General features: G+C 39.9%; 1 pseudogene; it reads left to right on the top strand.

The window, feature by feature from the left end:
• The first annotated feature begins 113,914 nt into the window (after window positions 1-113,914).
• On the top strand, window positions 113,915-114,813 carry LOC112920216 (large ribosomal subunit protein eL6 pseudogene; annotated as a pseudogene).
• The last annotated feature ends 29,366 nt before the right edge of the window (window positions 114,814-144,179 follow it).

Below are 144,179 nucleotides of genomic sequence, written 5' to 3'. Positions count from 1 at the left end.
GGGAAAACGTTGCTGAAGAAAGATGGTGAACTCCAGAGCCCTATTGAGTCTTTCTTACAGACCACAAGCCTCAGCAGGTGTTCATAACACCAATAATGTTAAATTTCTCCATCCACAGTCACACATCACTTGAAGTTACACATCGCTTGCAGGGCCATCTTGATAGAACAGACATAGAGCAGCCTAAAAAGTTCTAAAACATAAACCTTTGCTTTTGACTGTGAAGAAGTTTCACTTTGTGTCTCAGGGCAGGGGCAGTGGGTACCGAGGCAGCCTTTGTAGTGATCTGGTACGTTTTTGAAACAAAACATTGAACTTGCAGGGAAGGACTTACCGGTGGACTTCATCTGACCGATATTCTAGATCTTTCTTTGTTCCCTTTCCATAGGGCCGGTCTCCTGGAGCACCACAGTTTTGGAAAGATGGAAACAACTGAATGTGGACCACCAGCATCTATACTGAGAGGGAATACAAGAAAAACAGCTTACCTGAGGTAAAGGGAAAATCATTTCCCCATGGTCTCAATGCTTATATCTCACCTCACCTATGGGCCCTTAAAACACCACACCTCTCTCTCTCTCGTTGTTCATGAGTTCCCTTTTTGTGTGTCTGAGTACTCAGTGCTGCGCTAAGGCTGAGGGTACATGGAAAGTCAGCCCCTGGACTTCGTAACCTCTCATCCTAGGGAATGAGAAGGCACGAAAGCATGAATTACACTGTCATAAGGCAGGACGTCTTGTGGTTCTGTCTGCATAAACTAAAGGAAGCCCACATGCTTCCCCTCATGCCACTGTCAGAAGAGAAAGCCAGAGTCCAGAGAAACAAAAGGTACAACTAGGAGTGGCTCTTCACACGCTTGGCTGGATGAGGTGGCTCTCTCATACCCATGCTCCCTGGTGCTCAGCATCCCTCTCACTACATGCCCAGTGTCTGTCTGGACTTGGTCAGAGCCCACAGATGAGGCTGAGAACACAGGACTCCATCCCTATCCAAGCCAGGTAGCCTCTCAGCAGGGGCACCGCCTGTGCCTTGGCCACAGAACACGCAGCCATATCTCAGGTCAAAAGGCAAGCGGCCAGTGAGTGCACACTGCAAGCGCATCAGCACCACTGTCCAAAACGCAAGGTTGGCAGCACTGTCTTCACGAATTAAATATGACACATCACCATGATCCCATGGCTTGATAGACCTCACTGCCTGACATGCTGGGTCAGCCTAATTCCTACCCATTTCAGACACCCAAACAAATGAACACATGCTCCCTGATGATGCAAAACTGTGTGTGTGTGTGTGTGTGTGTGTGTGTGTGTGTTTCCAAGGCTCCATAGAACTGTATGATCATCAATTAAACATTCATCAGGCTTCCACTGACCTAGAAGAGGGAAGCACCATCAGTAGGGGCTGAGCATTGGCATCAGCTAGCTCTAAAGTCAGTTTCTTGCCTCGGTCAGTGGAACATATTTAAACCTCAATGAAGGGCCCTCACTATCTTTTGTACTGGATCCATCCACCAGGCTGAATGAAGCTTTTAGAACCAGCAAGGACCAGATGGCCCTCCAAGATCATTTCTGAATGTTTCCATCTGAGTCATTTGTATGCGGAAGTCTTCACAAAATAGCAATCTGGGTAGCAGGCTCCAGGCTGAGTCCAGCTTTCCAGACAGCCCATCTTTGCCTACAATTGAGAAGACAAGCACAATATTGTAGGGTTCCACAAAAATATTACAGCATTTATCTATATGTGTAGCATCAAATACATGAAGTGTCCCTGTCAGGCTGTCACTACAATGGTAGCGTGCCACAACTACCTCCCTCCCCCACTTACTTTTCTTTCTCCCACTGCACCTACCACTCCTCCCTCAGCGCAGGCTGAAAGCCAGGTTGCGAATCAGCCAGCAGAGGGTACCACCACACTGGTGTAATGATCCGATTCCTGGCAAATTCAGAGCCAAAAGAGATTTAGACTAATGGATATGGGCTCTAGTCTTGTCACATGCTGGGAACTCCTAGCCAGAATGTGGGGAGGGATGGAAGACACGGAGCCAGAAGTGCACAGGCCGCCGGGCCTGCTCATCTGAGGAAGAGGGAAGGCAGTAATTGTGACTGCAGTGTCAAGAGTTCCAGGGTCGGGGAAAGTGAGGTTCATAAGTGGGAGGCAATCAGTATGAAGGGGGTCAACCCAGCACTCTCCGGCATGGGTATCTACCCTAGAGAAGAGAAAACTGATGCACATGTAAACATTCATTCGTGGATATTACATCAGCTCTGTTCGTCATCACCCCAAAGTGGGAATGATCCAAATGTCTTACTATCAGCGAATGAATAAACCAACTGTGGTATATCTATACAACAGAAAACCACTCGGCATCAAAAAAGACAATAAATTATTGATACATACAACAATGTGGATGAACCTCAGAGGCATTATGTTGAGTGAAAGAAGCCATTCTCAAAAAGTTCCATTTGCATGACCCCATTTTTACAAGATTTTCAGCATCTCTGCATTGTCAGGGACAATGTCCAGACTTCCTCTACAAAGGAAGAGCATGAAAGAACTTTTTAGAGTTGATGAATCTATTCTGTATCTTGCTTTTGGTGATGATTACATGAATCTATAGATAGATGTGTTAAAATTCATAGAACTGTATACTCAAGCAAGTCAATTTCACCATACGTTAATTTAAAATAAACATTTTAAGGGATGCCTGGGTGGCTCAGTGGTTTAGCATCTGCCTTTGGCTCAGGGCGTGATCCTGGTCCCAGGATCGAATCCCACATCAGGCTCCCTGTCTATGTCTCTGCCTCTCTCTCTGTGTGTCTCATGAATACATAAATAAAATATTTAAAAAAAAATAAAAAATAAACATTTTAAAAGAAAAAATGCATTAAGAAATCAAAGGGATATAACATGAGGGGAAGGATGAGATAAGCAGATGAAGAGTGAGATCAATGAATGGTCATCATCAAGAATGTATAGTGGAGGCAAAGCAGAGGGCCAGAAGTAGAGTCCATTCAGGAGGACAGGCTAACGGGACCAGAGAGGCTACCTGGACCCTGGTGGTGCTGGCTGATCAGGGAGTCTGCCTCTCAATGTTCATGTGGCCCCAGAGATTCTGCTTGCCCTTGGGAACCAACATTCATGGTGGTATAGAGCACGCTTAAGTTATTTCTTCACCTCACTTGCTGGGAAGGAGGGGTTCATCAGCTTTGGGCAAGGGTTTAGTTGAGAAGGGGCAAATGACAAACAAAAACTAGACAAATCTAATATAATCCTCTTATTTACAGATGAGGAATCTGGGAGAGTCCCCAAATCTCACAGCCTGTTAGTGCCCTCAGAGGTCTTGAATCCCAGCCCTGGATCTTTCCACCATGGCTCACACCACTGCGTTATCAGTTCTCCAGCCTGGGGATGGTATTCCTCTTTATCTGTCTTGGGCAGGTGAGACTATGTTTTTCCATTTAAAAAAGAGCAAAACAGGGCAGCCCGGGTGGTTCAGTGGTTTAGCTCTGGCTTCAGCCCAGGGCCTGATCCTGGAGATCTGGGATCAAGTCCCACGTCAGGCTCCCCACATGGAGCCTCCTTCTCTCTCTGCCTGTGTCTCTGCCTCTCTCTCTCTCTCTCTCTATCTCTCTCTCTCTCTCTCCTCTCTGTGTTTCTCATGAATAAATAAATAAAATCTTTTTTAAAAATTTAAAAATTTAAAAAATTTTAAAAAATTAAAAAGAGCAAAACAAAGGTGACTCCATAGCATCCAATCACAACACATCAAAACATTCAGCACCTCCCTTAACCTTTTACTTGCTGTTCTTTTCTCAGATGAATCGCTCATTAAATCCCATGTCTGAATCCTGTGTCATTCTTCTCTTACTCAAGCCATTATATACGATGATTAGACTGGATTATTAAAAAGATAGTCAAAGCTTATCTATCAAATAACCTTCTATGGCCTTTCCACATGTCTCATTTGCAACTAACTCTGTAGAGCTCAGAGGACAGCCTCACACTTTGCATATATGACTCTCTTGGATTCAATGGTATGTGAGACAAGACCTAGTTTAAAAAAAAAAAAGAATGGAGATGGAGGTCCTGATTCACACTGCTGATAAGAGATGGGAGATTTTATGATATGTAGATGTGACATGGTTGTGAAATTCTAGACAAATTACTTCTTCTCCTGAGACTTAGCTTGCTCCCTTATAACATGAGCTGATGAGATTAGAAAATCATGATGATACTTTCTGGTACTACAATGTTAACTCAGGTATGCGTGGTTGTAAACTTTCTTGAACTCCAGCTTCTTATGTCACTAACTGCCCATGGACACCTCAAATTCTACAGATATCAAGTTGAATCCATGATCTTGTCCAAAGATGCTGCTCCTCTCCTTGAGCTCATTTCAGTTCATAGTTTCTCAGTTGCTTACACCAGATACTCAAGTCTCTATCATGTTTCCTCTCCAACATACTCACCTCCAATCCATCCTACCAATCCCAATTTATGTGCACCATTCAGATTGTCCTCTCTCATCTCCACTGTCTCAGCCTTCCATGAACATCTCTTGACTGGGTTAACGCAATGGCAGAAGGCAGGATGTATCAGTATCACTTAGCAAGCTTTTCAAAATATCCTTATTTACCTTCCCATCACCCTGTATCAGATCAGAGACTTGACTGAGGTGAGGGAAAAGACAGAAGATTAGGGAGGGAGAAAAAACAGCCTGTGTATTTTGCACAAGCTTCCCAGATTTTTCTGATACATTGTCTGTCACTGCTGAGCACCATAATTTTAAACTTCCTCATCTCCAATCCTTTCTTCCTCTATGGCTCAAATTACTTTTCGAAATTTGTAGTAATAACGGCCCCTCACTGTCTTTCAGGAACAAAAAAACAACAGATTCTTGACCCTGGCTTTCACATGGCTCCAGGCCACTTTCTTGACCTGATTTCCTCTAATTTCTTCCATGCCCAGTAGGTTCTAGACACACCAACTAGATCTTGGTGCCCTAGACACACCATACCCTTTCATATCCCCCCTTCCCTGATTCATGCCATTTCACCTTGGAATTCCCTTCTGTTCTCTTCTCATTAACCCTACCTGAAAAAAATCCCAAACTAATGCCGCCCCCTCCATAAAGTCTTCAGCAATTCCTCCCCTCTTCCAGGCAGAATTAACTGTTCCCTCCCCTATACTTTCATATCATTCTATTCATAGAGCTAATCTACTGACCAACAGTTTGAGTAGGCTACCTTCCTTGACTCCCTCCAAAAAGCTACAGCTCTTTTCTTTTGGTCTCCTACTTTAACTCTGTTATAGCTACACCCTATTGCACTGTGTGTGTGTGTATGTGTGTGTGTATGTGTGTGTGTGCTGAGTTTACTAATCTGTTTATCTACTAAATTAAACCATGATCTCCTCAAAGATGGATACTATCTTATCTTTCTTTGAACCCTTAACACAAAAGAAGAGTGCAGAATTTTAGTGACTACTAAATAAATAATTCTTCGGTCAAAATTCAAATTAGACATCATCCCCTAGTCAGCCTTCCCCAGACCTAAGAAGTGGCAGCACCTTGCTTCTGCCACCAGAGCACACTGTACATATCACCTTTTACTGAAACTATCTGTTGATGAGTCCATCTCCTTAACTAAGGCTGTAACTTCATTAGGGGTATGACCCATGTTTTAATCTCTTTCTTACCTGTGGTATATTGCACAGAATCTGACAAAAGCTCCACTCGCCAATGTTCTAGAACAACTAACCTGAATGTACTGTTGTTTCTTTTCAGGGATCCTCACTGTATCTCTTACTACTCTTCCATGTTGATACCTCCTCCAGCCCTGGGCCGAGAGTGAGTATTCAGCAAATATTCGTCATTGACAGTCTTAATTGGATGTTCCAGAATAAGCTGAGAGGATGCAGTGCCCTTCTCAGCTGTATTTCTAGGAAGGACAGATTGAGTATTTCAGGGCTACACCCCAACCCTAGCTGATGTCCTGGTATTTCAAGACAAGTCAGCAAAAACAAGGATCTGTCACTGTTCTGGTTTCTAGCTTATTTACCCAGCCAAATACAAGCCATTTTACTCCTCTCCAGTTGTCTCAATATGCTCACCAGTTTGGCATGCCCCATATTAACCTTGTCCAGGAGTGGAAAAAAAAAAATAGAAGGGACACCGAAATAAAATCTCAGGAGAATTAAAAGTAATGCCTACTTATGTGACAAGTTCTATTCAAAGCTGAGGGTTGGATCACTGTTCAGTGCATTCATAGTAGTACATAGGCCTACTGGAAAATGAAAACTTTTAACATTATTTTATCCACAACTGAAGAGTTTTGAAATTTTATTTTTAAAAATTATACCAAAATATCAGGATATTTATGGGCATAAACTCGATCACATCTTATTATTAAAAGTTATGAAAACAATGCATGGTATGGTGTCCTTTACACAGTAATAATAATTACCATGTTTTTTAAAAGCATAAACATGTTAAAATCTTTCTTTTCCCCCATATTTAAATAAAATAACACAAATCTCCTTTTAGAAGTTTATAAATTGCCCAACCGTTTTTGAAATCTTAGGTACAACCATCCTTAAAAACATTGTTAGCTACTGAGCAACCCCCAAGAAATCATATTTCTAAAAGTTGAGAAATTGCATGAACTGGAGTTAAATTAAAAGAATGAGTTCAACATTGGTTATAGCACACAGACTGGAGAAGGGACAGAAAGCATGGTTGCCATCATAATAGCAGACATGTCAAAAAAATTTTAGAGTCCGTCTCCAGATAGGTTTGTTCGTGAAATTACTCAGAAGCAGAAAATAATGACCCTGAACTTCTTATTTAAGGTAAAAGACATGGGATATTGGTGAACTTGAATTCACATTTTATGATTTTATCTAAAAGTCCTCAGAGTCATGATTACTCTCAGTTTCTACAATCTAGGATAGATGGTTGTCTTTCTACAATGAGGTCATTTGTGTGATGAGCTGCAATGCAGTATTTTAAGACTCCATGAAGAAGAATGAAATGAAGTCAAGAACGGAGGCGCTACTAGTTCAGACTCATCATGTAAAACCTGATACTAGAAAAAAGATTGGTCTGGACTTAACTGATTCTAACTGATTATCTGTAGCACCAAAATTCATTGGTATAAAATGAAGTGATGGGAGATATCCAAAATAACCAGTCTTAATCAGGGAAGGACAAGCCCCAGTTAAGATCACTATCCTGAATTGCCATTTTAGGTCATTTCCCAGATTAGCAAGTAGTGGAGAGCGAGAAAACCATTTTGAGAAGTTTTAGTGCTTCTAATATTATCCATCCTAATGTCCACATGTTCTACTTTTTAATGCTTTACATGAAAAGAAGGGAAAGTTCAAAACTATCTTAAATGTCTCAAATGCACAGAAAGATTGATTCCCTTTACCAGGAAATAGGTCCCTGAATCCAGCAAAGTGCATCTTACTGAAACAACTTTCCTCTTCAATTGTCAGTCTGTAAGTGCATGGTAGGTCTGGGATCCTACTAACCAGCCCAGAATTGCTCTGAGATCTCAAGAGTCACCGTGAAAAGTGATGAATGCTGGCACAAATTGCGGAACTAGAAAGCTTAGTTTCTTCACCTTAGTACATGTGTTTCTCAACCTTGGGTAAGCCAAAACTCTCTCTGGTCCTCAGTATCCCCTTAAGTATATCAGGGGAAAAAAGTCACTCTTTTGAATAGTATAAAGACAAATTAGATTGTGATAATCAAATGACTTCAGCATTTTGGGGGGAAAAGTTTTGCAAGAAGGACAATAACCTGGTTCCTTTAAAAGGTTAAAGAATGTGAGTAAGTTACATTTATTCTATAAGTTCTTGGATGCTTGGATGACCTAGTTTCACTGGGCAAAGGACACTGGTGGTTCCTGTTGGGCTTTAGTCCTACCTTGCCAGGTGCTGGAGTGCAGAGGAAAGGACAAGAGGGCCCAAAGCGATGGGGACTTATAAAAGGGATTAAAGAATGTTAGAGAGACATTACAAAATCACTAACTGAAAGATGGCTAATCTGAGATATTTCTTTTAATACCTTCCCACAAACTTTCTAGCCAACAGTCCTGGAGTAGACATTTTATGGATTACATATTCATGAATGTGCATATATAATGTTGTATATCCTTTTCTCATCCTTCTAGATCTACTTTCAGAGAGGTGGGTAGACGAGGCATTTTCTCCAAATCATCAGTGTTTCCTTTACATAAAACACCACACTGAACGAATGGGGGAGGAGCGAAGCCCTAGACTACCACATAACTTTTCCTAGAATATTCTTAGGATTCTTACACTGTGCTTAAAATGTCAACTGTCAAAATAATATAATTATTTTTCAAGGAAATCCTAAACATCTGCAATTAGCCTAGCAAGTCTATATAAATGAAATAGTACACACCTCCCCTCCCCATCCCAGAAAAATAAATCTGGGGAGAAAACAGAGCTCAGTCCAAGCATCCTTTGTAAATGGCATCCTCATTCTCCACATTTGCTTATTTTTAAACCCAACTCCTAAACGTAAAGCATCATATCCAAATGCCACCTGTTTGAAAACTTAACAAAGCATTAAGAGCTTTCTATTTGCTTCCTAAAATTTGACAAGAATAGCTTATTGTGCTGGTTGATTAGCACAGTAGAGAGTCTTCATCTTGCTCATAGGTTTTACACTTCTTATGAGCACTTAGAACCCTGTGTCACAAAGGAAGTTAGATGAGCAATTTTATCTCCGAAGGCCTCATATGGTTAGGTATAAGGAAGTGTGCTATTCATTCAGAAAGGGATAGCACAACTGTCCACCACATTTAGAAGAGAAAGAAGAAATCCAAAAAGGTTTAAAAGGTGTTGCCCGTAAGAGGTGTGTCTGCAATTTTAATGGTAAAGTCTCCACGGACCATATGCTTTTGAAAATAAAAATAAAAAGTTTTCAGTTGAATAAAAATGTTTAGAGTTAATGAGGAGATTGAACATGGTTTAGAATTTGGAGCCATCCCCTGCCATTTTAGTGGTTATATTAAATCAGCCTGAGGGCCTGCGGGCAAATAGAAGTAGAACAGCTATATCCTCTTTTATCTTTTACACACACACACATATGATCTTTTTGCTTGATTCTTGCTTGGTTCTTCTAAAATGCCAAAATATACTATTCTTCCCTTTGCTTTATTTTTTTTAATTTATTTATTAATTTATTTATGATAGTCACAGAGAGAGAGAGAGAGAGATTGGCAGAGACATAGGCAGAGGGAGAAGCAGGCCCCATGCACCGGGAGCCTGATGTGGGATTCGATCCCGGGTCTCCAGGATCATGCCCTGGGCCAAAGGCAGGCGCCAAACCGCTGCACCACCCAGGGATCCCATTCCCTTTGCTTTATTAAAGATGTTTGTATTTTTAAGGCCCCGAATATAAGAGGCCCCAATAATATTTTAACCACATGTGGTCAATGTGTAAAATGTTAAAAGTGGGGTTTCCTTTTTTTCAGAAACACCCAGGTTAAGTCTTCTGTATGATTTGCAAGTTTTCTACCTACTGGAACAACTATAGACAGTTGTGTAAAATATTTGGATTAATGGTTGAACTTGAACTTGTGCCTTTAAAACATCTGGGGACTGACCTTGGCCACAAGAGCAGTTGTTCCTTTTAAGTTGATCCAGCAGAAATTAAATATCTGCGCGGGGGGTGGGGGTGGAGGCTAAGAGATGGGGTTCCCTGCAAGTCTGTTCTCCCATGGGATTAAGTGTCCCTTCTGGCTCCTTGGAGAACCATCCTGTTTGGAGTGCAGAAGGAACTGGTTTACACCACTTCCATCACAGAGACCCTGAGATTTTCATGAACCTCTTTGTCTTCAGCATTTGAAAGTGGAAAACCTTGCTGGATTTGTAATATTTCAGCCATTTACCCCACACTTCACAGTTCGCCAAAGTAGGTTTGGTCAGAAGATGGGACTCTCCATTTCCCTTGGCTCAAAACACTCTGAAGAAGTTAGCAGTACCGACTTCCCCATACACAAAGGCTTTGGGAATACTTATTTAAATCTGACTTTTGAATCAATCCCAAGTGACTGTTCCTTGGCAAAAGATATGTAACTTTATCACAGATAAATTTTCCTTGCTCACAATTCCTGGCCCAGAGCGGCTGTAAGGATCATGTAGATGTGTGTTGGAAATTAAACAGTGTACTACCAGGGTGGCCGCAATTAAATTCAGACTTGCATTCAAACCATGCCCTGTTCTGCATTTCTTCGAGAAGTTTGCTTTCTATAGACATTTCAAAATGTTCCTTCACAAAAGAAGGAGGCAGGGTGGCTGGGCCCAAGTCCCCTAAATCAAGGCAGTGAGAACAGAAAGGGGGAGAATATATTTGCAGGGTGCCAAAGTAGCTGTTAATATATATGGATCCTCAGACTTTTAATTTAATTTAAGGTGTTCTCTTAGGGAGCCCAAAAGTTATTCTCCCCCACATTCACAGACAGACTACAATCATTATTTGGAAAAGAAAGAAATTATGAGCTCTCATTGAACACCAACCCACAGGCAAGTGTTATAAAATGGAATGGTTCCTTGAAAGAAAATTTTTCTTCCTCTGCTTAAAATACATTTTAGGATTGAAATGCTGAATGTTAGCAACTTCTGATAATAGTAAAGAGTCCCAGGCTCATGTGAGGAATTAGATGGCTGGAGGGGGAAAAAAAGTGATCAATTTGGAATAATTTTTTCTACATAATTATAGATAGTACAATATTTAGAAGGAAGAAAATTATGGAGAATCAATTATAGACATGATTTTTCTACACTACAACAAAGTTTATGAAATTTGCAAGTTTGTTTGTTTGTTGGCAAAATTGCTTGAATATGGAATTCAAATTTAATCTGCTCTCTGGTTCTATGTGGAATTGGTTTTAACCACTTTTATTCATTTGAAGAAATATAGAGTACATGCAGTTAAAGTCGCTGGAAAAAATTCCCAGCATTTTCATGCTTATGTCAAATGGCCATTTGAAATGCTCTCCTAAAAATCTATTTGAGAGTGTGCCTCTGTAACCTTTGAAAAGTTTGGGAGTTATCAGAGGAGTTGGCCTGCTCAAAGCAGATAATCACTCTTGCATAAATGTCGCCCAAAAGAACAGTTCTCTGGTTGAGGTGCAAAATAACATAATCTCAAGATTTATAGCCACACCAAGGATGGTCAAAGCATTTTTTCCCCCGGTAATGTACATTGGAAAGTTACCACACACATTTCACATGCAAGCTTAAATGATCTGAGAAAGACAATCACCGATTTCAGGCTGAACTGATTCCAACATTTGAGCAAATCACAAACAGCAGATCTGGCCTTGCTTAAAATTTCCATCTAGTTGTTGAACTGAACAAAAATAAACAAATGGAAAGCTTGACAGATGAATAAGACTTTTCTCATGATTTTTTAAAACCAAAAATGCAGCAGAAAACAAATACCACCACAGAAGCCCTTGCAAAGAAAGTGCCTTTGGCATCTAGTCTGGAGAAAACAATCTCCCCAGACCACCCCCCTTGCGCTTCCACCAGAGCCCTCCACTCTTGCTTTATCTCCTAATTTCGTGGACTGGATCGCTGGGCTGTTTATCAAACAGTGTGCAATAAAAACGGTTTCACTCTACTACTCTATGAACTCTTGCAATTTTCTCCCTCCTCCTGGACAGAGGCCACTAGTAAGGGAAAGCCTCAAGAAAAAAAAAAAAAAAAAGCAGAGCAGTGAAAGCAAAGAAACAATAGCCGACCGTGGCTTTGACAATGCCTTCCCTCAACCCTCTTTCTGCTCCTGCTGTGACACTTGCATTCAAGAGCAAGGGCGGCTGCCATCGGATGCATGGACAATGGATTGAGGAATACAAGGCAGGGGGGAAAAAAGGAAATCAGATGAATTCTGAGCTAAGATGGCAGGGCTCTCACCTTTTCCGTGTTTTTGCGAATAGTCTGGATGGAGGCGTCCCGCAGAGAAGAAATAAAAAGGGTGTCTGAATTGTTGGATGGTGCTGAAGGCTTCTGCATTTTGCAAACGCATTTTAGAACTATTTGCAGGGGCATACTTGCTGCCAGCCATCTCTCTCTCTCTCTCTCTTTCTCTGTCTCTCTCTCTTCTGTTTTATGTCCTGCTATCTCCATCACACCTCTATTAGTATGAAGACTTTCTGCCTGTGTAAGTGAGAATGTGCATTCCTTAGTGTTTGAATCAAGACCCACGTCTGCATGCATTTCTAATCTAAGAAGCCTATAGCGGTTACTACAACTATCAATTAGTCAGCAATAGCTGAGACCCTCAAAGCCTCTGAAGGAACAAAGGTGGAAAGACATGCAAATACTCCAGCACCTGGATCACACAACTTGCTGGCTACAAATATCGGCACATTTTCCTGGTTTTCTTTTTTCTTTTCTTTTTTTTTTTTTTTCTGTTTAACTCCCAAATCTATGTGATATTACAGGCTACTAATGTATCCAGCTGCATAATTAGGGATGGGAGTGCCTCTAGGTATATACGTTTCTTTGGCATCTCTGAAATGCATTAAGCTGAACTAAAAGGAAATACCTGGTGACAAATCAGAGTTTATGACATATTTGATCTATGCTCCATTTTAACAACTGCAAGTAGAACTTAAATTAAATATATGGTAGGGTTCTTTGTCCATTTCAGTGGCTTTTATGAAAGAAGCTAATAAAATAGTGATAAAAAGAGGAGGGGGAGGTATTCAGCTACAGAAAAGCATATACGAAGATTAATTCTCCTCCATAACAGATAAGATCATTTTGATTTAAATTCAAGTCTGGATGTTAACATTGGGTGGCTGGTTCTGGAGCATGTGTATTTTTTTTTTTAAATAGTGTATGTTGTGAGTACCAGCGTACATTGGATGTATCCGTGGTAACTTTCATTGGATGTATTCTGTGCTAACAATCTGAAGCAATATAAAGAATTCTTTTATCTCATTTTGCAGAAACCTCAAAAAAAACCCCACCCTTTTGAAAAACAATGCTTTGCCTTACAGTTTTCAAGGACACCAAAATATTGCTAACTTGAATACACATGCAGAAAGAGAGAGGTATAAGTAACAGCTGATCTGACTCACTGGTGAATATGGATAATTTCAAAGGGAAGGGTCTACTCCGTATCTGATGTTATCTGTGATTATCCCCCCCTCTTTTCTGGGCCATGAAAAGCTGCCTTTCTTTCCTCCGCACTTCTTGCTAGAATCGAAACTATTTTCAGACAAGGCATGGCACACATCCTGTAAGTTAAGAACCTTCTCCAACTCTGTAAACAAGACAGAAAGTCTCACCTGAAGACATGCATTTACAGCCGAGCTGTGGCAGGAGCTGCAAAATAGTATCACCTTATTTCCCTCTGCTATTTATTCCTCTTCTGGGGACTGCCACTCTAAAGAGCAATTTCTGTTTTCTTTCTTCCTAGACAACACGGCTCAAGCAATCATTTTACCCCCTTTTAATCTGTCAGGTAGCTACAGAAGCGGAGCAATTTGGAAATAACCCACACACACACACCAAAGAGCACCCCCCCCCCCCCCCAACCACAGAGCCTGGAAACTGAGTTGCAGGGGGCCGGGCAGTGAGTCTGGCAAGCTTTCACAACAAGGAGAGGTGTTAGAAAGGAGGACAGACCAGGTCCCTAACAAGATAAAGCAGGGGTAGAGAGGGAGGGTGGAGAGCATCCCCCCCAGTACCCCCACCCCCACCCCGCCCCTCCAACAAACCCTGTCACTTAAGAAAGAAAGAAAGAAAGAGAGAAAGAAAAAAAAAATCCTAACGAGGTTGAGAGGGAGAAGGGAAATAGTGCTAAATAGCTGGCGAGATGACCCACCGTCCTGTTCGCTCCTTGGCGCTTGCCGAGGGGAGTAACAGCCACAGCAGTGACAACGGCGTTGCAATGTGCCAAGTGCAACCTCTGCCCGGGGCTCTCTGCCTCCCAAAAAGGAGAGAAAAGCATGCCCCAGACAGAGCACAACGGGAAGGAGCAGGAGCCATCGGCAAGTCACCGACCCCGGCAGCACAGGCTGGTCTCTGAAAGCCCCGTATCAAGGGTCCCATTCAAAGGCAACGAAGAAGCAGAGACAATGGCAAATCAAAACCTGGCAGGGCTTCCAGAATAATTTAACTCCTCACTCCAGAATCTAGATGGGTAGAGCAAGCAACACAGGCGAGAGCTCCTTCACACCAAGGCGCGAGCATATGCCTGCCTCTCGGTGGATATATTTTTAGACATAATATCAGGGGCAAGGCAGCCTGTGCTCTCATCAATAGCATCCGCTTCTCTTTCTCACTGGCAGGCTGGCCGACGGTCAGAGGGGAGCAGCCCCCAGGCCTCGCCCAAGCCAGAGTGGGTGAGGAGCACCCCAACCCCTGACCCATTGTCTCCCAGCTCGAAGAGCATGAAATGCATTTTCAGGATGTGTTCCAAAAGGAGGTCACGCCTTGTGGCAGTTTGCTCACCTCCCATCTTTCCACAAATGACCTGACTGCTACCCTCGGAAAGCACAACCAGGGGGAGAAATCTGCACCTTGGCAAAGGCGATTCAAACCCCGGAGGCTGGGGATGCAAACATTCATGTCTGTTTAGCAGGACACGCAGGATTAGTGCCATGCCCTAGACTCCTAAACTCCTCCAAACAGCAATGCTTATTCAAAGCAAGCGGTGGAGGACATTTTATATCCTACAGATCTGCTTTATGTATGAGTATTCCTCTCCTTCACTTGAAGCTTCAAATAGTTCCAATAATAAACACAACAGAAAAATTGGAGAAGCAGAAAGTAAAGGAGACATCCTCAGCCTCCGTGAACAAATCAAATATAATGTAGTACGCTCTGGGCCAAGCCTAGAAATTCTCCCCCACGTGGAGGATTAAAATATTTAAAAACGTTCCTTTAAATCTTTCATAATAGAGTACGCTTATTAAATATGGATGTGCACATATCTACACATACACAAAATTCGCAAGTTAATTTAAATTTATGGGAGAAATCCAAAGGATACTAGGTCAAACAATCCAAAAAAGAAAACAGCCATAAAAAACCATCTCTAACCACACACCAGCTCTCTGAAGTTTCACACAACACTAGAATGAGACGGATGGACGCGATGGTGATGAATGAAAATGTTTCACAACCGTGATATTCCAAATGAAGTTATCTGAAAATGAAGAGCAAAATGCCCACTTCCATGTTTTTTGGGTCAGAATTTGTTTCTGTCAGAACTAGGGTGGTTTTTTTTTTCAATGTCAAATACATGTAATCTGTAAAGGCAAATTACAACATGATGTCCAACTCCACAAATAAGCATTCTGAGTTTTGATTTGCCTTTTAAGAGTAGAAACAGTTTATAATTTCACATTGTAAATCTCACTAGGACTGAATGCTCTTACAAGGATTGACAGAGAAAGAATAATTCATGTCGGACCAAAAGGCTTCTTTCACTCAGCTTCATGCAGCTTTTTTTCCCAACAGCTCTGGGCCAAAACGCATGTAGAATCTTGAGCTGAACTATCCATCACATTTCCCTAGTCTTTCAATTAATGACACTGCAATCAGATCGATAGAATGTAATAAGAGCTTTGCATTTCTATACCTATTAATTCGTTGAGTAACTCCAGCAGTAAAACGTGACTTGAAAGGAAAAACACTCAAGGAAAATGAATTCTCTTAGCATATTGAGCAATGACACCCCGACCCAAAAGTGAATACTGGAGTTTCTACTTTCCAGCCAGGGTTATTAGGATCCAAGAATGAGACTGTCAGGAGCAAGCTTACTCATTTTTTTTCACAAGATTCTCTGTCATATACTCACACCCCCACAGGTCTTGTCAAATTGGTCAGTTTTTGGAATTTGGGAACAAATACCTTTGAAAAGCGAGTCGGAGCATAGGTTGGGGCAGCCGTTCCTCCCCACTTCCCAGGGCAGCCAGATTGCCAAATTTGTGATCTTAGTTTTTCTAGGGCATTCTGCACAGAGGAATTGGTTTCAGAAAGAGTAAGACAGGGGAAGAATGATTAGAAGGCTCATTGAGTGTGGCCCCATCCCCAATCACTGCCTTGGTCTGAGACCATGTGAACAGTGAGAGAGACACAACAGTGCCTGCACTCTCTGTGTTTACCACCAGTGACAGAGGACTGGGCAAATGAAGTAGGAGTTCTCTGTGGAGAAGGATGGGGTGGGGGGGAAGGCTGTCCTCCAATGTCCTCTAGAATCATGTGCACGTCCAGACCTCAAGGCCACTAGAGGTGAACCAACAGTGACTTCATGAACTCAGAAGCAGAGAGAAGAGGGGTGGTTGCCAGGACAGGGAAATGGGGGATATGGGGAGATGTCAGCCAGATACAAGTTTCCAGTTATAAGAGGAATGAGTTCTGAGTATCTAGTGTACAACATGGTGACTATAGTTAATGATACTGTGTTGTATACTTGAAATTTCTAAGACCAAAGTGCCCTTAACACACACACACACACACACACACACACACACACACAGTATTGTTTGTGAGGTGGTAGTTATATTAACTAGCTTGACTGTAGAAATCTTTCACAATGTATACATATAGCAAAACATCAAGCTTTACACCTTAAATATATACAATTTTTATTTGCCAATTATACCGCATAAAGTTGGGTGGGGGGGACAGTAATTTCAGTCCTAAGAAGTAGACTCTACTAAATGATGGTTCCACTATGGTTCAATCAACTGCTGGTTTAATAGAAAGACCATAGGTTTTGTTACCAAAACTAGAGTTTATCAATTGTATCATAAGCCCATTAGCATCTGTGAACCTTAGATGTGTGTTAGTAAAATACAGGTATCACTGCTTAATTCAAGGGCTGCTAGAGCTTGAGTGGGAGATTGTGTGTATAAAGCACACGCACATACTAGCTAAGCCTTTCTCTTCCCAATCTTCAGATTTCCACACATAAAATAGCAATAAATGTACGAGCTTATTGTACAGATTAAGTGAGATAGTGTCTAGGATGGTCCATAAACTGCTCAGCAATATAAAACATAAGGGTATTATTATTATAAAATAACAATCATGCTTTTTAAAACTGAACACATCATTCAGTGTACACAAAAGATGAATAATGTAGTCCAGTGTGTCACTATGTGTGCAGTTAGGTATTCAAACCCATGGGGGAAATATCAGCAGTCATGTCTACTGATGGAGGTGTGCCAGGTGACTGGGGAACCACCAACCCACCTTCCAGTGGATTCCTCCTTCGTTGTGGAAGTCATTGTTTCAGGGTAGGAAAGAAGGACTGGAAGTTCCCAGATGAAATTGCAAGATGGACTTTAGCAATGTGTCAGAGACACCTGTACTAAGAGGTAAGAATGTCACTCCTCAGTGGGCGCTTGAGTGGCTCAGTTATTTAAGCCTCCAGACCTTTTATTTTTTTAATATTTTATTTATTTATTCATGAGAGATACAGAGAGAGAGGCAGAGACACAGGCAGAGGGAGAAGCAGACTCCCCGTGGAGAGCACAATGTGGGACTCGATCCCAGGACCCCGGGATCACGACCTGAGCCAAAGGCAGACCCTCAATCACTGAGCCACCCAAGCATCCCAAGCCTCCAACTCTTGATTTTGGCTCAGGTCATGATCTCAGGGTCCTGGGATCTAGTGGCACATCCACACTTAGTGTGGAGCCTGCTTAAGATTCTTGCTCTCCCTCTGCCCCTCCCCCCACCTGCACATGTTCTCTCTCTCTCAAATAAATCTTTAAAAAAAAAAGAACATCACTTCTCAGTGTTCCCTGTGTTTATAACAAAAGGAGAAAAGATCTAATTATTTGTTTGATAAATATTTCCATGTCAATAAAACATTCATGAAGAGCAATCTAGGTAGGAGGTGTAAGAAAAAAAAATGTGGCACTCAAAGAGCTTTAAGACCAGAAAAAAAAAATTAAGCAAAAATGTTAAGTGAGTAAAAAAGCTACAGGCTTTGGCATAAAGTTTGGTGGTAACTGGCATTTGGCACCTGCAGTAGCAGAAGTGCTTGTAAGGGACCCATTTTATTACTTTGTCATGACAGTTATTAACTAATGAAATGAGACAGTAAGTGAGGAAGCTTAAAATAGTTGCTACAAAATATGAAGCTTTATGAAGACATCAAGTTCATTATCTATGCATGGTTTGAATGGAAAACATTGGGAGGCTTCTAGAAACTAAAAATCCATTTCAATAGCTATGGTTAACCAAAGAGGATGTCTGCTTCTTTTTTAGGGAAATAATAATAAAAATAATAGCTACTACTTATATAACACTTAGGCAGTGCCAGGCAATGTGCTAAGCGTTTTAGGCCTATCAGCTCACTTAATCCTTACAACAGCCCCATGAGGTACATCCTATTGTTATCATCATTTTACAGATGAGGAAACTAAAGCACAGAGAAGTCAAGTGACCTGCCCAAAATCACACAGCTAGTACAGGGCAGTGCCAAATTTCACACTCAGTCAATATAAGGCCTGAGCCCACACTCTTGACCAATACACTCAATCATCTCTCATCTTTCTTTTCTTCCTTCTTTAGATTCTCATCAATTCAAATTTTCAGCACAAAGTGAGACTGAATGGCCATCAGGCCAAGTCAGCTATGGGTAAACTCTAAGAGAAAAAGAGAAATAATATATATAGTCAAGTAAAACATAGAACCAGAAGCAAAATGTAACAGTGTGAAGCTGCTAGAAAGCCTGCCTTCTTTTCTCCAGCTTCATTTCCAAGCACGTGCATTCGTGCATTTATTCAGCAAATGCCACTGAGCATGATTACCTACCAGACACAGCAGGTTCCCACCCCATCAGATCTTACAGGCTAGTGTAAGACACTGCCAGTAGGACAATTACAATACAGGTGTTTTCTTAGAAAAACTAGAATTGAGAAAGCAGAATATTTGGTTTCCATCTGGGATAGCTGTCATGAGTTCAGAAATGCGTGGATCGAGAAATTTCTCAGAGAAGAACACATCTCAGTAGAACTTTCTTCTGGTGTAATGCTAACCACAATCCTTTCTTTTAATTTGTCTCTATTTTCTCTGTCCTGGTCTGATGTGTGCTACTCACCTGGACTCGATCTTTTGTTTCTCAACCTACCCCAGCCCAAATACTACAAGTGAAAGAAGGAAGACACCCTCCTCTCTACCTCTCTCCCTTGATGTTTAACAGACACTCAAAAAAAAATTGGGGGGAGGGGACAGCCTGGGTGGCTCAGTGGTTTAGCGCCACCTTCGGCCCAGGTTGTGATCCTGGAGTCCCAGGATCGGCTCCCTGCATGGAGCCTGCTTCTCCCTCTGCCTGTGTCTCTGCCTCTCTCTCTCTCTCTCTGTGTCTTCTCTCATGAATAAATAAATAAAATCTTTAAAAACTTTTTTCAAGTAATTCAAGTATGCACATTTTAATAATGTTCATTACTTTTCCTAATTATAATAGCAGCACGTTTGTTACCAAAATTTTACAAGAAAATAACAAAAACCTAAAGATTACAATTAAAATTATCCATAGTAATAACAATTAAAGATAACCACATTTGCTATTTCAACAGATTGCCCTCTAATCTTTTACATCAATGGATGTTAATGTTTTCATGTATTTATGCATCTTTTACAGCATTTTCATCATAATGTAAATAGCTGCCTACCCTCCTAACTTGACATCATTTTAGGAGCATTTTGGATGCTTAATATTTTTCAAAATGGTTTAAGACATTATATGATATTTCTAAAGAAATGTTATTTGACTATTTCCCCAATATTGGACATTTAGGAAGTATTTCAAATTTGTGTTATACATAAGGCTGTAAGAGACATCTTTTTACATAACTATTTGACCACTTTCCTTAGACCAGATTAGGAGTGAGACTATTGGATCAAAATGTTTTCTTTTATGTCTTGAAAAATTGCTTCCCAAAAAGTTTTTGCCAATTAACATACTTAAATACCGGAGGAAATTCTCATTTCTCTGCAGTATCACAAGCCTTCAGTTTTTTTTTTTTATGTACCTTACTATCTACTACTTATTTAGCCAGGCTATTTAGTTTTTATTTCTTTGAATCTAGTAAGTTCAGACTGATATTGCAAGAACTCACTGACCATTTTTAAGATTTTATTAATTACCTGTTTATATCTTTTCTGTACACATATATATGCATATCTTGTACACACACATTGTCAACTATTGCCAAGTACATTTTCTAAGTTGCTTATGACTGCTTACTGTGCAGAACTTTCATATTATATATATACAAATTTATTTGTTTTCCTTTGTGGTATCATCAGATGCTTTTATATTTTGAAGTACTTTTCACTCAAAATTAAATACCTATGTTGTTTGTCTTCAAATTATTTTATATGTAATCAGCCTAAAATATATTTTGGTGTATTTTGTAAGATAAGGATATAACTTGAGTTTTATTTCCCTTCAACTGACAATTTTCCTAGTACCTGTCCCCATTTCCATTGATATTTTAAGTATGATAAAGTGTATATATTCAAACCTGTTTCAGGGCTACCCATTCCATTCAGATGTTTACATATTTAAATTCTTTCCAGTAAATGAACTGTCAAAGCATTTTTCTGGATGAAAATTGACTGAAAGACTTCTGCTCTCAGGGTGAGAGACAAAAATGTCCTATTATTAAGGACTGGGCTGAGTTGTATTGCTGATTTTAGGTGTGATAAGACAGCTGCTAAAACTAGCTGGGTCTCAGGATTGGCCTTGATGGCCAAAGGGCTGAAATTGAAGTCATAGGAGTTGAGATTAGGGCAGAAAATTCCACCTGAAGGCAACAGGAAACGGCAAGAGTCAAAGGGGTTAATCAAATAAAAGTCTGCAGGAGAAAGTCAAGACCCAGACACTGACAAGAGCACTTATAATTTAAAGTTTGAAGAGGCCAGGCCAACCTTAAGCTCCTCTTCACAGAACCAGATGAAGAGAAGAGTCAAAGTATCTCCAAGAGAGGAAACTAGAGGGCACCAGGGTGGCTCAGTCGGTTAAGCATCTGCCTTCAGCTCAGGTCATGATCCTGGGGTCCTGGGATCCAGTCCCATGCTGGGCTCACTGCTCAGGGGTAGCCTGCTTCTGCTGCTCCCCTTGCTGCCCCCCTTGCTTGTGCTCACTCGCTGTCTCTCTCTCAAATAAATAAAATCTCTTTTTTTTTTTTGCTTTTAATTTTTTAATTTATTTTTCTATCTGTTGGTTTGTTTGTGGGGTTTTTTGGTACAAAAAGGTGGTTTCACTTTTCTTTTTTACTTAAATTCAATTAGCCAACATATAGTACATCTCTAGTTTCAGAATATCATACCCAGTGCTCATCACATTATGTGCCCTCCTTAATTCCCATCACCCAGTTACCCCATCCCCACCCACCCACCCTTCAGCAACCCTCAGTTTGTTTCCCAGAGTTAAGAGTTTCTCATGGTTTGTCTCCCTCTCTGATTTTTCTCCACTCAGTTTCCCCTCCCTTCATCTATGGTCCTCTGCACTATTTCTTATATTCCGCATAGGAGTGAAACCATATGATAATTATTTTCTCCAATTGACTTATTTCACTCTGCATAATACCCTCTAGTTCCATCCATGTCAATATAAATGGTGTTCATCCTTTCCGAGGGCTGCATAATATTCCATTTTATATATGTGTATTATATATATCACATCCTCCTTATTCATTCATCTATCGATGGATGTCTCAGCTCCTTCCACAGTTTGACTATTGTGGACATTGCTGCTATGAACTTTGGGGTGCAGGTGCCCCTTTGTTTCACTACATCTGTATCTTTGGGATAAATACCTAGTAGTGCAACTGCTGGGTCATAGAGGTAGCTCAAATAAATAAATAAAATCTTTTTTTAAAAAAAGAGATAGAGGAAGATAGAATGCAAATGTGTGGAGGGATGCGGGGTAGGGGGCCCGTGTTCACCCCTTGAGCTGGCACAGGAGCAGTGCATGTTTGGACAGAGTGGATCAAAGCCAAGAGACACAAATTCATTTGGGTACCTTCACTAAAGTTTGTATTTCCCCTGAACAAATATATGATCAATGTATTACAGACAACTAATGTGGGTCATTTAAATTCACTTATTTTCCTTTCGTACATAGATCAAGTTTTGGCTGAAATAAAATGAGGGGCTACCTGCCTCAGTTCCCCTTCTCCCTATGCAGTGATAGAATCAATTCAATTAGAAAGCAGCAACTGTGAAGCAGCTCCTTCACCCTAAGTATGCTAGTATCACAAAACGTGAGGGTTTCCAGTGGGGGTGGGGGACAAACAGGTCAATTTGAAGATGCAAGGTTGCCAAAAGAAAGAATGCTTCCCCTTTCCAATGTACAGGTAGGAAAAGGCTGTGGCATAATGATGGAAAATCTTGCCAGCTTTCTACTGCAGTTCTGATGGATCATCTACATGGCAGACAATTACCTAGAGTCCCCCCCCCCCCCCATTGACACCACACTGAATGGACCACACAGGGCATCTCTAGGAGTGTGTGGGAGTAATGTGCTTTGGCGGGAAACATGGCCTCTAGAGTGAGCTGATGAAAGCTTGGGTCTTACTATACCAATAACTTACTGTATGATCTTTTTTTTTTCAAGATTTATTTATTTATTTTAGAGAGAGAGAGTGCAGGGGGAAGGGCTGGGGGCAAGAATCCTCAAGGGACTCCCTGCTGAGCACAGAGCCTGATGCAGGGCTCAATTCACAACCCATGAGATCAAGACCTGAACCAAAATCAAGAGTTGGACGCTTAACCAACTGAGCCACCCAGGTGCCGTTGCTGTGTGATTCCCTAACCTCTTTGAGCATCAGAGCCATCACCAGCAATGTGGGCGTAGTAATGATATTCACCTCACAGGGTTGTTGTAACACTAAAAAAGAAAACAGTTATGAACTATACAGATGATACATGAGTCTGGTAACTGAATAGCATTCAAGTAAATATCAACCTGTGTTAGGAGGCAATATAGGGAATGCAAGGTAGGGGACTAAACCTCTCTTAGTTGTTTGTATAGGCGGCTACAAAGGTTAAATGAAATGATACCTACATATAGGCACCTGGAACAGTGCCTGTCTCTAGAAAAGTTAGCTGTTGTTATTGCTATTGTTTTAATATCCAGAATGTGTAGATGGAATCCCCAGGTCAAAAGTCAATGAGAAACTGAAAACATAAAGGGAAATTTCTTTCCCAACTGGAAATATACTATAACCAAATCAGATTTTCTGAGTTGATTCTCCCAACCCTAATAGAAAATCCACATTGCAATAAAATGGATTCCTGTGGCAATGCTAGAGGCATCCAGCACGTAATCACAGACAAGGCAGCCCCTCTAAAACAGCTGGGATGACAGTTCCAAGGGTCTACCGAGTTCATTCAGAGGACACAGAAACGTCTTTTTGCTAGACTGTGACAGCAGGCATTCTCTCTCAACTGCATTTCTGGGAGATCCTTTGGGTGGTCTCCCAGTCAGTAGCCAGGAAACCCCCCTGCCTCTGATAATAATCCCAAGGGTCTCTTAATATCAGACGAGGGAGGCAGGGGAAGGGGGGTTCCTGGCTAATTCCCAAGACCATGCATCTCTACCCATGCTTTTATTTTTAAATTCATTCACCCAACTATCAAACATTTATCTCTGTGCCTAGGCTAGGGGCTGAGCATATAGTAGTGAACAAAGCAAATTAGGTTCCTGACCCATGGGGCTTGCATTCTACTGGGAGAGCCAAACACTAACCTGGTAGGCATGCAGGTAAATACACAACTGCAAATTAATAGCGAAGTTCAAGTGAGAAGAGGAAGAGATCTGAAGGGGAAGATCTCCCTAAGCAAGTGGCATCTAAAGCTGGTGTGAATGGGCAGCCCAGGTAGCTCAGCAGTTTAGCGCCACCTTCCACCCAGGGTGTGATCTTAGAGACCCGGGATCGAGTCCCACGTCGGGCTCCTTGCATGGAGCCTGCTTCTCTCTCTGCCTCTCTCTCTCTCTCTCTCTCTCTCTCTCTTTCCCTCTATGTTCTCATGAATAAATAAAGTCTTTAAAAAATAAATAAATAAAAATAAAGCTGGTGTGAAGCATGATATATAAGAAGCAACACCAGCTTTAAAAATAAAATTTTCAGGGGCACCTGGGTGGCTCAGTGGTTAAGTGACTGCCTTTGGCTCAGGTCGTGATCCTGGGGTCCTGGGACTGAGTCCCACATCGGGCTCCCTTCGGGGAGCCTGCTTCTCCATCTGCCTGTGTCTTTTCCTCTCTCTGTGTCTCTCATGAATAAATAAAATCTTTAAAAAAAGAAAAAGAAAAGAAAATGTTCATAAACATTGGCTTGAAAGAAACAATCCACAAGGTTGAAGAAGTTATTGATATTGCCCTCCAGAAGTTATGCTGTTATTAGTGAGCACATGTTCAACAATGCAAGAACCCTGACTATCTAAGCTTACCAGCTCTTAGTTGAAAAAAAGCACACAGCAATCTAGTACCACCTACCTGAGGAAGGAAAAGCAAGGTGGCCAGTCATAGAGACTTTTCCATGGAGCCAGTCCCCCCAAGAGCCACTGATTAGCATCCCATAGATAGGGTCCTATTTGTAGAACTAGCACAAATCTCTGTCAAGGTGAACAACAGAAGCCATGGTAGAGAAAAATGGAGACTGTGGGTCATAAGGAAGATGGGATTGGCCCTGTAGCTTGGATAGGAACAGCCTTGGAGGAAGAAAGGAATGGAATCTTAAATTCTTACATAGTCTCCACGAAAGTTAAGATGTTCCTTCCAAACTCCTTTCATTCTACCAAAAGCCAAGTCAAGACTGGCCTCGTTCCATGAGACTTCCCTACCTCCCAGAGCATGTGTCGTCTCCCCTACAGTATCATACTTCCATGGCACTGCACTGCATTGTTCTCCAGTCACTTAATGAATCATTTTCTTGCCCACTCAATGTGATATACTCCTCAAGGACAAGGACTATCCCCTTCCTTCTTTTGTATTCCCTACAGTGCTCAGTTTAGTATTGTGCCCACTCAAGGCACTTAACATATCAATGTCCGTTGGAGAAATGAATGGTTTAATTAATCCATATATCTGTAAGATTTCAGTAGGTTGAAAAAAAAAAGAAAGAAAAAAAAGAAAGAAGGTGCTCTGGGTATAACAAAACCGAGCCATCCCTGGCTAGGGCTGGATAGTCATTTTAGGAGAGTGTTTAATACTGCACATTGGTTATTTAAATGGAGGGTGTAAGGTCCCATATCTGGAGATTTTTATCTATCTAGGGTAATTAAAGGCCTTCTTCACCTAGCAACATGTGATGGACAAGAAAGACCTTTCAGAGTCTTTCCATTTCTAATTCACATTCTGTAGGTTCTGATTTGTTACCATCTCGATCCAAACAGTCCATGGTGTGAATGTTACCTGATCCTTAGAAAAGACCCTGTACCATCTTACAAAGGATACACTGAACACTTCAGATCCTTCTAGGCTCTAGAATAGAACTCCACCTTCACCATGTCCACTACCACCACCACCACCACCACTACCACCCCCAGCACGGGCACCAGTACCCCCACCGAACCGAAGCACGTATTTAGAAACCAGCAGAGTGCAGCCATTGGTTTAATTTCACTGGTGCTGGGCTTCTATGGGGGAGTGGGAAGAAAGAGAATTGTTGCCTTAAATGATTTGTTTGAAAACAAAACGAGGATGATTCGGGCTGCGATGCTGTTTTACTCTCTTCCTGTCCTAATAGAGGTACTGCAACAGGTATGTTTTTCCTTGAGAAAGTCAGGGCGGGGGGGGGGGGGCACTTTAAAGTGATTTTATTGTAGTTATATTATTATTCTCATTTAAAAGTTTTAGCCCTTTTATTCCCAGGTTGGATTAAAGCACTCTTTTCTACTTAGCTCTAGCAAGCTCTAATAAAAAAAACATCAGAACATAAAACTTGCCTCTCTGAAGGCGCCAATAGCCATCAAATCTGATGTCACTGCCTCAGAAGCCACTGAAACAAAGGGCCAGGCTCCTCCAAGCCAGTCATGTCACCGGGTCCAGCAGCAGCCAGGCTGTGGGACAGAAAGGTCTGAGCCTCCGTACAGAGAGCATCCATCACTCCCTGGACTCGTGCCCCAGCACAAAAGGCTTGGTTTTCTCTCATTAGGCAGCACAGTATGCCCTCTTACAGACCCCTTGTCACACTCCGTGACCTCCTCGGTCGGAGTATTCTTTGTTTCCTCCTCTTACTTCAAACTAACTCAGCCAGGACAGAATTGAAGCCCAGCCAAGTTTTCATTTTAAATGTTTGCCCCTCTCTTGAGAGTCTTCGGTGAGTTTTCTGGTATGCAGGTGCTATGCTTTCAAATTGGAGGAGGTCATTGTTTTTGTATATATTGTCTACCTGTAGCCAGGAAAAAAAAAATCCACACAGCCTCCCCACAAACAGATAGAAATACATTTTCCCAGGACAGCTTCTATGAGTCCACCGGGGTGGGGGGGGGGGCGTATTTTGCTTGCTTAGACTGTTCTAGTCTTGCTTAATACCTACTCCTGTGCTCACTCACCCCCCCCCCAGGCCCCACCCAACCAACCTAAACTCCAGTCGGAGTTCAATGAAATCAATTCACAGATGAAGGAAGAAAATATTTAGAGAGACAGATTTCCCCCACACAGCAAAAACTGGCAGCATAAATCACAGGAAATGATATGAAGGGGCAGTGAAAAGCCCAGTGAGCTTCTTAGTCCATTATGCATTCAGGCTGGAATAATGACCCCTAATTTATTTTAGCCACATTACTCTTTGGTGGGCATGCCCTTAATCTCACTCTGAAGATTTCAGAATACTTTTCTGTTGTTGTTCTTGCCTTTAAACCAGGGAATTTGGCTCATTCTCTAGCTGTTGAGTAGTTAATCTACTCAAACATTTCCCCCTACATAACCATCTGTTCTACCTTGTATTTTTTTACCTCTTCATACTATCTGGGCCTCAGCCTGCTCTTCCGGCTCATTCAGTGATCTTTAATTTCTCCTCTGCCTTTACGTCTGGTTGCTTATGTTTTGTGGCAGACAATAGAGGTGATATAGGCCATTATTCATGAGTAGCTTCAAGGGTAACGTGAGAAGTGCCTCATCTCCTGACCCCTCTTAGCATAAGAATTGCTGATAAAATTCTGAACTGAAAAGAGAAGTTCTGAGAAAAATATCAGAGCACTACTCACTCTGGAGCAGCTTTCTAGAGAAAGAACCTTGGGGAGAGGGGTGCTTAAAAATTTTTTTATACCTAATCTTAAAAAGCTTGCCTTATACAAAGTTGAATATCAGCCATAATCAAAACTGTCCATTTTCCACCATCCATAACAGCACGGGTATGGCAACGCAAATTCAAAAATAACACTACAACATCATGATAGCCAATGGTTTAATGGGTTCATCTCCAATCCTAATAAACTATGGATCTTTTACATGTGACCAACTGGATTCTTGTTTTCTCCCTCCTCACCTTTAGTTGATTCAGCCTCAGATGAATAGTGACACCTCAGTAAGTGAGCAGTGGGCAGGGGAAAGCCTAAATCACCTACTGGCTATCTAATCACTTCCTAATTACTCAGGAGTTGCCCTGTTGGGAGAAGTGTGGGTACCCTGTGAAATGCATGGAATTGTGATTCTTAGAAGAGCTTTATCCAACAATTATCATTCATGTGGTAATGCCTCTGGTCTTTGCAAACACAGGCAAAACAAAGCAACTCTTCACTATCCTTTCTCCCTGGCCCATCTTTTCCAGAGCTAAAGCTTGAAGTCCTGTCTACTTCGTGGATATTGCTCATTCACATTCCCTTTGCCATCCAGGCCTCTTTCTGGAACACCAGATAATTACTGCGAAATTCTCATAGACTTCTCTTGGTGCTAATAGTGGTCAACCATCCACTCTAAGACCTAATCCAGAAACCTGGGTGTCACCTCAACTTCCTCTTCTAAATTACTCTCACTTCCAACAACCAATATCTCCAAATACATTACCAATCTAGGTCACTTTTCCAGTACCCTGCTATATAGCTTTAATCCATATTTGCAGTTTCTCTTGCTTAGACCATAGTAGAATCTAAACTCTGCTTCTGATAATCATATTCTCCAATCTTTCTCCACATAAACAGCAGAGTGTTCTCATTTAAAAAATGAGGCTGCCATTTTGTTGTTGTTTAAAATCATGCACTCACTATTCCTTGGTTACTTTAAAGATGAATGTCCATCCCCTTAGCATGGCATACAATCCCTTTGCAACCTGACTTCTACCCACTTCCTCAGACTTAATTTCTGTCAACCCCTCAGACTCTAACTGAGGTCCAACCATACGGAAGTCCTTGCATTTTCTGAGCATTCCATGTTCTCTCACAACTCTTTCCTGTGTATACACCATTCCCTCTACTCACAATGTCTTCTCTTCCTTTGGCCTTTTGTCTAGCTAATACCAGCTCATCAGTCAGCACTCAGCTCATGTATAACTGCCAAACTCCCCTGGCACTTAGGTGTTTCCTTCCTTATTCATGCACTTTGTACTTTCTTTCATTATTCATCTAAAAAAGTTATGAAATGCCTGACACGTTTTTTTACATATCTGTCTCATTCACTAGACATGAAACTCTGAGTACAAAAGTTGTGCTCTTTTATATTTTAGTATCCTCAATGCCTCACACAGTGCCTAATCCAGAGTAGGCGACTCTCAGAGTATATTGAGTGAATAGAGTGGGCTTGCATAGACCCAGGAATAAAGTCAATGGGCCACTCTTTCCCCAGAAGAAATGGTCCTTCTCATTTTCTCACAGACCTTGGGTTAGAACACCCAGGTTCTAGTCCAGCTCCATGGTCAGGAAGGTCTGAGATCTGGAGCAAGCCAACATTCAACAGTCATCAAAAAATAGCCAACATTCATTCAACACTAATGATATGAGAGACTCCCTGCTAAGCATGTTATGTGCATGATTTTATTTTTTCCTCACAGTCAACTAAGGAGATAGATATAAATATCATGCACACTTTACAAATGAAGAATTTAAGGAACTCAAACCCATGTTTGATATTGGCTCCCTTCCTTTAGGTTATTGAGAGGCAAAGTGAGACTTGGTGTGTAAAGGAGCTTTACAAATTGTCGAGAGCTATATAGACAGAAGTCACCATGATCATGGAAATCAATGCAGGTTGTCTAAGTGTGATGGACATTTTTGCAATTATAGTGAAAAGTAAGAAATAAATATTTTACCAGGTGAAGATCCATTTTACACACCTGAATGAAGAAGACTCAGCTGAAAAAAAAAAAAAAAAGACTCGGCTGAAGCACACTCCCAGATCAGAGGTATGTTATAAAATTGTAGGCCAAGGAAGACAAGGTGCTCAATCCCTTTTGCATTTTATAATGGTAGAAAACCAATGTCCCATGCTGCAGAAAGCCACACAGCTAATGTGTACATAGGCTAGGACTTCTGAGTCAATACTGAACTATTTTTGGCTTACCTTGTATGGAGGGAAGTTTCTGAACATGAATATGAAGTTTAGAGAATGGAACTGATGGATCTGAGTGTTCCCTTTAGAGAGTATTTCAGAGCCAACATTAAAATCACAACATGAAAAATAATATAAAAAAATAAAAAAATAAAATCACAACATGCTCCTGACATCTCTCCTCACAGACATCTTTTAATTACCATGTCTTTCTTTATAAGGCATCCAACAAGGACCACATCCAACAGAGCCAACATGTAAAAGGAAGAAATTACATCCATCCAGGAAGCTGAACTTAATAAGAAGCATGAGGATGTACTAGAAAGAGTAAAGGCTTTTGTACCAAACAGACGTGAAGGGTAATCTTAACTCTACCACTTAACTGGCTCCTTGGTAATCAAGCAAACCACTTTTATGAGCTTTGGTTTTCTCACCTCTGAAATGAACAAATGATGCCAAACATGTTGGCTTTTCTTCTGCTCATGAGAGGTGTTCATGCCATGTATTAGCCTCGGCCAATTTGCCAACTCCACTTACCTCTCTACTTTTAAGAAGTGACAATGTTTCTCTGGTGCAACAACATGTAAATACAGATACATCAAAGACATACAACATATTTCCCTTTTCTTATCATAAATATCAAGTCTACATCCAGGCAACCTGATGATACTTAGAGCAGCCTTATTAAATAATGGATTTAATGTGTGCTGAGTGGCGCTGAGCTCTCCTTCACGACTCTTTGCAGAAGTCTAAAGAGAATGATCAAATGTGGTGAAGAAAATTAACATCTGTTGGATACACTTTGAGGCCAGATTCTATTACTTCAGTGAATAGAGTCTGGACTCTGAAATCAGACCAACGTGAGTTCAAATTTCACTCCAGCATATACTAGCTTCCTTGTCTTGGGCAAGTTACTTCTCTTTGGACATGGAACTTCCTTGTCTGTAGAATGGGCAGAATGATGGAACCTATTTTATAGACATGTGGTGAGAACAAAATAAATCACTGCATATAAAGTAGCTGGCGCCAGGCCTGACACATAGTTAATTGTTTAATAAATGCAAACAGTGGCCAGTACCCATGTCACATGCATTGTTAAGTGGGGAAGAAAAATATCAAAATGAGAGAAACACAGACTTGATTCTGTTGAAAGAGCTGTATTTTTGTCCTCCTTTAGTTGTATTATTTGGCAGCTGGTATCTAAGACTATACAAACTTTGTATGGGGAGGTTTTCAAGAAGCTAACTTGTTCCCATGTCCTTCCACTTTTCTCAAATTACATCATTTGTCTGGGAAATTCCCAACCCCAGTCTACCTTTCATCCATTATAAGCCCTTCAAATTCCTCCTAATGACTCCTCACTCCATGAAATGTTCCAGGAATGACCAAAGGAAAACAGCAGCTGGTCCCAGTTGTGTCTTATCTAAAAATGAAGTTCTAAAGATTGCTCCCTTAACTCTTGGCCCCATCAGGGCACTTTCCTTTGGTATCCAGCCTTATTTGAACTGCCCATTACTTCCTTACCTGAAGTAACTGTAGGTCCATGGAAAGAGCATTCCAATTGGCATCAAGAGATTTGGAGCTCAAACTTTGGCTCTCTGCTCACTTTGACTTCTGTATAGGTGCTTTATCTCACTACTCTTTGTTCTCCTCATATGAAAATGCATCTAATAACATCCAGGCAATGGAACATCACTCAATGCTAAAAAGATGTTATCAAGCCATGAAAAGATATGGAGGAAACTTAAACACATAGAACTAAGAGGAAGAAGCCTATCTGAAAAGGCAACACACTGGGCCCAACTATACAATATGCTAGAAAAAGGCAATACTATGGGGAGAAAGAAAAGATCAGTGGTTGCATAGGTTGAGGATGGAGGGAAGAATTGGCAGAGCACAGCAGATTTTAAGGGCAGCGACTCTGGATGATACTATAGTAGTGGACACGGGTCATTATACACTTGTCCAAACCCTTAGAATGTCCAACACCAAGAGTGAACCCTGATATAAACTATGGACTCTGGGTGATGATGATGAGTCATTGGGGGCTCACTGATTGTAACCAATGTGCCACTCTGATGGGGGACGTTGATAGTGCGGAAGCTAGACCAGTGGAGAGGCATATGAGGACTCTCTGTACTTTCTGCTCAATTTTGTTGTGAACCCAAAAGGCCTCTAAAAAATAAAGTCATTTAAAAAAAATGGCTATAATAGTATCACACGGGGTTGCTGTGAAAAAGATAAAAGGGGATAAAGCATGTATAACCTGCTTCACAAAGCATCTAGAACATTGTGTGTACTCACTAAATGTCAATTGCATCTAAATATTTCCTTATATACCCTACTAGATTATAAATTCCAAGAAGGAAGTCACCTCATGTGACCACAGGGTTCTAGAAAATACCCAGCAGAAATCTAAAAACAACTGGTCACTAAATGTTGATAGTATGAGGATAATAATTATTCTATGACTTTGTAGGCTATGGTATAACGATTTCTTAATCTGTGCTTTCTCAAGGAAGCATACAGTTTTTCTATAATTGAGACAAATTTTAAAAAATTTCACTCGTTAGTGGTGCACACACAGATACACACATTAAAATCAAATGAATTAGGACTGGGACTAAGGTCAAGATGTGTGAGGCACTCACCTCCAGCACAGATTTAAGGTAGATACAAAAATCTCAATAATCAAGATAAATAATATACTAATTCAGTATTATAAAAGGTAAGGTTAATGCAAAAAAAAAATCCTTAAGGAAAAAATAAAGACAAGATCAGTATTAGTGGTTTGTCTTTTTGACTTAGGTCCCGATACATCCTGGCACAGGACTGAAGTGATGTTTGGAAATCTCTTCAGGTATTCCACAAAGGTGAAACTTAATGGACTCTTATTCAGGCATCCTATCTGCACCAATGGTACCAGGTGTATCACTGGTCCTTCATTCTGAGGATCTGTTCACTTTCATAATAACGTCCAGAATTACTCTTTAACTTTTGCAGTGGTGTTCATTAGAGGGCATGTTTTAGATGGTGATTTTAGTACAACACTAAAAAGTAAGAGCTACAAAGGTATCTGTCTCCAATTTCTAACTCCAACTATCCTATTCTCCCTCTATAACATCAGAGACTAGTTCAATGGCCTTCATCACTTGTAACATAACCAAGAAAATATGTTCAGTCCCATAACACATCCCAGGTCTTTGGCTTGGGCAAAGGGCCCAGCGGTTTACCCATGCACAAGCACCAAAGTCAAATGAATGGCAGATGCTCATGGTCCTGCTTTCTACTCTCTAAAACACAGTGACAGCCAGAGAAAACTGGGAACAAGTAGGTGTGAACGTGAGTATATCAGGGAGGTTGAGGGAAGAGAAGCTTGAAAGGAAAGTGTCAGCAAACCCTCATGATCTCACATTTCTAGATGATACCTTGTCTCATTTGTCAACAAACAAACCCTTGCTGCCACAATTAGCTGGCTCACTCTCTTTCCTGTGGAGATGATTCATCACTCATTCAATAGATATTTCCTGAGGCACCTGTTATGAGCAAAACACTATGCTTTAAACCTTCAGGATACAAAGGCAAAGAGTTAGTGTATGAGACGCAGGTTTGGCTTTCATAAGCCTAGCAAACTGATGTAAAGGATAAAATATAACAAAAGCTTTCTTATTGCTTATGACTTAACACAAATATAATTTCACACTTGATCTTTATCCTACTATAACAAAAAGTAGGTTGGTATCTATTGACACTCCCATTTCAAAGACAAGTAAATCATTTTTACTTATAAAAGGTGAAGCTAGAGTTAGAACCCAAATGTTCTAGCTTCTGCAACATAATGCAGCATAAGACAAGGTCCAGGTAGGTAGTATAAACCACCTAAATGTTGTAGGAGGAGATTAGAAATGGTAGGATTACTTCTGAGTGGTGTAGTACAAAAAAAAAGAATCACAAACTAGTTGTAAGAAGGAAGAAAAAGTACAGACAAAAGAACTGGGGGGAGAGTTACAGTGCACAGAGGATGGAAATGAAAGACAGACCCAAGCAAAAGAGGTTAGTGTGGGTAAAGGCATATGAGTAAGCAATCAAGGAGCACATTGGCCATAGCAAGCCACATAGATGGTGCAGCAGGAAGTTTTTGCTTGGGAAGAAGTGTCAGCTGAAGTAGGAAAATAAGGTCATGGATAGTTGGAGAAGCCTTAATATATGGCTAAGTTAGAGTTTAAACTTTATTAGGTAGAAGAAAGCAAGATTAAAGTTTTATACAAGAAAGTAGTATCAATATTAATTTTAAGAAAATTAATCTGCTTATGGATTGGATGCAGGGTGGTTTGGTAGAGAGAAACTGTGGACGAAGGAGACCCCTGAGGAGGCCATTTCAGGGTCTAAGTAATAAGATCCTCTGCTGGTGATGGAAAGGGAGAAAAATCAAAGGGACTGGTTGTCAAAAAACCTGGTTTCAATTCTGTTACTGTATTCATTTCCAAATGGACTGGGGAAAACTAATACGGGCATGTCACTTGATGTATATTTTTATTAATCAAATTTCATAATGTACTACGTGCCAGACATTATTTTAAGCATCAGGATACTGGGGTGAAAAAGACAAGGCCTTGCCTCTGAAAGGCCAGGAGAAAGCCCAACAAAAAGCAACCAGCTGTCCCAGGGAAGTCAGGGAAGGCTTTATAGGATTGATGCGTGAAGTGTGTTTTGAAGCATGTGCAGGAAGTTTGTTAGGCAGAAAAAAAGGCCTATTTTACAAAGGAGTAGAGAAGGGCAACTGGGTGACTCAGTGGTTGAGCATCTGCTGTTGGATCAGGGTGTGATCCCAAAGTCCTGAGATCAAGTCCCGCATCAGGCTTCCCAGAGGGAGCCTGCTTATGTCTCTACCTCTCTCTGTGTGTCTCTCATGAATAAATAAATAAAACCTTTTTTAAAAAAGGAGAGAGAGGGTATATGAAAAAGATATTAAAACAGAAACAGCATATAGAATTTTAAGAATTCCAAGTAATTTGGTAGGGCTAGAGTATCGGCTAACGCTGTGTCGCAGGTGTGGCATGGGGGACTGGTGACAGGTATGCTGTGTATTGTCATTTCTGATGGCCAGCACACCCCCTTGGAATAATATTAACCTAAACTAAGATAGATAACACAATCTGACCCTTTTCAAAGGACCCTCAGATAAGAAAAGCATGGCATCTCATAAAAACTCATTCTACAGTCTGAGATTATTTTGATTATTTAAAAAATTAACCTTGGGGTCCCTGGGTGGATCAGTCAGTTGAGCAAATGACTCTTGGTTTCAGCTAAGGTCATGAACTCAGGGTTAGGAGATAGAGCCCCACGTCGGGCTCCACACTCAGTGGGGAGTCGGTGGAAATTCTCTCTCCCTTTCCTATTCTCTATCCTTCCCCACCCCTCTCTCTAAAATAAATAAATAAATCTTTAAAAAAAATAATCTCTGAAAATTATTTTCTTCCCTTAGCCCTCTTCTCCAAGATGAATAATTCTTATCCATTTAATCTTTCATTTAGGGTCTTATGCTTCCTTCTCACATCTACCTTGGATGTATTATATCTACAACCCAAATCCTTCCTTTCTTTCTTCATCTATCAGTATAACCTGGGACCAAGATCTATGCTCTGTCACTGTCTGTCCTACTCAACACTGACAATTAGCCTAACAAGGCCCTCTACCACCTTGCTGCCAGCAGCCTCTTGAGTCTTTGTGTTCACCACACATTATTGCGTCCTACTGTGATACTGGCTAATCCCTGTCTAGAAATGCTTCTCTTGCTTTCTCCCTCTGAAATCATATCCTTCCCCAAATTCCAAGCCATATTCAAAACAGCAGGAAGCCTTTCTGTGAGGATATCTTGCTCAAAAACAGGAGTGCACATGCACACATGTCACACACACACCCCACTTTCAGGTGTAGAATGCAATGTCACTACATTATTAAAGCCACATCTTTTCTGCAGTTATGCATACAGTAAAGGATAGGATAGCTTAACAGTTAAGAACTTGACTTCTGGAGCCAAATTGCATGGATTATAATCCCAGATCTGCCAGTGATTTACAATTGCCATAATGCAGTTTCCCTGGCTGTATAACAGGAATCGTAATGGTATAGTAGCTATCTCTTTGCCCCGCAGAATGAGTTAATATATGCAAAATGCTTGGAATACAGCTGTGCATGTGACAAGCTCTATATAAATCTTAGCTAGTATTATTACCGTTGTTATAATGCAGTGGTTAAGAGCAGAGTGCTGGAGCTTTCTGAATCTCAGTTTTTTTATTTAAAAAAATGGGTAGGAGGGGCACCTCGGGGGCTCAGTTGGTTAAGTGTCCAACTCTTGATTTTGACTCAGGTCATGATCTCAGGGTTTTGGGATCCAGCCCCAGGTTTGCCTCCATGCTCAGCAAGGAGTAGGCTTTAGGATTCTCTCTTCTTCTCCTTCTGCCCCTCCCTCCATTCTCTCTCAAATAGATTAATATTTTTAAAAAATGGGTGGGAGGGTAGCCTGGGTGGCTCAGTGGTTTAGTGCCACCTTCAGTCCAGGGCCTGATCCAGGAGACCCGGGATCAAGTCCCGCGTCGGGCTCCCTGCATGGAGCCCGCTTCTCTCTCTGCCTGTGTCTCTGCCTCTCTCTCTCTCTCTCTCTGTGTATGTGTCTCATGAATAAATGAATAAAATATTTTTTTAAAAATGAGTGGGAAAATACCTATTTTATAAGATTGCATGAGGATGAACTGAAACAATGCATAAAGATTTTAGCACATAATAAATTATATTAGCTATAACAACAATTTCATTGTTATTATAACTCAATACTCTCTAGGAACTAAATGAACTTTTATTTTTATTTTTTTGTAAAGAATCTGGAACCTCAGAGACTGTTTACTCCAATCTCTTCATTTCACAGAGGGTCTGTCAGAGAGAAAGCTGACATGACTCAGCAAGCCTGCACATTCATCCAGAGTCAAAACTAGAACCCAGTCCTGCAGACCCCCAGATCTTTCCACTATATCCCTTGGCATTTGCTGTTTGCCTTTTTTTTTTTCCTCCTCCATACTGTGTGATACCCTCTAAACAACACAGTCCAGTGAAAACAAGAACTATTTCTTCATACCTTTGAAGTTCTCAGGTCCCTGTCCATATCTCAAACTCTCTCACCGCCCACTAAAGACCTAGGACTGCCCTTGGGGCACAGCATGGGCTCAAGCAGGGCAATCACCTGTCTAATGTTTTAAATTTTTTCCTTTGAAGTCCTGCCCTACAGGTGTGAATATCTGTAATAAAAATTTCTGTTTTATCTGTGATGACAACAACTGACCCAGCTTTTAGTGCAACATTTGATTTTCTCTATGTTCTGGCTAATAGTTTTCCATCAGCCGTATCTACTTCATGTCTGAAGCCGTGAAGGAGCTAGTGAAGGGTGGTCTCATGTCATTTATTTATCCAAAAAAGTTTGCCTCAACTGCTATCAGTTGAGCAGAGGCAGCAAAGATCAGTTTCAATCACTGAATAGTGAGTCAAAACAAACCTTGCTGGTCACAGTCTTTCAGGCTAATGAAATCTTTCTTTAAAAAAAAAAAAATAAAAAGATTTATTTATTTTAGAAAAAGAGAGTATGCAGGGAAGAAGGGCAAAGGCAGAGGGAGAGAGAGTCCTCAACTGGATTCCCCACTGAGTGCAGACCCCCCAGCATGGGGCTCGATTCCAGGACCCTGAGATCATGACCTGAGTCGAAATCAGGAGTCAGGCACTTAACTGACTGAGCCACCCAGGGACCCAAGGGGCTAATGAAATTCTTCTTGAGCAGACTCTCCATTTCTCCTGGTGTCTCCTCCATACATTGGCATTACGTGGAGACCCCAGCCTGGATTCAGTCATCTAAGCATGGGTTTCATTTTATTCTTCTCTTCTGCTCCCTTCCCTTCCCGGTCTCTGATTCCATCCTTTGCTTTCTCCTTCCCTTCTTCTCTCTTCTCCCTCCTTCCTGCATGGCTTCACTATGTCATGTTTTTCACAAAAGACAAGGATTAATAGCGTCACCCTACATGTGTAAAGTTTTTCAAGTATGTTAGATATTTCAAAATGTTTCCTTGGCTTTCTTGCTTGATCTTTCCCCTCGGCCCCCACGAAATGAGGCTGAGCAGTCATTTTGACAACTATTAAAAAGGAAACCCAAAGAGGTCATGCAATGAGTTTGGTAACAAAGCTAAGGAAAAGGATCCATGGCATTGATTCACTGATTCATTCATTTATTCATATTCATATTGAGATCTGCAATGGAAAATTCGGTATGGATTCTTATAGGAAGTCAGACTCTGTCTAGGTCAGATTTCTACACCAGCAGTGCTCACTAGCAGCAGGTGCTTCTATACCTTCAGCACTGAGAAGTCAGCAAGGAGGGATGAAGGCTTTTCATAACAGTTTTTAAGAAACACTAAGAGAATGCCTGGAAAAGTACAAAGTGCTTCTGAGAGAACACCTGACTTTCCATTTCTATCTTAATTCCTTGGTGTGACCAGCCACAAGAAATGTTAAGTGCACCTTTCATCAATCCAGAGATCATTCATTTCTCTCCATCCTTCCTACATATACTTACAGTATGTACAACACTTCAGTCCATCTTCTTGTGTACATGTTTCTCCTAAACAGCTAAACTCTTAGCTCTTGAATATTAAGACTTAGCACCTCACATCCTCTGAGCACCTAGACAGTCCTATACCATACTTCCTCCAGGATAGAGCAGGAACTTGGAAGAATAAATGTTAGTGTACTGTCTGCAGTATCCTCTTTCCTTCTGGCCCTGAAGTCTCGACTGCATGACAAATGGACAGATTTTCATCATCCCACTTAGTAAGGAACTCCATGGGGCAATACCAGAGGACAGTTTGATGTTGGGCTCCTTGCTGATGTGGAGACAAAGAGGCAAAGGTAAATAGTTCTTATCAGAGTATTTAAGTATCTAGACTTTCCCAGGACATACATTATTCTTCCATATATCTCTGAATGCTTCAAAAATGTTCAGTCATAGATTTCTACTTAGAAGTTAGGAAGTGTGATGGGCCCCTGAGTGACTCAGTTGGTTAAGTGTCTGACTCTTGATTTCAGCTCAGGTCATGATCTCAGAGTGGTGAGATGGAGCTCTGCATTGGGCTCCACACTGGTCATCAAGCCTGCTTAATATTCTCTTTCTCCCTCTCTCTCTGCCCCTCTCCCACCCCATGCACGCTCTCTCTCCCTCTTAAAAAAAATAGAAGAAGAAGGAAGTTTTAGAATGTTCTAGTACATTATTTGGTCCAAAAGAACCAACACTGCTTCTAAATGAAATTAACTTCCTCTAGAAGAACATCTTTTACACTGGGGGAATCTATCCCCACACTTAGGCCAATGTTTACAAAAAAAAACCATAAAGCTAGAAATAACTTCTAGAGCAGAGAGAAGAGAGGATGGTTCTCAGGACTTGGGACTAAGGTTCTTCCAATGAACACTTCAGCCTCCTTCCATTTCTTCTGGATCTCAATTCAGTAACTTGAAATGTGGGGAAGGAGGCTGGTGGATATACAGAAAGACACCTTACATGTCTGCCAGTGCAGTTCTCTTCCACTCTGAATACAATCAAATATGTGACTTATAACAAACACAGGCTGCAGGGCTGTACAGGAGGGATGTTGTAACCCCCTAAGACAGTCCTGAGATGAACAGGAAGCAGGGAGATAAATGCTAGAGAATGCATATAAGACTGCCTGTGTGTTGAATCCCCGGGAGAACAGGAAGGGATATGAATTATAATTTTTTTTGGCTTAATGCACAAATCTCTCCAGATGAGGCAGCCCTGAGACATTTCCACAAGCTAGTGAAGGGGAAAATAAAAAAAGCAACTTTTGCGGAAACCCACAAGTGAATACTTGATCTTGCTCAATTTCAATCTGTTTCTTTAGGAACTTTTTTCCATAAACCCAGGCCTGGGAGCTGAGCAGTATGTGCACAGGGCACATCTTCCAGAGGCTCAGAGAAAGCCCTCTATGTTCTGAACCCAAGCCAAGGAACAGACTGAGAAAGTGATCACCTCCAAGGAGCTGCTTTCCATCATCCTGCACTTTATCTCAGGAGGAAACGTACATTCACAGAACTCCAGGGACCCAGACTGTGTATTGCAATCTTCTCTAGCAGAGTCCAGGAAAAGTTAAATTAGGTTTTATTGAGCCACAATTGGGCTTTGAACCCAGGTAGAGCTATACATGAAACTTTTAGGCACTCTCTATATTAAAAAAAAATTGTCTTGTTGTATACTTTTGTTGGCGCAGAGTTCTCATCAGCCCCAGCCCCCAAGATGACATCCCTACAACAGATTGTTCAAAGTGCAAACAACTTTGTCAGCCAAAATGCTGGAATCCTTGAAACCAAGGAGTAATGGATCACAGAAACAATTCCAGAGTTAGAAAGGACTTTAGAAAATGATGATGACACCTAAAGCACAAGCAACAAAATAAAAAACAAACCAGTGAGAATACATCAAACTAAAAAGCTTCTGTACAGCAAAAGAAACAACCACAAAATGAAAAGATAACCTACAAAGTGGGAAAAATTATTTGCAAACCATATATCTGGTAAGGGGTTAATATTCAAAACATACAAAGAACTCATATACCTCAACAGCAGATTAAAAACTAACTAAAAAATGGGCAAAGGACCTGAACAAACATTTCTCCAAAGGAGATATACAAAAGGCCAAAAATACATGAAAAAATATTCAAGATCGCTAGTCTTCAGGGAAATGCAAATTAAAACCATGAGATATCACCTCCCACAAGTTAGAATGGCCATGATCAAAAAGACAAGAGATAACTAATGCTGGTTTGAATCTGGAAAAAAGAAAACCCTTGTACACTATTGGTGGGAATGTAACATGGTGCAGCCACTGTGGAAAACAATATGGAAGTCCCTCAAAAAATTAAAAATAGAACTACCACATAGTCTAGCTATTCCACTTTTGGGAATATAACCAAAGGAAACAAAACATTAACTCGAAAAGATATCTGCACCCCCATGTTCATAGCAGCATTACTTACCCACAACATGGAAACAACCTAAATGTCCATCAATGGATGAACAGATTAAGAAGTTGTGGTATATACGTACAATGGAATATAACTCAGCCATAAAAAAACAAGGAAGTCCCACCACCTGCAACAACATGGGTGGACCTTGCCTTCAAGGTCCACAAACATAATGCTTAGTGAAATAAATCAGTCAAAGACAAATACTGTATGATCTCAGTTATATGTGAAACCAAAAAAAAAAAAAAAAAGAAAAAGAAAAAAAAGAAAAAAAAAACAAACTCAAAAAAGCCAAATTCATACAAAAAAGAAATCAGACTTGTGTCTACCAGAGGTGGGAATGGGGCAGAATTGGAGGAAAAGTGGTCAAAAGTACAAACTTCCAGTTAAAAAATAAATACGTACTGGGGATGTCATGTACAACATGACAACTATAGGTAACACTGCTATATGATAGAGAGGAAAGGTGATAGTGAGTAAATCTAGAGAGTTCTCATCATGAAGAGAAGTTTTTTCCTTGACTCTTTTTATCTTACTCTTGTTTCTATTTTATCTATATGAGAAGATAGAAGTTGGCTGAACCTACTAGGGTAATCATTTCAAAACATATGTAAATCAAGTCATCATGCTGTACACCTTAAACTCATACAGTGATGTATGTCAATTATTTCTCAATAAAGCTGGAGAAAAACAAAAACAAAAGAAATGAAATGATATGACACAGGTCAGAGAATTGCATTTTGTTAAGGTAGTATCTAAGCAATGCCCAAGTGCTGGGTGTTGGTCTAATTTTAATAGTCCTTTACAGTGATGGATGTTAAGACTTAGAAAGTCACCTTCTTTGCTGTCATCTTGGGCTCAATGTACATCTTTCCTTAGATAAGCAAAGCTTTGAAAGGTTCACACAATTAAGATTGTTCAAGCCATCTGAATAGGACTTGATACCAAGTTACATTTATAGCTATTAATTCTTTTTTCTTGGTTTCATACAGAATAGATCAAACATAATAAGACCCAACAGAAAAGCTTTTAAAATAAATAAATAAAATGATGTTTGCTGTAAATTAATCCTCCATCCTGCAAAAAAATATTAAGTGAATGTTCTTTAGAAGGTCATGCTATATACAAGTAATGAAAGAGAAGGGACAATTTTGTAAGAGACATGCAAAATTGATTGTCAAAGCATTATTTGAAACCTTCCTTGACTTTAGGGTAATATCAAACAGAACATCTCCTTCATGGTGATACTAATCTCTTTCAAAAAGAATCAAAGTAAAATCCCATTAATTTGGGTCACACTAATTCAAATTGAGGATAATTCAAACCAGACAGCTAAACTTACTTTCATATTGCCAATTCTCTTTAAAAGTCAATTAGAAGCTTCTGCACAGCAAAGGAAACCATCAACAAAAGAACAAATGCAACTGAAGGAATGGGAAAAAAATATTTGCAAACCACATACCCAAAAAGGGGTTAATACCCAAAATGCACAAGGAAATCATACAACTCAATAGTAAAAAACCAAATATCCCAATTTTAAAAACAAGCAAAGGAGCTGAATGTCTTACAAAGAAGAAAAACAAATAGCCAACAAGTACATGAAAAGGTACTCAATGGGATTAGTCTGGAGGGAAATGCAAACCAAAAGCACAATGGAAATATCATTTTACACCTGTTGGAATGACTATCATCAAAAAGATAAGAGATAACAAATGCTATGAGCATGTGGAGAAAAAAGAATCTTTGTGCACTGTTTGTGGAAATGTAAATTGGTACAGCCATATGGAAAAACAGTATTATTAAAAATAAAACTACCATATGATTCACCAGTCTCACTTCTGGATATACATCTGAAGGAAATGAAATCATTATCTTGAAGAGATATCTGTACTCCAATGTTCATTGCAACATTATTCACAACAGCCAAGATATAGAAACAACCCGACTGTCCAACGATGGATGAATGGATAAAGAAACTGTGATGTATACACAAAATGGAATATTATTCAGCCTTTAAAAAGAAGGAAATCCTGACATTTGCAATAACAGTAATGGATCTGGAAAGCATTATGCATAGTGAAATAAATCAGACAGAGAAAGACAATTACTATGTGGTATCACTTATATGAGGTATCTACAAACAAACAAAAACAAGAACAAAGCAAAAAACAAAAAATTCATAGAAAACAGCGGAGAATGGTGGTTGTCAAGGATGAGGATGAGGGGAGGAAAATAGAGAAAGGTTGGTAAAAGGGTAAAAACCTCAGCTATCAGAGAAATAAGGTCTGAACATGATAACTATAGTTGACAATACTATATTATATAATTGGCATTTGCTAAGAGATTACAACTTAAGTGTTCTCAACACCACACAAATAAAAAAAAAAAACACCACACAAATAAAGCAAATATGAGAGGTGATAGATATATTAATTAACTCAATGGTGGGAATCTTTTCACAAGGTATATGTTTATCAAATCATCAGGTTATTTACTTTAAATATATTATAATTTTTATTTGTCAATTACACTTCAATTTTTAAAAAGCCAATTAGTACCAACAAGAAAAAATAAAACTCTAATCGGCTTAAGCCACTTTTGCAGCACCAATTACATACAAATGAATGTCATGTCATACATTTTTTTATCCATTCATGAAAAGTGACATGAAATTTCTAAATGGTGATACTTTGTTCATTCGAAATACAGTACAGAACGGAGCAGACAGCTTTGTTCTGGGAAGACCAGGTTCTGGCATTTCTTGGACCGTGTACCAGAATGGTTGTTGGAGAAAACCATTTGATGTCCCTGAGTCTCCATTTCTCTGGAAAAAGATAAGTTAGTCTTATATTACTCAGGGACCAGAAGCCTTCTTGAGCCTTCCAGCTTTTAGATCTCTGGTACAAATTTCCTGTGAATGCCAAAAATGTATTTCTTTTAGATCCCTTCCTTGGTTCAAATTTCATAATACCTTAGATTGACCTTCCTACTGATTAATTTGAACTAACAAGATTTTATTGTAGTACATACACAAATCTCTCAGGCTGTAATGTGAGGCATAGATTGACCCAAAGGATAGATTTATCTTCAGTGCTGCTCTGAGCACAAACCGATGAACAAACCAAACACCGTTTGATGAGGATGACGTTCTTTCTTATCTTGTTCATTTCTGTGGCAATTTCCACCATTTGGAATGTTGCAGGTCCCAACAGTCACAGAATGATGTTCCTTGCTGGTGAGTACTTGTCTCTTTGCTATGTCATAATCAACTTACAGCTTACATTGGAGAAACTTCTTCATAACTCTGCCTATATGAATAATTCAAATGAAACTTTTATGCTCAAATATCTCATATACTCTCATATACCAAAGTAAGATTTACTATAGGGTAAAGTAGGTCTCCTGTGTATATAATAGTATATGGTGATATTCTCACTTGAACCAGGAAAATTGATGCCACAATATTACTTCTCACAGAGAAGAGCCTCTACATCCAGTGGATTACAGCATAAATAAGAAAAAAAAGGGGGGGACTTAAACTACAAAAATGTTTTTGAAATCTAGTTGCCAACTACTAACTGAATTTGTTAATTCTGTGGCATTGGGCTAATTACTTAAACATTCTGTGCCTCAGCTTCTTTACCTCTGAAGTGGGCATAATTATACCCAACATACAACAAAATTAAGGACTCAATGAGATCATACATAAGACAGTGCCTAGCATACTATGTGTCCCAGGGGAAGTATCTGTAAATAGTACTTTCCTTTCCTACAGAAACCCAGAACCACAAAGAAGGTACAAATATTCATTTTTACCTGTGATGGACAGGAAATGACCCTCAAGTATGCAGTTTTATGGAGAAAGACATTTTTGCCAAGTTTTTCTCCAATGTCATCAGAAGAATTACAAATGTCTACAAAGCATAAAGACTAGAAAAAACATTTCCTGACTGTTTTTAGCCCTAGGTGTTGGTAGTTATTTCATTCCCTCTATTTGATTGTTGGCTTTTAAAAGGCAGTCACGAAGTGTTATCTTTATCCCCTGCTGCGCTTTGCAGAATCCTTACATACAACATGTGCTATGTGAATATCTGTTGAGCTGAATTTATCTTAGAAATCTTCTGTCCATCAAGACTGTTTTTAACTAATTCGGTGTTTAGATACAAGATGGTCAACTTCCATGACCCCAGATGGGTCAGTAGACCAGACACCGCACAAGGAAAATACTTGACATCTGTGAATTCCAACTAAAATATTCATATAACTTGGCCCTGTCAAAATACCTTTGTCAAAATAGAAAAAAGGCTAGTGTTCTGAAGGCATGTGGAGATTTTCTATTTGGTCTTTCCCCAGCTCACAGTGGGCACTCCATTTGCTGGTGACAAAAGACTGAAACTAATTTATTACAGAATTCTGACCTGCCAACCATTTTAAAGAATCATGAAACCCATATCTTCCCTTAGCCTTTCAAGCACCCATTTCCACAGGGAAGAGTTTCCACCCTTAGCCAACCAAGTACCCTTTCTTTTTCAAGTATCATCAAAACTCACATTAATGAAATTTTGATGATTGAAGATCAGGCATTGATTCAGTATAAATTTGAATGATGACTGCATGCCAGGCAATGTTCTAGATGTTGGGGATTATTGTAGTATGAAAAAAACCACACACATGCACACATACACACACACACCATGCCCTCTTGTAATGTACTTTCCAGCAGGGCAAGGACAAACAGTAAATAAATAAGTTAAATATATAATAAATCTAATGGTAAGAAGTACTTAGAAGAAAATAAAGAAGGGAAGAGGGACCAGAAAAGCAGATGGGAAGTGAACCCTTGTAAATGGCAAAATTACAGCAAGAAATAACAAAACATTGGACCTCTATAATAATATAATGCATGTATATGGTATAGAGACATATACACATATATATGTACATATACATATATACACACACGTGTGTATTATAAATGTATAGAGGTCCAGCCCATACGTAATATACATGTATATACATATGAAGATATATAGACTACTCTGTGTATGCATGTATATAACTAAACTTAGATATAATGATAACCAGAGGTCAGGTTAATGATAACACCTAATATTTGCTGAGCATCAGGCATTCTACTAAGCAATTACATGTTACCATGTTAATCTTCACAAGCTTAAAAAGAGCTCATGTTCTCTTTTAACCAATAAAGATAAGAAAATAGCACCCTTGAAGCCACTGGCCCGAAGACACAGAATTAGTGGCATGGCTGGATGTGACTCTAGGCCCAAGGCTCTTGATACCAAATTGTCCTTTGCTCCAAACCTGCTATTATTTGACAGATTTAGATAATCATTGCCAAGAAATAAGAGAAATTCCCTATTTTCCACAAGATAGAGTGTATTTTTGACATTCCACTTATGGAGAGAATCCCATCACTTCACTCTAAATTACAGTAAATTATAAGTATATCTTTCTGGGGTGAAAGCACACAGCATGTCACAGCTTTGAATTCTTCCTTAAGCTTCTCTATTAAAAAAAAAAATCTGTTGTAATTTATGAAGACAAGACAAACCCAAAGAGTAGATGGTCAGTGAGCTCAAGATAAAAGAAACACAAGGCTGATTGGGTGAAGGCTACTGACAAAGATGTGGGGAAGACTATAAGACAAGACACTATCCTCTGCTCCCTGTACATCCTGAATTCTGGACTGGCAACTCACAAATGAGAGCTGTGGTTCTAGGGAATCTGAGGGAAAGTATGTGGACCAGTTCAAATTCACTCCTCAGAAGCAGAGAACAGCAAAGCACAGTGCTTAAATTCTATACTATGCTCAGATAACTTACTTACATTTTAATTATTTAAATCCTGCTTTGGTCCAGAAATGATAAGACAAACTAGATGTGGGAGATAAAAAGGAAAAAAATAAGGCAAATACCACAAAATGGAGACTGGAATGGGGCTAATACAAAAAGACATACCTTATAGACCTATAAATTTCAGGGGACATGGGGTTCAAATTTATTTCTAAGCTGGGTGGCCATCAATCAAAGAAAATACCTGATCAGATATACAACTCACAGTATCCAGAAGATAGAATATCTCCATAGTCTCTGTATAAAAGGACTTATTATTAAAAATGTCTCTTCTCCCCACAGAGCAATCTTTTCCAACTGTGACAGAAGGCAGAAGAGGGGTGAGCCCTGTTCTTCATGAAAAAGGAGGCAGGATGGAGTAAAAAAGAACATGGATTCCTTCCCTTCCAGATAATTCAGATTGTTGCAAGGACTAAACGACACCATGTCTGTGGAGTGCCTGGTGGTGTCTGACCCATGGAAGAGGCTCAACAACATGGTGGCTGAGACCAGAAAGGTGAGGCTAGAGAAGATGAGGAGGGTCAGAGGGACTACTCTGAGACTCAGTTCTAGCTCACTTGTTATCAAGTAATCTTGGCACCATCACCATATCCCTGAGCCTCATCTATAAAATCAGGATAATGTGATCTACTTCATGGGTTTAACATGAAAATTAAATGACATAACAAGTGTGCAAAATTTTTTAAAAGAAGATAACTTTTAACAAATAGGAAACCATTGGTGGGCAATGACACTATGGCAGCTAGCACAGAGCCACACACAACTGGACCTGAGCGAATGCTTTCTTTCTATGGTAATGAAGAGCAGCCGAGGTAAGGCCTCTCCCCCTGCCCACTCTCTGCTCTAGTCACATTTGTTCTCTGTTCTGAAGACCTTCATCCATGCTGTTCCCTCTACCATGAATAATCTTTCACCGCCACCCTTCACCTGAAACCACCTACTCACCACTCAGGGGTCAGTCTACACTCTTTTCCCAGAAGTCTTCCCTGCCCTTCACAATTGAGCTCCATGAATTCCAAAACTGCCCTACTTGTCTTTGGCAAGAACACTGTCTTATAATATTGAGTTTTGTCTAGACCATTCCATGAGACTGTAAACTTCTTGAAAGTAGAGAATGCATCTTTTCTCTATTAGTGTACCTGCAACATGGAGCCTTGTGTCAGCCCACAGAAGGTACTTGGAGAATACTGAGTTGTGAGATCATGAAAGTAGATTCAAAACCTAAAAGACTCGTCACGTGGTTCTCATTTTTCTTAGGGTGCTATGATGGTTAACTGATTGCCATTCTCTCTTGCACTAATGTTGTAGGATCCGTGGCCTCAACTGGAATTATCAAGTGCTACAAATTATAGTTAAACCTATGCTCATTCAAGATTCAAAGCTAAAACTTCTAAAATGCTTAGCAACATTAAAAAGAAAGTAGTTCAGATTTGAATGTTTTCATCCAAGAGCATTTAGAAGGGATCAATAAGCCAGTTCAACAAATATTTACCTTGAATCAAGTCCTTATTCTTCAAGCTTTTTACATCTTTTTACAATTCAAAAGAAATGTAATCCCTGATAGTCTCCCTTCATTTGTTCATAAAGCATTAATATGCTGGTTTGAATGAGCTTTTTAAGATGAAAAAAAATGCCCTTTCATTGGAGTTGTTGAAAGCAGCTTTTCCTCTTAAATATGGAGGTCAGTTTTTTACTGAACAGAAACATTAATTCATCAAGATATTGTTGCCTCCTAATACCAATATTGTTGCCTATGAATTCAAAGTATAAGATTTGACTAAATTCAAAAAAAAAAAAAAGATTTGACTAAATCCATTTTCCTATTATTTATCTATATTTTTTAAGATATATCTAGGATTGCAGTGGGCCATTGCAAACTACTCAGCAGGTCAGCTATCAAAGCTTTCAGACAATAGCAAAATTTTCAGCAGAGTGAAAAGGGAGTCAAGTTTTGGTCATCTACAGCAACAAAGAGCTGTTGAATGGAAAAATAAAATCTCTTGGGCTACTCAGTGCAGCTAACACCCAACATATGACCTTTCTTCACAGCCTTATAAATATCTTCTGCATCACATGGACTGCCAGAATTGATGAGAGACTTTAAAACAAGGCTCTTTATAGACAATGAGCTATTATCCTCTAGGACTTAGCAAACTGGCTGTCAGCCAACCTTATATTTGGATACTCCTGGAAGAATAAAATATGACAGTTAATTGGTTTATATGAGAAGAGTAAAATATCTTAAACAAAAATATAGCCCATGCCAGTCAAATGTTATAGAAAGAGTATTTTCTCAGGAAGTCATGTCAACAGTATCAGACAGATGGAAACAGAATAGCTTAAATAATAGCTAATGGTGTATTTCCTTTGGGTATTCTGTTTTTCTCTCTCTCCCTTTACTTACTAGCTCTGAACATGTATAATTCCTTCAACTGAACCAATCTTTCAGGTATCCCCAAACCACTGCAGTTAATAGATAAGAAATCTAATCTAATATATTCCTACAATAAATTCCCACACATATGTTATCCCAAATCCATGCTAAGTTGTTCTATCTCATATAGACACAATCTATAGAAGACTCCAGCATCTAATGATTCAACTCAGCAGTTTGCAGCTAAGATTTCAGACAGGCTGTGACTTGTCGTTTGTCACACAGCAATGGCAAAGCTTGGTACAGAATTCAGATCTCCCGTTCCTGGCTAAGGTCTTCACTACTGCACACTGAGTCTCCAGATTCCTATGAATCTGGAGCTAAATCACTATGCCACAGCTGTGTTTAAGCACACACACACACACACACACACACACACACACCATCTCACAAGAGTATCTACAGTTTACTTGATTAAGAAATAACTTATACACTTTCCTGACTCTACCCAAAAGGAGTAGAATAAAATATCACTTGAATGGGAAGTGTCATGGAAAAGGTTCTAGAAGCAAAGAGAGAGGTTATTAACCTGAAAGCTTGGTGATCAAACTGAACAGGAGAAACAAATGTAAGGTCAGAAGGGAAACTCAGTCATAAAAGGTGAAAAGCAATAGCACAGATATGGGCAGTAAGGTCAATGGAGAAGATTAGGCAAGAGTTAGGAGATGATAAATTGTTGGTCCTAAAATGGCAAGTTACAAAAAGACATTAAAGGCATTCAAATTGGCAAAGAAGTCAAACTCTCCCTCTTCACCAATGACATGATATTCTACATAGAAAACCCAAAACCCTCCACCCCAAGATTGCTAGAACTCATACAGCAATTTGGTAGCGTGGCAGGATACAAAATCAATGCCCAGAAATCAATGGCATTTCTATACACTAACAATGAGACTGAAGAAAGAGAAATTAAGTAGTCAATCCCATTTACAATTGCACCAAAAAGTATAAGATACCTAGGAATAAACCTAACCAAAGAGGTAAAGGATCTATACCCTAAAAACTATAGAACACTTCTGAAAGAAATTGAGGAAGACACAAAGAGATGGAAAAATATTCCATGCTCATGGATTGGCAGAATTAATATTGTGAAAATGTCAATGTTATCCAGGGCAATTTACACATTTAATGCAATCCCTATCAAAATGCCATAGACTTTCTTCAGAGAGTTAGAACAAATTATTTTAAGATTTGTGTGGAGTCAGAAAAGACCCCGAATAGCCAGGGGAATTTTAAAAAAGAAAACCATAGCTGGAGGCATCACAATGCCAGATTTCAGGTTGTACTACAAAGCTGTGGTCCTCAAGACAGTGTGGTACTGGCACAAAAACAGACACATAGATCAATGGAACAGAATAGAGAATCCAGAAGTGGACCCTGAACTTTATGGTCAACTAATATTCGATAAAGGAGGAAAGACTATCCACTGGAAGAAAGACAGTCTCTTCAATAAATGGTGCTGGGAAAATTGGACATCCACATGCAGAAGAATGAAACTGGACCACTCTCTTTCACCATACACAAAGATAAACTCAAAATGGATGAGAGATCTAAATGTGAGACAAGATTCCATCAAAATCCTAGAGGAGAACACAGGCAACACCCTTTTTGAACTTGGCCACAGTAACTTCTTGCAAGATACATCCACAAAGGCAAAAGAAACCAAAGCAAAAATGAACTATTGGGACTTCATCAAGATAAGAAGCTTTTGCACAGCAAAGGATACAGTCAACAAAACTAAAAGACAACCTACAGAATGGGAGAAGATATTTGCAAATGACATATCAGATAAAGGGCTAGTTTCCAAAATCTATAAAGAACTTATTAAACTCAACACCAAAGAAACAAACAATCCAATCATGAAATGGGCAAAAGACATGAACAGAAATCTCACAGAGGAAGACATAGACATGGCCAACATGCACATGAGAAAATGCTCTGCATCACTTGCCATCAGGGAAATACAAATCAAAACCACAATGAGATACCACCTCACACCAGTGAGAATGGGGAAAATTAACAAGGCAGGAAACAACAAATGTTGGAGAGGATGCGGAGAAAAGGGAACCCTCTTACACTGTTGGTGGGAATGTGAACTGGTGCAGCCACTCTGGAAAACTGTGTGGAAGTTCCTCAAAGAGTTAAAAATAGACCTGCCCTCCGACCCAGCAATTGCACTGTTGGGGATTTACCCCAAAGATTCAGATGCAATGAAATGCCGGGACATCTGCACCCCGATGTTTCTAGCAGCAATGGCCACAATAGCCAAACTGTGGAAGGAGCCTCGGTGTCCATCTAAAGATGAATGGATAAAGAATATGTGGTTTATGTATACAATGGAATATTACTCAGCCATTACAAACAACAAATACCCACCATTTGCTTCAACGTGGATGGAACTGGAGGGTATTATGCTGAGTGCAGTAAGTCAATCGGAGAAGGACAAACAGTGTATGTTCTCATTCATTTGGGGAATATGAATAATAGTGAAAGGGAATATAAAGGAAGGGAGAAGACATGTGTGGGAAATATCAGGAAGGGAGACAGAACATGAAGACTCCTAACTCTGGGAAACGAACTAGGGGTGGTGGAAGGGGAGGAGGGCGGGGGGTGGGGGGGAATGGGTGACGGGCACTGAGGGGGACACTTGATGGGATGAGCACTGGGTGTTATTCTGTATGTTGGTAAATTGAACACCAGTAAAAATTAATTTATTAAAAATAAAATAAAATAAAATAAAATAAAATAAAATAAAATAAAATAAAATAAAATGGCAAGTTGTGGTCATGTGGTGAGGGGTTCCCTGGAGGAAAGTTCCATGCATCTCACTGGTATTGGTGGAGGACAGTACTCCTAATGCAAGCAATCTGATCAGAATGTACTCCTTGGTCCAGACACAGGGAAGTCTCCCTGTGTGGTCACATGTCATTGTGATTCTGTGATGGATGGCATTGTCCCTGCTTCAAGTCCCGAATGGAGGAGCCCCTCCACTTGCAAGTTCAGACTTGCTGTTCATCTGTTGAACAGATCAATATTCAAACTCCATAGAGACCAAGGCCAAACATTAGGTTTGGAACCACAGGAAGAATGGAGTTTAAGGCTGCCAAGTCAAGCATTTAGAGATGGGCGGAGATCAGACCAGAACAAAAGCCAGCTGAAAACAGCTAATAATATGCTTGCAATGAGTGTTGAGGCTGGATTAAGAGGCAGAGGCAGGGGAAGTATCCAACGGGGGAGTGTTTAGCATGGTAGGTATGTCAAGGATGCCAAAAGGGAAATTTTTTTACTTATAATCATTCTACTGTACACTTTCAGACAAAGATTGAACATCCTGTAGAGCGACCTGTTGTGGAGAGATATCTTCTGATTTGAAATCTGCTATAGGATAATGTTCTCCCAATTTAAAGGATGTTCTTAATGGCTCAGAGAAACAAGATAAGAGGTTTAATTTTCTGTACTTCCAGTGGCCCCGGTTATTTCCAATAAGGAATGCTAAATTAACTCAGGAGCATCTCGAACATCCAGGCACTTTACTTCTCTGGTCTCTCCTGCAAAGCTAAGGGACTGGCTTCAAAGACCTCTCAGATCCCTCCCCTCTAGCCAGCCATACATCTGGGAATATACTCTATGTTTGGCCCGAGTATGTCTTTACGTAGGTATTTTATCTATCTTATTAAAACAATAAGCACACGCCCCAGATGGGAAAACTATGCTGGAAAAAAAAAAAAAAAAACCAAGGCTCTGTCAGCACAATATATGGGTGTGGTGAAAACAGGCAACTAGTTGTGTGCAAGTAAAAAAAAATGATTATTAAAAAAAAGCATATTCTGATAAATAGCTTAAGCTAACAGAACATGGTTAACAAAGAGCACATAAAATATTTCATAGATTCAGATCTGTTATCACATAAATCACACAGGGTAGAAAAAAAATAAGAGAAAGGAAAAGATGCTCTGAGAGTGACAACATAGTAAAGCACTGCTAATGTTATGGAGTCTATATTCTCATGCAGGTGGTTTTTCCATTTTCTCAACCCCATGATATGTGGTCAAAACACATCACTGCTTATTCCTCTCACTCAGATAAAATTCCGCATTATTTTGGAGTGTGTAGATTGCATTTGAGGAAATTCTGAGCCGTCAACTGATTAGATTAGATTTGGGTAAAATAAGAAGGGAAAAGAAAAATCCCTCCTAATTATTTCCACTCTCGATTTGTTTTTGTTTTTTTTTTAAGATAGTTGCAAAGAACAGGAAAATCCTCATAATCCCCACTGTTCTCTAAACATTTTTTCAAAGCTTTGTTTCAGAGTTTGGAAGTGAGCAGAAACTATTTGTCAACCCCAGTGCATGACGGAAGAATCACAGGTTCAAAGAAGTCAAGTAACTTGACCATCGTTGCATCGTTTCAGTTGCAGCTGAAAACAGGGGCTCAATCCTCTGGCTCTAGGTTTCTCCTAAGACTGGACTGCCTGGCTTGACTCTTGTTTGGAGCAAAATGCTAGGCAACAGAGCTCCCACGGGCAGCCTGTTGGCAGAAACCTGCTTCTGTTGGGGGTGAAAGTGTTGAACCCCATTTGCTAAGAATAGCTCAAAGCACCTTGGAAGGAGTGCTTGTTTCTAAAGAAATCCCCACTTGGAGAGTGTTCCTTCTTCTCCTCAGCCCATCTGTCGTTATGTATCTCGGGTAATGCATCAGAGATCGTGCAATATATGGAAACATATTGAAGGTATTATATGTGTCAGAGTCATCTTCTCTCCTATTTCCATTAAAAGCTCTCAGCTATGCCAAAACTTTCTCATTCCCAAATGAGGTACATTTCAGTAAATGAGATGATGGATAGAACTTAAAGAATCCTCTAAGGAAGAGACAGAGCTGCAAAAAGACAGGGAGAACTTGCCAAAACAAAATCACAGGCAATCTCAGAAAAACGGATTTATTTCTCTAATGATATACGGTCTTTTAAGGCCTAAAACCTGCAATGAACAACTTCCAATTCATGTCACTTTCCTAACTTCTTTCTCTACACTAGATCACAAGGATCAGAGGACCGAAAAAGTAGACAGAGTGAGTCTACGTGGGCACACGTGTGTAGACATAACGGGTGTGGATGCTCTCGTGATGGTGGGATCCCGTCTGTTGGAAAGAATGTAATGATTCAAAAAGTGTTCGTTTCCAAATCTGTTTCAGACCTAACTAAAGGCCTCGAGTTTTACGATACACATTTAAGCCTCAAAGAAATTTTTTGCTTCAGGGGAGACCATTCTCCAACAAATACAAAGGTTTTTATTTACTGAATTCCCATTCTGTTTTGGACACAGTGAGAGGGACTGGAAATGAAGATAGACCTAGTACTGCCCTCATGGGGATTCTATTCTATTGAGAAAGTCTCAAGATCGTGTCTTCAGGGCAGTGCATTACGTATCTGTCAATGAAACCTAAAGAAAATATGTAAGTCCTAAAGACAGGATGGAGTAGCTGGCCCACTCAATCTCTCAGTTTCTAGCTAACCTCAACGCTCACAATGTGGAACTATCGAGAGGTCTTCTATACGTGATGACGCAACTGCCAGAAAAAAAGCAACAAAAACTATTTGGGTCAGTCCTCTTTTTTTTCATCTGAAATGGCTCTTGCCACAATGCCCTAGTCATTACCAATCTCCAGTTACTATTCAGTTTTTATCCTGCTTGATCTTACTCTGTCATTGCCTCATGACATCTTCCTTCAAATACACCAGCACTGCGGTGTGCTTCCACATAATAGATGCTCATTAAACACAATATATGACACAAAAATAGATGACAGTAAGAAATAGCAATGGCAATTTTTACAACAGAGTGTGATGTAGTCATGATGCACTCAATTTTTAAAATTGTCCTCTCTTTTGGATGGTACAATTAACACTGAAACAAATGCATGTGACACGCTGTTAGATAAGCAATCCTTTGTTACTCTGAATTTCACTACTCCATTTACTTGATGATTCTTTACCCTCTACCTTCATCCTCCAACTCAATGGCTTTTTGTTGGAGATTCCACAAGTGCTCTTTGGAGCATATCAGCAAATGTTTGCTTTGTTTACTGGCCACCCAAGGATGCCTAGAACACAGAAGGGGGATGGCATCAGTATAAGCTTACATTGCCATTTAATGTGTCATGGGTGGAGCACCCAAAATGCTAACAAAAACCAAATTGGTTCCGCAGCTTAGTTTTAAGGCACTGCAGGAAATTTGCTTGTTGTATTTATCTTTTTCAAATTTTCCTCTGGTTCTAGGATCTGTCTTCCTCCAACACCCTCCTGAAGTTTTCTGACCACTCCCCTGTCCACCAGTGGTGTGAGGATCAAATAGTCCAATCTCCCCTTATCTCTCACTAGTATTTAAGTCATGACTTTTGTGCAAATAATCAATTGACTATGTAACCAGAAGTTCATTGCCCTCTGTACTTTACAGAAGAGCCAGTAGTCTATTCAATTCATAGCGCACATTCAATAAACCAACTTCTCACTATTATAAACCCGATTTTTAAACTGAAGCAGAAGTTCTAATTAACACAGCCATTGGATGAATGTAGCCTAACTCTATAAGGTTAATTTCATTTTATCCTTGCTACTATACTAACAGAGACTGAGATAAAGTTACATCATTTTTAAAATGACCCCAGTATTCCCTTCATTCTTTATTCTGGAATTAAATAAATGGTTTTAAACCATTCTTCATTCTGAATTCCAAAGACCTTGGATGACCGTCATCTGATCCACACAGCACTTTCATAACTATTCTTCTAAAGATTTCACACAGGTACCTTCCTCCAAAGGCAGCAATAATGATATTCCTTTCCTATCTGCAACATCTAGAAAGTCTCAAAGCAATCATATTTCATAAGGAAAAGTCATTATTACACTCATTTTATAGATTTTTAAAAAAATGATTTCAAGCAAGTTCAAAAAGACCTGCTCACATTAAAGCAGCTGGTAAGTGACGAGCTATAAAGCAACCCCAGATCCTTCCATGTGTCAGTCCAGAGACCTTCCCACCCCACAAGTCATCTCTCCACATCCACATTCCCTTGGTCCTCCTCTGGTGTTCAGTACATGCTTTCTCCCTAATGCACACATTCCTGGGGGGGGGGGATGTTTTTTCCTTTCTTCCCTCTAAACTGACCACCTTCAGGAATTCCTTTCAAATTCAGATAATTCATATCTAAAGCAAAGACCTAAGGGGGAATTTTTTTTTCTATATGTGCTATCTTAAGAATTCTACTTCCTGGGAGATATTAACCATTTATCAAATGCTATCCAGTACTTGGCATGTCTGTGGAGGTTCAACTCAATTTATATTCACTGAGGAATGAAACATCAGATAGTATGTCCCTAGAGAATAAGGTGTTAGGATGGAAGGCAGATCCCCTTCTAGGATCTCCTGTCTCTGATCACCAGGCACCTTTCCAACTAGGCAATAAATTCTCCAACATTCTCAGTAGTCCAATGTATTCCAACACTGTAAAGAAAAGCCCTGAGCAAGAATTTGCAGCACTGCACACTGACTACTTCCGTGGAGGCAGCCACACTCCCCCTTTGACCTCAAGACCTCGCCCTCTGACAGGTCATTCAGCGGAAATGCTCATGGTCAAAGAGCAGAAACTCTGCCTGATTTCTGAGCCCAAGGATTGTATCTCATTCATTTCTGAGCCTTCAGTGCCTTGCTCAGTGCCTAGAACACATATAATTGAAATTAAAACTTGTGGGAAGAGAGTTACAATTCAACTCTGTTGGCAAAAGTTTTCCTACCTAAGGTGAATTGGCAACCACCTAACACTTGGTCCACACAGGCCTTCCCTAGGTCTCATACCTTGAGTCCATCACATAATAAAACTCTTTCCAACACAGACCATCCTAGATTAAAAAACAAAAACAAAACAAAACAAACGAAAACAAACAAACAAACAAAAAATAACAGTCTTGACCAGATGCACTGTGTAGACCTTGTTTGTATCTTGATTCAAACAAATTAACTGGAAAATGAAAAAAAAAAAACACTCGGGGGCAAATGGGAAAATGTGAATATGGATGGCATATATCAAAGAAAGATTATTGTGGGTGGGATGGCATTGTGGTTTTATATGCTTTCTAAATTTTCAATCAGATATTTAGGGGTTGAGATGCCATGACTTCTGGGATTTCCTTTAAGATATTTTAACCCAATAAAATTGTTAAAATCTAAATGATGGATAAGTGGTAGACTACTCTTCATGTCCGTTTGGAATTTTTCTTGATATGCAATTTTTACATGAACACAAAGCAATCACTCATTGCAATATGACAATGTCCTGCTTTTACTGATAAGAGTGGTATTTTCATGTATGATCCAATATTAATGTACACATATTCTCTTTTTTTTAATTTTTATTTATTTATGATAGTCACACACAGAGGGAGAGAGAGGCAGAGACACAGGCAGAGGGAGAAGCAGGCTCCATGCACCGGGAGCCCGACGTGGGATTCAATCCCGGGTCTCCAGGATCGTGCCCTAGGCCAAAGGCAGGCGCCAAACCGCTGCGCCACCCAGGGATCCCTGTACACATATTCTCCTAGAAGCAACTTGTATTTCTAGATATTTCCTATGCAAGTTCTTTGAAGTGGAGAATTTAGATATTTAGAGCAATTAAATATGTTTTTAGTGTGTACTAAAATAAAATCTAAAGCTTATACAATTCTACTGCAAGTCTGTCTACTACAATCTGCTTTCAGCAGGGCATACCACTGACCAATTTCAGACCAACTAGACTACAAGCTAATTAACCCCTTCAAAAGAAGGTTTTAAAAAAAAATCAACAATTCTCTGATCACACGCCAGTCGCACAAGCTAGCTTTTCACCTTTGCTAGCCACCAGCACTTTATATACTGCATTCATTAGATGTAACAAACATTTAGGATACTTACCATGAACAAGACACTATTCTATGCCCTTTCCAAATCTTAACTTGTACTACTAATAATAACTCTTGAAGTTAGAATGTTATTATTATTTTCTACCTTACGGATGAGGAAGCTGAAGTACTGAGAAGCTTAATATCAGAGCTTTCGGTGGAAGAGTTGGTATTAGAATCTGGGGAGCCTGGCTTCCGGAGTCCGCTCTTAAGAGCCATGACATGGCACCTCTCTATTACAGTGACGACATTAATAGTCCTCGATGTGCTACTTTTTTTTTTTTTACATTTTTTTTTTAAATTTTTATTTATGATAGTCACAGAGAGAGAGAGAGAGAGAGAGGCAGAGACACAGGCAGAGGGAGAAGCAGGCTCCATGCACCGGGAGCCCGACGTGGGATTCGATCCCGGGTCTCCAGGATCGCGCCCTGGGTCAAAGGCAGGCGCCAAACCGCTGCGCCACCCAGGGATCCCGATGTGCTACTTTTTAAATAAAAGTGAAAAATTAAATTATCCATACTTAACTTATAATTTTGTAAACATCCATGAACTGTAGAGAACATAACACAGGCAGAATTTGAATCAAGTATCCTGAGAGAGAATCCAATGGCCTTAAGAGAACACAGCTTGCTTAAATATGATTTTCTCCAGGGCTTACCAGCTCTAGAACCATCTTTACCTTCACTCTTATCCCTGTCTCTCAGGGCTCCTTTCTTCTCCCTTTCTGCCAGTGAACTATTTTGAAAACCAGCCTGTCATCATTGCCAGTGAAGATCTGACCCCAACTTGGACCGGACGTCTTACTTAGTCTCACCTTCCTCTGTGTTTCTGTAGTTCTAGCTCCCCATTATATCTCACACGACATTGCAGGTGGCCGTTGCTTACCCCCATCTCACAGTAGTTTAGGTGCACCTGGGTTGGTTAAGCATGCCTTCAGCTGGGGTCATGATCTGAAGGTCCTGGGATCGAGCCCTGTATTGGGTTCCCTGCTCAGCGGGGAGCCTGCTTCTCCCTTTCCATTTGCCTCTACTCCCTCTGCTCGTTCTCTCTCTCTCTCTCTCTCTCTCTCTCTCTCTCTATCAAATAAATAAATAAAATTTAAAAAAAAAAGAAAAGAAAAAGAAACTATGGCTTCATCTTCATTGCTACTGGCACTACTTTCTTGCATCCCTCACAACACCTACCAAGTGCTTTGCTCATGGTCCATGTTCAAAGATAAATAATTGCCAACATTATCATTCCCCTGTAGATATGCAGAAGTGCCAATGACAAAAGTTCCAGTTGATAAACCAAATATTTGTGACATTGTTCTCAAAAGAGAGAGAGAGAGAAAGAGAGAGAGAGATCTTTAGCCCAGGAATGAGGTGCTAAGCCTCTGGGAGGTGATTTGCAGCCACGTTGATGCCTCTGCCTCCTTCACTCATGGCTGCTGCCCTTTAGAATTCCTTCAGTTGAACCAAGATAAAAGGCTACAAGTATAAGCAGAAACCTTTTTCTTCATGAGAACACAACCACATAAAAACAAGCATGAAAGATGATCTTGGGGGATAATGACTCCAAAAACTAAGAGTATGTCAGAACCACTTACTGTGCAGCTACTACGATTGGGCTCAAATCAGACATGATCAAATCCTAACTACTGTCTGAAATCAACAGTCTTGTCATTTTTTGGTTTAGATATATTGGAGCTCAAGGTACAGCAAAACATAAGGCAAAGTGGGGAGGACGAGATCATAATTCATTCATGCTATGGTTAATTTCAGTACTGAGCATAACCACCAGAGTGAACTATAGTTTTGAGAAAATATATATTAACCCTTCCCCCATTAGAACCCTTTCACTTTCTCCCATCCTTGAAAACAAAAAACACAAGAGATAACAAGAGATACTTTACTTGACAAGGAGAAAGCCTTAAAATTTTAAGGTAATTTACATTAGAATTTGACTCTGATAAATAATTCAGAATGTTTTTTCATTTAAAAATATGTGCTAAAATATTGTCTATCCGTAACTATAGACCTGTGGTGTCCAACACAGTGGCCACCAGCCATATGAAATGTAACTGTTGATACTTGAAAAGTGGCTAGTCCAAGCAGGTATAAGTGTAATATTTGATACACATCAAATTCATTGATTTGGTTTAAAAAAATGTAAAATATCTCAGTCACTTTTTTATTGATTATATATTGAAGTGATAATATTTATATATTGGGTTAAACAAAATGTATTATTAAAATTAATTTCACCTGTGTATTTTTCCTTTTTTAATGTGGTTACTATGAAATTTAAAGTCACATACATGGCTCACATCTGTGTTATGGGCCTATTGGTTAACACTTTATAAACTACAAGACAGCAGAAACCCAGTAAGACATAGCTTATGCTATAAATCATCTTCCCTTAGGCCCCTCCCATACCCACATGCAGCTAGAACAGTCTAGGAGCAGTTTAAGTATGTGTAGTGCAACTCACCATAGCAGAAACTGGGAAAATCATAGCAAAGGCTAAATGGAACTAAGATGATATAGGGAAGAAGAAATGTGGATAACACAAAATATGAGAAAATTCTAGAACCATACTCTTTGATCCTGGCAATCAGAGATATGAAAAACCACTGGAAACCCCTGGTCAGAGACCACCTCATCCCACTCAACTCTACTATAGTCAGCTCCCTGATGAAGATCCCCTCCCCCCTCAACAAGGCATCTTTCCAGTTACCTGCCCTCAAGAGACACTAAGCAGTACAGAGCTTGGTAATGGGAGACAAATATTCCTTCTGTTACAGTAGTTGGGTAGTTGCTGAAGGTCATTAATATCTGCAGTAAATTTGCAGGTACTCTACATGGAAGGAATGGTAGCCTTTGGTCCTTTCAAACGAGTGGGTATCATTTATTTCTTACACTTCCATTAAAAGCACAAGAGGGGAAGCCCCAAAGGGAGTGATACTTACAAAATAAAAAGCGATTATCTTTCTTTTTACTCCAACTTCCAAGACGAGGAGGAAAATTCATTGATGAGTATTTATTAACTAATGATGAAAGAGCACTTCAAAAATGAAAATGGCCCTGAAACGCACTACATTATTCTGATTGCAGAAAATGGGAGACTAAAGAGAAAGAGCGCTCTATAAAATGTCCTCTGCAATTGGCTCCGTCTCTCGTGGGCCTCTCAGATTCCTTTGTCCCTCCCACGATAATAACTTGTCTTCATGGCCATAGCCAAGAACACATTCTTTGTTTGGTTACATAAGCTCCTAAAAATAGCAATTTATCATGGAAATGCTAAATGACCCTTGAAGATGGTGTTCTGATGGGCTATTAAGTTATTGCTGTGTCTATCTTCTGATACGTATTATAATTAAAGATAAAAAACCCTTTCTGGTGCTTTTCAAACCTTAAAAGTGTATCAATTTCATGCTCTGGGCATTTTTATCTTAAAAAAACATGAAGAAAAGTTTCCCGCCGTCAAAGTAGTTTTACCACAGATACGGAGATGAATTTTTCTCCTTATTAATGAGGTTCAATGGAAAAAAAAAAGGAGGTTAATTCAAAGCGTAATTTATTTTTTTCTGTCTGTCTAGCTAAGTTTGATAAATGAATTCAAAGTAAAAGAATCAGAGAAATTAGCTGACAGAATGTTTAAAGGAAAACTAATAGTGCACTGCTCATTTCTTAAACCTAGCACTTTAAAACTGAAAGTCCCAAGTAATCTAGTTGTTGTCTCCTTAAGACCAGAGAGGTTGAGATGCTTGCCAAAGTTACACAGCAGCGCCAGCTTGCTCTCCTCTGCCCTGGATCACATATGGATAATCATTCTCCTTGATACCAAGTGAATGAAGGAAAGAAGTGCTTCAAACAGAACTTGAGTACTCTTGGGGCTACAGAAAACCAAGATTTTGAGACAGGGCTACCAACATCAGGGAGACTTTCTTCACAAAACTTACCAAAGAGTCAGGACGGTTTCCTATATAATAAACTTATTTAGGTATGGGTTGGTTTTTTTCCTGTAGCATTTTTTAACTGAAGTAAAATGCACATAAACTGACATAAAATTAACCATTTTCAAGTGAACAATTCTGTGATATTTAGTACATTCTCAATGCTGTGTTCATCTAATATTTTTGTCATCCCAAAAGAAAACCCTATACCCATTAATACCCATTACGCTGCCACTCCCCATGTCCCCCCTCCCGCCAGCCCCTGGCAACCACCCATCTGCTCTCTGTTTCTATGGATTTACCTATTCTCAATATTTTATGTAAATAGAATCACACAATACGTGACCTTTTGTGAGTGGCTTCTTTCACATAGTATAATGTCTTTGAGGCTCACCCACACTGTAGCCTGTAGCAGTGCTTCACCCCTTTTTATGACTGAATAATATTCCATTGTGTATCTACAGAATAATTTTGTCTGCTCCTTATCTGTACATAAAGTATTTGTGGTAACTTTTGATCTCCAGTACTGTTCGAACATCTTACTCTCGGGCAGCCTGGGTGTCTCAGCAGTTTAGTGCCGCCTTCAGCCCAGGGCGTGATCCTGGAGACCCGGGATCGAGTCCCACATTGGGCTCCCTGCATGGAGCCTGCTTCTCCCTCTGCCTCTCTCTCTTTCTCTGTGTCTCTCATGAATAAATAAATAAAATCTTTAAAAAGAACATCTTACTCTCAATTAACATACTCTGAAGAGTCCTCACTCAGAAGCTAGTCATTTCTTGTTCAACAAAATGGAAAGCAGGGTTAATCCTGCACTAAGTCAGGACACCTGGGTGGCTCAACAGATTAAGTGTCTGACTTGTGATTTCAGGTCGTGATCTAATGGGTTGTGGGATAGAGCCCTGCAGAGGATTCTTTGCTCACCAGAGAGTCTGCTTGAGATTCTCTACCTCTGGCCCTTCTCTCTCTCTCTCTCCCTCTCCCTCCCTCCCTCCTCCAAATAAATAAATCTTTAAAAAAAATACTGCACTTAGTGTCATCACTCTCTTTGTATAACCTGCTATATTCTATGAACCATTTCTAACAGCAACCCTGTGGATGGAGTACTATTATCATCATCTTTATTTTATAAGTGAGGAAGCGGGGACATAGGGAGCTTAAGTGTCTGTCCAGTGTCACAGCTGGTATATGGCAGAAGCAGGACTGGTCACCCTCCCTTTCTAGCCACCCAGTATCAGAGATCACTCAGTGATCCACACCAACAGTCACAACTCACTTCACAGGTTATAAAATACTTCTACAAATATAATTTGGAAGCAATGTCCACACATTCAAACCAAAAACAGCCTCAACTCATAACCAAGCTAAGATCCAAATGTATGTTTGGAAGTCAGTCCTTGTAATTCATAAGGCATTTTCCCAAAGTATTTAGCGGTTGTACAAATGATGTGTAGATTCTATTAGCCCATCAAAAACCTAACCCATCAGGTAGCAGAACTACATCGTTTCTGCATTATCAGACTTAAATTTTATGCGTTCTATTACTTTTATAACACAGCATGTTCCAAGCTGGGAATGGAGATGTCTGAACCTCAGGCCCCCATTCAACAGTGGCAGCTCCTACATACCACCCAGCTCCTCCTCACTGCACTTTGCTGCAATACTTGTGGAAGTTCCAGGAGTAGTGAGACGACATCCTCGTGATGAGGAAACTTACATTAAAGAGGTTCCCAGGCAAACCTCCAAAGAAGAATAGGGTTAAATACGGGAGCTGACCATACTCTCAGAGAAGAGGCAGGATATTTAGGACGTGTGGGGAGAGGTGGAACAGAGCGGGGACAAGGTTTGTGTATGGCATTTAGTGGTGAGCTACAGGTCGATCCCAAATCATAGCCCCAAATAAGCTTTAATGTTAAATAGAAACATGCTGGAACATTGTCATTTATGATAGCACAGATAAATGAGATAGCACCAACTGTCCATATATTGTAAGAACTCAAAATAATACAGGACAAATTCTTTCCCGTGCAATGCTTTTGAGTTTACAAAACACCTTACCACCCATTATCTCTTGAGGTTCATGCAACAACCCTGTGAGTTAGGATTGATATTAATATACCCATTTTACAGACACAGAAATTGATTGTGGCAGTTGAATTTCATAGCCACACAGCTCATAAGTTGTGAAACCAGTACTGGAATGAGGGCTTTTTAAAAAAAATCTATGAGGTATGAGTTCTCTCTGCAACAACATGCCACCTCAGGCCAACTTCAAGGAAGGCACCAATATCCTACAGAAAGGAAAGGAACAGAGAAATAAAAACTGCTCTAGGTGAGAGAAACAGCAAAAGACAGCCTCACACCCTGTTGATGTAGAAGCAAATATGACTTTTTCTGGAGCATTTATTTTGTAGCTCATTCATCCCTTCTAAAAATCCTAAATCCAGAGACAAGGTTACCTCAGAGGTGGCAGGAATGTAGTCGGCCACATAAAAAGGAAAAAAGTGTAGGTTTCCTTTCAAAGACCAGATCTTCTCAAACCAAAATAACATCAGTTATTCCAGTGATATTTACAGTTATGTTTTATTCCTACTCATTGAACTTTTTAAATTTATCTACAGGATTATCCCTTCTTTAATTGCAATTATTTACTCAGGACAGAAGCCTTTCAATTAAACTGTCATGCTATATATTTTTAAAAATGACTCAAGTCCAAGGGCTCTTGATCAAGGCTCTGAGGCTCTTTCAGGCTCTAAGGTGAGTGCTGGGATTATTTGCTTGGCCATCAAGCAAGTTGAAGTGGGCCGCTTTCCACCAGAGTTTGATAGTTACAGGTAGCCTAGGTGCCAATTGTGAAAGACCTGCCATCCCACCAGCCCCACCATCTTGTTCTCCTACTAACGTCACACAAGCCCCTTCTATGTCACACTGTGGAGAAGAAAGAGGTTCTCAGAATGCCTGGCATTTATAGACATGAACTTCATCAGCCAGCCTCACAACGAATGGCTATTCTAATGTCCACCCCTGGATACATTAGAATTGATGTTCACACATGTGGAGATGACTTATTTTATTTTATTTTCTTTAAGAGTGACAAAGAATCTGCATGTGCATTAGAGTGGATTTGGAGGCTGGTATATGAGGAGAGAGAAGACGATCACTAGTGAATGTTCTAGCCTTCTTGCTAAGACTTTATCATACCTCAGATGGACTGACCATAGGCATAAATCCTATGAATGGAAGCTTTGAAGCCAGTATGTTTGGTTCAGTTCTGATTCATCCTATTAGTGTCTAAGTGGTTTGGCAAATTTTGGCCCTCATGCTTCTTACTGCCCAGCTTCTACTATACAGTGGATGATCCTGGCCAAGTATTATGGTCCCTGGACTCCTGAAGTCCATGATACTCCTGTATCATGTAATACAGACTGAATCTGGAATCAGAAGCCCTTGGACTTGAATCCTATATTTGCTATTGATTAGCCACGTGACCTTAGCTAGGCAACAAGCTGGCTGATAGGCTGGCATTTCTTCACTTATGCACAGAAAATAATAATACCTTAGCACTGTTATGGAAATGAAATAAAATAACACATATGAAAAAGATCTTGAAAACTTTAAAGCCCTCTTCAAATATGACTTATCCACTCACTTAGCAAATGCGAGTCACTGTCCCAGGCAAAAATAATAAATAATCGACATTCTTCCTTGTGTAAGTTTATAACCAGATTTTCTAAGAAGATAGAAATTGTTTCCAAAAGAGGGGGAAAAAATGAAGTGGACTTTTGAATCGTTATCTGGTTAAATCAGGCCATGGAAAGGGTCATTTAGGTATGTTCTAGGCATGGAGGGCAAGGGAGGCTTATGTTAAAGTGGTTCAATTTAACATCTGACATGTATGTCACTGTAATCACAGTTCCAGGGACTGACACATGAATGCCCTGTTGTTGAAAATCCCATAATGAAGAAGAGAATATGACTTCCCTAGTCGCCTCCCTGACCCTAGTAGGAGTTTTCCATCATTTCATTAAAAAAGAAAAAAACCTACCACATACTGCTCAATATGGTGACTGGCTCCTGAACAGTCAAGACGTTATTTTCAAACACATTCTTTCATTGCTTTTCCATCCCCATGGGGCCCTGCTATAATTCCTGGCCTTCTGAAACCCTGTGGCTGAGCTTCCACCGTGCTGAGCAGATTTTCAAACAAAGTCCCCTTGCTGTGTGCATAGAAGGCCTCCAGAGCCGCAGGCATGCCTGTCGGGGGCTCCAGTGCTGAATTTACTTCCCACATCTTGGACACATCACTCTCTCCCCACCATCCCTCCCTCCAGTCCCCACTCCTCCCTCGCTCCCCTCCCCCTTCATTCCTAAATCCTACAGCCATGACAGAAATAAATTAGCTAGAGGTACAGGTCACACCTTGGAGAGCAGTAAACGTTCTGTGGGAAATCAATAGAGAAGATGGGATTCTCAAACAGCTGAAGCAGAAGGAATGATGCATTGATGGCTATACATAAACCAAACAAAGGAGCCTGAGAACAGCCTTCCAGGGAGGGGCCGTGCACTCCGGGTTCATTTATCCCAACACCTGAACCCGAGATAGCACCACAGAAAAGATGTTCCCCAGACACCTGTGCTTCTGCAGCTTTTTTCCTCAGGAAGGTTAAATGTTGCTCTGCGAATATTTGTAAAGATTAAAAATGATGTTCAGATTGAGGATGCTAATGCTGCCCCCCCAACCCCGAAGCCTCCTGGAGGGTCCTGGGCTGTGTGTGGGAGACGTATATCTCTTCCAGAAGAACTTCCCTCTATGGCTGCTGACAGCAAAGGAGGGGATTGATGGTCCACATGGTTAACTGAAGCAGTGCAATCCCTAAAGCCTGAAGTGCCATGAAACCCAATAAGCTTCAGGTTCTCACAGACCCGGGTTCTAGTCCTGGCTTGGTCACTCTGTAGCAGAAGGACCTTGGGAAGGCTGCCCTTATAAAATCAATTGAGCAGCAATTGAAAACGTGTGATATACATAAACATCTGGTACAGAAGAGACACCCAGTACCTGCTAGCTGCTGTTCTTTCCCTCCTCTATGTGATTATGTGGAGCCTTTTGATTTCTCTTGATGTCCATATTTTTTTCTTACCCTAGAGCTTTCGCAAAGGTGGCCCCCAGTAAAAATTTGATCCAATAGGAAATTCAAGGTCTAGCAAAAAGAGGGGAGAGCTTTCAGTCCCTCCACAGCTATATCAGCTACTAAATGCCACCCCAACTGAACAGTCTAAGTCAACATGGCAAGCTTTTTTTTAAAATAAATTAATTTTTATTGGTGTTCAATTTACCAACATACAGAAAAACACCCAGTGCTCATCCCGTCAAGTGTCCCCCTCAGTGCCCGTCACCCATTCCCCCCCCACCCCCCTCCCTCCCTCCTCCCCTTCCACCACCCCTAGTTCGTGATGTGAACACAGTGCTGAAACAAAACCTACCTAAGAACCTCACTTTCAGAAATTTTGGAAATTGCATTTCTCTGTAACAAGAGTCTTTTTTTCCTCCTGTACTCTTTTTTTCACTTCCACAAAGTGCATTTACTAAATGATTTTGTTCTTTTTTTCTCATTTCGAGCCTCCTCAGTTCCTCTCCCACAGCTGAATTTCAGTAATGAAACAAATACTTCTAGTGGGTAAGCCTTTACAAACTATCTCATATACTGAGTTTTTTACATTCTCGATTTTTTTTTCATTTTCAATGGTGGTGGAATACATATAATATAAAATTTACCATCCTCACCCATTTAAAAATATACAGATCAATGGCATTAAGTACATTCCGTTGTTATGCAACCATCGCCACCATCCAGCCCCAGAACTTTTTCATCCTCCCAGACTGAAACTCTGTATCCATTTCCCTAGCCCCTAGCCCCTGGCAACCACCATTCTACTGTCTGTCTCTGTGAATTTGACTACTCTCCATACCTCATATAAGTGGAATCATACAGTGTGTGCGTGTGTGTGTGTACGAGTGTGTGTGCATGTGTCTGCTTTGTTTCCCTTCACACAATGTCCTCCAGGGTCATCCATGTTGTAGCACCCATCAGAATGTCCTTTTTTAAGGCTGAATAATATTCCATTGTATGTATAGGTACCACGTTTTGTTTATCCACTCATCCATTGACAGACACTTGGGTTGCTTCCATCATTTGGCTCTTGTGAATAATGCTGCCATGAACATGGGTTCATGTATTCAAATACCTCTTTGTGAACCTGCTTTCAATTATTTTGGGTATACACTCAGAAATCGAATTGCTAGATGGGATGTAATTCTATGTGTATCTTTTTGAGGACCTGCCATATTGTTTCCCACAGCAAGAGCACCATTTTGCATTCTCATCCACAGTGTCTGGGTTTCCAACTTTTCCTCATCCTCACCAACACTTATTTCCTTTTAGGTAGCCACCTAATCGGGGTGGCAGTTCTCCCATCTTCTCAAGGAGTATGTGGAAATATACCTGTTTAACAACTTGTTTGGTACCCTGAGTGGTTGTTCATTTCTCCTTTGCAAACAGGAACTTCTTATGGTTAACCAAATTCTGCTTTGGCTACATTATCTGCCTAGTTTCCTTGTGTCTTCAAAGACTCCCATATTTCACTAATATGACAAATACAAAGTTAATTTGGGCAATAAAAGAATTTTTAATATTTTGGTATAAAGCAATTTGCACAGTTCAGCCAACCACGCCACCTTCCATCTAATGAAGTGAAGGAGGAGCCTTTTCAGAACAGAAAAGCAGAAAGCACAGGAATGGTCACATAGTAAACAGCAGAGAGGAGAAGAATAACCATGGGTAAAGCAAGCTACGTTTTTAAAAATCACTTTGCCCTTTGGTCAACCCACCTGAGGAAATTCTCTCTGCCCTTCCATTTCTCAGGTGTGAAAAGTAAGGCATGGTGGAATGGAATAATCTACTCAAGGTCACACAGCTAAGAAATGCCAAGGTCACAACCCAAATCCCAGGCATTTCACTCCAAATTCTGGTTTTGTGTTTGTTTGTTTGTTTGTTCGTTTGTTTGTTTCCAAATTCTGGTTTTAAGCTGCATGACACTACAGAATAATAACTGGGGTTTTCACTTCTGAAGCTGCAGAGCTATTAAGGGCCTCTTTTAGGGGAACACAAAGATGCATTTTGATCTGTTGTTCAAGTGGAGTGGCTCCCCAGAGGCAGGTGCTGTGCACAGAGCCAATTAAGCACCAACCCTTCGTGTGAACACTCACCCAACTCTGGTTGCGTTGGTGGATCCAGAATTAGGCAAGCCTGGCATCTCCCACCTAAGGACCTTGCAGAAATAGTCCTCAGGAGCTGAGAGGCTACTGGACCACAGCTGTCCACCTAAAACGCTTCCTGGAGGTTATCCTCCAGGTATGCTCAGTTAATGGATCAGAGCAAAGCCCTCTCTTTGCTTTGGTGGCCATAGATACTTCTCTCCTAGCAGATTTCCTCCTTTTTAAACTTCCTCAGGATACTGTGAACATGAAAGACACTAATGTGAGTAGAGCATAAAATCTAGTGGAGGATAGATAATAGATGCTCAAGAAACCAACACTCCTCTCCATTCCCCATCCCCTTACAGTAGACAAAGGACTGAAGGTCATGGTAAAGCGTCTGCACTCAAAAGAATTTAAGAATTTTAAGTAGACATTTGAATCTGTACTCAACATCCACTGTTCCTGAAACTGGCTTCACACTTTAGCCCTGCCACACCTATTTCGTCTGCACATAAGCGCTCCGTGACTTTATACGTACCATTTCTTCAGCTAGACTGAATGTGCTCTGAGGGGAGTGGCTCTGCCTTCCATTGGGTCTTGCAGCCCTGTTATGTATGGTGCACTTACAGTTCTCAACTCAGTTACAAAGCCCCAATTTGGTCAGAAGTGGGCCTTGGAGCTCTCTCTTTCTAAGGAGATCTTTCTAACATAATGCTATGTATACTCTCAGTGACTCCACCTACAACAGCCCAGTCAGTAGTGGTCAGAAGGGTCAAGAAATATAAAATCTTGACAATTCTACAGCCTGTGGGCACAAGGGCCTTCACTTGTTTTTCAATACTCATTGGAGCTATGAGTCTCGAATAACCTCTGACTAGCCATTCCTCCCTTCAGAGAGACTTCTCACATGCAAGAAGTCTGCTGAGCAGCAAGAGAAGGCCACCAAAGATGACCAGCTTCAACTCAGCCACACTACTTATCTCAGACACATCTGCCTGGATAACTTCCCTCCAACCTCTCCCTGGGTGGAGATGAAGAAGACCGCTTTTGCCTTTGTTAGCTCCCTGCCAGCAGGCAGCATGGGTTTTTGTATTTTCAATAAACATACCTTAAGTGCTATTCATAGGATGATGGTAACTCACCAACACAACTGCCCTGAGAATCTGGGAGTTGAGCTAAGAGCTGACTGGGATTCACAGTTAGCATAACTGGCACTCACCCTGGGTGAAATAGAACACAACAGCAACAAGACCAGGCACCATTGAAAATGTTGTAGGGTTTACGGTGTGTGAAGCACCATACTAAGTATTTTACATATATCATCTCGTAGAATCTTCATAGCCACTCCATGCTAGGTATCCCCTTTCTACCTACAAGGGGATCCCCTTTCTACCTCTGCAAAGATGCAGAGAAACCCAGTGAAGCCTGAGTGCTTTGTCACTATGCCATATAGCACATACCTTGGGGTCCTACAAATAGGATTCAGAGCCAGCTTCCCAACTCCTTAAGTGCGACTGTGGATGAGGTACATAACTCTTCTGAGTTTTTTCCTTCATTATGGGACCCACACTACTTAAAGCCCCTGCCATACCTTGCACCTTCATGAACCATGGGCCTCCTCTTTACATACCCCCCCAACTCAGTAACCCCAATCTCCGCACCTCCTAGAGTTTCAAACCCTGAGTTGAGCAACTTGAACTCCCATCCAGCCTTTACCTGACATGAGGCAACAAGTCATCCAGTCTTTCAGCTTCATGATTTGTCAGATGAAAATGTTAACACCAGTCCAATTGATTTTAATGTGCAGTGTTAAAGATAAAAGGAAAGACGAGACAGTTCCCTGAAAGGGCTCATGTGCTTCTCAAATTTAAGAAACCATGATAGTAACAAGAGTAGGTTGGAGAGACTATTGCACAGAATAACGGGCCACTGTCCTAAACCTCTCAGTGAATAGGGAAACTGAGTCCAAGATGGAGAACTCACTTCCGACCATTCCTAACAGCATGTAGGTGAAGTCTTAAACTGGAGCTTGAAAGCTTTGTGTGCTAATTCTAACTCAGCCACTGCTTGGGACAAACCACTGCACTTCACTACAAAATAAGGATGTGATAGTTGCCTTCCCCAAGCCCAATGGGTAGGGTATGGGCACGACACAAAAACACCCAGAAAACTTGGGACAAGAAAACCTCTGGGAAGTCAGTTACATGCATTTTTTAAAATGTGATGTCAGGATTATTTTTTTCTCCCACTCACTTTCCCTTGTCACAATCCAAATTTTATCCAGATGTGAACACGAAGAGCCTTTGGGTTTCCTTTGTCCCTCGAAAGGTTTCAGTGCTATTCTTTGAGACACAGGTCATGAAGGGGGAACAGAGTGAGAAGGGGTGCAGGGATAGGAAAGGGGAGTCGGAGGAGAGAATGCTCCAGAATGTGTGCTTCCTCTCTTTCTATACAGACAGAGCCAAGGCAGTGAAAGGGTCCCTGACACCAGACAAATGCCCTTGGCCATGCAAAGCCTTCCAAGCTGCACTGTCCCACAGCCCAGACCGCGTGCGCGTGTGCACACACACGTTCGTGGAGAACTGTGCTCTCCCATCCCAACAAGGATTTGTTGTTTCAATTAAACTTATCAAGATCTATGCCACATGTTAGGGAAGAAAGGAAAAACCCAAACAAGACTGAATTACTGTGGCTATCTCCTTGGGGATCAATCTATAACAAATAAACCACCATCTCTGCGCTGGAGAAGCTTTTACTTATGAAAAGCAGAGACAGGTGCAGAATTGCGGCAATTGGTACTAAATCAAAGCCCTGGGAGCAGAAGGAAGTGGATTTAGATGCATCCACTTAGCTTCTCTACTTAGGTCTAAATCACAGGACAGGCTGCGGATCAGAGGCCTGGCGGGGTCTGACCTCCTCTTCCTCCTCTCCCCTGAGGTCCCTTCCCACTTTGCTCACTGCTTCAGCTGCCCAGTAAGAACAGATGGGCAGAAGTTAAAAAGAGGGAGGTCAGCTCATCAGCGAAGTCCTATTTCACACCCTGCCCCACCTCTTATCATCGCTTTCTGGGACGTAAAGATGGGGAACGAGGGGCAGGGGTGCTGCTGCGTCTGATTCCATATGAACTATGCTATTTCCATTTATATCCCCTGAATAGCGAGCTGGTCAGTCTGATTTACACATTGGTAATATGTGATGCTTTGTATTCCGGCAAATATTTAATCCCTGACTGATCAATAATCCTCGCCTGGCTGTTCTGATTTTGAAAAGAAATAAATCCCCTTTTACCCTTAAAATTCTTGAATAAAATTAAACAGGGTGCACTGTTCCTTCATGAAGCCATGTGGCTTCGGAACCTTAGTCCTCAGATGCTTTAAAGGGGCCGCCTTTGCAAAGTTGCCTTTTCTGAGATCCTAGCATCTTTCTAACCTGAGTTTTCTGTGTTGTCACAATTGATATGGAAGACAGCACACTTTAGACTCTGATCTACTTTCTTTCAATTCAAAAGTAAAATTGTTAACCCAAACTAAACCAAGGAGTATATAGCATGCAATTTTTTTTGCATTCACTACTTATATTCATCAAGAAGGTCTTGATTTAATCTCTTCATTATGAACCTCATTTCTGCCTTTCTTTTTCCCTCCAAAACTACATTTTTTAAAAAACTCAACTCCTACACAGATTCTTAAAAAAAGAGAAAAAAAAGAAAAAAGAAACATGTCCTTTTCTCAGAGCTAGAATTGAACACTGCAAAAAATGCACATTACACATAGAAAGAGATGACTCTCCTTTCCAGAAGGGGCTCACAATGCAGCCCCAAAGCCCACCAAAAGTTCCAAAAACAACAGCAACAGAAAACAAACTCTCTTTCATCTTTGGCAGTAACAAAAGCAATAACTTTCACCAAACCAACCCACGCCAAGAATTAATATAACACAGAACACATCCACATTCAGACCATTATGGCTACATCAGCTCACCACAATATTTGTTTGAAAAACACATAATTTGTGGTACAGAGACACAGAGAGAGAGAGAGAACTTCTAATACAAAAAGAGGTTCTTTCAAATGCAAATTAACCAAAAGACATATTTTCCCTGTGTTTGGAAAAACACTCCAACATATGAAAAACATACTTTTTGTGTGAAAAAAAATTGGTGTACACCCACTCAGTTGAAAAGGCAATTAAATTTGCTATAGATTACCTTCACAGTTGAGAAAAGTTAACTCCTGGTTTCATAAGTCCTTAAGGACTTTATTAGCATTCACTGACCTAAGCAGTCTTCAGCTCCCAGGTAGCAAAGTTTCTTTTCTTCTCCACTGAAATGCTCAAGTGGACTCTGAAGGACATTGTATTACTGAATTGATCGGAAGAGAATATTGTTTCCAATCTTCTGGCGGAAAGAAAGAAAAGAAAGGAAACGAAAGAAAGAAAGAAAGAAAGAAAGAAAGAAAGAAAGAAAGAAAGAAAAACAGGGCAAAATGCAGTCTAATCGAGCATTCTTCCTGGTGGAAAAAAAAAAAAAAAAGTAAATCCAGTATTCTGGAATGAGTTCAAACATAGCTTGACAGGCTACAGGAGAATTTACACTGAGCATGCTTAGCCCTGCACTGCTTGCATGAGACACTCTTAATGAATATTACTTCCTTCCCACTGGCTATTCCTGCTGGAAGTCCACACCCACTCCTCTTTCAGAAGTCAGGAATTCAGCTTCAGCCAAAGTCCAGAAAACACGCTTATGCAGAGGCAAGGCCCCACCGATCCATAAACTTTCAGGTTGTGACCTGCAGGTCAGTTTGACAAATAGAACACGGGGGTGAATTTTTTTCTGCCCTTGCTTGTGTTCCCAGCTTTGTTGCCTGTCCTAAACTGCAGTTCCCCCGGAGAAAAGAAAAATAGACAGCTTTCGTGCTAAAGAACACCACGTCCTAAATGCCAGCTAAAGGCCTTTCCGATCAAGCTTCCAGACCCAGATTGGAGTTAAAAGTCGTTTGCATATTAAAACACAACAGTGAGGCTTTAGCTTCTGGATAAAATTGTTTGAAATTTTCTACAAAAATGTATTCTTTCTGACAACTTATACATGAACATCATCTCTCTCTAAAATGCTACATGCTGGGGCACAACCTGAAAATATGTTCAAATTTCAGATTTCATCTGTTATGCTGCCTACATCACAATAAAAAACACTTTTATATTTTTAAAACAATGCTTTCCTTTTGCCTTTTTCTAAATCTCTGTCTTCTTTAATGACAGGAGACCTGAAATTCTGGAAATTTAAAAATAGACTACTTCTCTGACAGTCATAAGACAGGATTCTTACTCTGCATGTGGAAAGGGTTAAGGGGAGGAGAAGAAGGGGGAAAGGTAGAGAGAGGGCCTAATATAGACAGCATAGGAATAAATGGAAGGGCCTTTTATATTTAAGATGATTAAAAATGAGAATAATAAATATCTTTTGTTGTCCTGGCATTTTCAGGATGCCATTTGTATGTTTCTATTCTTTATCAAATTGCAAATTAAAAGTATTATTAAATACTCATTTGGAATTAAAGTGCTTATTTGACAGGACACACACACACATATACACACACACACACACGCCAATTTGTGTTTGAAAAGAAGTGATGTCGCAGAGACAGTCAAAGGCAACAGCAATTCTCTAGGTATACAAAGAAATATAGTGTGCCCAGCATCTAACAAAGACTGCCTTGCTAGCATTGATTGCTTCAATTAATAAAAGGGACTTCGATGTACCTTAAGAATAAACCCATTGCCTCTCCCTACCTGTATCCCCCTCAGCAGCTACTGCTGAGCTGCTATGACATGTTCCTCTTATCTGAGATCCTTGACTGCTGTTGAATAAATAAAATTTCCTCAGACATATTTTCCTTCCTGTAATTATGAGGTTTTTGGAGAGTTTAGGCAAGAGGGTTGTTTGTTTTTATGCTTTGCCAAGGGGAAGAATAAAATTTAGCTCCTCCGTTCCAAGTGTGTTTATTTATACTGTTCCAGAGCAAACTAAGTTTTCAGCAGTTAGATGAAGCCCAAGGGAAACTGAGTTTTGAAAGGCTAAATAATCCTCATGGCCCTACATAAAGTAAGTGCAAAATAAGAAGGATATTTTTTTGTTTGACCTAAAATGATCGCCTAGAGATCAGAGAGGCCCCACAGCTTAATCAAGGGCTGGTGCTCTGACCTGTAGACAGCCTTGCCTCCCCACCATCAGAGTACACTGCTTTCTGGTCTTCTCTCAAGAGGATGAGCACTCATCCCTGAATCCAAGGGTGCTATGGATGGAAACAGTCATGCTTTTTCCAGCTTAAATTTTTTTAATGACATAAGTCCTTTTTTTGTAATAAAGATTTTAGTTATTTATTCACGAGAGACACTGAGTAAGAGGCAGAGACACAGGCAGAGGCAGAAGCAGGCTCCCTGCAGGGAACCTGATGTGGAATTCTATCCCAGGACCCCAGAACACATGCTGAGCCAAAGGCAGATGCTCAACCACTGAGCCACCAAGGCGCCCCTCCAGCTTAAATTTTAAGATGTTGCTATAATGGTCTTTACAATGACATCATGCTCATCTATTCAATTAACAAATATTTCCTGAGCTCTTCTTCAGACAGTGCTCTGACCTGACACTGGTAATTTCTTAATGACTAAGATGGACATAGCTTCCATCCTCAGGGAGTTTACACTCTGGAGAAAAGGTAAATACATAAATAGATATGTAAACAAACAATAACAAATGTATTTACAAACTATAGTAAGCAAAACAGGAAATAAATGGGAAATGCTGAGAGAGTAAGTCGTGGAAACCAACGCATATGCGTCAGGGATGAGGAGCCACAGAATCAGGAACATGGGAGGCATGTTTAGGGAAATAATCATTAGCCAACCCAACATATGAAAAAGAAAAATATATGACATGGTTTGGTTAAGGCCCTGAATGCAAGATTAAGGCATTTGGATTTAATATGGTGTGTAATAGGAAGCCACTGAAGGATTTTTAAAGAAAAAAAATACAAGAACAACTGTTCTTTTAAAAAAACTGAAATGTTAGGGGTGCCTTGGTGGCTCAGTCAGTTAAGTGTCCAACTTTTGATTTCGGTTCAGGTCCTTATCTCTCCATCATGAGGTCAAGCCCTGTGTTGGGCCCCACGCTGGTTGTGGAGCTGGCTTGGGATTCTCTCTCTCCTTCTGTCCCTCTCCCCCACTAATTCTCTCTCTTAAAAAAAAAAGCTGGAATGTTAATAGAATATAGCCATTTAGAGGATACATTGGGGATTAATATGAAAAGACCAGTTTTTGTAATAGTCTAGATGAGAGACAGAGACAGAGGGAGAGAACCTAGCCCAGGACAGCACAACAGTGACAGAAAATAAAGTGAGAGAAGATATGGTCACAGAATTGATAGGCTTTGACAATTGAACAACGCACTGGACATGCAGATGAAAATAAGGAGGCATTTTAGGGGATCTGCAGGAGTTCTGACCTCAGGAGCTCTGAAAATGAGCGAAGATCAGGAAATCAGAGAAGTGAGAAGATCATGTCGGGTATATGGCAGCTCGAACATTTACTGGACTGCTGGTACGTTGAGTTTAAGAGTTACAAGGCTATCCAGCCTACACTACTAATTTATTCGGGCATTATATTTAGCTATTAATAGGAACCGGATTACAGTCTCTTCAACACCCTACGGGTTTATTTTTCTGTCATTTGAAAGAAATTCTGAGGCTGGTGGTCCAAAACTTGGCTTTCTGTCTTTTTGGTCTATTACCCTCAAGGCACAGTGTCCATCCTCAGGTTTGTTTTATAGTCCAATATGAATGCAAGAGCGTCAATCATCACATCTGCATCCCAGCAATTAGAAGGAAGCAAGGAGGAGGAAAAGTAAAGATGTCTGCTGTATTAGTTTTCTATCACTGCTATTACAAATTACCTCAACTTAGTGGCTTAAAAAAACACACACAGATTTACTACCTTACAGCTTTAGACTAGAAATCTGACAGAGGGTCTCAATGGGGTATAATTAAGGTGTCAACGGGACTGCCTTTCCTTCTGGAAGCTGTAGGAGAGGATCTATTTCCCCACCTTTTCCATCCTCTATAATAGGACACTGCATTCCTAAACTTTGGGTCTCCTCCCCCATTTTCAAAGCCAGCAGCAGTGGGTAGAGTCCTCACACTGGGGCACGCTGGACTCTTCTTCCTCCTCTTTCACTTTCAGAGATCTTTGTAATTACATAGGCCCCACCCAGATAATCCAGGATCCAGCTAGTTAACAGCATTGATTACATCTGCTGCCTAAAATAGCATATTCATAGGTTCTGGGGATTAGGGTGTGGACATCTTTGGGGAGCATTATTCCACCCTCCACACTTGCCTTCTGCAGATTTAGGCATCTTAACACAGTCTTCTCAAAAGCCTTACAGAGTGTCTTTCTCTTACATTCAGTGATGCCTCCTATCTGTGAGGAAGGCTAAACACAACGCTCCCTTTGACACCATAGAGATCTATTCCTAAGGAATAAGGGAGAATAGAAATTGGGTAGGCAGTTGGCAGTCTCTGACCCCTGGACTAGTGTGGTAGCATCTTAATTGGTTGGCCTTATTCTAGACTATCTGTGTTGTCCACATTGCTACAACTTAGATCTTTCTGAATTCCCTATGATTAAGACAAATTGGTGTTGTAAAATCTCCATTATCTATTTTCTATGGGGCCAAATTCTCTAGCTGGATGCTGAGGGCCTTTTGCATGCTGGCCCTAAACTGCCTTTTCAGACTAATTTCCACCTTTGCCACCACATACATGAGCTCCAGATAATTCCATTTCCCACTACTCCTTGAACATACTAAGCTCTTTCACAGCTAAGTACTCAACAGTGAGTGGTAATGGGTAGCCCTGTTACATAGTCATGGTGCAATTGTTATATTACTATATAAATTATATGCAATATATTATATATTATTCCACCAGTGATGAACTGGCCAGGATACTAGGGTAATGAAATGTACTGGCAAGGATAATATGTCAGGACTTGAAAGACAGAAACCATGAAGTTGAATAACTGCTCCTGGGGGCTAGTGATGCATTGAGGAACGACAAGGAAAGGCTGTGGGTAATTAATCATCAATTAAAGGTTAAGTGTGAGAGCCAGTAAGCCTCCTTGGTAGCATTTAAAGAGACTCTCTTCTATAGCTGGCAAAAGCTGGGGACCAGGCCACAACTTAACTACAGAATTATAGTGGAGTTAAGATTCTCAGCAACCACCCCGCCCACCCCCACCCCCCGCCAGGAGGCAGCAACTTCAATGGTAGGATCCTGATTAGGAAGGAATGAAACCCAGAGACTTGGGATGAGGACATCTGTGTTGATGTACTTGAAAATCTAGAATTCCCAAATTACTCTGGACCTCCTGGACCTGCAACAATAGCCCATCCTCCCCATTAAAAGCTGACCTGCATGACTCAGTCAGTTGAGCATATGACTCTTGATTTCAGCTCAGGCTGTGATCTCAGGGTCATGAGATCAAGCCCTGGGGGGGGGGGGGGGCTTTTTTCATGAGAAGAGCTCCACATAGAGCTCTGCACTCAGCAGGGAGTCTGCTTGACATTCTTTCCCTCTGCCCCTCCATCATTTGTGTATGCTTACTCTCTCTCTCTCTCATAAATAAATAAATAAATAATTTTAAAAGCTGACATTTATGCCTTTTTTGAAGACAATTGAAAGGTCTTGGCTTCGCAAAAGAATTTATGCTTCTTATAGGACCTACAGATAGCCATGGAGGTGATTAATAAAAAATGCCTTTTATTAATCCCAAGGTAAAGGTAAAAGGGCAGCCAACAAGGAAGTTGCTTAATTCATAGGACAAACAAAGATGGATGATCAGGAAAGTGAAGGTAACTACTCCAATAAAAAGTCAAAATCTTTTGAGCAGTTTCTGGAATAGATCCAGAACCCACTGATTGAAGGAAAGGCTAAGCTTCCATGAGGAAAATTAATGGAACACAGCAAATATATATGAAAATAACTTCCCCAATTCTTCCCCAAAGACAAAGTGATAGAAAGAACGTCATTTATTAAGAAAAGGGGAGTGAGTAGGTATTTTGAGAACACACAGAAAGCTAAGCCTTCATGGCTACCCTATTGGAATTGAAGTTTGGGGACCAGATAATACACAGAGACTTGTTCTACGTCCGAATTACAGTAACTCCATTTATTCACAGGTGCACTCAGTGATTGTTTCTCTGACAGTCAAATGTTCAAGAAGAGCAAGAGCCACACTTTGGCTCTTTGGACTGTGGAATAAGAGTTACCTAGTGATAAGTCCAAGAGGAATCCTCTAAATCATATCCTGTGGCTAAGATAGTAAATCCAAACAATACTTTATCCCAGGAGACAATGGCAGAGATAACACACTCTCAAGACCCAAAGAATACAGGGGTGATGCTCCATCATATCCCATTTAATTCACCATTCTGAACCCTACAAAAGCCAGATGGTTTGTGATTGATGACATGATATACAGAAAATCTGACCAAGTAGTAATCCTAACCACAGCTACTTTGCCAGATGTGGGATCTTTGCTAGACACACATGGCATTCAGAAAGCCACTCATCTGGCAAATGTGTTCTTTCCTATCCCTATCAAAATGTAGGATCAGAAGCAGTATCTGTGTGCAATGGACAAAGTACACATAAATACATTTGCCCCAAAGTTACCCTTCCTCTTTAATATTGTTTAAAATTACCTGAACAGCTTGGACATTTCATAGAACATCACTGTATTCCACTGTATTGATGACATTTTTGTTAGTCCCACTGGATAAACAAGAAATGGCAAGTATTGGAAGTCTTCATAAGACACATGTGTTTCTGACAGTTGGAAATAAATATTACAAAGAATCAGGGGACCACCATATCAGTGCGGGCCTTAGGGGATCAGGGTTTTAGATCATACTGGGACTCCCCCTCTAAATGAAAGTACACATTATTGTACTGTGTGCCTTCCACCACTAAAAAGGAAAAAATGCCTAGTAAATCTCTCCACCTTCCATATGCAGCATATTCCACTTTTAGGATGCTGCCCTGACCCATTTATTGGGTAACAAAAAAGTTCTCCAGCTTCAAGAAAGCCCTGAAACAGGAACCAAGGCCACACGGCAGGAAAAACCAACCACTTGGACATATGCCACAGAAGTGCCTATAATATTAGATGTTTTAACTGCTATAAGTAAAGGCATCATATGGACTTTATAGCAAGCTTGGATAGAAGAATCACAACACAAACTCTTAGGGATCGGGAGGGAGCAAGGCCATGCTTTCTATAACAGAAACCTAAAATTACTTTGACACAATACTCTTTGCATTGCTACTGGACTCTTTTAGAGATAGAGAATTTGACCACTGGACATTAAGTGACCCTGTGGGCCCAGACTACCCATTATGGACTGGATTATATCAACCATCTGTAAGACCTGGGGGTAATCTATGTTTTGCAAGGCCAGGAGGGCCCAGCAGCAATTAACCATATGCTGAAAGTGGTGCACCAGGATTAGCCATAAACAGTACTGAAGGCACATGCAAGCTGCATGAGTAGATGGCCCAGACTCCTGTGTCATCCACCATTGTTGCACCAATGCCTGTCTCTGACCTATGCCTCATAACCTATGTCTGCATGAGGTGGAGGATCACTCTGGCGGAGGATGAAGAAGTCTACGTTTGGTTCATGGTTGTGCTGGTTCAGTGTGTGGTTGCAAGAGAAACATGGGCAGCTATTATGCAGCCCCCTCAAAGGTGGCACCAAAAGACAGTAGTGAGTGGACATTCTTCTAACAGGCTAACTTGAGGTGAAGAACCTGTTCATCTACCTTGTGTGGAAAGAGAAGTGGCTTGAGGTGAAAATATACATGAACCTTCAGAGGCAGTGATGACTGACTTGGCTTATTGGTCAGAACATAGAAAGCCTGCAAGATTTTGGATAGGAGGTCAGGGGAAAAGGCCATGTGAATCAAAGTATGGGAGAAATCACAAAGTATGAACATCTTTATTGCTGGCTATGCCCACAAGAGGGCAGCCACATGGAATAAACACTAAACAACCAAGTGGACAGAATAATTCATGCAGCCACTGTTAAGCCACCCCAGGTTATTAACGGAGCAGCAATGGTACTAATGGATAGAGGCTATTCAGGGCCCAGGAGTATGGAGTACAACTCAACAGTGCCGATCTAACTATTGATGCTCCAAACATTGAACCTGCCAGCCACGGAGACAAATAGCTGCCCCTGATGTGACTCTATCACTACAGAAGACCAAGAATTTATTCAGTTTATTACACTGAATCTCTTTCATGCTGGAAGGAGCAACAATTCATCTTCATAGGAACCCACCAAACTCAGTATGAGTTTGCCTTTTCTACCCAAAAGGCCTTGGCCAGCACCATCATTGAAGAGCACAGAATGTTTGATACACCAGCACAAAATGCCACACAGCATTGACTTGTACCAAGAAACTATATATAAAGGGAGGTATGGCAAAAGGCATAATGGCCATAGGATCCACTGGTCCTATCATATCATATCTATCCGACTAATAGAGCAGTAGAATGACCTTTCAAAAGTGCAGTGAGGGCACCAGCTTGGAGATGATACTCTGAAAGGATGGAGTGCTATCCTCCAGGACACAGTACACATAATTCAATGACTACTTTATGATCCCAAGCCCCAGAATGCATGGATCTGGACATTAAGTGGCCCTGCATACCTGCACTCTCAGGGACCCATTTGGGAACATGTGCTTCCTTTTTAAAAAAGATTTATTTATTTATTCATGAGACAGAGAGAGAGAGAGACAGAGACAGAGATATAGGCAGAGGGAGAAGCAGGCTCTCTGCTGAGAGCCTGATGTGGGACTTGGTCCCAGATCCTGGGATCACACCCTGAGCCAAAGGCAGATGCTCAATCGCTGAGCCAACCAGGCATCCCAACATGTGCTTCCCATACCCACATTTCTGCCCTACATAAAGGCCCTCATTCCCAAAATGCAAATCAATTAAGGGACACATTATGGTCCCATTCAACCTTAAGCTATTCCTGTCACCTGGTCACTTTGAGCTCTTTGTACCAAAATAGTCAACGAAAAGCAGTCAACAAAAGATGACACCCTACTGGTAGAAGAATTTGACCCTGGTCATCAGAAGAAGATAAGATGGCTCTTCCATAAGAGAAAAGTAAAAACTGTGCTTGACAACTAAGTGATCCAATATTGCATCTCTTGGTACTTGGTACTTGGCAACAGCCAAATCCTGAGAACGGCTTGGTCATCCAAGGCTTGGACATCTCATATATAAAAATCTGGGTCATACCACCCAATAAACCATCTAGGTAAGCAGAGGTGCTAGCCAGGGGAGAAGAGCATCTAGAATGGGTATAGATCAGGAAGATGATGAATTCTCAGTGGCAACCTCTAGACCAGCTACAGAGGTGAGATTAATCCCACTAACCTTCTTTTTATAAGTTTACCCAGGTAAAAACACCGATAAGAATCCTGGAGGAGCTCTTCCTAGAAGTAGCAAACATAGTAATATAAGCAAGCAGTGCAAAGGGTGAACTGTAGTGGATTCTGTGGCATGCTGTCTGTTACTTACCCTTAAGACTGAGGCACTCATTACCTCAGATCCTACGTGTATTGACTACTGCCATCTCACAGCAAAGTCCCTGTTGGAGAATTCCCTTCACTCAAAGGAAGCCTCCTTGTCCAAGGCTGTGCCTCTTCCCCAGAGGAATCCTGTATCTAAATATCTCCAAAGAGGCACAGAGTCCCAGTCCCCTTGCCTCAATATGGGACCAATCTGAAGGTCTCCATCCCCCCACGGGATTGTCTGAGACCCCAGTTACCACAGCATCACGGCTCAGCCTCTGCTCTGCCGAGTCCTCCTCCCTTCCCTCCCTCACAGATGTTTCTTCTGAAAGAGTTTATGGCTCAGCAAACTTCCTGCACACAGATCTCCATCCCAGAGTCTGTTTTCTTGGAACCCAATGGAATCTGGCAAAATCTTGAAATCCTGGCTGAATCCAATTCTTCACTTACTCCATGCCGGAACCCATACAACCAAGGATAGCTGGAGAAAAAGTTTGTAAGCATGCCATTTGGTCTCATATGACAATTCTGCTCACTAACCTGCATATGGGTCCTTCTTTCTCCCCAGAAATCATTGTTTTCTTTCCTAATTCATTCTTTTTTCACTCTCTAGGATAACTACTTCAGAGTTATCCAGTTGTCCTCTAATTTCCAGCCCCCCCCCTTTCTATCTTCACTTTTGGCTCCTCAATTTCACCTTCTACTATAATGGGGGGGGGGGGGGATGAAGCAATTAGAAGAGAATTTATAAATGTTCCAACCCCAATCTATCTACCTACCAGAATCAGAATGAATATACTCTACTTTCTCTGTTTCTCTGTGGACAAGCTATCCAGACTCCCAGTAAGGCAAATACCTCCACCTACACACTAAATTTCCATTTTCTCTTACCTACCCAAAAGCATTATTCACCTGGGTCTCCTCTCTCTCCTGTATCATCAAACTTCCTCTTCCCCTTAGACCAATTGCAGTATCATAAAATATGCTGCTATTTCTCTGATCTTAAAAGATATTTCTAACTGGGGTACCTGGGTGGCTCAGTTGGTTAGGCCTGCCTCAAAGGCCTGCCTTTGGCTCAGGCCATGATCTCAGGGTCCTAGGATCAAGCAGATGTGGGGCTCCCTGCTTAGAGAGGAGTCTGCTTCTCTCTCTCCCTCTGTCCCACCCTCCATCCCCACTTGTGTTGGGTGCTCTCTCTCTCTCTCTTTCTCTCTCTCTCTCTCTCAAGTAAATAAATAAATAAAATCTTAAAAAGAAAAAAAATTTCTTCCTTAGTTTCCCCATCCCACCATTGTCTTATTTTTCTCCTTTCCTCAAACCAAGACTTTTTGAGAGAATTCTCTATTAGTTCTTCCTAATATTTCCTATTCTTTCTTTTTTAAATCTCTTTTGAGATGTAATTTACATACCATAAAATTCACTCATTTAAAGTATCCAATTCAATGGTTTTAGCATTCACAGAATTGTGGAACCATTAGCACAAACAAATTTTAGAACATTTTTATCACCCCAAAAAGAAACCTCCTACCAATTAGCTCTTATTCCCTATTCATCCCATTCTCCTATCCTCCAGACCCAAGCAATCATCAATCTACTTTTTGTCTCTTATAGATTTGGCTATTCGGGACTTTTCATATAAAGAGAAATCACCATTTGGTCTTTTGTGACTAGATTCCTTCACTCACCATAATGTTTTCAAGGTCCATTCATGCTGTATCATGTATCAGTGATACATTCCTTTTAACTGCCCAAGTAATATCCCCTGGTAATGATGAATCACATTTTATTTATCTATTCATCAGTTGATGGGCATTTAGGTTGTTTCTACTTCTACTTTCTATTATGAATAATGCTGCTATGAACATTCTGTACAAGGCTTTGTGCAGATGCATGTTGTCATTTCTCTTGAGTAGATAGGAGGAATAAAATTATTAGGTCATGTGGCAACTCCCTAAGATTCACTTTTTGAGGAACTGCCAGGTTGTTTTCCAAAGTAACACTATTTTGCATTCTCATCAGCAGTGTATGAGGATTCCAATTCTCCAAATCCCTTCCTTGCCAATTCAAGTTCTTGTCTTTCATTTTTGCTATATCCATCCAAGTGGGTATAAAGTGGTAGCTCAGGGATGCCTGGGTGGCTCAGTGGTTGTGTGTCCACCTTTGGTTCAGGGCATGATCATGGGGTCTGGGATTGAGTCCTACATCGGGCTCCCTGTGAGAAGCCTGCTTCTCCCTCTGCCTATGTCTCTGCCTCTCTCTGTGTCTCTCATGAATAAATAAATGAAATCTTTTTTAAAAAGTAGTAGCTTATTGGGGTTGCATGAGCAACCACTCACAATGAGCATTGTGGTGCATTTCCCTGATGCCTAACAATGGTGAACAACTATCTTTTTGTGTGCTCCCCTTCTTTCTCAAGCACATTCCAATCAAGTTTGTGTTCCCATCACTCCCCTTAAATGGCTCTTCACAAGGCCACCAGTGACCTCCACACTGCTGTCTTCAAAGGTCATTTCTCAGGCCTCATCTTTGTTTACTTATCAGTAGCTTTTGACATAAGTGAAAACTCTCCTTGAAACACTTTATATTACTGGCTTCCAGGACAACACATTATCTTTGTTCTCCTCCTCTATTTCTGTCTGCAACTATTTATTTTCTTTTCCTGGCTTGTCTTTATCTCTCTTGACTTCTACATGTCGGATTCCCCCAAAGGCTTGTCTACATGTCTTCTTTCTCATCATCTGCACTTAATTATTTACATAATATCATCTATGATCTACATGACCTCCTCTAGATTCATGACTTTAAGTGCCATCTATATGGTTATGATGACTCTCCATACAGTAATGATGACTCTCAGTATTATGTTATCTTCAGCCTGGATCTCTCCCCAGTATCCAAAACTGCCCCTTTAACATCCTTACTTGGATGTTTAAGAGGCATCGAAACTTAACATGCCCAAAACTGAGTTCCTCTTGTTTTGCCCAAAACCAGCTCCTTTCCTTTCTCTTACTCAGGCTTAAAAATGGGGAGCTCTTCTTGATTCTTCCTGCTTTCCCCTCTCAAAGCACCATGAACCTCTTTGACTCACCTTCATAATCAATCAAGAATTTGACCGCTTGTCCCCCAATGCCACTACTCTGCTTCAAGTCACTATCATCTCTCACCTGGATTGTCAAAATAGCCTCCTAAATGGTGCCCTTGTTCTGCCCTTGACTCCCTCAACACAATAGCCAGAGTGCTTCTGTTAAAACCTAAGTCAGAATGTATTTCTCCTCTGCTCAAACTCCTCTAATGGCTTTCCATCCTGCTCAGAGTGAAAGCCAAAATCCTTACTGTAACCCACAAAGCTTCAAATTATCTGCCTCTTCCTTACATCTCTGATCTCATAGTTTCAGCTCGATCATTCCATTCTGGGTGTTCTGACCTCCTTTCTGTCCCTCAAAGACTCCATGTCAGCCCCCAGCTAAGGCCTTTGCTCTGTTTCCTCTGCTTAAAGCGCTCTTATCCCTGATATTCATATAATTAGTTCCCTAACTTCCTTCAGAACTTTTAAGTTTACTGACAACAAAAGTTTCTTCATCCTCCATCCAAAAAATCAATCCCCATCCCAACATTTCATACCTCTCATGTTTGCTTCATTCTTTGTCTTTACCACTTATCATATGTAAGTTACTACATATTTTAATTATTCATATTATTTATTTTCTGCCTCCCCAACTAAAATTGACCTCCATGAGGAATTCATTTATTCATTCACTGATATGCCTCAAGCAACTAGAAAAGTTCTTGGCACATAGTAGGTACCCAGTAAATACTTGCTGAATGAATCCCTTTGCCACATCTTCCCTCCCTAGAATGCTCTTTCTCCTTTTCTCCACCTGGAAAACATATTTACCCATTCAGACAGAATTCAAATATTACCTTCTCTCTGTAGCTTCCCTATTTTGCTGACTTCATTTCCCTGTCAGAGTTAGTTGCTCCTTCCTCTGTGCTCCAAGAGCATATTATATTTAACCTCTGCCATTGTATTTAAAATATTGCTTTGTGACTTTCAGTTTCTAATTTTCCCACAAGATAATGAGTTCCTGTAATGCAGAATCATCACCTTATTATTTTTTTTATCAGCCCTGGTGCCTGGCCTATAGTAAAATTCAATAAAAGTGTTGAATGAACCACCAAACATGCTCTCTCTTCTTTCCATTTCTTCCCTCCCCTTTTCATGACTCCTTAACACTGCCCAAAATGCCGGCTAACTACTCTGCTCCCAAATTACTGATGAATCCCAGTCTGACCAGACTTCATAGATGGTGGTTGCCCCCTGTTCCCAGATCATCCCCTGGTACCCTCCTACTCCTGATCAGTTATTTCCTCAGGGTTTTACTAAGTACCATAATATGATAAACTAATAAATGCCAAGATTTCCAGCAAGATTTAATAGACTGAATATTGAAAAACCAAGGCAACTAAAGCAACATGGTGCTGTAGGAAGAAATTTGAGGGTTGGGGACCCAAGTAGGTCATTTGAGGGTGCTGTCAGGTGGCTTCCTGACTCCTGTGATTTGGAAGGTTTTAAAGGAAGAAGTGCTTTGAGCATTAGTAATCATTCACCTCTGGGCAAATTAACATCAGATTATTTCCTGAGGACAGAAAAGTTTGGAGGTTTTTGGATTTTTTTTTTAGAGAGGGTGAGAAAGTGGGGAGAGGGGCAGAAGGAGAGGGAGAGAACACAGAGCCCAGTGCAGAGCTTGATTTCACAACCCTGAGATCATGACCTGAGCTGAAATCAAGAGTCAGATGCTTGACTGACTGAGCTACCAGGCACCCCAGAAAGATTATTTTTTGAGAGGAAAATAAAGAAGAGCAGGAACATAATGGATATCCAAGGAGAAGAGATAGTAGCTCCAGCAAATTGCTGAAATGGAGAACTGGGTGACACCATCCCAAAGATAGACCCCAGGGCATTTTGGGTTCTTTTCCAGCCACTCCACTTTGCCCTCCAGTAGGATCAATTCTAGGGAAAACTACTATCCAAAAACTCCAGTACAGATATGGCCCACTGAAGAGAAGAAGCCACACACTATGAATTATGTAAAAATGCCTTGGACACCAGAAAACATATTAATTCATCAACACATACACATTCACTCAGCCCTGAAAGGTCAAAGCATCTCCAAACATATATTGAGTATGGAGTGCTAGCTACGTGAAAGAATTAAGCACCAGGGCTATGAAGAGCAATAAAGCAAATCCTTGGTCTGAAAGGAACTAAAAGTCTAATAAGGGGGAAATCTAACAAGTACTGGATAATAGATGTGGTGGCATTCAGCTCTGGTTAGGTAGCTCTGGCTATATGAAACCATCATGTAGAAGGAAACAGTTGAGGTAGGTCCTCAAGTATGGGTAGGAGTTTCCTGGGCAAACAGGGAAAGTGGTATAAGAAATGGCATATAAATGGCACAGAGTCATGAAAGCACCTGGTTTGGGGGAAAACAATAATATGATACAGCTGAATTACAGGCTTTGAAAAGGTATGTGGTGGTAAACAAAATTCAGAGAAAGTAAAGGATCAGGTTATGGAGGATCTTGAATGCCACACTAAAATATCTGAACTTTATCTTTTTAGACAATGATATGCCATTTGAAAGTCCTATGCAAGGGATTAACATGTTCTGAATTTCACTTCTGGAAGATAAGTCTGGCTGTAGTGGGGAGAATAGATTGAAAAGTAAGGAAGACTGGACTCAAGAAGACTGGTTGAGAACTGCCTATCCAAGTGCATATGAATGAGGTGAATGAGAGTCTGAGTTAGGTAATAATAGTAGAGATGGTCAAGAATGGATGGTCTAAATGCTTCACAATAATTGGCTATGATAGAGAGGAATCATAACTGGCGTGGTCAATTGTTTTCACTTATCTCATGAATTTGCTGATATGAGTAATACTAATGCAGATAAGGTTTTTTCTTGGATAGTTATATTTCTGAGTTGGGGCTTATTGTGAGTCTGATGTTCCTGGGAGACATCAAGGAGGAAGTTTGGAAGACAAGCATAATATGGGCAGTCAGTGAGAAGATAAGTCTGATTTGGAGATGTTAACTTTAAAATCACACCAACATATGGTGTAGGTAGAAACTGTGGTTATAGGTAAATTGTCCTAAGGGAATATGTTTAGAGACAACCAAATACACCATGACAAATGTTAAGACTGGTTGAAAAGAGGGAGCCACGCAAGGAACAAAAGTTATCTGGAGACCCAAGGAAAATAGAGTGCTCATGAAGAAAAGGGAAGAGAGCTTCAATGAAGGAGTGTCAAACACACAGAGAAGCCAAGAAAAAGATCTTAAAAACCTGAAAATGTTCATTGTGTATAAGAGTATACAGGTCATTGGTGACCTTGGTAGGAATACACTTGGTAAAGGAATGGGGAGTAGGTGAGGGAAGAGAGGCATCCAGGAAACAAAATTTAAGGTGAAACTGATTCTTAAGGGCAGAATCAGAATCTACAAGTGAGTATAGCCTTAAATCTGATACCCCAGGTGTCTCATTTGTCTTACTCTAGTCCTGTTCACGCTGAAGAATAAATGAGAAAGAAGGAAGTAGAATCAGCAAGCATAGTCTCACTGTACTAACTCAGGATCTCCGCCTCCATCTCCTAGAAATCACCCAGAAAGGTAGGCTTTAGTCACCCATGTTTTGTCTCAACACAGGCCTCATTCAACTGGCTCAGGCATGGACATTTAATCCAAAGGTAGCTAATCCTAAACTCTCAGCATGCCAGGCTAACCATATTTCCTCTCCTGAGACTCTGAACAAGGAAATATCATGAGAATTTATTACTTGGCAGTAGAAGAAAAAGCGAAGAAAGCTTTTCTTTTAGAGGCCAGAATAATCATAGCAGACCACATGTGGGCCAAAGTTATGGGAAGACTGAGTTCTAAGTGGACTAAGGAATCCACTGGTAGAGAGAGAAATGGAATCCAGTAGTGGAGAAAGAAAGTGGGTCCACCACAAAAAGCAGAAGGAATCATCAGTCTCTGCAATTTATTCTACATTTACTCTCAGTCCCACAGAGCTTTTCTTCCCTGGGCAAAACACTTTTACATCAAGCTTCTTTACATCAAGTTATTTTGAGTTGAATACTTCTCTTCCTTGAAATCAAAAGAGCCTATAACTAAACTTATTTCTAAGGGGGCATCATTGTGAAACAAGCAAACAAACAAAAAAAGGTAAGACAATAACAAAACAGGATTATGTAAAACAAGGGCCATTTGAGCTCTATATTGAAGAATGGGCTGAAAATAAGCTCCTTTGACTACCTTGACCAGTTTGCTCATCTTATGGATTTGTTCCTAAAGCTCTCTGGATTGGAAGGCAAAGGATCTAACGCTGGCCCAACTCATTCAGTTATTCAATGTGACTTCACTTGAGTCTTCTTGTCCTTACCTATAAAATGGAGATGTAAATATCTACCTACTTATCTCATGGAATAGACAATTATATTGAAAGATTAGGTATCTTATTGAAAAGTGAACATGTGAAATGTAAATAATGTGATTCCTATCAATTATAGAAGCAAATATTTACATTTCCGGGATGCTTGGGTGGCTTAGTGGTTGAGTGTCTGCCTTTGGCTCAGGGCTTGATCCCAGATCCTGGGATCGAGTCCCACATCGGGCTCCCTGCATGGAGCCTGCTTCTCTCTCTGCCTGTGTCTCTGTATCTCTCTCTCTGTGTCTCTCACGAATAAATAAATAAAATCTTTAAAATCTTTAAAAAATCTTTAAAAAATAAAATAAAATAAATCTTTACATTTCTTTTTTAGTAAGACCAGCCTAGGATTTACTGAATGGTGCTATGCCCACCCTATCTCACCTACCTGACCCCTTTTTCTATGTCTCTTATATGGTGCTAGAAGCTCTTTGTTTACTCAGCCATTGCTATCTTTTACTTCGTTCTGAGTTTTAAGAATTCCCAGTAACTTAATAATCAACAAATCTTACCTGGAAAAGCTTCAACATTATTTGTTCACCTGGAAAGCATTTTAGAAATGATCCATGTGAGGTGGGAGTGGCACAGTAGGGATGGGAGTAAGTATAGCTAATAATATCAGTAGTTTTTTGTTATGTCATGTCTATACTCTAGGAAATTATATTTGGCAATCTGAAATTAAATTTAACTCTTACTTCTTTACACCTCACAAAGAAACCTATATTGACCCTAAAAGAGAGCAGATTTTGCTACCCCCATATATTTTTCTTTGGAATGAGGATATTTTGAGCCAAAGGAAATCAAAACCCACAGATTTAGGAAAAAGTTGTTTACCTCCCTATCAACTGCCTAAAATTACTTTGGAAAGGGAGTCTCTACCAGGAAGACAAGTATTATCAGAAATAATTTTTTACCTAAAAACTGATCTGAATAACAGGGCAATCATTGTTTTCCAAACATTTCTTCTGGCCTTCTTGTGGATGGTCTTGCCCCCCACCTCTCCTTTGTCTCCTCAGATCCCTACCCCTTTTCTTACTCAAGATGTCATATAAGCTGCAATTATTTAGCTGTCTTTTGTGTCTCATATTTTTTTTTTTGAGAGAGAGATAGAGAGAGAGAGAGAACAAGCAGGGGAATAGCAGGAGGAGAGGAGGAAAGAAAATCTTAAGCAGGCTTCAGACTCAGCACAAAGCCCAATGTGGGGCTCGATCTCAGGACCATGAGATTACAACCTGAGCCAAAATCAAGAGTTAGACTCTTAACCAACTGAGCCACCAGGTGCCCCCTGGGTCTCATAATTTTATAGGGCTCCTATATATGTGAAATTAAATTTGTTTTTCTCATATTAATCTGCCTTATGTCAATTTCATTATTAGACCAGCCAAAGAACCTAAAAGAATAAAAGGAAAACTTTTCTACCCCTTCAGTTGACAACCATGAAAGGACCTGCAAGGGCCAGACAATCTTTGCCTCAGGGCTTCTGCAGCTGAGATCCTGGGGGGCTTCCAATAAAAACTGGCAAAGGGTAAGAATTCTTATCATATCAGTTTCTCTAATGTCTACCTGCAGGGTCTGGTGGAAATGAGAGTGATGGGAGTTCTTTTTCCTTTTTCTAGATTTAGATTATCAGGAGATAATTTGCATAAATTTGTATAGAGACTCTGGTAAAGATTTGTTATGAGTACTTTTGTTTTTCTATTGATGATCAGTGTTTTCCTTTGCCTCAGTCTTTTGTGTCATTTGTCATAAGGAGGAAAACCACAGGGTATAATACAGTATATTATAAGCTTGTCATTCAAGCCAGTCTCACAGACTGATGAGTTCACCATTCTCACCAGACCACTGTCTATATAGACAAATTTTGCTGTGCGTTAATGTGCCCATGAGGTAAAGGCTGTTGCTAAGGGGAACATCAGAAGCAACAACCACAAAATTGGTAGGCACAGGTCAAGCACTTAAAATCATTTAGAATGCTCACCACCTAATTCAAAGACTCAAAATATAAGTCAGTCACAGAACAGGTTAAATTAACACAGGTCACCTGCCAACCTCAAGAAAATTTCGGTGCATTTAGGTAAACTGTAAAACACCACACAATCCCCAACCCAGTGTCACACCCCTGTTAGGTATTAATTTGACCCTGAGATACTCAAAACTTAGCTAATAAGTTTGTGATAATGTGCACATAGAAAAAAATCAAACAAAGTCTTCCTCTCCTTTTATTCTACATCTTGAGAGCTCATCTTTGTGTCTTGCAGGAATATGGTCTCTGGTCTCTGCCACCTGCAAGGCGCATGTACACTTGATGGCCAGTGCAATAGACTGGGATTCCTAGCAGCTAGAGCCGGTGGGTCAGAAACACAGGTAATAACCTGGACTTGTGACTGTTGTCTCCTTGTCTGGCTGTGCCAGCTGTCAGGAGAGTTTCTCACAGGGGTCTTAGTCCTTTGAGATATCTCTCGTGTCCATGGTCAAGACATAAAAAGGCTTCCTGGTTTGAGTCACTATTGAGACTAATAGAAGACTACCCATCAACAGCCAGATAATGGATCCTTTGAATTGGCTATTTTTAAAAGGAAAAGAAAATTAGGGCACTCTCATTCTTTGATTTTAAGATTTGTTTATTTATTTTAGAGACTGAGGAGAGAGAGCATGTACTCATGCAGGGGGAGGGGCAGTGGCAAAGGGAGACAAGCAGATTCCTCACTGAGAAAGAAGCCCAATGTGGGGCTCGATCTCAGCACTCTGAGATCATGACCTGAGCTGAAATCAAGAGTCAGATTCTCAACTGATTCAGCCACCCAGGTGCCCCTGGAGGGCTCCCATTCTTAACAATTGTCTTATTGGTACCTTGGAAAGACCAAGTTGAAAAATGGATACAAAGGGGTACAATGGCTGGCCTTAGGAACTCCCTTAATAAGATGGAAGAACAGATACTAGACTTAGAACAAAAATTAGAGTACATACATAAAATAAATTCCCCTTCTCCACCCTTTCCTATACCTCTTTATCACCAACTCTCTGTCTCTAACCCCAAAAAATCATTTGGATCTTGGGGCCCCCTGTTGAACTCCCTCTCAGAATCCAGCCCCATGGCTTCAGCAAATTCTCCTAGATCCCAAAATTCCTCTGACTTCTCCAGAAAATCCCTTAAAGATCCAGCTGACTGTTTTTGGCTTTCTTTATGAGATTTACTGAAAGCACTCCAGTCTGATCTCTAGGCCCAGAGTTCACAAGTTACTCATGTAAATTCTAACAGCCAGGAAGTGAATTTAGCAGAACTTGAGATACTCTGTGGGGTTCCCGGGGCTGTCCCTTATAACTCCTCCTACTTTCCAGGGCTCTGTAATTAGGGTCTGCCAGTTTAGGCCTTCCTATATAATGTCATTTGCAGATATATTCTGGCCCCCCACCACAAAGAAGTCATGTCCCCCTGGACAGCAATAGATCTTCTAAATTATAAAGCCCTCTTACTTCTACTTTCAGAAGATCCTACCAAATTTAGAGAGGAGTTAGAAATTAGTGGCCATTCACAACCCCACTCACAGGACCTAGACTGGCTGTTAAGGAATGTTCTTCACCCATGATTATACTGAAGTTATTAGACAAGCCAGGTGGCCAATGGGAAAACTTCTCTCACAAAGGAAATAGATGGTCAGAATTTCTTCCAGACCTTCCTTCAAATGACCAGGAGATGGCTCAGCTGGATGCTGACACTCAAGGGCCAAAAGAAGTGATAGCTGAGGCGATCCCCCCCACCAACTGAAGTTGAACTAGTTTAACATTGAACCATGCACTCAAAAGAAAGAAAATATCCAGAGACATTTGTTGGGTTTCTTATATAGGTTTTCTAGAGGCATAGGGCACTAAACCCTGAAGCTTCTGAACAAAGAAATCTTTTCATTTCTACCTTAGTAAGAAATTTCCTCCCTGATATAAAGAGACAAATCCAAAATATTGTAGTTGAGTGGGCTGGTCAACCTCTAAGCATTAAAATGGAAGCAACTACCCAATTTGTTGAAAACAGCTTAAATCAAAGCCATAATTCTGCTGTCAACCCAAAGTCCACTTAGACCTTTTCCTATTTGCCTTAGACATTCGTAGATATTATTAAAAAATTTTAATTGAGATATTGGAAGTACAATTAATTGTCTTACAATTAAGAAAAAGAAGGAAAAATTAAATAGTAATTACCTCTGATATTAGGCAAATTGCCTCCAAATCTTAATCTTAGAGAAAATTTAGATACTTTCTCTGTGCCTCTGTGATACAAATTTTCTATCCCCATCTTCTACAGGACCTTAAAGCCATCCTTTAAAATGCAGACTTTAGGGAAATATTTCTCATCAGGAAAAAAGGAAGTATTTGGAAATTGGGCAAATAAAAAAATCTTGTATCTTCACCACAAATATTAGTAAAAAGTTTTAGCCATCTGAGCAGAATTTAACTTATTCCAATCGCCAAAAGAAAATTTGTATACAACTGTTCCTTTATTAACTGAGTTTTGTATTATTTACTGATTTATGGTTAAAATTTTAGAATAAAGGCATTTGTCTGGATGTTTGTTGGCTATTATGTATGTTATAGATGTATAATATTTTTATGTCCACATGCTATTGCTGAAATTAATTTGTAAAAGAGCTCTATTCATTTAAAAGACAAGCTCTTGTAAGGATTGAGTATTCCAAAACTCTAAGAAATAACTCAAATGTTTTTCAAGTTCATATGATTTGAGATAATCTGGTAAATAAAAACTAGAAGTTTGTTGGTTTAATTAAAATAGGCATGTCTTTGGAGTTATCAAAATTAAATATAATGTATACATGAAACTTTTATTCTACCTGGGTTTACTGGTCATAAATTCATGTTATTTCTCAAATATTTTGTTAGCAAGAAAAGTAGCTTGGGATGATGGCTGACTTTGACTAATGTCTCATGAAGTACTAATGGGTAGTCTAAACATAACTTTTAGGAGCAAGTGATTTAGATTGATGTAAGTGGGGTAAAATTTTTTAGGTGAACTTTTTGACAATAATAATGTTTTATGCCATGTGTACTTAAAACTGGGGGTTTCCCAGGGGTGCCTGGGGTCTCCGTTGGTTGGGTGGCTGCCTTCAGCTCAGGTCATGATCTCAGGGTCCCGGGATCAAACTCCACATCAGGGTCCCTGCTCAGCAGGGAGTCTGCTACTTCCTTTCCCTTGGTTTCTCCCACCTCTCATGCTCTTTCACTCTCTCAAATAAACTTTAAAATATATTTTTTCCCAAATATTTTTGGCAACCAAAAATCTTAAAGTTCTTGCTAAGATAAGTTAAACGATGGAAATTCACTGAATATCTAGATCATTTTGACATGTAATAAGATATTGAAATGTTAATTACTGAATATAGTTTTATCTACTTTTGGCTTCCTATTACACAGAAACTAAAAGATAAATTTGAGTCTGTTGGTTAATGTGTCTGTGCCTCATTGAAAGATTGTACTATGAAGAAGCAAATATTTCTAAAATTATAAAATGTGTTCATAAATTTGCCAATCTACATGCTGGTATAATAGAGACTACAATTGCTTATTTCTTAGCTTTCACTGGAAATTAAGGTATCTAAGAATTAACAATTCTAATTAATATATGTAATTAAAACTACAAGAAATTATAAGAAGCAACTCTGCATGCAAAGAAAGCAGACTGTGTTTTTGGCTAGGAAAAAGTATGAAGTCTGGAGGTATGGAGATGAATTTTTGTTGACAGAATTGAAAGGTATTTTGTCCTAAAGTAAAACTGGTTATTTCAGAATAGGAAAAAGAAAAATAAAGGGCAAAATGTTATACAAAGTTGGGAGGAGAGAAATAAAAATAGAATTTTACCTGACTAAAATTGAATTGTTATTATAAGGAAATTATTATCAAATTTTAATTATTTAAGAAAACAGAGTCTTAGGTAATTCTGAATCCTAATATTAAAGGAGCTAAGTTTTGCTCAGAACTATGTAACCTTCTGTACTTGCCTTTGAAATCTTTTATTGTCATTTAGTCAAACAGATAATTATGTATTGTTTCATAGTGACCTATTATCCTATGTAGTCAAGGGTTCAAATCTTTTGATATTTTTGACAAACTTCCCAAAATCAAATTCTAAACGAAGTTTTTTTTTGACCTCGAGATAACTTTGAGATTTTGTAGAGGGTCCCCAGAACTTCCTAAAAGATTTGTTCTCTCTCTGTAAAAATAAAGCTATTAAACTAATTAGGCTGTTAAATTACATAGGATGCATTGTCAAATAGAAGTAATACTGAGCCTTCTTTATGTTGTATTTATATAGGTTTATTAGTGTTCCAAAAACAATATAACACTTAAATTCTGCTATGTCCTGGTATAATGCTAATCAGTCATAATTCTAGTTATTATCTTAAAATGTGTGATATTATTATAAAAAAATGACCAAGGGGCACCTGGGTGGCTCAGTGATTGAGTGTCTGCTTTTGGCTCAGGTCATTATCCCAGGATCCTGGGACCAACTCATACATTGGGCTCCCCACAGGGAGCCTGCTTCTTCCTCTGCCTATGTCTCTGCCTCTCTCTGTGTGTCTCTCATGAATAAATAAATAAAATCTTTTAAAAAAATCAAATTTCCTTATCAAATGCATTACAATGAACTCTCATCAGATATTTAAATATGGCCATTTTTAAGTCTTGTCATTTACAAGTCAGTTATTGTTCTATTCTGATCTTTTGTCAGTTATTGTTCTACTCTGATGCTTTTGCAAAAGTATTCCTGAAAAAGTGATTCCTCTTTAAGGAGATTCATATCAAGAACTCTGGCAAGCATAGGTTTCTGAAAACTTTAAGATCATGAAATTGAACTGGCTAAAAATTTTCCAGAAAGGTAAAAATGGATCCAAGCAGAACAAAAATTAATTATGTGAAACTGAATGAAACAAGGATTTGTAATTTTTATGACTTTTTGTTTAAAATGTTTTTAGTTCTTTATGTTTTGTTTTTACACACCTAAACTTTTTTTAAAAACTACCTTTTTCTGGGGCACTTGGGTGGCTCAGTCAATTAAGCATCTACCTTCAGCTCAGATCATAATCTCAGAGTCCTGAGATCAAGCCCCACATTGGGTTCCCTGCTCAGTGGGAAGCCTGCTTCTCCCTCTCCCTCTGCCCTTCTCCCTGCTCATGCTCTCGCACACACACGTTCTCTCTGTCTCCTTTTCTCTCAAATAAATAAATAATATCTTTCTAAAAAATAAAATAAATGAACTACCTTTTTCTTAGAGCAACTTGGTAAGATGTACCTTTGTGAACAGGAATGAAACAATTACTTTTTCTCCCTCCTTAATCTCTCCAGAATTTAGATGCTTAGTGAATATTCTACATGACAATATATTTATTTGTATAAGTTCAATAAGAATCTGTTCTCCTTGTAACAGAACATAATTGAAAACATTGATTATATTATCATGACTTTTACTTGAATGCCAGGTTTGAGCATGTGCATAGAATCAGATATGCCAGATAGCTTTAAGGAACTCAGATTGACTTTATGAAGACAATAAAGTCCTTTGGGAAAATAGCCTGGTACCTTGCTTACAGGGTTTCCAGTAGCCTTCCACAAGATGAAGGAAGGTTATTTCCTAGAAGATGCAGAAACTTCAGGAAGTTTTGGGGACCTCAAGAAGAGATGAATTCACCCAAGTCTATATGTATCATAGGCAAAGTCCAATGGTGAATCATTAGCTTGGCTTCTTAGCCTTGAGAGGTTTTTAAAAGTTCAATTTGAGATTCCTTATGAAAAGATCCAGCAAAACAGATTTAAAGGAGCCTATATAGTCAATCACTGTTCTTGCTGCACTTATATAAATAATCAGGCCAAATTTGCTGCGACTAGACTTATTTTGCAAATAAATTAGTCTTGATTTGGTTATCTCTGGTAGAAATGAGGATGAAATGAGAAAAATTATGTTTCAGTAGCATACCTTTATGGATATTAGATTCTCGTGTTGTTCATTGTCTTTTAGATTTTTTAGATTTTGTTTTGAACCTGTAAACTGTACTGGATCCTGAATTCTCCTAGTTTTCTTATATCTGGCTATGACTCTCCAAACTAACATTTCTAGTTTTTCCTCCCAATTTGACTTGGAATCATGAAGAACAGAGGCTGCCCTTTTCTCCAAAGCACTGCAAACTGAATGTGAACAACTTGATATAAACTTAAGAGAAATTGCCACAACTGGTTGTGGTTAAACAATATTTATGCTTATCGCTATGTAGGCCACTCAAAAAGATCACCAGAAACATTCAAACTGCAAACCAAGACAATTCATCAGATTACCACTGCTTATCCTCACTCTATCTGAAAATGTGTTGAGTCTGGTATCTAGAAATCTTCTTGGGCTTCTTTATGCTTTTTTTAAAGATTTTATTTATTCATTTAAGAGAGCACAAGAAAGACAACAGAGGGAGAGAACAAAGGGAAAGGCAGAAACAGGCTCCTCACCGAGAAGGGAGCCTGATGTGGGGCTCAATCCTAGGACCCCAGGATCATGACCTGAGCTGAAGGCAGATGCTTAACCAACTGAGCCACCCAGGAGCCCCACTAGAAATCTTTGACAAGCTACCCTCAGAACTAAGAAACTAAGATTATAGTCTGCTCCAATCATTAACCACTGATTTTGTTTCCATAAATATGTTCTTATTAAATACCTGGTTACTTGCTTATGCAGTATAGGTCTAACTTTGACAGCACACCTGCATCACCAAATGAGATACAACTGTTTAACTGAACTAACCTATTCTCATGACTGAGGCGGATCTAATGAAGCAGTTGATGAAGCAAACTACTAGCTCAGCTTCTGAATTATAAAACTTCTTATTTGAAGTTTCAAAGATGGGACTGAAGGGAAACAGATTCCACTACCAAAAAAAATATGTCTATCGGGCATAAGGATTATTTTGAGCTTACAAAAATCAAAACACAGCAGATTTAGAAAGAGCTCTTTACCTCCCTTCAACTGCCTAAATTTACATTGGAAAGGGGGCCTCTACCAGGAAGACAGCTACTACCAGATACCTTTTTAATATAAGAAACTTATGTGTATAATAGGGTAACCCTTGTTTTCCAAATATCCTCTTTGCCTTCCTGTAAAAGGCCTTCCACCCCTGTGTATTCCCTCATCCCAACCCCTTTCCTTAGGTCAGGATGATAAATAACTTTCGATAACCTGGCTGCCTTTTGAGTCTCATAATTTAATGGAAAATTATGTATGAAATTAATTTGTTTTTCTTGTATTAATCTGTCTTCTATCATTTTGATTATTAGACTAGCCAAAGAACCTAATAGATAAGAAGGAAAATTTTTCCACCTCTTCAGCCCTTTTACCTTAATTTTTTTAAACCAAAGTTTTTTTCATACCACATCAATTTTCTTTTTTTTTAACCTTTCTTTTTTCTTATTTTTATTTATTTATGATAGTCACAGAGAGAGAGAGAGAGAGAGAGGCAGAGACATAGGCAGAGGGAGAAGCAGGCTCTATGCACCGGGAGCCCGACATGGGATTCGATCCCGAGGCTCCAGGATCGCACCCTGGGCCAAAGGCAGGCGCTAAACCGCTGCGCCACCCAGGGATCCCCCACATCAATTTTCGATATAATTTATAAGCATCATAAATCTATTTCATTAATTTACAGATTAGAATAACCTTATTATTACTCAATAACTCAGTCTCCTATACTGCAATGGCCCCCTATTCCCTGATTCAAAAAGAGACTCAGATTACTGTGAACACCTCTGTGGCAGTAGCAGGGTTTTCAGATTCTATTAGAACAGTGGATACATTTTGCCACTTAATATGGAAATGCACTGCATTATTCAAAGATTGAGAGCATTTTTTGAACCTTCCTCTTGGTCAACACTGAGAGGCAATCTCCTGCTTTAGATTACATGATGATGCAGTCTACGAAGCTGGTCTAATGCAAACCAAGGAAGAGTCATATTAGTAATAGATGAATGGCTAAGAGGCCAGCCACCTTTGGCCTCTGATTGGCTGGCCACGTGGATGCCCCATGCACTCCTAGGTCTTCTGACCTGCCGACAGTGGCAAGAGGAAAGCACTAGCATTCAGCACCTAATATAATGCTCTAAAAGAGCCAAGGCAGTGCCCAACACATTTTCTCCTGTGTCACTCTTAGATCCTTTATCCTGGCTTGTTGAGGAACCTTCCCTGGCTAAGGCTGAAGGGAAGGGGAAGAGAGTATAAGGAACTGTTTCTGATCTATATTTATCTGTTAAGCAAGATGAACATCTATAAAGAAAGCAACTGGGGTGATAGGTACATGGGGGCTTATTATACTATTCTCCCTACTTCTGTCAATGTTTGAAATCTTCTATAATAAAAAGTTAAACTAGAAATAAAAGGAAGCTTCTTAAATATGTAACTTTAGGGTTTGAGGAAAAGTGGTCTTTCTCCCCCAAATATTTTCCATCACTTTCTGGTCAATGCTTTTCATTTCACAGTTGGAAATAAGACTAGGAAAATACAAATACAAATAGAAGTGAGTAGTGACTAGAATTCACATTCAGATGAAAACTACTGCTTTCAGCAGATCCTTTCCCAAAAGGGAGCAGCAGGGTACCTGGCATCTGAAGGGAGAATGAGCCATGGAGAGAAAGCCATGAGAGACAAGAAACTGGGAGCCTCAGAGACATATTTTATTGACTTCACAGTTTGGCCATCTCACTGCCTCAAAGGGCTCTATGGTGGAGGCAATTTGGTGCTTAGTGAGATCCCTTCTTCTCCCAGGAGCTTGCAATCCTGCCCCATCCCTGACACAGTTCTCCTCGGCTTCAGAGACAAAGTCCCTCAGTGGCTTTTGACCCCTGCCCTCTTAATAATATTAGACCATAAAGTTGCTTAGCACAGAGGGGTTGCCATGACGACGACATCCATATCTCTGTAGTAGTGCCAGCACTGAGACCCGGGGGCTCGGGCACATGGCAAAAGGACAGCTTGCAAGGAACAATGGAGGGAGCTGACTGCAGATTCTTTTCATGCCTAATTACCCATAAGCACATGGCACAATGGCTTATTTAACTCTGCCTTGGCTCAGAATGGAGACAGGTTCTCATTCCAGTTGGAAAGGATTCCAGCCCTGGCCCTTGCCTCCATTTCGGGGAAGGGCATGGGGAGAAGGAAAGTGAGTTATTGAAATGCATAGACCTTGTCTTCTTAATTATTTTACATTTGGCCTTCTTTCCTTGCCCAGAAGCTAATTATTCTGAGTCAGGAAAATTGTTCCACCGAAGGTTTAGTTGCAAGCTAAATAAATACTGACAACCAACGTAGGGAGCAACGGTTTCCCATGCCTTGCTAGGTAGAGTAGCATTCTTTCTCAGAGCTGACCCACACAGTCAGGGGATAGAATGACTTACTAAAGCCTCAGGGTGTATAAGGTAACCCTCTCGGCTTCTTTCTCACTGTTCCAGGAAGCCTAGAATAGAATTCAGGCCTCAGCCCATGGAATTTTGCAGACTGTGGGGAAGCAATCTTGCCAGGGCCAGGCTGTAAGGTGAGCCCGGGCAGAAGAGACAGATTGGAGGTAGAGGCAAAGGAGATTCTCCACTCTGCAGCTAGCAGGCTCAGGACTTCCACTTCCCCACACAGTGAGCTCACAATTCACCCAAAAGTGCTATCAAAGTCATCAGAGATGACTGTCATCAGTCATCAAAGATGGTGGGAAAACAAATGAGGCTACTGCCTTATAGAAATTAGGAGGGTGAGTGGTTTTCAGAATCTGTGCCACTGGTTCTCTGCCAGGTTCTCTGCCACGGGGGCCAAATACATGAGTTAACTGATTACTAAGACTGCCCCCAAGTCAACCCAGATAACACTGCTTTGCTTTAACTATCTGTTTGGACCTCCCCCTCCAGCTCTGACCCTTATCACTTTCCCTCAATGCGATTTACTATTCAGTATCTGATTCAAATAAAATCACAGGAAAACAGTCAAAGGCTTTCCAACTCTCCTGGTTCAGCAATACCCAGTGGGCCCAGCTGTACTTCCTCTGCATATTTCCACCATAACAGTGCATGCACTAGAACACAGAATTTTGGAACCCATCATTCTGAGAGTACCCAGAGCACACTCAGCATTCAACTGATACTGATAGTTATTTGAGTTGTTTCCAATTTTTTTTATCATCGTGAACATTCTTGTAAATGTCTACTGATAAATATAAACACACATTATTCTTGGGTATATATTCACTAGTGAATCGTAGAATAGTATGTTTAGCTTTATTAGATACTGCCGAACAGTTTTTTCAAAGCCATCGTATCAGTTTACTTACTAGCATGGCATTAGAGCTGCATTTACTTCATTCTCACCAACACTGAGTATGCTTAGTTTTGTTAATTCTAGCCATTTTATGGAGGTTTAGTGCTATCTCCTTATGATTTTAATTTGTGTTTCTCCATAAATAGTATTGCAGAGTATTTTTTTTCATTTGCTTATCAGCCATTTGGATATCCTTTTGGGTAAGTGCCTTTTGGCAATGCTTTTGCTTTAAAGGGAAAAGTTCATCCAAGCTGAAGAAAAAGAAATGTGTCAAATCACTGAGGTAAGAAATGTGGTTTTCTCTATAGGTATTTTACTTGGGGTTCATTGACCTTCTTAGCACTTTAGCTTATATTTTTTTAATCACATTTGGATCATTTTTGACCATTATTACTTCAAATATTTTTTTCTGCACCAAAGTCTCTCTATTTTCAGGTACAATTATGGTTGTATATTATAGGTATAGATATGAGAAAAGTTCAGGAAATGGTAAATTGGGAACTGTGGCTAAAGGACAGGTTGTATGTAGTCTGTGATCAGAGATAAGTCTAGAGACATGTAAGTTTGGGCCATATCACAAAAGATTCAATTGCCTAGATCTCTCACTGCTGCTTCCCTGTTCTATTCAACTGATTTTTTTAATATTGTTTATTAACTATTCTCTAAATGTAAGGCAGTATACCAGGTATATTTAGGGAATATATAGAATAAAGGCAAGGACTTGGCTCTCCAGAAAGTTATAACCCAAACTGGGTGGTTTAGGATATGCCATGGAGCGAATAAATGAACCTGTAGGTAAAGCTCTACTACACCAGCCTCTTTTGTAAAAGGAACCCAAATCCTCATCAGTCCTATAAGGATAGATCAGGAACAAAGGCTGGTAAGCACACCCAAGGATGAGGGGATCAGAAGTGATGTTAGGATTTTTAAAAATCAGAGTCTGTACATCACATGCTCTACTCATTCCTTTGCTTTCTCAGAAAAAAAAAAAAAAAAAAAACAGTAGAAATAAATGGAGTTTTTTAATCTGCCACAACATCCTGACCTAGCAAAGGATGGGATGCCTTTACCTCAATCTCCAATCAAATGGAGAAAATTGTTTACCTAAATCATAGAAACACATCTTCTGCTGGAACACAGTGAAAATGAAGTAGTAACAAAAAAATCTAAACTCCAGGCCCCATTCTCTGAAAAGTTTATACAGATCTTCCCCTCATGACGTGATTGTGTTGAAGTCTGCGTAATTAGAGAGTCCCAAGGCATAAGCCATTCAAATGTGACATCTGTATTTTAAGGAAGAGGTAAGGAGAATGACTTTCAGCAAAATTTACTAATTGCTGTACTGCTTCAGAAAAGTAAACTTGGCAAATCCAGCCCTTCTTGGCATTAAACAGATGTCAACTTCACAATGGTAAATGGTCTCCATGACTCAGCCTGGAGTTGCAAGGCAGACACCGACTCACTAAAGCTGTCAGAGGGCTCACAAGGTCATTTGTGTCAACTCCCTACCCCAGGCAGCACTTTTCCTACTCACTGCAAAGAGATGGCTGGCTGGTTTTTCCTTATATGTTTCTCAGATAAAGTCCTACTGGAGACTTCTCCAATTCTTCATTGTTTCAGGATTCTACTTCTTAAACAGGAGGATAATCCTACTTGTTCTGTTCTCTGCACATGGCAAATACTTACTCAACATCTTCATAGTAACAGAGGCCATGGTATCTCACAAAGCATATTTCTGGAAAGGCTGGGTCCCATAATAGGAAAGTACTCACTCAGTAGCCTCTGAGCTACAGTGGATCCTCTCATATCCATTCTGCTCTCATCCATCAGCCAAGATAATCTGCTCCAACAGATGAACAGAGCTCTTGTTTGTATTCTTTCCCTTCTCTTTTCATCTTTGTTCTCCTAAACTGGGCTTATTTTATACCCAACATCTACATGGATGCTAGAGCCTCCTGGCTAGTCTTCCTGTTTCCAACCTTTCCTCCTCATAAGCCATCCTGAATGCATCTGCCACCTTGATCTTCCTAAAATCCTATTTTCCCCTAAATATGCTTTTAGAAGAGAAGAAACATAGGAAGACATAAAATGATATCTTAATGACCTTGAGACAGCAAAGGTTTTCAAAACAGGAACCAAAAAGGGAAAAAATGACAAGTTGAACAATAAACATCAAGAATTTAGGTTTATCAAAAGAAGCATTAAGAGAGTCCCTGAAAAGGCAAGCCACTCTGTGGCAAGTCGCTCCATGGCATATCCTAAACCACCCAATTTGGGTTATAACTTTCATAACTTTGTGCATTATATACAACACACACACCTGACAAAGGAATCAGAATCAGAATATAAAAAGAATTCCTCAAAAAAAAAAAAAGAATTCCTCAACATTACGCTAAGTAAAATAGTCCAGACACAGGAAGGAAAAGACTGTATGATCTCACTTCTGTGTGGTACCTAAAAAAGTCAAATTCATAGAGGCAGACAATAGAATAGTGGTTGCCGGGGACAAGGAGATGGGAAAATGGAGAGATGCTGATCAAAGGCTACAAATTTACAGTTAAGCAGAAGGAATAAATCTAGAGATTTCGTACACAGTATGATTATAGTTAGTAAGACTGTACTAAATAATGGAAATTTGCTAAAAGAGTTGATTTCAGGTACCCTCAACACACATACAAGTAAAATGGTAATTATGGAAGAAGATATATTAGATTTATTTAGTAATCATTTCACTTTGTATATGTACATCAAATCATGATGTATATCTTAAATATATACAATTTTAGTAAACAAATAAATATCCTCTGGTGATAATGGGTAGCCAAAGTTGAGAATCATTGCATTAATGAATCATAAGGTGAAATTTGAAAAACACTAATTGCTAAAACTCTAGGAAAGTCTTTAGGGTGTAATATAGTATTACACCCATGTTAGTTTTTTGGTTTTAATTACATCATAGTTATATGATAACAAAACTAGAGGAAGCTAAATGAATGTCATACGGGAACTCTGTACCATTTTTTGCAAGTTTTCTCTAAGTTGAAAATTTTTTCAAAATAAAAATGTTTAACAAAAAAAAAAAAAAAGGATTCCTACTCAAATCAAATAAAGAATTAACTTAGAGGAACACCTGAGTGGCTCATTGGTTGAATTCAGGTCATGATCCCAGGGTTCTGGGATCGAGTCCTGCATCTGGCTCCCCACGGGGATCCTGCTTCTCCCTCTGCCTATGTCTCTGCCTCTCTCTGTGTGCCTCTCATGAATAAATAAATAAAATCTGTTAAAAAAAAAAGAATTAAGATGTCCAATAGAAAATGAACAAAAATTAAAAATTTCTTGGAAGCAGATATCCAAATGACCAATCTATGAAAATATGCTTAACTTCATTAGCATTTGGGAAAATAAACCTTAAAACTACAAGAATTGTTAATGCACATCTTACCAGAAAGGCTAAGTAAAAAAAGACAAACAATTTTGAGTGATGGTATAGAAAACAGATTAACTGAAACTCTTAAACCTACTCTTTAGATTGAAATTAGTACAAACACTTGAGGAAAACTGTTTGCCATATCAGCTAACATTGCACATACACATACCCCATGACTTAAAAATTCTATCCTGAGGTACATGCATAAGAGAAATGTATATATATTCAATAAGAGACATACTCAAGAACGCTCATTCATTTGACATTAGAGTTGACCCTTGAACAACACGTAGGTTTGAGCTACATGAGTTCACTTATTCACAGATATTCTTTTATAAATACAATACAGTATTATAAGTAAATTTTCTCTTCCTTATGATTTTCTTAGTAACATTTTCTTTTCTCTAGATTCTAGCAAGAATACAGTACATAATATACACAATATACAAAATACGTACTTACTAGTCAACTGTTTATGTTATTGGTAAGGCTTTCAGTCCGCAGTAGGCTATTATTAATTTTGGGGGAAGCTAAAAGTTACATGCCAATTTTCGAGTGCATGGTAGGCAATGTCCCCTAGCCCCCCTGGGTTGTTCAAGAGTCAACTGTATGTGAATAAAAAAAGCCTGAAAACAACCAAATATTTGGCAATGAGCTAATGAACAAATACACTGTTGTATAATCACACCATGAAATACTGATGAGCAACAAGTATGAATGAAATACAACTACACGCAATAACATGGGTACATCTTAGAAAAATGATGTTGAGTGAAAGTAGCCAGGCTCAAAAAGAATGCATTCTACAAAATTCAATTTATATAAAGTACAAATACAGACAGAACTAATCTATAATTTTGGATTCAGGATCAAGCCTTCCCTTACAGGGGATGTGGCCTGGTCATTGTCCCAAGAGTAATGTTCGGTTTCTCGTTCTGGGTCCTGGTCACATGGTTTTTTTATTCACTTGGTTAAAATTCATCAGGCTGTACACTTATGATTTTTGCCTTTTTCTCTACTGGTTATGCTTTAGTAAAACGTTGAAACAAGGGGATCCCTGGGTGGCTCAGGGAGTTAGCGCCTGCCTTTGGCCCAGGATGTGATCCTGGAGTCCCGGGATCGAGTCCCACATCAGATTCCCTGCATGGAGCCTGCTTCTCCCTCTGCCTGTGTCTCTGCCTCTCTCTCTCTCTCTCTCTCTCTCTCTCTCACACTCTGTGTGTGTGTGTGTGTGTGTATGTGTCTCTCATGAATAAATAAATAAAATCTTTTTTTTAAAGTTGAAACAAAACAACGTACATGTATTTCTCCTACAATTCAATAATTTGCAATGACTTTCCATCATCTATAAAACCAACACTAATTTGAACACACACACATGCACACACATGCACACACATGCATGTGTGCACACATACACCCTTTGCATCTTTATTTATGCAATTTCTCTTTATTGCAATATCCTTCAATCTCCACGTGCCTGGCCTGGTAAATCAATTATGTCCCTATTTATACAGGACAGTCCTAGTTTAAAGTTTTTGCCCTGGAGTAATTATTAAATACCTGGAATTGTTCTAGTTATTTAGGACATCTCCCTTACTTTTTATAGTCGTCTTTACCATACTTAATTTAAGAGCAAATTTCTAGTGACTCTTTTTTCCCATTCTTTCCAAAGCATCCAACTTCATTTTCATAGAAATAATATTTCAGAGTGCCTGGGTGGCTCAATTGGTTAAGTGTCTGCCTTCGGTTCAGGTCATGATCTCAGTGTCCTGGGATCGAGCTCTGCATTGGGCTCCCTGCTCAGCAGTGAGCTTGCTTTTCCCTCTCCCTCTGCCTCCCCTCATCTTTCTCCACGCCCCTTTCAAATAAATAAAATATTTTTTAAAAAAAGAAATAACATTTTATATAACATGAAAATAAATTATATCTATATAATAACAAGTAAAAATGGCAGAAACAGTAAAAATGGGACCGGACCTTACTGGCTCTTGGGTACTCAAAGGATGGAGAAGTGAGCTGGCTGCACTTTGTTAGATTTGCATCGATATCAAGCAGTATGTGCTACAGAAGGAATGAGGGGTCTTAAGCTAATCTATCTAGTCAGGTAATTGGAAATTGGATAAGAGAATTTCTACTGCATATCTGTCTGCTAAGAAAACTGATTTGGCCTATAGTGGACTCTTTGGCCTCCTTCAAACTGAGTATGGATTTAGTCAAAGGTTTGAAAAAGGCTTTGGGGTAAGCTCACTGCTCTCCTGTAAACCTAGAAGTCAGCATTTATCTTCAGAGGCATATCTGGGGGCACCTGGCTGGCTCAGTCAGAAGAGCATGGGACTCTTAATCTTGGGATTGTGAGTTCAAACCCCACATTGGGTGCAGAGATGACTTCAGAGTTATTTCTCTTCCTTATATAGCTAGATTTGTGGCCCAAAACCAAGGAAAGCACTAGGACACGGCTTATCCTCGTGGTACCCAGAGTTTTCCTCTCATCTGTCACCCTCAGCGAGTTACATGTTGGCACAACCACAGAAATCGGCTGCCTAATCACTAGCCAGTCCCTTGACAGAAGTATAAGGGAAGAGGAAGGAAACATAATGGGATTAGAAAAGCAACAAAGTAGACTGATGCCAAAGATGACATCAGGCTTCTGGGGAGACTCAGAGGTAAAGAAACATATTGGAAGAAAGGACATTAGTAATTCATATTGTTTTGAGAAGATCTGTCCAGCTTGATACTTAATTCTTTGGCAGGTGAAATTTAGAGAATCCCTTTCCATTAACTTGCCTCTTCACATTATGCATTTATAGGGGGGAAAAAAACCCAGAGATGGAACTTTTACCATCTAACTGTCCAATTACCCAGTAGAGGAGAAAGATTTACTGATTTTTTTTTAATCTGGCAATATCCATTGTGTCCTAGTCAAGCCCATCAGGAACAAAGTGACCAGAATGTCTGGAAGAGAGGAATTAGATCAAAGTGCTTTTCCATCCTGGATACCCTTAAATAATGTATGGGATTAAGTCTTACAAAGAATGGAATTCAATTAACTGGTTCCTTTTACTGTTCTCCTAAAGCAACACTGACTGAAGGCATACATAAGCCCTAGGACAGAGCCACATCACTTAACCTTGGTTAGAATGAATTATTTTTATATGATTTATATGATTTTTATATGATTTTACTGTGGTAAAAATATCTCATAACCACCTTTTAGCTGTTCCAGAAAGTCTCAGAACCTGGTCAACATACTTGCCCATCATGAATGGAGGGAGCATGGAAGCAACAGAGGCAGATGTATGGTCAGAAGAGAATGGAAGGGGCAAAAGTTATGTAAGGGGCCATGAATTCCAAATTTATTTCATGTTCCAATAGTTTTCAAACCTAAAAAAAACAGCAAAACTCTTTGTTTTCCCAAATAAATGTATAAATACATAAAGGAGGTCTTCTCTGATTGAAGCAAGAGAGAGGTACAAAGTTCCCACCAGCCCACACCTTCTTATGCTTCCCTCCAGCCAGCCTCTGGGGTCACTGTACAGGGAAACCAGCTTCTTAGAAGACATTATAAAAACAACTGACAACAAACTGCCTGGCAGATGTGCTAACAGGAGAGCCCTGTAGGGCCCCCTTCCTAGTTCCCAGAGCACAAGCACTGCCTTAAATGGCCATCTGGAGACAATTAGGGTCAACAGCTTAGAAACTATTTGAAAATGTACAAAATCCTATTATCTCTTCCCTTTGGGAACAATGCTCATGTTCGAGGCACTGCTCTGGGTACCAGAAGAGGGGAGAACCAAATGCTGGAACCCTCTGAATTACACATAAATATGACATAGGGAAAGGTTATTTTGTCCTTGGATGCAAAACAAATACACCTCTAATAATCTGGAGGGGAACTTCCTGTTGGACATCAGGTTTTTTGAAAAGCAGAGATCACAGCTCTCCAAGTGCAGAGTAAAAGCTCTCCAGCTTTTTCAAAGACAGGTGAAAAATAATACACCTTCTGGGGGTGAAGGCAGGTGAACCCCCAGCAAACTCAACAGGCTGGAGCTCAATTCCTGCTCCCATCCTTTCTCCCTTAACTCCTCTTGCTAAGGAATTAAAGTGTGAAGAGGATTGGAGGGTCAAAGGAGGAGCAAGAAGAATAGCTAACGATGTTCACATGGAAATGAAGGGAGAATATCCACCCAGGCACACTCGAATGTGCTGGAAAAGGATGTGTGAAAATTGCGAATGAGACTGTATAAAATCAAACTGTGCCTATTTCCTCTACTTCCTGCCTCCAGGCTCATCAGAATATAGCCTTTTTAGAAACATGAAGGTAGAAATAATCAAATGTGGTCTTTCTATAACTCTTCTAATTTTCAGTGAGAACAGTTACCTGGCTTCATAGCATGCCTGTTTGTTAGTTTTCCAAGTGGGTGTGTTGGCAGAGTGTACATCTCTGTGTGTGGAGGACAAGGTAGGCTGCGGGGGAAGGCAGACGTCCCTTCACCCTTAGAAATAGAGCTGAAGAAACTGACATCCAACCTGCGGGGTCAGTTTTGGCTGAGAATGGTGCCTTGCCTTGGGCCATGCGTTCCCTGCTACCTGAGAGGGCCGCACACAGAGCTAGAAGAGCAGATACCCACAAACCTGCCATCCCCCAGAGATTTTAGCGTGTCCTAACTGTAGCTGGAGAGTGCATTAGGTTGGAGCAAAAAGAAAACATTAACTCAGTTTTCAAAAGGCAAACTTTGAAGAGCCACCTGGGTGGCACAGTCAGTTAAGCAACAAACTCTTGATTCGGGCTCAGGTCATGATCGTAGGGTTGTGAGATCTCAAGCCCTGAGTTGGGCTCCATGCTGCACATCGAGTCTGAATGGGATATTCTCTTACCCCCTGCACCTCCCCCTCCTTAATGTACATTAAAAAAAAAAAGGAAAGGAAACCTTCTAAAAATGAATTCTCTAGAGAGTTTGAAGTCTTACAAGTTATATTGATTTAAAGAGAGAGTCTTCCAAGAGGTAAGGAAGTTCATTTTGTCTACCAGAAGTTATACAAATCAAGGTGAATTTACTCCATATAGTCATTTCTTGTCTTACTCACTCACTTTCTTCTTCTGACCCCTTCCTACCCCTGCCTTCTTCATAGGTCCCACCTAAAGCAAGAAACTGATCTCCTTCAACTGTGTTCTGGGGTTACATAAATATGGGAACTGACCTGTGAAAACCAGGATGACAATTATTTCTTTATGGGCTTGTTTTGTGTGGTCACCTATTTTTTTCTTATGTACTTGACCCATAATTGGAGTAGGCAACTACAGGTCTCAGCCATGTGTCAGCTTTGGGTTTTTTGCTCAAATTTCATGGCTTCTGATTGCAATTAAAGACAAGTAGGTTATTTTCCTCCTTGTTTATCATTTTAAAAATGGGTATTTTGTTGAAAAAGTGGAACAAAAAAAACCTAACTAGTATCATCAATTATTTTTTTAAAAAACTAGATTAACAACTGCTTATGGTAGATAGAAAAAAATATACACACACTGAAATAGACATACATACATACATATACACACTCAACACAAAATCTCTTCACACATGTAGGCATCTTATGCACTAATTCTTAACTACTGCAAACATTGATTAGTCTATTCCAAATTCTCCCCATGTTTACATAGTAAAAACAAATATATTACTTAATCTTGAGATTGGACCTCTTCAATGGTCAGTGTTTCTAAAGTTTTCAACCACTTCAAAAGGTATGAAAACTCTGGTAATATCTTTCCTATTAGAGATTTTTTTCCTAAAAGAAAGTAATTTAATAGCCAGAACCTGACTCTCTTTCTTTTCTCTCTTTATTTCTCTGCCTATAGTGTCTATACATACTTCCTAGTCTTCTTCCTTTCTTCTTTGAAAGAAGAAATTGCTTTTCATTGCCATTCTGTTGCAGAAAGAGGACTAGAGACCCATAGCATATCCATATCAACAGTATGATATCAGTCCATCTTTTGCAATCACAAAAACTTAATTCTCCTTTATAACAGAGATACCTTTCCTCCCACCCAATGGTTAAGAGCTGAGGAATCTGCATACAATGGCATCCTGGGGTGACTGGGTGGCTCAGTCAGTTAAGTGTCTGCTTTCAGCTCAGGTCATGATCCCAGAAGTTCTCTTCTAGTAAAACAAGAATCCAAGGTTTGAATCCTAACTCTGCCATTGGCCCCCTGAGCGAAACTTGAATTTCTCATTTGTTACATTCTCATTCCAGGGTGGCTGTGAACCCTGGGGAAAATACACCTAACATGATGGATGCTGTGCTAATTCTTTGTTACTCCCATTGAGAGCTAGAGACTAATTCTCTTCCTTTGGAACACAGTCTGGCCTTAGTAACTTGCCTTTAAGAATAGATCTCTGAGGCCAGGTCATTAGAAGTTTTTTTTTAGCTTCTACCCAGGCCTTATGGAGCAGTAGCTCTGGAAGCCATGAGCTGCCATATAAGAAGTTCAACTATCTTGAGACCACTCTGCTAAGCAAGGCCATGTAGAAAGACTTTGAGATTACACAAAAAGGAGATGCCTGTTCATCCTGAGCTGTTTCAGCCCCAAGGTATTCATGTCATCCTGGTAGAGGCCCTCAAACATTGTGGGGAGCTAAGAAAAGGCCCAGGTGATCCTAACAAACTGCTCAAATTGCAGAGTCATAGCAAAATAAATGATCATCATTGTTTTAAGTCACCAAGTTATACAAGAGTATCCATCCAAGATCCTTGAAGCAGAGACAGTGCATAACTCATCTTCTCCCCCATGATTGTTGAACACAGAGTTTCATAGGTACCTATTCACTCTTCATTGCCAAACAAATATTGTGCTTGTCAGGAGATAGTTATGGAAAACAGAAGTCAGCACTAACTCACCACTGCACTAAGTTGAAAGAAGCCATCTTGATTTGCATGCCATTTGGAAGAGTACCCTTCTGGTCTTTAGCAAGAATTGTAAAGGTCCCCTTTAGAGCTGTGGAGATCCAAACAAAACCCACCAGAGAGAACCTCGAGAAGAATCTAGTGATGTTAAGACATCAGGAGAATGCAGAAGGAGAACATTCATCTTAATGGGATTCACCTGCATAGGGATGAAGCATTTGGGCAGAAAAGCAGACTTCTACTTTAATTTCTATGATATACGGTCAATGACTTTTACACTATACATAATATTCCCTGCCAAATCACTAGTAGCCTGACGCACACAAATTCCATTTAGTTGCCTTAATTAAACACAGATAGGCTAACAGCACCATTGATTGACCTTGGGGCTGTGGGCAGAGAAGAGGTCTGCGTAGGAGTGTTTACACCTCCCTGAAACTTCCGATGGGACATTAGGTACTTTACATGGATATACTCTTTATGATTTTCTTTCACTTTTTTTTTTTCAAGGAGCTCAGTAAAAAGTCACTCTGAGAAATGAAGAAAGAACTTTCAGAGGAAATGATGGTGTCTTTCTTTAAAATATTTACCAAAGGAAATCATATGTGAAGCTATTTTCTTTGTGTGAACAGGATGTCTTCCATACATTTACATTTCCTAGTCTAAGCTTGAGATTCACAAACGTGAATTCATACATAATCCCAGGCTCCCAAATATGCACAATAGCACGTCAACAAACCAATCTTAAAAAACTGGAAGGAGAAAATGAAACCCTAACTCTTCTGCCCTTCCATTCATGATCCTCTTAAGTGATGTTCTTGTTCAGACTATAATTGATTAAAAAACAATAATTAGGTTAAATAGTTTTGAATGAGATCTTACAGAATGTCTGAGTTGGAAGGTAGCTTCAAGATCATTTTTTATTCTTAGGAGCTAGAACCTCTCTTTAAAGAAACTCTGAAGAAGTCCCTTATGTAAAATAGGTGACGTGGAGAGATGCTCTTGTTGGATGGGAGTTGGGTTGGGAGTGGGCTAAGGCATTGTGGTCACTCTTGAAATCCCTCAGCAGAACCTATAGCAGAATATGAAGTGGTCTCTTTTCCATCTTGCAAGATGGCAGGCAAAAAAGCCAAGAAGCCGGATACTAAGGAGAAGAAACCTTAAGTCAAGAAGGCTGATGCTGGTGGCAAGGCAAAGAAGGGTAACCTCAAGGTTAAAATGCCAAAGAAGGGGAAGCTCCCCTGCAGCCGAAACCCTGTCCTAGTAAGAGGAATTGTAGATATCCCCAATCAGCTCTGTATTCCAGAAAAGCCATGTACAAGAGGAAGTATTTGGCAGCTAAATCCAGGGTTGAAAAGAAAAAGAAGGAGAAGGTCTTGCTACTGTTACAAAACCAGTTGGTGGTGACAAGAATGGTGTCACCTGAGTGGTTAAACTTTGCAAAATGCCTAGGTATTACCTACCGAAGATGTGCCTCAAAAACTGTTGAGCCATGGCAAAAAAAACTTTCAGTCAGCATGTGAGAATGTTGCAGGCTAGCATCACTCCTGGGACCATTTTGATCATCCTCAGGTGCCACAGAGGCAAGAGGATAATTTTCCTGAAGCAACTGAGCAGTGGCTTGCTACTTGTGACTGAACCTCTGGCTCCTAACTAAGTTCCCCTATGTAGAACACACCAGAAATTTATCATTGCCACTTCCACCAAAATTGATATCAGCAGTGTGAAAATCCCCAAACATCTCACTGACGCTTATTTCAAGAAGAAGCTGCGTAAACCCAGGCAGCAGGAAGGGGAGATCTTTGACACAGAGAAGGAGAAATACGAGATTACAGAGCAGCACAAGGTTGATCAGAAAGCTGTGGACTCATAAATTCTGCCAAAAATCAAAGCTGTTCTCAGCTTCAGGGCTACCTCTGCTCTGTGTTTTCTCTCATAAATGGAGTTTGCCCTCACAAATTGGTGTTCTAAATTTCTTACAAAGAACCTAATTAAACAACTAATCCATTTAAAAAAAATGAATATGAAGTGGTTTTCAAAGATGTAAGCCCACCCTTTCTTTTTACAAATTAACAAACTAAGACCTAGAGAAGTTTCATGGGAGCACAATGTCAGACACCTAAGTCAATGGCATTACCAAAACTAGAACCTGAGACTTCTATTCCTAGATTAGGCTCCGTTGGCTCACTCTTGTCAAGTCTGAACTAATCACTTAACCTGCTGACACTGAGCAGGTGACATAATGTGATGGCAATACATATACACAGCAGAGGCAGCTGGACACCTTTATCCTGAGGCAGTTACCCAACATATGCAGAAGAACACCTTCACCTAGCCTCCACTTACCTAAGGGACAAGCCCAAGCATCACCAACCAATCAGCATCACACAAAGACATTGCTCTCCTAATATGAGACAGAGATCATGACATCTTTGACCTTTAAAAGACCCACTTCACTCTACTCTCCAAAATCTCATCCCCCCAGAGTCTAAACTCTGTATTGGATTGAGTATTCTGCTTGATAATAACACTATTCCTACTAAGCACTCAATCTTTGGTCTTCTAGTATTTTCTCTTCAATGTTACCCTGCATAATACCACCCACATTCATATGGATATGAATTTACAGGCTGGCTAAATCAAAGTAAACACCAATAAGATACTCAACAGATTCCATCAGAAAAGATGACTATGCTCAGAATATATACTTTTCCATATCCTCAGCAGCATCTCAATTTTCCTAAAGAAAAAAAATTATTTAGAAAATTACCTCTAATTTTACTGTAAATTTCCCACTCAGATACACAGCTAATATAATCTTAGTCATAATAGGTGTTCAGAAATGAAAATGCACAGTTCTTGAGATAGTCTAAGGAGATTAAAACAAAAATAACACAGATGGATCCACACCATCTGAACCTCATCTTCCTCATTCTCCATGGGTTTAACTAATGTCTTTCTGCTGCCAGTTGGCCAGAACATTAAGCCTCACCAATCCAAACATTTGAGTAATTCTGGACTTTTCAGCTAAATTTCTCAAAGCAAGCCAAACATCCACCCACCATACCCCAGACATGACTTCAGAAAATATTTCTCCATTTCCAATCTTTGAAACAGCATGAATCCTGGTTACAGTAACTTTTACCCACCATTTAAATGATTGGATAGTAATAAAGATTTATTAAATCAGCAACTTATTTAGCAATTTAAGCCTTAAATTGTTACAGAGATGCAAAGACTAATGTATTTGTGTGCAGATAATGCTTATGAATAGGAAATTAAAAAAAGAAGCTGGTAGCCACAGAGAAGGCTGAACTCCGGTTCCACCGAACAGAATGAATCATGGTCTTTGCTCTTATGATGTTATTATGTAACGTCATGTCTAACAACATGAATAAACAGGTGGGCTCTGAAATTGGACCACTGGAGTTTGAGTTCTAGCCCCGCCCCTTGCTACTTATGTGACAAATTAAATATCTGTACCTCATAGGGTAGAGATGAGGATTAAAATGAATTAATAATAGTGTCTGGCTCCGAGTAAGATCAAAATAACTGTTAGCTATTAGTTATCTTCCTCAGAGCCTTGTTCATCATAGAGTGGTTGTAAGAATTAAAATAGCATTAGTGGGGCACCTGGGTGGCTCAGTGGTTGAGCATCTGCCTTTGGCTCAGGTTGTGATCCTGGGGTCCTGGGATTGAGTCCCACATCAGGCACCCCACAGGGAGCCTGCTTCTCCCTCTGTCTGTGTCTCTACCTCTCTCTCTCTGTGTCTCATAAATAAATAAAATATTTTAAAAATAAAAAATAAAATGGCATTCGTGTGTAAACCATACACATAGTATGTGACAGAAAGAGCACATTACCCAATAAATGTTACTAAATCATAGAAATTTAGAAATGAAATGAAAGGAATCTTAAATATTAACCAGACCAAAACTTTCATTTTAAATATGAGGAAACCCAAAACCAGAGACAGGAAACAAATTGTCCATAGTCACTCAACCAGTATATCATAGGACTAGGATTCCATTCATTCATTTATTCACTCGTTCAGTCACCCATTTATATGCATTTATATGTTCAACAAGTATTAGCGATACATACTTTCATTTATAGTTTCAGGTATAGGCTTCCAGTTTCTGGTGTAGGATACGGTGGAGAAGAAAATGGACAAGTCTGTGGGATTTGATTCTTGATATTAATCTGGTGCACTTTCTGCTAGCATGCTTGTAGTGTGGACTTGAACTAGATCAAGAATAGACTTGAAACCAGGATGTCTGGAGGACTCAGTCAGTTAACCATCCAACTCTGTTTTAGCTCAGGTTATGATCTTAGGGTCATGAGATCAAGCCCCGAGATGATCAGGGTGGAATCTGCTTCAGATTCTCTCCCTCCCTTTGCCCCTCCCCCTGCTTGTGTGTTCTTTCTCTCTCAAATAAAGAATAGACCTGATACCAATCTGAAAATACTCCTATAACTAGCTTTATCTTCTTAGATAAACAACTTCAGCTCTCTGTGCCTCAATTTCTTCAAAGATAAAATGGGAAGGCTGTTCTAAAAGCCATTTCAGATATATTACATAATCATTCTTCCTACGACTTGGTCTCTTATTAATTAATCTAATTCTTGATCAATTAGAAAACACTTTGTACTCCTCAAAGATCTCCACCTCCAAGAGAGAGTGAATTAACACCTGTTGATAAGCTACCGGATATATTCAGACCAAATTTCTGTTTCTATAGTCAGACAAGTTCAGATGAAAAAATAATAATAATCTCTCCTGTTTCTGAACCAAACACCATAATTTCCCATGTTCTGAGATGCTTCACTAACTGTAAAACACTTGACTTTTTCAGTGAAGCTGCTCTAAGGAGAGGTCTGCAAAACCCAGCTTATTATTTGGAATGAGTCCAATGAAAAACACAAGCCTTGTAGTTTTCAAGGGAAACAGTAAATACTTCCAAAACACCATAACTTTTCAGATACCCTTATTCAAAACTATCTGGCACTTCATCTGAGAAAAAAGCAATAATACTTTCAGACAGGTCTGGCATCTTAAAAACCAATGTGTGTATTAAGTATTTAGCCTCTTACAAAAATTCAAAATAAAATTTTAAGAGTTCCCATTTACTTGTGATATTTCAGATTAAACTTTATCCCAGAGAAAAGCAACTTCACTATAATTTTCAAGCTTCTGTGCTTAACAAGATATATCGTTTCTATTCTACATTCTATGATGGAGCAAGTGCAATGTGGGAAAGACTCACATGGAAAGAAATTGAAGCTTACCTCTAGACAACCATCTGAGACGTGCAGACCAACACACACACACACACATACACACACACACACACACACACACACACACACACATCCAAGTCTGAGAAGAACTGAGTCCTATCAATAGCTGCATGAGCTCGAAAGCAGAACTTCTCAAGTTGAGCTTTGAGATGACTGCAGTGCAGCCCACACCTTGATAGAAGCTCATGAAAGGACCAGCTAGGATGTGCCCAGGTCCTTAACCTACAAAAACCCATAACACAACCCATGTGTTTTGTTTTGAGCCAATTGGTTTGGGGGTAATTTTTTATACAGCAATAGCTACCTAATACTTCACTCCAGAGCCGCCCACACACACACACACACACACACACACACACACAAACACAATTTTAGAAAAATCAATCCTAGTCATCTAAGGTACTAGGTCTCTTCATATATAGGCTTGCCACTATTTTTTGAGCCAAACCAGATCAAGGTAATAAGTACACTGATAGTTTCATATCCTTCTTTCCCAATAGAATTGGCCCAGAATGATTTCTCTATAAGCCTGGTCTCTTCTATACAGAATGAGCTTCAGACTTAACTTTACTGACTTTTCCCTTACCCCTTGTTTGTGTAATTCCCGAGACAAGAATTCTTTACTCTTTATTTAGCCACTAAAATAGATGAACACAGATTGAACACTGGGCAAATGGCCTGGCTGATCTTTTACTGTCCCCTCTCCTGGAGAGCTGGCACTGAGCTCTCTACCTCTGGCCACTCTGTGAAGACCTGTTCCAATCCTATATCTGCCTGTAATTGGAAAGCTGCTACCTATCTGAGACAGAGGATAGAAAAAGAGAATCCAAAATAGGTAAATATTTTAATCACTAGAAGGGATTTTACTGATCATGTTGACCTTCCAAAAGATTGCCCCCAAAAGTTGATGGATTGAGCAACTGTGAGTTTGTTGGAACTACTTTTGGAAGAGAGACAAAAAGAGTGTCAAATGGAGTAATTAAAGGAAAGAGTTATAAATTGTAAGGTTCTGGGTTGCATTTTTTTTAAAGGCAGGTCTTGGAAGGCATGAAACAGTGTATGACATTGTAGCTTTGGAGTGGTCAGCACAGCAAGTTCAGCAAAGGATCTTAATGAGCCTTGATAAGCAGCCTGTTAGTTTTGTTTAGCAGGGGGGAAGTTTTAGGTGGAAGTCACATAACATAAAATTAGCCATTTTAAAATAAACAATCCAGTGACAACTAGCATAATCATAATGTTGTACAATCACCACCTCTACCTAATTGCAAAATATAAAGGAAAACCCACACCCACAGCAGTTGCTCCCCATACCCAGTACCACCACCCCCAGGTGTTTCTGACACTATGGATTTATGTATTCTGGGTACTTCTTCTAATTGGAATCAAACAATATATGTATGTCCTTTTGCATCTGGTATACTCTGCTTAGCTTTAATAAACTATTTGGTCAACAGTCTTACCTTCTAGCGGCAAATATTACTTGGAGTAAGTTATGTTTTTCCTGGTCCCCCTACTGTATATCACAGAAACGTGAAAGTATGCTTGATCATAGAAGTATTCAGCACAGGGACAGGGAAGTATTATGGTTTTACTTCTAAGTCCCCATTTTGGTCATTGTTCAAGTTCGTGAACAAGATCCATCCAGATCTGCAAAGATATTTAATGGGGCTTCCTATGGTAGTGATTTTGGCCTCCCATGCTTTCTTTTGCTTTTTGTTCTAGAATATCATTTCCTGGATCATTTGATTGGTGCCCAGTGACATTTAAGTGTCTGGAGGCCATATATTTGAGCACTGTAACTAGGACAGATGCTCAGAGAAGGAATACGATTAGGGTTTATAGTCCACTTTCATGCTGGAATCTAAGACTTCCCAAATTAAATCAAGAAAATAATTTCCCTCCCTAATCCAAAGAGAAGAAAGAGCCAGATATTGGGGTATTAACCAATCAGTAGTAACCAATGATTTCTTTGGTCCCTAGACCTTGTTAGTAATATTGAAGATAGTAGAGAGGTCTATAGATACCTAAGTACTAAGTACAAATGTCTTCCTTGGACTCATTTCACCTTGAAACAGCCCGTATTACATATTTATCTTAACCTACCACTTGTCAGATTTCATAGGCCTCTTGGACAAAAGGCTCTATGGTCTCAGTATGTTGTCTAACTCTTCTGTTCTTCTCTAAACCACAGCCTGTAAGACACTCCCATTTGGGGAAATTCTCATAAAATGTGAAAAGAAGGGATTTCAGTACAGAAAAAGTCCTTCCAGAGTACTCCATCAGGTGTTAGAGGCTTTGGACTCTAAATGAGACTTAGTTTTTCTCCTTGATTTAAATTATCTAAAGATCTCTTTTTCTGAGAAGAACTTCATAGCCCAAGATAAAACCTGGATGATACCAGAGATTATCCTGAATTCAAGTAAAAGTTTAACAAGATGACAAATCTATACCCAGTTGGTGGGTAGTAGTCAACAGATTTTTTTTACTGCAAATTCAATAGCAGATATTATGAACCATTCAATGATACATTTTCAGGAAAAAATACCCCGTGGGGTTATCAAATAGTATGGGAAAGTACTGGACCACTCATAATGAGTGGCACAGAGTCAGGAGTTGAAATTTGAATTCAGAGATCATCAAGTATGGCTAAATCAAAATAACTGGGTTTTAGCATAGGTAAAGAGCTTTTCTTATAATGTCCAGAAAAAAAAAATAGAAGTGTCCAAAAATGCACCATTTGTTCCCTAAATCATTCCCAAGCTCTATTTCTAAAAAGGCGTGCTTACAAAGGCAAGGTCATAATTTTTTTCTATTATTCCTCCTTTTATAAGGTGAAGTCCATCTTTGTGCTACCAGGAAAGCCAAACATAGATTTTGTTTTCAAAGTATCTTAACAGCTTGATTCTTCTGATTTGGGAATTTTTATCCTGGAAAGCTAAAAATCAAGAAGGGACACCATAGGGGAAGAAATAGGAAAATAAATGGTCACATCCAAAGGCAAAAATTAGTTATAAGAATATTTTTAAGCCCAAGAAAACTTAATGATTTTTAGAAATGTACTTTTGTCAACGAAAGGGGAAATTTTTGTCAAAATGATTCAAAATATGCCCCCCAAATTAGAGATGTAACAGAATACTTTGGTGATGAAAAGTAACCTCCGTTATTTAGACACAGAATAATTTGGTCATTTTTAATTTATATATTTATTAATTTTAAGATTTTATTTACTTATTTAAAAGAGAGAGAGTGCATGCACAAGAAAGAGAAAGAGAAAGAGAGGGAGCATGAGGGGCGGGGAGGAGCAGAGGGAGAGGGTGAAGCCGACTCTGCCCGATGTGGGACTCAACCTCCCAAGTCCAGGATCATGACCTGAATCGAAGGCAGACACTTAACTGACTGAGCCACCCAGGCTCTCCAAGATCAACTCTTCTTTTTTAAAAGAACTATACAAGTTCATATAATCAAATATGGTTCTATATTCTTGCAATTTTATTTTATTTTTTTAAGATTTTATTTTTAAGTAATCTCCACATACAACATGAGGCTCGAACTTACAACCCTGAAACCAAGAGTGGCATGCTCCTCTGGCTGAGCTAGCCAGGCACCCCAATATATTCTTGTAATTTTAAATAAGTTTTATAAACAATGATAACTTACTAAACCCATAGAATTTAGGTAGAAATTCTTTAATTTTTAGAAAGTCTTAAATCATGAGAAATGAAATCCAAATCTGTCTTAAGTAAAATATTGTACTAATATTACATGTACACATTGCTAAAATCAGAGAGAAGAAGGAGAATTGTTTTTTAGCTAAAATTTAATCTAATTTGACTAAGAGGTATCTGTTTATCAGGAATATTAAATAAATTATTTTAATATGAATTAATTTCTGTAATCATATATGCAAAAAGTACACCTGTAAGCTCTCTCAGGACCGAAGAGGTCTCTTTCCCTGACCTTAGAATCCTCAGTTCTATGAGTATTCTATTCATATAGCAAACTGTCTTTTGCAGTAAAGGAAACTGTGTTTCCCGACTCCTAGGCCACATCTCTCATGTTTTTCTCCACCAGCAAGACTTACCCTGAGTGAGTGTAAAGATACACCCCTCCATTCCTGTCTCCTCATTTTCTCTCTCTCTCTCTCTGTCTCTCACACGCATGCATGCACAAACACACACATCCCTAATCAGTGATTTACAGTCTGTGCAAATGGGCCCTCTCAAACAGCCCTGATTCTCCTTTCAAAGAGCCTGATTCATGTGGGAACCAAGCAGAGCTGGCTCCCTCTGCCTGAAGATGCCATTCCAGAAATGGCCCTGACATCTCGACTGTGCTCTCAGAAACAAATGTCATCTTGAGCTCAGTTCTAACCGGATTATGGCAGCCACTTCTGCCAAGCTTGGGTCTCACTCATTTCAAATGAGTTTTTTTCTTTGCCAAAAAGGTCCCAACTCTGTCTTCTCACCAGTCCCCATATCTACCCCTGAAAACAATCAGAAGACCTCTTTTTGAATACCTGAAGTGCTACCATGTGCAACCATACTACTCTTACACTTTCCAGGAGCCAAAGTTGACGCCTACTGCCCCCTCCAATGACTGACTGAAGAAAACACGAGCTGAGGGCTACTAATATGCTGTTCAAACATCCATGGAATATCTATCATGTTCTGGTCTTCATCTCCTTAATATATATGGTCACTTAAAGGATCTACATAACTTATCTCATAAGAACTCTTCAGATTACGCATTATAATTTCCACTTTTATAGGAAGTAGAAAGGAAAAGTGAAGTTCAAAGATTTTAAGGAAACTTACCCCAAATCGGACTTCTACCAAGAACCCAGATTTGGTGGAAATCAAATGTGACATGATGGCAAATACTTTGATGTTTGGCAGATGCCTTGATGTTTCCCCATAAATGAAACCAAGAGCTGGCCAACCTGGGTCTCACTGTGCTGGCCATCTTTCCCACAGAGAACCAAGGAGGGTAAGCTGCCATCATGTGTGAGCCCCATGCACGGCACTGCCACTCATGGACCTGTTTTCTATACATTCGTTTAGAACTTGAAAAAAAAAGAAAGAAAATGCAAATATTCCTAAGAGTATCACAATGATTGAAACTCATGTTAAAGTGTAAGTTGAGGATGGCTATAGGCCCACTGCCTTTTTTATTTTTTTTAAGATTGTATTTATTTGAGACAGAGATCACAAGTGGGGGGAGGGTCAGAGGGACTCCAGGATCACGACCTGAGCTGAAAGCAGACACTTAACTGACTGAGCCACCCAGCCACCCTACCCACTGCCTATTTTTATAAAGGTCAGGAGCTAAGGGTGGTTTTTATGTTTTTAAATAATTAGAAAAAAATAAAAGAATAAGAATATTTTGTGACATGCGAACATGTCACATGATGTGAAATCCAAATTTCCATGTTCATAAATAAAATTTTATCAGAACACCTACACTTGTTCATTTAGGTATGATCTGTGGCTGTTTCGGCACTACAATAGCAGAGTTGCATAGCTATCACAGAGATCATATAGCCGGCAAAGTCTAAAATACTTACTATCTGGTTCTTTCCAGGAAAAAAAGAAATGCTGATCCCTGGTGTAAATGATTTATAAGAGAGCCATTTTAAAAGCAAGAGTTTCTGTTTTGTTTGAAAGGGCTAAGGAAGGAAGAAGGGAGGAGTGCAGGGATAAATGGATGTTTAAAACCAAGAGAAGTGGTGTCATGGTGAGGGGAAAACAAAGAATTCAGAAAGAAAAAGATTTATCAGCCTCATAATGTGGCTTAAGTCCACCGTAGGCATGGGAAAGAAAATGCCAACTATCCACTTTAATCAATCAATTCTAATACAAATAAAAGTGATGATAATAATTAACATAATAATAGCTAGTGTAATAAATAGCACTTCATATGGGCTTGGCACTGTGCTAAGTGCTTTGTATGCTTAATCTCATGGTAACTCTTACCAGGATCCTAAGTGATAAATACTACTACTACTTCACTTTTCAAATGAAATTAAGGAACAGAAGGGTTGAGTAATTTGCCCAATGTCGCATAATCTGAACTGAGAACCTACTGAATGAAGGAAGGGCATAGAAAAACTCTTGCAAATCACTATTATCCCTTTAAAAGCATTCACTTTGCCAAACATACCAATATTGATTACAAGAGTTAACTAGCTTTTTTTTTTTTTTTTTTTTTTCTGGAATGGTCCTAGAGCTAGAGGTTTAGTCTTTGATTTTCATGACCAAGTTTCCAGCCTTTGAGGGGGTATTAGATTTTACAAGTCATATAAGATTAAGTCCTGTGAATGATCAGGCTGGGGAGGTAATGGTCTGAGTTAAAAACAAGGTGTTCCTGTCACTTTGAGTAGTGTCTCCCTTGGCGAGACTCTGCCTAACTTGAAAGATAATTCCACGAGAGATACTGTTAGAGAAAGGAAAGACTCAATTCTTGTCTTTGTAGATCTTCCAATCAAACTAACTCCGTAAGTCAGTTATGACTTTAAATCACTGAAAATTCTAACCTTAACATTCCATTATTTTTTCTTTGGAATAGCCAGTTCTTTTTCATGGTGCAAACTATTCAAGCAATCTTGAAAGATACACATTTTAGAGTCAAAAAGGAAATATGCTTATTCCATCATTGTTGGCTGTGTGATCTTGACTAACTTCCCTGAACTTCAGCCTCTTCATCTGCCTTTTTTTTCTTTATTTATTCATGAGATACATGAGACACACACACACACACACACACACAGAGAGAGAGAGAGAGAGAGAGAGAGGGTGGGGGCAGAGACATAGGCAGAGGGAGAAGCAGGCTCCCTGCAGGGAGCCCAATGTGGGACTCGATCCCAGGACCCAGGGATCACACCCTGAGCCAAAGGCAGATGCTCAACCACCAAGCCACCCAAGTGTCCCTATCTCCTCGTCTGTTAAATGAAGACACCTTGTAACTCTCCCAAGGGGAGGTCTGGGAGGGAATGAAGCCTAACGTCTTAAAGTGTCCATTGTATACAAGGAATCAATTTCTCTCCGTGTATCTAGAATAGTACTCATTATTTATCATCATTGGGACAATTAAGAACACCGTCAACTCAAATCATTTTCTATATTCTGTGGTTCAGATACAACCAGGTACCAGGTGAGAAAGACTACATGCAGACTCAATCAAATATAGATGCTATAAATAAGGAATCAGCATAATGTATGGCATGTGGAAGGTGCTTGGTACTACAGGTTTCTTTGCCTCTCTACAGCAGGTTAGAAACCCAGCTGAGGGGATCCCTGGGCAGCTTAGTGGTTTAAGTCCTGCCTTCGGCCCAGGGCATGGTCCTGGGTCTCAGGATCGAGTCCCGCGTCGGGCTCCCTGCATGGGGCCTGCTTCTCCCTCTGCCTGTGTCTCTGTTTCTCTCTCTGTGTGTGTCTCTCATGAATAAATAAAACCTTTAAAAAAAAGAAGCTGAGGTGCTCACCAAAGACAACACAACAGCAGTGCCCTTCTACACACTGATCCTCAACGTCAGCTTCGTGGCACTCAGGGGTTCCAGAATGGCAACTCTTTTCCTGTAAGAAGGCACTTTTGAGCACGGTAGAAGACGGATATCCATTGGCAGAGAGGAGAGGGGGAAGCATTCCATCAGGCGTTTCACAGGATGCATCTCCTTTTTAAGGGACAAATGTGCATCGGCCTGGCAGCTATAATGGAACTTGCAGGACCATATAGTTACTCCTTCCCTCAATTGGCAACACTGTACAAGCACTTCTTCTCCCCTGAATTTAATGATGTTTCCTTGTTTCTTTCCACTTCTTGACCATATGCTTCTGAAGGGCAGGGGCTAGGAACAGTCTTTTTTTTTTTTTAATATATATATCTTTTTTTAAATTTTGTATATTTTTATTGGAGTTCAATTTGCCAACATATAACACCCAGTGCTCATCCTTCAAGTGCCCCCCTCAGTGCCCATCATGCAGTCACCCCATCTCCCATGCCCACTTCCCCTCCCACTACCAAAGATACAGATGCAGTGAAAGACCGAGGCACCTGCACCCCAATGTTCATAGCAGCAATGTCCGCAAGAGCCAAAGTGTGGCAGGAGCCACAATGTCCTTCGACAGATGAATGGATAAAGAAGATGTGGTCTATGTATACAATGGAATATTACTCAGCCATCAGAAAGGATGAATACCCACCATTTGCTTCAACGTGGATGGACCTGGAGGGTATTATGCTGAGTGAATGAAGTAAGTCAATCGGAGGACAATCATTATATGGTTTCATTCATACAGGAAACAGGGAACGGGGAGTATTTTTTTTAAAATAGCGGGGAGTATTTTTTTTTTAAATAGCGAAAGGGATTATAGGGGAAAGGAGAGAAAATGAGTGGGAGAAATCAGAGAGGGTGATAGAACATGAGAGGCTCCTAACTCTGGGAACAGTCTTTTTTTCAACCTTATATCTATAGCACTTGGCTCAGAGCAAATATTCAAGATGTCCCTGATGAATGACTGATGGGTTTCCAAGGAAAACCAGACAGATGAAAGAAGCAGAGGACTGTGGGGCAGACCCCTTGCCTAAGGGGCACTTCTGGAAGAGGATTCTTCCCAGATCCAGGGTAAGTTTACCCCCTCTCTGAGCTCGGAACACCTCAAGCCTACTTCCTTTGGCAAAAGAGAAGAAAGGGTGCAAAGGATGGCTGCAGAATCAGCGCAGTCAGCTCCCAGGAGAGCCCTCACACCCTCAGGAAGGGCAGGGACACCTCCATAGTGCGGTCCAGCATCTCACAAGCCTTTAGACGCGAAGTCTCCTAACCTCAGGTCCCCAGAGACTTCCTGAGCCCACTGTTTCTCCTCTGCCCTCTCATCCAGTCACGCCTGGCTAAAAATATCCTGCGAGCCACCCAAGTCAACCCTTGTCTTTGTCTCTTCCGACGGTGTCCACAAGTCAAGGCGCACACGCCCCTCCCCCCCTCCCCCCCCCCCCCCCCCAGCCCTGATAGAGCATCGCGAGCCTGTCTCTTTAAAGAGGAGGTCTCTAGGAAGGCGGGCCGGCCTCCAGCAGGAGCCGCGGGCCGTGCAAGGTTCAGAGCTGTTGCTGTGGCAACTCCTGCACCCTCAGCTGAGTATCCAAATAAATAGTTTGTTCTTTTTTTTTTTTTTTTCCTCCCCCTTCCTCCCCCCACCCCCAGCTCCCTAAGTAAGAGACAGAGACGGAGAGGATCGATGAGACTCGGCCAGGGGCATCTATTTGGAGTTCTGGAGTTAGTGAAAAATTAAGTTTCCTAAAGCAACAAAGAAAGCAAGGCTCCGGAAAAAGCCCACGCCCCTCAGGGGCAGCGGATGGAAAATGGAAGGGAACCGAGCGCTGGTACCGCAGCGGGAGCCGTCGCTTTGGAGAGGAGCTCCCAGCGGCAAACCCCGGGGCAGAAAGAAAGAGCTGCGGGGCGGCCCGACCCCACATTCCGGCGCTGGGGCTCGGCCTGCCTGCTGGGGGCGGGGGAGGGGGGGCGGCCCCTCCCCCTGGCCCCTGCCCCTCCCCCACCCCTCCCCCCACCCCACTCCACCCCACTGTCGCACCCCGCCCCCCCAGCCTCCGCTAAACCCCAGAGGATCCCGATTTAAACAAAGAGAACAGTCTGCCTTCAAAAACGCAAAAAAAAAAAAAAAAAAAAAAAAATCCTTCCCTTCGTGGAATAGGTGATACGTGGAAAATTAATTACAGGAAGTGGCACAGCAAATAAATAAATAAATAAGCGGCAGCATTGGTCTTTAAAAGGATGCGGGTCCCCCCCTCCCCTGCCCTCCGCCCCCCCTCCCAGCTCAGCCCTGCGAAGACAGCCGCCGCCTCCCACCCCCTCCCCCAGCTCTTTTATTATCAGTTGAATCACGTCTCGTGCCAAGCAAAAGGTCATTTCAGGTCATCTTGGAGATGAAAGGACGGGGGTAATGTATGTGAAGGTGCTGGTGCTGGAATTGGCAAGCCAAAAAGAGAGAGAGAGGGAAAGAGAGAGGGAGAGAGAGGAGGGGAGAGGGGAGAGGGGAGATGGGGAGAGGAAGCGGGAATATGCGGAGCTCCAGCATTCTAACAAGAACCTGGTCCTGCCAGAAAGACACAGGAAACGTTTCAACGCATGACAAATGCTACCCAATCTGTAGCTAATTCCTTATAAAAAATAAGAATGTGGCTTATATTGTGAGATGTCCAGAGGGTAATTACAGTTTCTAATTGTGCTCACCCGGAACCTCATTTTTGACCATTCATCGGTGAGAGAAATGCTGCCCGTTATTGAGAAAGTCCATGTTCTGGAAACAAGCCCGAGTAAATGGGGGCTTGGGGACGAGGCATTGGGGCAGTACTCGGAGCCAGGAATTGGGGGGGGGGGGGTTCGCCTTCCGGAGAGAGGCTCTGAACCGCCAGGGTTATGTGGGCAGTATGTTTGCCTTGTTTCAGTAGCAAGCACAGATCTCTTTGTTTGGAGATAAGGGGAAAGAGAGAGGAAAGAAAGAAAAGAAGCTTGCATACATTTTTTTTTTCCTACAGTGTTTACTGGGTAGAGTTGGCCTGGTGGTTGTTGTAGATTTTTGCTTTTAAATCTCTCCACTAAAGAAGATGCCACTACCTCCCTTGAGTTTTTAATTCAATGCCATTTCAATAAAGACAATTGGCTGTCTCTAAATTCTTTGCCAAGTGCATTTTCCCCTTATTTTCCTTCCCACTGCTGCATTTGAATGTCCTGTATTTGCCTCGCTAAGAAACAAGGACTTTTTCCCTCTCTCTCTCTCTCTTTCAATAACACCAGTGCCAACAGCAATCTATCAAGGGAATGGGAGGTTTGGGGTAATAAATTGTTTGTTTCCAGATTCCAAAAGGCTCTCACATGGAAATTCCCATCCCCACCCCATCCCCATGGCCTCTGCTCTACTGCAGACTCCCTCTACCATCTTCCATTCCTGCCACACCCACAGAAATTCAAACCAGGAGGCTTTTAAGGCAACTATAGGCAGGATTTGTCACAGTAAAGGCTGGCATTTGGTGAAAGTCATCCATTTATCAACCCATCCTAAAAAATAGTTTTTTGTGCTGGATGCCACACATCTCAGTATGTGGCACATGCTAGAAAAACCTGCCTCCATGTGCCCTCTGATGTAGGAAAGATGTTAGGGTTCAGAGCCGACAGTGGAGAAAGAATTCTTGAGACATCCTCAGTGCAAAACTATGGTTTGATTAAAGCACAGGAACAGAATCTATGGGCAGAGAGAGCTGCACTGAGGTCATGAGGAGTGGCCCATTACAGACTTTAAAGTTGGGAGGGGGTTAGGGATAGCGTGAGTCTCTAAAGTATTTTGGAAACAAGGTTCCAGGACCTTGAGGGAGCTAGTTAGTGTTAGGAAAAGATCATTTATTACTGTCTAGTCATGAGACCCTTCAGATGTCTATCAGTGAGCCATATGCTTGGGGGGACGATTGCCAAAATGTATCTTGATGGGCAGAGATAAAGGAAGTTTTCAAAGTAATTTTTATATGTTAAAGAAGACTTACAGGATCCTGGGGGGGTCGGGATAATGTTAAGCTAAGATTGCCTTTTGACCTTAGCAAAGTATTAACATCGAGGCAGCTGAGTTCCTAGAGGAAGGTCACTCTGCCCTGTTTCAAGGACTTGTCAGTGGGCTGTAGGTAGTAAGGAAATTTAATTTTTTCTTGCCTTCGTTTTGCACATCACTCTCCATATAATCAACTCACACTATTATATGAACATACCCACTGAAGTTATATCCGTTCCCTCATCACTAGAGTTCTACATTTCTAGAGAAATACAGTTGTTGTAGTTGTTAGTTGCAGAAAGGCTATTTGAAGAGAATGCACTATCATCAGTTTATTGAGGGTAGAGACTGAAGGGGAGTGGGCATTGTGCTGAATGCAAGGTGGAAGAAACAAAAAGTGGTCCCTATAGTTGGGAAATACACCTTGATTTAGCTGAAGTCAGTAACAGCCTAATTAATAACCAAACTGCTGCCAATAAGTGGATAAGGATTGGCTGATGCTTACACCAATCAGAAAATGTAGGTACCCACATAATAACCTATGAGCGTTCCCAGGGCATTAGTCATTTTCCATTGCTTAAATGCACCCTGATGGAAGACCCCCCAAGGCAAATCTGATACTGTAGGCTGGGGCATGCTGCTGTCACAGAGAAGATGGCAATGTTCCTCTCATTACTACTGCTGTTGAGCAGCCCTGAGTCATACAGATGAGCAAAGCAGTAATGTTCCTCCATGTTGACATCTTCCCAGGTCTCCTGTAGTATAACAGGGGCCTGAAGGTTGACTAGAAGTTCCAGCAGACTCAAAATACATTCAGGCATCTCCCAGCATCTTGCAGGGAAAGAACTAAGGAAGGAATCTAATACTTCTTAAATAATCATGCACTTCATGTGAATAGAACTGACTTAGTCCTTACAACAATCCTGTTGATAAGTATTATTTTATTCACTGATGAGGAAACAGACATAATCAAGATATGTAACTCAGAGAACAAGACTAAAAGCAAGCTCATGTCTATTGAGACTTCTCTGTCTCTCTAACACATAACTTTCAGATAGGCTATGCCAGGCCTAATATCATCTCCATTTTCCAGATGAAGAGACTGATATTCAAGGAACTTAAGTAACTTGTCCAAAGTCACAAAGCTAGTGAACGAAGGAGCCAGAATTCAAACTCATGTCGGTCTGAACCCCTGCTCTTCCATTACAATTGATGTCTCTAATATTAACCCAAGGGTGAAACGTTAGTTCTGAGCCTTGTTCCCAATGGGATATTATGCAAAATATCCCCAATCTCTAGGAGACAGAAAAACTTCCTGTGGCACTTGTAGAGAGAAGTCCATGTCCTGTGCCTGCAAGGGCATCGTGACAGAGTCTCACAGGCCTAGAGGAAAACATTTTAGACAGTTTCATGGAGGGTGACAAGTAATTAACCTCCAGGTCCGATTTTAAACTAAGACCTCATGAGTGACATTGGTTTGTTTCATGTTCCAAGACACCAAAAATGAAAGGGCGAAAGTCCCAGGGCCTACTCTCATTCTTGCTTTTTACTGTTGAGTCTGAGACCATTTTTAAATGTAACCACCAAATTTATCATTTTCAATTGCTTTGGCCATCTTGATGAATGGCATTTATTTATTCAACAAATAGTGACCTCTAGTAACAAGCAATATGCTACAGGTTGGAGATATATCAGGTTTGTTCAGTTGACTACATAGCACTGCCATTCACTGTTTATGGAATCAGAGGAGGAGGAGGAAAAGAAGGAAGTTGGTATGGAGTGGGCGGAGAAGGTAATGAATAAAGATGGGGCAGACTAAACTGAGTCTGAAGTGGCTTCAGAAACACCCACTGGAAAAGCCTACTAAGTAGCTGAAATTATAAGTTTGGCTCTAAGGAGACAGATTTGAATTAAAAATATAGACTCGGGAGGGACTGACATATGGCAAGTGCCAACTGAAGTCCTGGAGGTAAGCAAGATCATGCAGGGTAAAGTGGGAAGAGAAATAATGAACATAACCCTGAAGAACACAACATCCAAGGGATACTTGTGATCGTCAGGCACTTTCTCCAATCTTATATGCAGCAAACTAGATAGCCTTTCATTCATACATGCATTCAGTAAGCACCTACTAATTACCTAGTATGGGTTAAGTTCTCGTAATACAAAGTACTCATTATACAAATGAATAAGATATGATCCCTTGCCTTGAGGGGGGTGTAAGAGAGAAAGGCTATAATAGATTTATATACAGAGAGCTACCTATGTTCTTCCTTGAGTAGAAGGAAAGAAACGGGTGAGACAAGGATTCATAGTGGAAATGAGGTTTAAACTGGAGCTTGTACAATGAATGGAGTGGAAAAATATCAGAAGAAATCTGATTTCTCTACCTTTTAGGCAACATATTAATAAGTTAATAAATTAAAAATAATAAATGCTAATATTTGAGATAGGCAAAAAAAAATGTGCTGAGAAGACACAAAATAATGGAAGAATCACCTTGGGAACAATGTCAGTGAGGTAGGTATAAGGAACACCAAGGAAACACACAAAAGAAAGAAGGGGAAGAAAGCTAAAAAGGCAGAAAGGAGTGTCTGTGTTACTAGAGGAAAGGATTTCATTAAGCAGTAACAAAACTGGAAAGAACCGTTTGGAAATTTCCTTAGTACTCCAGCGGGGATAAGGCATCCAATTTGGGAAACTGGAAAGAGCTTATTAGCCAACATTCTCCAACTACAGCTAACAGAAACAAATTGGAGGTACCTTGAGAAAAAAAAAAGAAGGATCAGGAGTATTTGTTATATGAATGATATGGCGGTAATAGGATTCAAAAACAGGGATAGAGTTGGGTCTAAGGAAGGGACTGAAAGCCTGAACTGAAAAGCTCTTAGAAACCCATGCCTGCCTCTCCCTCTCTGTTTCAGCCCTGCCTATCTGCTTAAAACTTTTCTCTTTGCCAGCCAACTTTCTCTGTGTCTCAGGCCACATGCTAAAACATAAGTGCATAAGAGTTCACATGACACAGTTCCTGCTTCATACAGCATTTAACACACTGTTTATGAAATCAGATTTCAAACGGGAAGACCATAAAGAAAGCTGGCTCACTTTGAATCAGCTGTCCACCTGTGGCACAATCACATGGCTGGGAGACAGGGCACTTGGAGGGTAGAAATGAGACGAGGAAGTGGCTTCTTTATTGGACATACACCCTTCAAGATGACCAGAAGACTGCAGTTGACGTAAAGCCAGTTTTGTGCCTATCACAATAGGCATAATATCCTTAAAGAACAGAAGACCAAAAAGCAATTGGGCTACAAAACGAAATCAAGTGAAAGTAGGAAGAGAAAACAGACATGTATTAAGTTTGGCAAAGTTGGCTCATGAAGTTAGAGTAGTTATATATAACTGGTCCCCCCATAATTGTCCATCTTGGGGAAGACAAGTTTATGGCCATCTAAATAGCTGGGCCAGGATTAGGGTGAGGTGAATGAGGCAAGGTCATGCAAGTGCAGGGCAGGATCCTCTGTTTGAAATTTTGATGTTTAGCTCACTGTTAATTTTTGTGTTCTTATTTTAAAAATATTACATCAAGATATCATTTATCTTGATTACTGGTGCTTTGGGTGCCTCCTGAAATTCTGCACCTGAAGCAAGTGCAACACACACTTCACCCCTAGAAAAGCATGTGGTGATTTGAATAATACCTTGTGTCTTCATACAAGAATCTTGAAAAAACTTGGTGAGGTCAGCTTAAGGTTTATTAGTCAAGAATCAACTCACAGAAACAGTTCATAAAGGGAGAAAAAACCTTTAATCCCATAAGTGGTTATATCAGAGCAGTGGTTAACATAAGGGACTTTTGTCTGGATATTGCTCTGCTGACTTAGCAGAGACTTTTCTAATAGGAAACCAAAAAAAAAAAAAAATATATATATATATATATATATATATATACACAAAATAAAAAAAGAAACCTAGAACTAGTAAGTAAACCTGATCTTATATGGCCTCATTTGAACTTAATTATATCTGCAAACACTATTTCCAATTAAGGTCATATTCATAGTAACAGAAGATATTTTTAGGCGACACCGTTCAACCCATGATGCCCTGTGTCCTGCAACCTTGCTGAATCTATTTACTAGTTCTAGTATATTCTTTTTTTTTATTTTGTAGATTGATATTTGGGATGCCTAGCCTTTGAAAATGTGAGGGGATAAACTTTTCTTGTTTTAAGCCACCAGATTCATGGTAGTTTGTTACAACAGCTCTAGAAAACTAATACACAGGGTCAGTATGCAAAAACTATTTGTATTTCTGAAAAGTAGCAATGATCAAATGGAAACTAAACTCTTTTGAACACCATTTAAAATAGTCTCAAAAATATGAAATATTTTTTTTAAAAATATGAAATATTGAGGGATAAATCCAACAAAGACTGTGCAAAATTCATACATTGAAAACTACAAAACATTACTAAAAGGTCTTAAAGAGGATCGAAATCAATGGAGAAACATTCTGTGCACATGGATTAGAAGGCCCCGTATTGTTAAGGTGGCAATTCTCTACAAATTGATCTGTAGATTTAATGCAATCCCCTGCAAAATCCCAGCAAGCTTTTAGAAATTTACAGGCTGACTCTAAAAGTTCTACAAATACAAAGAACCTAAGATAAACTGAGCAATTTTGAAAAAGAAAAATAATGTGGAGGAATTACATTAATTTCAAAATTTACTACAAAGTTACAGTAATTAATCGGCATAGTATTAGCATAAGGATAGTCATATAGATCAATGCAACAGGAACTAGTCCTAACAAATGACCAATTGATTTTCACTGAAAGGGACCAAAAGCCTTGTAAACAGGGACATCCTTTTAAAGTCAAAGAGTGCTAAAACAATTGGACATCCATATACACCAAATTAACTGTACTACACACAAAATTTAACTTCAAATGTATCAGAGACATAAATATAAGAGCTAAAAACTATAAAATGTCTAAAATAAAACGGACAAAATCTTTGTGGTCTTGAGTCAGGCAAAGATTATGTATATAGGACAAAAAAAACATGAACTATATAAGAGAAATATTGTAACTTGAAAGTCATCAAAATTTAAAACTTCTGCTTTTCAAAAAAAAAAAAAAAAAACAACTAAATATTAATGGCTAACATACACCCTGGGAGAAAATATTTGCAAAACTTGCATATGATAAAGAACTTACATTCAAAATATATAGAGAAGTCTCAAAATTCAATAATAAGAAGACAATCCAGGGGATCCCTGGGTGGCGCAGCGGTTTGGCGCCTGCCTTTGGCCCAGGGCGTGATCCTGGAGACCCGGGATCGAATCCCACATCGGGCTCCCAGTGCATGGAGCCTGCTTCTCCCTCTGCCTGTGTCTCTGCCTCTCTCTCTCTCTCTCTCTCTCTCTCTCTCTCTCTCTCTCTGTGACTATCATAAATAAATAAAAATTAAAAAAAAATAAGAAGACAATCCATTAATTTTTTAAAGATTTTATTTATTTATTATTAAGAGACAAAAAGAGAGAGAGGCAGAAACAGGCAGAGGGAGAAGCAGGCTTCCTGCAGGGAGCCCAATGTGGGACTCCGTCCTGGGACCCTGGGATCACGCCCTGAGCAGAAGGCAGACGCTCAACCACTGAGCCACCCAGGTGCCCCAATCCATGAATATTGGCAAAATATTTCGCCAAATAAAATATATATCAATAAGCACATGGAAAGAGTCTCAATATTTTTAATCACTAGGAAAATGCAAATAAAAGCCACAATAAGATACCACAATACAACAACTAAATGGCTAAAACTTAAAAGATTGGCAATATCAAGTAATGGCAAGGATACAGAGCAATTGGAATTCTTATACTTTCCTGATGGGAATGCAAAATGATATGGCCACTTTGGAAAATAGATTGGCAGTTTCTTATAAAACTCAACATACACTTTCCATATGATCCAGCCATCCTGTTGCTGGGTATTTACTCTACAAAATAAAAATATGCATCTATGCAAAGACCTGCATGCAAATATTTACAGCATCAGTTTCTTCATGAACAAAACCTGGAAACAACCCACATGTCCATCAACTAGTGAATTGAAAAATTACAGCTAACCCTTGAACAATGCAAGTTTGAACTTCATGGATCCACTTATACATGGACTTTTTAAGTAAATACAGTTAGTACTAGAAATGTATTTTCTCTTATGATTTCTTAACAATGCTTTTTATCTAGCTTACTTTATTGTAATAATATAGTATATAATATATAGGGCATACAAAATATGTATAAATTGACTGTGTATGTTATTGGTAAGGCTTCTAGTCAATGGTAGGTTATTAGTAGTTAAGGTTTTGGGGGAGTCAAAGTTATATACAGATTTTTGACTGTGCAGGGAGTTGGCACCCCTTAGTCCCCAGATTTTTCAAGGGTCAACTGTATTGCACTTCCATACGATGGAATACTGCTCAGCAATAATAAAAAAAAAAAGAGCAAATTACCCATATATGAAACAATATGGATAAATCTCAAAAGCACAGATTCAGTGAAAGAAGCCAGATATTATTTATATAACATTCTGGAAAAGACAAAACTAAAATGATAGAAATGAGGTCACTGACTGGGGACTTGAAAGCAGAAGATTTACTGCAAAGGAGAATAAGGGAGCTTTGGATTGGGAATTTGGAAATGTTCTATATCTTGACTGTGATGATGGTTACATGACTGTAAACATGTGTCAAAACTCATTTAGCTGTATACTTAAAAAGAATGAATTTTATTTTATGTAAATTACACTTCAATGAAATTGACAAATACACTGAAAATGTATTTGAGCCAAATGCAAACTTACATACTGTTAAAGCCCTATTTCTTTTTACTCTGTGATCACAAAATAAGAGCAAGTACAAGATCAATCTCACACATTTTTCATAAATTAATTTGTTGTAAAATTTTCCACTTTCCATAGACCTGCATGCTGGGCATATCTGTGCATTAATTAAAATCCTTCCATTCCCTTTTACAGGCATGCTGACCTCCTTCCGCTCCCTAGGCTAAGAGATCCAAGAACACAGATGCTTACTCACAGCTAACCCATTCAGAGCTATATTCATTCTCCTCTTCCCAGACTTGGGCACCGTCCCAGGAAAAGTACACAAAGTGGAAAATATAATGAAGAGTTTACTTCATTTCCAACAGATCCACTATCTGATGGCTTCCACTGAGTGGCTGACTGACTCCTACTGGTACAGCTTCTCAACACTGTCTACTAAACTTTGGCATATCTGTCAGCAGTTGGTCCTAGAGTTCAGAATAGGGAACCATTTTTCTTTAATGGATCATTGACCCAAATTAAAAATCAGTTATAGACCAGACACCAAATAGGTCTCTTGGCGGAGATGAACCTTGAGCCAAATTCTGAAGGAAGACTGGAACATGAGTTGGCAGAGAGTAAAGGGAAAGAAATCATCTGAAGCAAGGGACCAAGAAGAGAACAGTGAACAGGTCTGCCTGACTGGTTCAACAATCTTCTCTTGGAAAATGTAGCAGTGTCCCACAGAGTCCATTCATCCATGAAAAGCACAGATTTTCTATGCCTCCTACCTCCTCTCTTTTCAAACTTCTCAACATGGCCACGATACTTCCCCTCACCCCCCACACACACACCCCAAACACTTGGGCATTTTCCTTCCCTACAAACCAAACCAAAACAAAACAAAACAAAAAAAACTTCCCTGCAGGGTAAAGTTGAACCATTCATCCCGACATGTAGAAACATTTAAATCTGCTCTTAACCTGCCTCTCCACCCAAATCTTTCGGTAACTACTGCTTCTCATAAACACACCACCCTAGCCAAACTTTGCAATTCACCATTTAGGAAGGTGTCAAATAAATTTCCATTTCCATGCTTTTGCTTATACACACTCCTCAGGAAGAATGCTTCCTTTCTCCTCTATCGTCTTTGCTGACCTTCCTTCTAGAACTTAGCAAGTCCCTCAAGAAAAGTCACTGTTCTGGGTACTTGACATCCACTATCTCATCCAATCTTCACACCTATAAATGTGTAAGAACCTCACTATTCTCTACTTAAGAAAACTAAAGCAAGTAGTTGAGTCTTCTGTTTAAGGACAAATACCTAGAAAGATCCAGAATAAGGATTCAATAGCAAATCTTAATCATATCAAATCTATGCTATTATATATAGCATTCTGTGTCTCTGCATGGATCCTGAGAATGTGTGCTTTACTTTGGGATGATATGTGTGTGTTTGTGTAATTTTCAAAAAGACTTTATCTTTAATTGTATACCTTTAAGCTTTAAGGATGGTATTATACAAATACACAGTCATTCTGGTACATTGTACATGAAAATATTTGATGAACACTGTTCAGTGGGGAATGTGCTTAAAGTTCTTTCCCTCTGCTCCTCCCTCCACCCTCTCTCTTTCTCAAATAAACAAAAATTTTTTTTTAAAGAATGCTTACAACAGATTTGTCTGTAATAGTTGAGACCTGGAAACAACACAAATATCCATCAACAATGGAGGGAAAAAAAAAATTAAAAGTGTGGGTTATTTGTACAATGAAATACCACATAGTATTTAAAAACCTACTGATAAATCCAATAATAAAAATGAATCTCACAGCCAACAAACACATAAAGAGATGCTCATCATCATTAATTATCAGAGAAATGCAAATCAAAACCACAATGAGATATCATCTTATACCCATTAGAATGGCTAAAATCAAAATGACATGAAATAACAAGTGTTGGTGAGGATGTAAAGAAAAAGGGACCCTTCTTCACCATTGGTGAGAATGTAAATTGGTACCACCACTGTGGGAAAACAAAATGGAGGTACCTCAAAAGGCTAAAAATATAAATACCATATGATCTAATAATTCCACTATTGGGTATTTACCCAAAGAAAACAAAAACAGTAATTCAAAAAGATATATGCACCCCAATGTTTATTGCAGCATTATTTACAATAGCCAAGACATAGAAGCAACCCTGGAGTCTGTCAATAGACAAATGGATAAAGAAGATGTGGTATACAAATAAAATAGAATATTACCATTGCAGCCATAAAAAAGGATGGGATCATGCCATTTGTGATAATATGAATGGACCTAGAAGGTATTATGCTAAGTGAAATAAGTCAGGCAAAAAAAAAAAAAAAAAAGAAGTCAGGCAAAGACAAATGCCATATGATTCCACTCATAATTATACTCTAAAACAAATAAATAAACAACAAAAAAGCAGAATCAGAACTATAAATAGAGAGGACAAACTAGTGGTTACCAAGAGAATGGGTGGGTGGGGTGAAAGGTTGAGCAAAATAGGTAAAGGAAGGAGGGAGATATAGGCTTCCAGTGATGGAATGAGAAAGTCATGGGAATAAAAGTCACAGCATACGAATACAGTCAATGGTATTATAATAGCAACATAACAGGACAGATGGTAGCTATACTTGTGAACACAGCATAATGCATAAACTTGTCAAACCACCAAGTTGTACACCTGAAACTAATGTAATATTGACCAAGTTGTACACCTGAAACTAATGTAATACCATGTGTCAACTATAGTCAAAAAATAAAAATAATAAAGATAAAACATAAAAGTTCTTTAGAATTTAAAAAAATAAGAAGAAAAGAAAAGAATCTCACAGACATGATATTAAGTGAAAACAATGAGATCTAAAGAGGATATACTACAGGTAAAGGCTGTGACAGAATGATAGAGACTACATTTACCCCCCCCCCCACCTTAAACAATTAGAGAAATGACTGGTGATCACTGAAAGAAGAGAAACAAAGTGAGCCCTATAATTGCCCCTGCTAACTACATGGAGAGACATTTTCCAAACTGCAACTCACTGAACTGAGGAGAGAGATAGAATTCAGAATTGAGGGACAGCAAGGAAGCTAGAATGTGTGAGACAAAATAGTAGAGAGGAGGATACATCACAGAGAGAAGTTGTCAAAGACCTGCAGAGGAGTACCCTAAAGTCTTTGAGCACTGATCTGTAAATGTGAGGGAGGAGGCTGCCTGAGGCCAAGCGAAGAACCAGAAATCAGTAGGCAGAACAATTCTTAAAGCTCACATAAGACTGGGAATAGTTAACTTCCAACTAGTACAAGTGAAAAGACCCCCTGAAAGCAACAAATAAAATCCTCAAAAGTGTGTTGCCTCAGTAGTGGAGTCAAATTAGCCTGAAACATGAAACGACCTAGAACTTGCCCTAACAACAGTTAAAATCCATCCTACTTGATTCCAAGTAACTTGTATACATCTTAGAACAAAGCTTTGATCTTTAAAGGAATATAACAAAATCCAGCAGGCGGCAAGGTAAAATCTTCAATGAGTAGTGGCATTCAATCAAAATGACCAGGCATGCAGTGTTTACTCACATTTGCAGCAGCATTAACAATAGCTTAAAGGTGGAAGTAACACAACTGTCCATCAATGGGTGAATGAAAAAATAAAATTTAGTATATATACATACAATGGAATATTATTCAGCCTTAAAATGAAAAAAAATTATACACCACAAATGAACTTTAAGGACGTTAAGTAAGATAAGCCAGTCACAAAAAATCAAACTCCACTTATATGAGATACTCAGAGTAGTCAAACTTATAAAAATAGAAAGTAGAAGGGTGATTTTCAGGGACTGGGATGAGGGCAGGCAAATGGGAGTCAAGTCTGCTTACGATTCTCTCTCACCCTCTCCCTCTGCCCTCCCCTTCTACTTGCACATGCATGCACATGCTCTTGCTCTAAGAGAAAAAGAGAAAAAAATAGAACACATTTTTAAAATTGTTTTCTAAATATCTATAAAGATAACTGACTCTAAGTAAAAATAATAACTATATTATGGGGTTTATAATATTTTCAGAAGTAAAATAGCACAAAGAACAGGAGAAGTTGAAGTATGCTGTACTAAGGGTTTTATAGTATACATGAAGTAGTTTAATGTTATTTAGAAGTAGATTTGGTAAATTAAATATTAAAATACACTGTAGAAAAACTACGAGAATAGGAAGCATAGATGCTAAGTCAATAATAGAAATAAAATATAAAATAAAATCATAAAAAGTAATCAAAAGGAAGACCAAATAAAAGGGGGAAAGTATGAAAGAAGAATGGCATGAATAGAGAATAAAAAGCAAGATGATATGTTTAAACCTAAAAGAGTATACACTACGATAAAATGTTAATGGTAGAATCTGGGTGTGAATATTGGGTGTACATTGAAAAACTATTTCCACCTTGGCACATGTTTAAAATTTTCCATTAATAAAATGTTGGAAAAAAATACATTTCAACCAAAAGAAAAATATGTATATAGTAAATATAAAATATGTATAAACAAAAATGTGTAAATATACATTTATATTTATATATATAAATAGATGTGTGTGTGTGTATATATATATATATATATATATATATATATATATATATACACACAGATATGTGTATATATATATACAGTGCCTGGCTGGCTCAGTTAGTGGAGCATGTGGCTCTTGATTTCAGGGTTATGAGTTCGAGCCACTCCTTGGATGTAGAGATTAGTTAAAAATAGGATCTTTAGATAGAGTATGATCCAACTAATATGAAGTTCAAAACCGGTAAAAATAATCTATGTAAATATTGGTGAAGACAGTGGTCATCCTTGGATGTGGTCTGGAAGAAAGCTTTCTTGAGTGTTTTTTGTGATGCTGGAAATGTTCTACTATTTTGATCTTGGTGGTGATGGTGGTGGTGGTATGTGCATGTGCAAAAATTCATCATTAGATTTTTACGGTATGTGACTTATTCTTCAGTCTTAAAAAAATCCTACCAGGTAAGTTCAGAGGTCATCAATGATTTTTAAAAACAATTATTCTTCCTTACTTGTCAAAATACATGGGACAGTAAATTCTTTCCAGGTCATTAAGAGAATAAAATCAAATCTGAATAATTTAGTGACAGGCTGGATTTTATATTTTAGAGTGTTTGGGGTCTAAATTATTCAAGATCTCTTAGCTACACAGTTTCAAGCTGGCACGCAAGGGTTTCAGCACCATGATAATTCAAATTTCTGTTTTTACCACCCTTATACATATTTCGCTCCTGGACATCTCTACCTGTATACTTCACCATTACATCAAAAATCTTAAGTCCAGAAGCAAGTTTACTATCTCAAGTACCCTTCTACTTCACTCCCCAAATTCCACCTCATTATTATTCCCTTCTTGTCATATTATCACTAATCTGTTACCTACTTGAAAAATCATCTTTGAGTTTTCCCTGTCTCTAACTCACCAAGACTCTCTATTTTCTCTCTTTAATATCTCTGATGTGTGTCCTTTTGGCCATCATCCTATCAGCTTGTTGAAATAAACTTCTAGCCAGTGTTCTGGCTCCAGCCTTTCTCCTAGCTATCACCATACCACCAGATAAATCTTCCCTCTGTATTCATGGCCCTCCCCTGCTGCCAGTGTTTCAGCTGGTCACAATCCTCTGCAGGATAAAATTCAAACTCTTTAATATAACACTCAAGACCTTCTACGCTGTCCCAATCTATTTTCCCAGTGGTCCCCAACATGTCCCCAGCACTCCACTAGACTAATTACTAATTAAATGCACTGTGCAGATTCTTCCACCAAGACCTTTGCTCACGTTTTGATCTCTGCCTAGAATATCCTTCCTTTTCATTATATTCTATTATCACAAATCCCAAAAGACTAAGATGGACATTTACAATCTCCCTGAGATACTTCTGACAAAAACAGCTTTTCCTTTGAAATTCTTTTATCAATTCTCTATATCATTCACCGGGCAGTAATTCTAGGTTATGTTTCTGTCTTCCTCAACTTTTTTATATGTCTACATCTTATGTCCACAAGTCTGGAGGAAGCTCTTTGAGGACAAAAAGCCATGTTGAGATTTTGAGTGCTTATACAAATAAATAGGAGGGTATTCTGCAAGGGGAATGGTTCATGTGGGACATGTGAACTATAAAATGGAAGAATCATTGTGAAGTCCTCTGTGCAGACTCAGGAAAGCTTGGTTCACAACTGCATCTCCAAACTACATTTCTAAAACTGCTAAGTGTCTGTTCCTCTAACACTCAGACGTGAAGATGGCATATGGTCATTATTTACAGACACTCAGGAGCCAGCCAGTGTATTTTTACTCAACTAAAGTTAGGAGTTTGAAGGCATGGGTTCCAATTCTATTTCTGTTGCTGACTGGCTGTGTAATCTTGAATCAAACTCTTGACCTCATCTTCTGCATTGGCAAAAAGAGAACTCTGGACTAGATGAGCTCTAATTCTCCTCTAGTTCTAAAATTATATTGGTATTTGTCTTTTATTTATCTTGTACACTTATTACCCTCACCTAGCAAGAGTTAGGGCTGGCAAAGAAGCTTACATTTATGGGGCACCTAGATCATCTTGGTTAATTCTGGCCACAGCCCTCTGAAGTAGCTGCTGTCATAAAGGCTCTAAAGGGTTGAGTAATTTTTCTGACAAGTTCTGACAGCAACCAAGAGACAATTAAGAGTTGATCCCCAGAGCACTGGGTGTTTTTCTGTATGTTGGTAAATTGAACACCAATAAAAATTAATTAAAAAAAAATAAAAAAAAAATAAAATAGATGTCTGTTGTCTATAAAAAAAAAAAAAAAAAAAGAGTTGATCCCCAGAATTTCCAAATTGATCCACCCCAAAGCCAAGTCTTCTTTCTACTAGTTAGTGGCTCAATTAACATCTGTTCTAAAAAATGAATAATTGGATAAAGCAGAAACATTGGCCAAGGATAAATGTTGACAAATACTTACATTGCATTTAAATATTAGTCTTGCTATATAATGTGCTTTTAAGGATTCATGCCAACGTCAGAATTATAATACTTTATATTTGTACAAGCTTTCACAAGGCACCTACATTATCTCATGATCCCAGCACCCTTTCAGTGGGAACAACAGACATCTGTTATCACCTACATAAAAGAAAGAAAACCAAGACCTGGAGACATTAATCAACTCTCCCTTAAACACAGGGTAGCTGGTGTGGAAATAGCATAGCAGAGTAGTTAAACCTCTGGGTTTTGAAGCTGTACAGACTTGAGTTCAAATGCCAGCCCACTCGCTCACCTGTGTGATATCAGGTGAGTTACTTAACTTCTTATCTAGGAAATTGAGTTGCAGAAGCACTTGCCTCACAGGATTTTTAAGAGCATTAAATGAGAAAATGTAAGGAGCTTAGTATTATGTCTAGCATACAGTAACAAATACTAATTCTTATCAATGGCAGAAGCCCCACATCTAAATCAAAGTAGTACGTTCTTTTTACTACACCTCATGAACTTTTGATACTTCCAACAATCTCCTTTGGATAAGATTTAAGACTTAGCTTTTTGCTCAATTTAGTGCTATCATCGGGTGTATTATAGCAAACTGGAGGAGGTGTTTAATAACCTATTTTCAGTAAAAGGTGAACTTCTGAATT

This window comes from Vulpes vulpes, chromosome 12, assembly GCF_048418805.1.
Source record: "Vulpes vulpes isolate BD-2025 chromosome 12, VulVul3, whole genome shotgun sequence".
NCBI classification, from domain to species: domain Eukaryota; kingdom Metazoa; phylum Chordata; class Mammalia; order Carnivora; family Canidae; genus Vulpes; species Vulpes vulpes.
This window is presented reverse-complemented; position numbering and strand designations above follow the sequence as displayed.